The sequence below is a fragment of the Melopsittacus undulatus genome, chromosome 1 (assembly GCF_012275295.1).
Source record: "Melopsittacus undulatus isolate bMelUnd1 chromosome 1, bMelUnd1.mat.Z, whole genome shotgun sequence".
In the NCBI taxonomy this organism is placed as follows: Eukaryota; Metazoa; Chordata; class Aves; order Psittaciformes; family Psittaculidae; genus Melopsittacus; species Melopsittacus undulatus.
The window spans coordinates 105,730,266-105,874,444 of NC_047527.1; the positions used below are offsets into that span (position 1 = coordinate 105,730,266).

The 144,179-nt window shown below is 39.7% G+C and overlaps 2 protein-coding genes across 5 annotated transcripts in view; one reads left to right on the plus strand and one right to left on the minus strand.

The window, feature by feature from the left end:
- The first annotated feature begins 14,776 nt into the window (after positions 1 to 14,776).
- RBM33 (RNA binding motif protein 33) lies at positions 14,777 to 117,666 on the plus strand. Of its 4 annotated transcripts, none has more exons than XM_034067776.1 (19): positions 14,777 to 14,972; positions 24,569 to 24,647; positions 29,788 to 29,836; positions 31,780 to 31,856; positions 33,803 to 34,103; positions 35,147 to 35,251; positions 41,666 to 41,837; positions 47,771 to 47,973; positions 49,728 to 50,046; positions 55,126 to 55,184; positions 72,410 to 72,569; positions 73,289 to 73,620; positions 74,447 to 74,695; positions 75,489 to 75,776; positions 83,273 to 83,908; positions 97,689 to 97,901; positions 99,328 to 99,516; positions 110,638 to 110,726; positions 110,923 to 117,666. In XM_034067776.1, the coding sequence occupies exons 1-19, from the start codon at positions 14,945 to 14,947 to the stop codon at positions 110,969 to 110,971; spliced, it is 3,597 nt and encodes a 1,198-aa protein (XP_033923667.1). In that variant the 5' UTR covers positions 14,777 to 14,944; the 3' UTR covers positions 110,972 to 117,666. The 4 variants fall into 4 exon arrangements, with proteins under 4 accessions (XP_033923667.1, XP_033923717.1, XP_033923772.1 ...); XM_034067826.1 differs by having other exon boundaries at positions 49,890 to 50,046; XM_034067881.1 differs by lacking the exon at positions 97,689 to 97,901.
- A 23,007-nt stretch (positions 117,667 to 140,673) lies between these two features.
- The window catches only part of SHH (sonic hedgehog signaling molecule), a 10,969-nt gene continuing 7,463 nt past the window's right edge, over positions 140,674 to 144,179 (minus strand). Inside the window, exon 3 of the mRNA XM_005142120.4 lies at positions 140,674 to 142,556. Within this exon, the coding sequence (XP_005142177.1) occupies positions 141,850 to 142,556 (707 nt within the window). The 3' untranslated portion in view covers positions 140,674 to 141,849. The remainder of the gene's footprint in view (positions 142,557 to 144,179) is intronic.

Consider the following 144,179-nt stretch of genomic DNA (forward strand, 5'->3'; position numbering starts at 1 on the left):
ACAGTCTCCATGCAACCTTCATATGGACATCTCTAGTCCTCTGGTGTCTCTCAACTCATTATTTTTTCTTGTTTAAGTGGATGAGAAAATGGTGGGGTTTGTTGTTTTTTCTAACAGGTAAAAATCAAGCTTGTTCTGTGTTGTTAAATGAATTTTTAATTGTCTTGCAGCTATTGAAAAGAATTTTCAAGGCATTTTGCTGTTTGAGGTTGAAAAGTGTTCTTGTCTTGAAATACTTTGTATACTTATTTTCACTGTCTAACTGAATCAGTAAACTGATGTGTGACCCAAACATAATGACTGCATTTTTAAACCAGTAAAAACTTCAAAGGAGCGTGTTCATTGCAGATTACAAAACTGTCCTAGAATATTCACTGAGATACTCTACATCAGGAAACACATACATATTCATTAGCAGTTTTTATTTATCTTCAAAACACTACTGTTCTGAAAGAGCAAATCAAACAGAAGTCTAAAAAGCCTTTGTATTCAGCCAAGATTCTTCGCAGAAAATGATTAGTATTACTGCAATTGTACTGAGTAGACAGGGTTATTAATTAAGACATATTGGTTTGCTCTGGTGCGCTCTATCCTCAACAGAAGATCTGTCACGTTGTTGTGGTTTGTACAAAAGTTTTCTCTGCATACCATTTCTCATGTTTTCTAAACTAAAAACTCACTCTAGGTCTTCAAGCTTTCAAATTTCTCAGGGCTGTATTCTCTGAAAACAATGGCAAAATTCCTACACACTATGATCTTAACAGACTTGATCTAGAAATGTATCTGTTACACATTTAAAAGTATCTTTCTGTCCTCCCAGTTGATAACCACACAGCTTGTTTTATAGGCCTTCAAGTCTGGGAACAACTGCCAGCAGCCTATTCTGTGAAACAACAGTCTTCTGGAGACCCGTGCTTGATTTGCCACAGAAATGAAATCTAATCTCCTAAAGAGATGAACAATAAGTCAACAGTCCCATAAAAGGCTGAGATTTAGGGGAGAGGAATTAAATTTTACCATAAGTTCAAACTTCTTATGTGATCTTGCACAAGACCCTTGTGAAGGTCTACGCTGCAGTGTCTGGGAAGCAATCTGACTGTGGAAAATTGGTGTATCTGAAGCCTTATGCTGTTGTGGATGGCCTATTTCTGGGTCCTGAGAGAGGTCCAAATGTGTTCATGCTCGTATCTTTATGCTGATCTCTGCATTGCAAGCCTGAGGGGATAGCTGTAGCCACAGACCTGAGAAGACTGGAAAATTAGCCTACATTGTGACACTAGACTTCTAGCAATAGCTGAGGTAGTTCAAATATCTCTACAGTCCACTAGTCCTCCTGTGTCAGTTTATTCTTCATTTTAAAATGGGGATCACAGTGCTGACTGGTGAGGTGACTCTGGCCACCCTGTTTTGGGGTAAAGGCGTTCATTGAGCTGGGCCATTCATCATCCCCAGAGCAGGAGATTAATATCTGGTGTCGCCTGTCATCTGATGTCTCAGTGCCATTTACACTGATGCGGGTGTAGCCACTCTCTTTATTTTAGGATTCCTTTGTTTTTTAAATAATGACCCTGTCATAAATGGTGTGAAGTGAGATTGCACTGACTGAATAAACAGCCTGTGAATGTAGCACAATCTCAACACTTCCCGGTAGTACTGATGTCTAGCAGAAGGAAATCTCTATTTTCCCTAAACCAAAACTGCGAAGAAGTATAAACGATTTGATTAATATGTCAATGAAAAGCAGTAAACAAGGTATTTCTGCTGTATCTTCAGCTACTTTTTCCAGTAGTTGCTCAAAGTGGAACTGCATAGTGATTCCTAATCTTCTTCCAACTTTGACGCAAGTAATGCCCTTATGAGATCTTTGTGTTTCATTACACCTGGAGACTCTTACTGAGGATGGAATCTGCCTTCTCCTAGCTTTTGTGACTGTCCCTACCTCAAAGACTTCACAAAGTAAACATACAAAGCAAGACCAATATATTTAAAAGACAGTCCTGAGGATCATAAAGGAACAGAGAGGCAATAATGAGAACTGAAACAGTCACAGCATGCCAACTCCACATAAAGCAAGTTGCACATTTTATGTCCTGAAGTAAGCACAGCCACTTCAACATCGTGTAAAATTGTTCTGGGATAAGGACAGGCTATAGCAACTCTTCTACCCATCACACACTCAACACACAGTCCTCTGCCTGTTCAAGGCTGCAGACTATATTAACACAAACTTCTTCCTGCAAATGCCTATTAAAATTTGTCTTTCAGAAAAAGTATTCCATCAGGAAATTTCACAGATAATACTTTGTCTGAAAAGTGAGCATCAAGTGCCTTTTGGAGAGTTTTTGGCTGTTTTTATTCTTCCCTCAAAGTGAAAAACATTTTGGTCTCAATGGAAAATATCAAAGCATTTAATTAATATTCTGATCTTTCCTCTGTCATGCAGACGGCACTGGATTCATCCCAAATCTGTGTGTCCAGCAAAGCCTGAATTATCATCAGTAACCTGACATGACTATCTATGGTTTGAGTTCAGTTGTGCTTATCTGGAGCTCTGCCTTCTTTTTACAGTACTTTAAAGTTCTGTACTTTTGTATTATTATTATTTTTCAACTTTTTTTACTGCACAAGTCTTGTAAGCATCTTTTCCCTTGTTTAGGTTCTCCATGAGACACTCCTTGTACCCAATAGTGGGAGGACACATGGGTTAAAATGGGAAGTTTGGATATAAAGAGGAAGTTCTTTACTGTAAGTGTGGTGAGGCACTGGAATGCTTTGCCCAAGGAAGTTGCAAATGCTCCATCCCTGGCGGTGTTCAAGTCCAGGCTGGACAGAGCCTTGGGTGATATGACTTAGTGTGAGGTGTGCTTGCACACGGCAGGGGGGTTGGAACTTGATGATCTTAAGGTCCTTTCCAACCCTAACTATTCTATGATTCTAAAACTGTCACACATTCAGCTCCTTTGAGCTTCTTGGACTGGAAGTTCCCTCTGCAGTACAGATCACCTCTGAAGAAGTGAAAGCTTAAGCCTAGATGGATGCTGTAAAATACTCCATGGAAAATCTTACACCTGCTCCAGTTAAAATGGATAGTCTTCATACACCATCTAGCATTTGGAGTAAGGCTTGATCTTTGGTTTAACTGAAAGGCTCTTTGCAAACATTAGAGGCTTGTCTGTGATGAGATAAAGTATAACTCTACTACTTCAGCGGATTTAGGATCAAGCTGTAAAAGCATAGGGATATCCACAGCAACATGGAGTCTTATACAGAGCATCCTACAGTGAACAACCTCTTGTTTTTTTCTGGGCTTCTCTGGGTGATATGTTGTATGGCTGGTGTTAAAGGTCTGCACACTAAAAAAATTATGCTGAAACAATGCAAGTTTTAAAAAATCCCTTGAATAACAACATCATCAAAGAGCTCACAACTTGCACATGGAAAAGTATGGGAAGGAAATGGAAGCAGAGAAAGGTGGTGTGCCTTGAGGAAGGTCGCAGAAAAGGTTGGTAGCAAGACCCAGAACAAAACCCAGGTGTTCTGGATGGAGCTTTTGTAACAGGAAAACACTGTCTCTCTTCTCATAGGGGTCCCTCACCTTAGCATAATGAAGTAACTGCTGAGGGGACCATGTAAACCCAAGTGTCAGCCAGCCACCTTTCCAGTAAGGAAACTGAGAAATTCTGGCAGGTGTCAAACTATTTCTTCTCCAGAATGCAGCACCAACATATGGTTGTGACATGTGCAACATGGCAGCATGGTACCAGCAATACCTGGCAACGTCCTTTGAAAATATCACTCACATTAGATGACATATTCAGAGGCACACAAGATCAAAAGCAATACTAACAAAAGTAACAGCTGTAAAGTCACCCCTTATGGACTGACCATTTCCTGCAGAACTGTTTACCTGCAGCCAGTGTTTTTTCTTCTTGTTTAAATCTAAAGAACTTTTCCTTCATTATTTTCTCATATTATACAAAGTATTCCAACAGCTGCTGGAAACTGAATACCATGTTAACAGTAAATAATTTAGTAAATATATGCCCACATTGACATCGAAAGAAAACCTGAGATTGCACCACTGTACTGTGTGTTTTTATTATACTGCAAGTACAGTTTCAAACATAATAGGATTTATTCATAGCATATTTACTCCGCTGAAGTGAGCATAAATATGTAAATGTCTAAGGCTTAGACTGGGAGTTGTCTATTGCTGCTTTCAAGTCATGCAGCACTGCTCGCGCTGTAAATGCAGGCTGACAGCAGAAATGGCAGAACTGTACTTCCAAGGAAAGTATTACAGAAGGATCAAGCTTGCATATCATTACCTTACCCCTGACTTCTAATATAGAATGACATTGGACACACAGCTGTAGCTTTCACACTACTTTAATGGAAAAACTACACAGAGAGACCAAGGGAGCACACATTGCTGATTGGGGCAGCTTGCACCAGAGTGTGATTAGAAGGAAATAAAAATCCCTTCTTATAAGATACCATTCAGATGTACAAAGCAAAATAATTTCATGTTGAAATACATGGAAGTGAAGGGGGTTGATTTTGTTCCCTAGTTGTCAAGGAAGGACAGCAGAGTGCCTGCTAGCAGCACTCAAGTAAGATCTTTTTCTGAGTGAAATAAACATGAAGTATGTGGTGGGAAAGTTATTTTACTGAAGCCAGCAGATGCAGCTCTTTTGGCTTCTCTGCAGTATGAGCCATCAGAGACCCGTTCCAAGGGCTTGCAGGCATGAGAAGCTACACCTAGGTGAGGGAACTCTATATGGGGTATATTAAGGTGAGGGACTGTGCCTATAGCTTTCTCTGAGGCAGAAAGGTCACTCAACTTTCAAAGTTGCAAATAAATAAATAAAAAGACACAGCAGAAAAACTGCTCACAAGGCAATTACCAAAGGGTAGTTGGAGCAAGAGAATAATCCCAGCTTTACAGCTGGGATTTGAGGTCTAAGCAAATATCTGAGTAATTGTCTTTAGCTGTGTACACATTTTAATTCACACCTTTCCACTCACTTATTGCCTCTGTGCCAGATACTTTTTAAAAAAGTGAATCAATTGCCTATAAAAGGTGTCAGATTGTCAACAATGGAAATGAAATCCCCTGGTTACTGAACAAACAGGCTTGGAACAGAACTACAAACTTCCGCTCACTGCAGAGGCAATTTGCCTCTTGTGTAACCTGGAGGGTATTCCTCATTATAATTGCTACTCAGTCCTGGCTTGAATTGCTCCAAGCACTTCTAATACAATCTGATCCCTTCAGACCCTGCTTTACTGCCCCTGTTCAAGCATGAAGAATTCAAGCTGAAACAGGTGCAGAGCAGGATGATTAATACAATCTGGGGAACAGGGAGTCTTTCACAAGCAGAGCTGCCAACACTATCAATTTATGTGGTAGACAACTGCTTTGGGCAGTAACCTACTGGATTTCCAGTATCTGGCAACTTAGGTTCTTGGATGCCTGGAAATTCAGGAGGATTTCCCAGAGCACACACAAAGCAATCTGAGGTGGAATGAACAGTGTGTGATACATCCCTGATAACCAAAGGGGTATGGAGTCAGTCTGTGATTGTCACTTCTGGGCCTGCAAGGGCAGAATGGTCCAAGGGGGTCTTGGCTTACATACTGCAGTAAAGGCTGACTGGTGTCAGGCCTTATATGGGGAATGAAAAACAGTGGGAGGAAAGAATATGTCACTTATACTAATAAGTGATAAGATCAGCACATAAAACCAAACAAGTATGGACTGGCCAGGGATACAGGTAGAGTCACACTGTAAACTGGAAGATCTCGGGTAATTACTAGCATAAGGATGTTGCACAACAGCCTTCCACTAAGTGAGGGAAGGCAACAGCCCAGCTACTTCTAAAAGAAGCTTGGACCTTTATGAAAGGATTCTATTAAAAATATTAAAATCCCATCACATGAGGGATTAAATCTGCTAAATCCAAAGATCCTGTCCTGATGTTGACCACACAGTAGCCCTTACATGCCTTTCTCATAAAAAAGCGTATGATCTCTCCTTTTTCTGTCATTTCCTCTGTGTTCTTCTCCTCTGGGCATTAGCAGTAGTATTGTGTTTTCCAGTGTGTTATCTTAAGTGCAAGTCTTTGCATTTGCTGTAATTTCTTTATGCTTTCTGTTCATATGTCTTTACATCACACAGGTAAAGGACCAGAGATTTTGGCATCATTAGCTTAGCTGACAACACAGTCCTGAAAAGAATTGTCCTGAAATTATGTGAATCTCTCATTTTCTTCTATTGTGTAATCCATTTTCTTTCCCTAAACTTTACAACATAATCACAATTGTAGCCCTCTGAAATCAGAAACAAACATATCTGTTCTATGGCCATTGCATCATGGAGTCAATCGAAAATCTCCTGCAGATCAGAAGCTAAATTTACATTTAAGCTGAAAGCTGGTATATTGTGGATAAAAATGATATAAATCCTATTAATTTCACCAGTGAAGGCCATGGGTGACATTCTTCCCTGTTACAACCTCCCTTACAAAAGTCCATATGAATCTTTAATACTAAGCCATGAAGAAAAGACAACAACCTAGAACTTAAAAAATAAAGTCTTTTTCAATTAACAATTTAAAAATAGTTGAAGGCACCTTATGTACCTTTTCCTTATCTTTCAGATAAAGACCTCTTGGATAAGCTTGGTAAATCCTTATCTGCTAGACAAAGGACCACTATGATGGGCCTTATCGCTTAATTAAATCCTAGTACTATGTACAATGAAGTCAATAATTTGTTATACAAGATAGCACTTCAAATCGTGGCTGCACTGGATAATGCATCTCTATTGGTTCCCTGTACCACAGCACGATGTAATGGCTCATGTTCCGTAACCTGCTCCTGGGCTGCAAGGAACTCATTACAGAAAAGGTGCTCAGCTTAGCAAGGACAGGCTGTGATAAATAAATCTGTTTAATTGACTAGATAAACTAAGGTTCCCAGATGAAACTGATTTGATATGTAGGGCCTAATTCCTTGTAAGGAACTCAGTTGAATGTGAAAGATTTGTGGATTTTGGCCCAAACAAAATACTGATGCTATGGATTACCGTAATGGGAAAATAGTATAACCAAAGTTAATGTTAGGTGGTGTTGTGAAACCTGTAGAACAAACACAGCTACTGAAAAAAACACACAATAAGGTGTAAATTCTGACCATCCTTTTACTCATTACAGCGTACTTATTTATACTGTATTTATACCCACACATATCTGGGAGAAAAAAGAAACTGATCAATAATAGCTATAGCAACTATCACCAGATATAATCCTGGCAAAGTCTTTCGGAATACTAAACCGAGTTCAAATGATTCTCTTTTCCACACAAACATATTTGCATAAAGAAGTCTAATAATGGCAATGCTTCATTTCACTAACTTATTGATAATGTACTCGAGTAATCTGTTCCTGAGTTTGGTGAGCGACAACATTTTTATGCATAATAATAATAATATGGATAATTCATAAAATTGAGTGCACTGTATCTCCAAGTCTCTGAAGGACTCCATTCCCATTATCCATTACTTGATATTGCCTAAACCCATTATCCATTACTTGATATTGCAATATGCACTGAACCTCTACAAGCCAGGATGCTTTTTCTGGCAAATGTGGAAAAGTTTAAACCTGAGATCTGGCACTGGCTGTAACTTTATCCAGCTCTATCAAAATAGAGACTCTATGGTTAGCATTTATCCCCCTTCACTTTTACCAAGACAGCTAAGATCTGCCATTCAGCCCATCCAGTGTACATAAACAGAGGAGGTTCACACAGTGAGCTCAGGTTAGGCATTTAACTTTTAGGCAACTAGAGCTAAGGCATATTTCTTTTTCGCTTAGAAAGAATCCCCGAGGAGTGTGAGCATGCTGTAGCAATATGAGTGTGAGCTGTAGCACCACTATGATGCAGATATCTGTCCACAAAAGACGGGACATCAAAATTCTTGGGTGTTCATTAGGACAAAAGGTCCGGATGCAGATCTTGTTCATACTGAAGATACCAATTGCTTTGAAGGGTGCTATTGAATGTCCATGCTTCGTATGGTATGTTGTGAAGAGGAAATAAATTTTGTCCCTGTGGCCACACAGTATTCTGCAAGACCTGTGCTGCCCAATTGCAGTCATGTCCTGTTTGCAGATCCCATGTAGAGCATGTCCAGCATGTATGATTGCCAATCCACACCAGCCTGCTCAATCTGTGGGGTTTTTTTTCTTTTTTTTTTAATAAAATAAAATAAAATAAAATTTGGTTTGCCGATGACACCAAACTGTGTGGTTCAGTTGATACGCTGGAGGGAAGGAATGCCATCCAGAGGGACCTTGACACGCTTGTGAGGTGGGTTGATGCCAACCTCATGAAGTTTAACCATGACAAGTGCAAGGTCCTACACCTGGGTAGGAGCAATCCCAGGCACAGCTACAGGTTGGGCAAAAAGTGAATTCATGGTAGTCCTGTGGAGAAGGACTTGGGAGTGTTGGTCAATGAGAAAATGAACACGAGCCAGCTTCAGTGTGCACTCACAGCCCAGAAAGCCAACTGTATCCTGGGCTGCATCAAAAGAAGAGTGACCAGCAGGTCAAAGGAAGTGATCCTGCCCCTCTATTCTGCTCTTGTGAGACCTCACTTGGAGTATTGTGTGAAGTTCTGGTGTCCTCAACATAAAAAGGACATGGAACTGTTGGAACAAGTCCAGAGGAGGGCCATGAGGATGATCAGGGGACTGGAGCACCTCCCATATGAAGACAGGCTGAGAAAGTTGGGGCTGTTCAGCCTGGAGAAGAGAAGGCTGCATGGAGACCTCATAGCAGCCTTCCAGTATCTGAAGGGGGCCTATAAGGATGCTGAGGAGGAACTCTTCATTAGGGATGGTAGTGATAAGACAAAACTTAAACAGGGGAAGTTTAGATTGGCCATAAGGAAGAAGTTCTTTACTGTAAGGGTCGTAAGGCACTGGAATGGGTTGCCCAAGGAAGCTGTGAATGCTCCATCCCTGGTGATGTTCAAGGCCAGGTTGGACAGAGCCTTGGATGATATGGTTTAGTGTGAGGTGTCCCTGCCCATGTCAGGGGGGTTGAAACTTGATGATCTTAAGGTCCTTTCCAACCCTGACTATTCTATGATTCTATGATCTTTACTTATTTATGCCAGTGATATGCTCAGAACTACACTGTCAATGTTAAGCAGAGACAACTCCTGGCAATGGGGATAAACAGGAGTAAGCATAAAATTAGCTAGATCATGCTAACCAAAATCCTCCCTGATAGGGCTATTCTGTAAATTTAGCATTTCCACACATTTAGAGGGTCTGTGACAATCACATTCATGTTTTCATAAAGCTGAGGGCATAAAAAACTGCTTCCAGAAACCACCAGTATTGAGGCCAGGCTAAATATGCTCTAAGTTGCTAGAGCTGTGTGCAGTTCTTGGATTTCACAGCTGGGTACTTCTAGCAAATTGTACTCCTTTCTGTGCATAGTCCCAAAGGATTTCCCCATAAATGCATAGACCTAGTTCTTGCATGTCTGGCAAACTCTTCCTGTATGCTTGCCAAGTTCTAAAGGGCAAGGAATCAACAGCTGATAATTTATGCCAGGAACCTACAATGATCCAAATTCACCCCTCATGTAATTCTGGTAAAGCCAGCAGAGTGCCAGGGGAGAAGTTGTTGGCTTAGCAAAGTAAATTTTCACTGACATTTGAGGAATACACAGTATCAATTAAAGCAGAGCTAATTATTGCTACTATTATTTGCATTTCAGTAGTTCCCAGAGGCTTTTAACAGGATTATAGCCTTCTGGTACAAGGAGTTCTTAGGAACATAAGCTCTGATCTGGAAGTTCATGTATGAAAGCTGACATTTAGAACCTGTGTACAATGTCTCTACATTCAGTGGGCTCCACAGAGAACTGGGCTTTGCTCACAGGTATGGGCCACAAGAATCTCTGCCACAGAAATTGCTTGTCATGCTCTGAGGTTTGCCTAGAGACATCAAATGTTCTGCTCTTTACAGAGTGGAAGGGGCCACCCTGGCCTGTGTTCAGAGAAAGCAAGCCCTTCCCAAAACCTGGCATTTGGGCAAGGTCAACAATGCTGCACATTGGCTCCTTGTTGGAAAACCTTGGGAAATGCTCCTAACTTTTACTTACTCTGATATATTTATTATGGGGTACCATTCCCTTTGCCTTTGAATGTGGCATCTTAGACATTTTCCACTACGTTCTGAGTCATTCTTGAAAGGAAGGACTGCCATACATTTGTCAGCTTTGCCTCAACATCCTTGCCATAACTGCCCCTGACACCAGATGGGTATCCTTATGAAACAAAGAAAAGCTTAGTCACCAAGACTTCCAGCTTTCATACTGAAAAAAAATTAAAATGCTGTAAATTTTTGGAATCTAATATTTTGTAATGTAATAAAATCCATGCTTATCACTTGGATTTTTCCAGTGTTTATTGATTTCTTTCCTCTAGAACCCTAAAATATATTGCAAACACTGGGGTCCAGGGCAAACACCCAGTCTTCTGCATCGTGCTCTCAGTTCAGAAGCCAAGCTACAGCCTCCCTGCAGCCACTTAGAGCTAGTAGTGATCTATATATTTCATACTATATTTCAACACTGTATGTGTTCTGTTGAGATTCTGAACTGTGATGGGTGACCAGCCTTCTAGGGACTCCACATGTGACACATTAATAATACACTTGACAGACACATTGCTTGTTGAGACCATTTAGCAGTACACAAGCTCTCCTCCACCCTAGCAGCTGTTTCAGGGGTCCTTAGGTCACCTTGCTTGGAAGGAATTATAGCTGAAATAAGATGCATCAAGTGCATTGCAGACAACAAGTTGGATAAACTGCAATAAGTGGATAAATAAGTAACAAGAAAGGGAGAAGAAAAAAGAATTACAGCAGTAACAAAATCTGATACATATAAACACTACCTGCAGCTCTGAAACTACAGTTAGTCCAGAGGCTGTAACACACTCAGAATGTTTTATGTTCAAAGTTTATAACAACAGCCTTTTTCATGTATTTTAGTTGTTTTAACCTCATACTGTTCCCTTTTCTTAAGTAAGATATTCAGTAGTTTTTAGAGTCTTTCCCATTTCCTACTCTGCCTTTGCCCTTCTGGCGAATATGCTCAAAGAAGAAGCCTATTTTTCCTGTGTATGCTTTTTAAGACGTATTGCTGCTGCTGCCAACAGGTCATAGATCAGGCCCAGTGGCACTTACAAGAGACCAAATTTGCTTTTTCACGCCTTGTGTGTACAATTTAAATCCAGAATTTCCTGTCAGGTGTGACAGAATATTTGCTGCATCACAAGATGTTGCTGAAATAACCCAAGACCTGTTTGGTGCCCAGTTTGGAGGAACTTGTCCAAAGACAGGCTTAACTTGGAATGGAAGGTGGTGCTTGGAGTTAGATGTCGCTTTCAGAGGTTCACCACAAAAAGGTTACGAGCCAAACCCACAACCTGAGCACCCATCTCAGCCAGCCTGCACTCTATGAAAACTCAGTCTGGCTTTGCCAAACCAGAGTGAAAGCTCACAAAGAGGTAACAGTGGTTAAAAAATAAACAAGAAGTATATTTTTTCTAGGGAATTAGAAGCCATTAGGTGTTGATAACACTGTTCTTAATAACTTCATATTAATTTTAGGGGTTTAATAAAATTGAACTTGGAAGTCTGCTTTACTGTGTTTCTGACTGGTGATTTCAAACCATTTCAGTGCGCACGCAAAAATAAATGATAGTTGAAATAATAAACAAAATAAACCCAAGCCAAAACAGATAAAAAAATTGAATATTCCTGTTCCAAAACTAAGCTACTAAGTATACTGGGGGAAAAAAATTAACATCCAAAACCAGTGTAAATAAAACTAATAATGACCATTGCCACGCAAACAGCGCAATGTGGAGGTCAGGACACAACAATTTTTACTGAAAGGTTTAAAATGATCAGAAAAAACAGTTGTTTAACATTATTCTCCCTAGTTTTGAGGGAAATCTGAAGCAGCAGATGCAAGGCAACCTGCCCTAGTAATGCAGCAAGTGAATGCAGAACCAGGATTAAAAGTTTCTTGAGGTCTGGCTCAGTTATTTACTTAATCTCCTTGCAAGGCAATCTGTTGCATTCCCAACTGCAACTGGATTTGCTTTAGAAGACATATGGCAAATAAATTATTTATGCAGAACTTCCAAAAGTATTTAACAAATTGATGATGACTAGTTCACATAAAGTCATATTAATTCATGGATTCCAGAGACAGTAAGGATGTTAGTGCCATGTACAGAAAAGACACAAGCACACATGAATTTTATAGCACAGTTTAGGTAGTATCAGAGATTTTCATACAGAATCCAGAGCAACTATAGTTCCCGGAATTTCCAAACTCAGTGAAAGTCCCGAGTGAAGGCAAATACAGCGACTATACCTGTCTGCCGCTGTAGTTTAAGTCCCTGTTCCACACCTGCTGAACTTCACACGTCTGGGAATGGTCACCTTTTTGTACTAGAACTGTGAAAAATGCTTAAAGAGTCTGTATATTGACAGAGTAACAGTGAACTATCAGTGAACTATCCTGCTATTCTTTTTTTATATTAGTGTGTTAAGCAAATGGTAACCTGATTTATGTTTGGACAGTCTGTCATGGAAATCAAATCAGCCATCAACATGAGCAAAAATATAGAGCATAAAATACACTCTTCTACATGTCCGCATGCTACAGAAACGCTCATTGTGAATAGTGCTTCTGTTTAACATGTAATTTCCCAGCCTCAAACAGAAGGGAGAAGGGATACAGAGAATTAGGACAAGAGAGCTATGAATTTTAAAAGGCCGCTGCTGAGAGTAACTGAACCTTGCCCCCCCACCCCGAGTTCTCTGTCCAGCCTTTAGAGGATTCAGAAAACTGCCTCCCTTACCAGGGAACGCTCTTGTGTTGCAAATCTGCTAACCAAAAGAAAGATCAACACCAAGGAGCAATGGCTGAAATCCTGGCCCCACTCAATCATCATGATTGATGATTGATAGCATTGATAGCAGTTGCATTCATCTCACTGCCTCCATGTTAGACAACCAGGGCTGGACTGGTAGACTATGTATTAAATTATCAGCAAGCATTGCCTACTGATGATCTGTTTCCTAAACTGAGTCAGAATTTGGCTGTGAATTTACAGGAATATGTAAAGAATAAATGTCTAGCTGTACAGATGTGAAGAAAACCTGAAAAATGAGACCAAATGAGGTAAGTCTGCAGAGAGCCCAGAACAAAGTGACATGAGAACTTCCCTATTCTCATAGCAAGGGTTTAATCAGGTAACACCGATAATTTAAATACTAACATTGTTAATTATTTCCATGAGGAGTTGTTCACCTGGGAAAGATCTGCCATTCCCTTCAACTAGTCTTGTTACAGGAAGCTCCACTAAACTGTTTCAGATCAGATTTGGCTTCTTTGCAAGTAGTGTAACCTAAAAGTTTGTTTTATGCAAAGGAACAATTTTATTTTGTGTTTTAACCTAGCATGTGCGGAATGCCAAAGTTCTGATTTCCCCATTAAAAGGTGGGAAGGAAACTCAAAATGAAAACTCTTTTTGGAGAATTACTTTTCTGTGGGATCAGTGATCCAAACTGAACTATACTACAGCCACACGATCACTGGGTCCTTTGAAAAAGGGCAACACATTGCCAGGCAGCCAGGAGGGATGTGCTCAGGGAGAGATAGCAGGAAAGGACTTTCAGCTTGCACTGGAATTTAGAACTGTAACAGTGTAAACACATTTAGGATGTTCTAACACCTTGGCTGTAAAGCACCCAGGTTCAGTGAAGCAAAAACTACATGGCTTGAACTCTTAGTTTATGCAAGCGCAAACCTCCCTGTATGCTCCAGCCTTAAAAGATGAAAGACCAAGTATGATCTTAACATAGTCCAAATTGTTCTTTTAATGGTGTATTTTAATCCCATTAACTCATGGGGTTTTTCTCCCGACACAAGAGTCAGCTCAACTTAGGAGCAGCAGCTGGCCCCATGACCTAGTCAAGCCTCAGTGGTGCCCAATGCACACCTGTCATTTTGAGGGTACTCGGGGCAGCCCACTTTGGCGAAAGACATCTACAGATCAGTGTCAGGGCGGTGTGCGAACGCTGACAAGCTGCCGCTTCCTCCCGTTCCCACTCCCTACTACTGGTCCCGGCTACGCAAATGCACGGCAACCAAGCAGCGGAAAGCGCCGGCGAGCCTACTCCACTGTGTCGGGAGAGGGGGGAGGAGCCTAGGCCCAGGTCACCAGGGCCTGTCCGCAAGAGCCCTGGGCACGATGCGGAAACCCCGAGGCACAGCTCCGCGGTCCCTCCCGAGAGCCTCTGCGCAACTCTCCAACCTAAGGCCCGAGGGGCTGGCAGCAGGTCCGGGACGTGACCGCCATTGCAATACACGTCACACCCCCTCCCCACCGCGCGCATGCGCGTTCCGGCCCCTCCACCGTGACACATGCGCGTTCTTGCTCAGCCAGGCCGGCAGGCGCAGCACGCAGGGGGTGGCTCGGCGCATGTGCAGAGGGCGCTGACGATGGCCGCGCACGGGGCGCCTGGGACCTGTCTAGCCAACCAGCGGAGCTAGCTGCCATCCCTCCCCGCGAGGGAGGGACCGGTCCGCCGCCATCCCATGATGCAGCGCGGGGGCGGTGGCGACAGCGACGGTGGTGGTGGCGGCCGCCGCCATGTTGTGGTAGTTTGTTGTTCTCCTGTGGTGGGTGCGTGTGGAGGGCCGGCGGGAGGGGGAACTGCCGGGTGCTGAATCCGAGCCTCTCCCTATTCCGCGTGCCCCCGCTTCCCACCGCTGCCGCGGGCGGCACGGGGTTGCCGCTGGGAGCCGCCGCCGCCTGGGCAAGACGAAGAGCCATGGCTGCCGCCCTGGGAGGAGGCGCAGGTGGGTGTCACGGCCTTGTAGGGCTACGCCGGGGGCTCGGAGCTCTGCGGCTTAGTCTGTGGGAGCGGGGCCGGCTAGAGCCGCGGCGCGAGGCCTGGCCGGGGCGGAGCGGCTGGTGGGGCTGAGGGAGCCGTGGGCTGCGGGGCCTTCCTGGGGCGGTGGCGCCCCTGCACCCCCCACCTCTCGGTCTTCTCTCTGGGCGGGCGCGGCCAGCTGCACCGGCGGGGCGCGGGTAAGGTGAGCCCCGTGCTGCCGCGGGGCAGCAGGAGCTTTACAGGCACCGCAAGGCCTCAGGGGCTCCTGTCTTGCTAATTGGAGTCGGCGTCGTGCGCTGGTGGGAGTTCTTGTGTTCCCTTGGCCGGGGCAGGGCCCCTGTTGCTGTTGGACTTGCTTTACCTAGGAATAACAGTTTTGATAAAGGCTGGTCAAAGTTGTCAGTCCATTTGCCCTTGTCTGTACAAGAGTGTGTCGATTTGAGTCTGTGTTTGTTTTCTATACGTAGGTGTAATGAAGAAGAGCATGGCTTAACCTTGTGATCACCGAAGTGGTCAGACTGTTTGCATTGTTAGCTTAATTGGCTACAGTGTGCATAAAATTAAACTTCGGATTAAAGCTATATATCACAAAGAAATTCTCAAGTTTAGGAGTTGTGTTTGGGAAGAAAGTTAGGAAGGACAGCACTGATGGGTAAAACAGTGAATATCTTAATATCTTGGGCATTGTTTTAATGTTGTTAAATATGTTACAATGTTAAAGTTGTTTTACAAAAAACCTGGGTGCTAGAGCCCGTGGTTCAGATCAGTTACATGTGATGTGTAAGCATAGTTTGTATGCATGTTCTGTCTCTGGGAGGTTTTGTACTATTATGAGGACAGTAATTTAAATGAAGTGTCACTTTTGAGTTCTTTTGATTCTTGTGTTTAAAACTTCTGTAAGGCGATTGAATGCGCCCTCATGTACAAAGGTATATGCAGCCAACAACCTTCAGTGAAGTGGTGGAACTGCAGTTTCAAGACTGTTTTTAGTTGTGGAGTACTGTTTGTGCTTAGCCATGAGTTAGAGTCCCTTTGTACTGAGTGGGCACAAGCGGTTGTTTGTTCAGCATGAACTCTGTGTATATCAATAAATGGTGCAAATTATAAATATAATCCTTGCCCCATATAAACAGTGTTTGTCTAGCCTAGATGGTCACTGTAGCGCTTGCCTGAATGAAGAAACTAAGAGGTGTCACACACTTACGGCCATATGACTAGTCAAGGAAAATTCCTGTTTGAAGTTGTTAGGTACATTTCTAAGACTCAGTAAAAAAGCATAGAGTTTACAGGAGTGGTGTATGCAACTCTTCTTGGAAAGGGACTACTATCCAAAGTCGATGGTACTAAGGAATGGGAAAGAAGCCCAGGAGTAAGTGGTTGTTTGTCTTTAATGTTTTTGATCAGTTAGAGTTTTAACTGTAGAATTTAGGGTTTTTTTTATGTTTTGGGGGAGACGAAAAGACTTTAAAATATGTCGATACCAGCACCTTATTTTCGTGTGGTGGTTTTTGTTTTGTTTTGTTTTTAAGTCTCTAATAATTCATGAAGTAGTACACAATAGGTCTTGAGAAGGTAAATAGAGTGTTAATTTGATTATATTGCAGGGTAACATGAGAAAGTTTTGGCTTTGACGATGTAGATTAAAGGTTAAATCTTCTGTAAGGGTATGTTGAAAAAGAAAGCATGAAAAGTATGAAAGTATGAAAAAGAAAAGGGTATGCTGAAAAAGAAAGTGAAATGGCTGTGTTGGCTGAACATTTAGATGTATTTGATGGAAGGAAAGTGATTTGTTGGACAACATGTCTGGACTCACTGGTTTTTAAAAAGTTTTTAGGTTTCTTGGGAATACAGGCTTGATTCATGAGAGTAGACTATTTGTATTTTTGTGATCACCTGTTGGTGAAGCTAAGTTTTCTAAGGCTGAAGGTAAAGGCTCTTTTGGGGATAGGTTTCACAAGCATAAACTGGAAAGTTTTCAGGTGGTGTTACCTGGGAGTGATTCACAGCTTCATGCTACTTCACAAATTCCTTTTCTGTGTATCCTGACTCAATTTACTTCTAATTCTAGGATGGCTGTATTGAAGTGTAGAAGTTCAAGGTGTGTGTGCTAGTAATGATGAGGGACTTTTAAGAGCTCCCTAGTCTACTGATATGGTTAAGACAGTGGTTCCCAAACTTGGATTCAAGCTGTCATATAAAAATAGAGTCAGAGCAAACATGTTGAATGTTGAGTAACATAATCTTACTCAGAGGGTGGCTGTAAAGAGTGGAAGCCCTCTATTCACAAGGAGCCACATGGAGAAGATGAGGGTCAATGTCTACAAGTTGCATCAGGAGAGGCTTCACCTGATAAAAGAAATACTTTTTAATTCTATATTTACACAGAGAACAATCAGTCACTGGAAAAACCTCCAGGGACATAATGACGTCTACGTCACTGGAGGTTTTCAAGATGTGATTGGACGGGGGTGCTAGATAAATTATTTCACCTAGGCTTCCTGTGCCACAAAGGTTGGACCAGATGCTCTTTCAGGGTCCCTTCCAACCTGGGCTGTTCTATAATTTAGTGATCATCTGCTTATAGTGTAATGTAATAACTGTGTTGTGTGGATGCTGACATTTTTTTTTCTTGGTGTTCACTGCAGTCAGCTTACAGCTAGATTTTAAGCTTATTAGGGAGATATAGTTGTGTGATAAACAACAAACCATTACTAAAACAAAGCAAGGAGCATGTATCTTGCTTGTCATGCTATTATACTGAGGGAAAACTATTAGTTTTATTCCTTTCAGATTAATTAATTGCTGATGAACTGCAGTAGTCTATGAGACTTTTAGTGTATTCTTGGGATATGAATCATGACGAGTGGAGGAGGAGCTGAAGAGGGCTCTGTCTGTACATGTCTACCTCATATTCCTGCTGGAGGTCCTGTACCAATAGTAGCTGAATGGATGTTTCTCTGCCTCTGAGCCTGTTATGTTATTCTTCCAGCTTGAATTTGTGCTATCATCAGTTTAAGTAATCTAAGGGCTGCTGTTGTGCTTTCAGCAGTGTAGTGGCTTTACAAACCTCTTGTGAAGCTGGTGATAAAAACTGGAAAAGCTTATACTGCTAGCACAGCAAGCACTTTTCTCTGTGTTGTGGGTCACTATCAAATTCAAAGACTTACTAAAAATTCTCTAGCGTGACAAATTCAGTTGAACTTGTGCTTTGGGCACAACAGTAGCATACACAGGCTGGAAACAGATTCTGCCTTTGTGCCTAAATGAATGTGTGTGGAGTGCTGGCTGTCTTTTAGTTTCTCTGGGTATTGCATGCTACTTTGTTAGGTGGACTGATACAGTTGGTCACCATAACTTGGTGTTTGCATATTACAGTAAAACTCCTTTAAGTGTCAAAGGCCTATAGCATTTGCAGTTTATGAAATAAAAATATATGGTCATAGGCTAGTCTGCCAGCTAAGGACTAGTGCCAAAACCCTTTACTGCTTGAATGAGCTTGTGGCAGGCAAATTTGCTTTAAAGTGTAGCAATTTTTAATCTTTGTGCTTTTTTGACAAGCTTTCACTGGAAGTCTCATTATTCCGAATGTTCTCAGGCCATCTACATTAAACATACTGTCACTTGTGTTCACAAAATCCAAACCATGCTTTATTGTATCAAATACTCAACCTCAGATTTTGGGTCACATAGAACTGTTCTCCAGGATAATTTAAGAAGATGGTTGTTAGTGACTTGGCAAAAAAACCTCCAAGTAATGTGTTTGCTCCTGTGTTATACTATGCTGTAAGGCAGACTCTGTTTTTTACTATAACTTTTGGTGACTATGAAAGAAGCTGGAGAGTTTCTGGAGAGTTGCAGTTTCTCATCAGTGTCTGAAGCCATTTGGGAGCCGAGTTCATGTGGATTTCATTTAAGCTCTTAGCCATCATTCACTGTTCCACATTTGTGAGGCAAGGGCTTTGACATTTTTAAGATGTTTTTCCAAAGCAAATATGTTTTCAAAGCCAGGCAGACTTTGGAGTTGGGTTTCTTTTTTAGTATTTTTTTGGGTGGCTTGATGCTTTCAGACAGCATATCATAATTAGTTCTCTTCTTGCTTATTGTTAGTGGTGTGCTTTGCATCACAACAAACTCTCTTAAAAAATTGGTTTTGAGAAGGTAAAACTAACTTCTGTGTAAATTATCTTTTCTACTTTGTCTCTTTGAGGAAGTTAAACTCTATAGAGTAATTTGGAAAGAAAGCATGAAATACGTTAGTTAGGGAACATGTAATGCAGTTGTTGCATTGTTATAAATACTTAAGGCTACTGTGAGTGTTTACTAGTATAAAGGCTTTATGATGTCTGTTCCTGAATAGATATACCACACTCAAACACAGTTTAATTTGTGTTCTTTTGCACGATGCAGTAATAGGAGTGAATGTGACTTTTTTTTTTCCCATTTTTTAAGAATGGGTAGAGAGCTTGAGTATCTATAATAAATGGGACTGCATTCATAGTGTGCTTCATAATGTCTTAGATTTACATCACAGGCATAGGAGTTCCTGTTGACCTTGTGTTTTTATTGTTTGATGCTGTCGCAATTTGTTACCCAAAGTTTCCATTCAATTGATGTTAATAGTACAGTTACATTGCCAGCTTATGTTTTACATGTGTCTGTTCCTTGTGAAACCTGTTACTTTTCTGTATTGCATAGCAAGAGATACTGAAATTCAGTTCACTACCAGGCAGAAAAATAGTATATAAATGTATATACTCAGTTCCAGAACACTGAGGCTTTACAATACCTGTAAGTTGTGTAACCTTTTACAACAAAATATAAAGAAAAATAAGGTGTAGAAATAAACTATTACATAATGATAAAATGGTAATCTGTTTTTAATCTGGAGACCTGTGCTTGAAATGCTGTCAAATTGTTGTGTTGTGTTTTAAATGTGATACCAGGGAATGGGATAGGTCAAGATGGACTTACATTCAGCATTAAATCTGAGCACAGAGAATTGTTATTTTTTCATGGGGTAAATAATTTTTTTCCTCTAGGTTTTTTTTTTTTTTCAATGCCTCCCTTCCTCTTACTTGTTCTGCCTCAAAGAGTGTAGCTGAGTTACTTATTGAAAGACCTGTTGGGTAAACAGTGCGTAATACATTTTATCCATTGAACTATTGGATCATTGTGGCATCTCCATCTTGTTCTGGATAAGGAGAAATCTTTGCTTTTTCGATGCCTGAAACTAACAGTATGTTTTATGTTCATGATAGTGTGATATTGAAACAAAATACAAAATTTTGAACTGTTAAGGTTTATGAGAGAACATGTGGTTAGTGTTCCAGAAAGTGTGCAGGTGTATTTATAGGAAGACTAATGATGCAGTCATCAAATATTTTTCCTAGTTGAGAAGTCCTGGCCATCTCACTGCAGTAAAATACTCGAGCTTAGCAACAGTTGCTATGTAGGACTACCTTTTTAGGCTATATTGGTACCATTTTAAGATGTTTAAAGCTCTGCAGTGTTCTTACTGATTCACTTCCTACGCTTGTGAGACTTGACTGTGTAGCTTAGGACTTCCATTTTACATAGAAAAATGATTAGTGAAGGTTTTATTGAAAGGGTATCTGCAGAGTTAAAAACTATTATTGGTATAGCCAAAGAGGAAATCAGGCTTATATTTTGTCAATTTCTAGTGTGGATGATTTGTTCTTATTAAGCAATTCTGGGTATAATAAAACAACTGAGAAAAAAAAATGCAGCTGTATAGAACAACTTTTAGAACTGCTGGTGCTACACCAGGGTAAGTATAAAGCAAATGGGAACATTTTAATGTGGAGAACCTAGTGTATTTGGCTGTCTTTCTGCTTCTTAAGTTCAAACTTTAAGCAGGGGAGATTTAGGTTAGAGATAAGGAAGGAATTATTTCCTGTGAGAGTGGTGAGGCATTGGAACAGGTGACCAAGGAAGTTGTGAATGCCCCATCCCTGGCAGTGTTCAAGGGCAGGTTGGACAGAGCCTTGAGCAATCTGGTCTAGTGGGAGGTGTCCTTGCCCATGACAGGTGGGTTGGAACTAGATGATTTTAAGGTCATTTCCAACCCAGATCATTCTGTGATTCTTCTGATTCGTAGCTGGCCAGAGCCTTGCAAGGCAGACTGGCCTTCCAAAGCAGCCATCGTTAGTCAGTCTCTGCAGCATCCTGCAGCTTCTTTGTCGCTTTGATAATGGTGATTTTCCTGCAGTAGGAAGAGCTATGTGATAGATTATTTCTTTTGTTTTCCTCTATAACTGCCCCGCCCTGCTTCCTTAGTCAGTTAGTGCTTTCTAGTATTTCATAGGGCTTAGTGTGGTTTGGTTGGGTTTTTTTTGTTTGTGTTTTTTTTTTTTCAGTTTTTTTTTTTCCAGTCCTTCTAGTGCTGCCTGGAAGTTAGAGAGGAGGCTTAGTGTACTTAGTGATCACTTGTTAGGATCTTACAGTTGATACCCAACTGATGTGCAAGCATCTTGGTGAGGTTTGCCAAGAAAGCCTTACATTGAAAGGAGGAACTGTACCATTGCGTTACATCTCTTGGCAACAGTCGCTGTGTACGACTGCCTTTCTAGGCTGCACTAATGCTGCTGGAAGAAACACGAAACCTCTTCCAGCTTCTACAGTGGACGTTTTCCTGCTTAAAAAGCTTAAGTTCGTGGATTCCTGCCTCCCTTTTTTCTTCTCTGTTCACCTCCTACACAGTACTGAGAATTATATAGAGATATATAAATAAGTCTTTGGCTGTTGCTGTTAGTGGTTTTGTGCTTTGCTGAAGCTGAGTGTTCCTCTTTCTATACAAGTTAATATTTTACAAGCAGTTAACAGTGCTTGACACAAATATTGATTTGAGTTTCTTAAGGAGAAACATCCATAAATGTTATGCTGATTGCTGTTTACTGCTCTTGTGTTTTACCTAGATAGGTAGAAGAAAAAGAAAATATGAGTAGTTTCAGAAACGTAAAAAGATGATGCCTCACTGAAGTTTGCTAGGTATCAGATCACATTGCTGGTGTAAAGCCTGTGTCTATTGCAATACTTGCTGCCTCACAGATGATGAAGGTGGCAATGAATGCTATTTGTAGATGCATGATTGTTGCAACCTTCTTTTCTAGAGGAGAGCTACAACCTGCTTGGGGCTCTGACAGTACTTAATGTCAAAATAGCATAATTTGTAATGCTCATTGTGACTGTCAGCAGTCATAGAACAAATAAGTATAAAAAAAGAAAAGCTGTCTTACTCTGTCCCAAAGATCTTTGTATCATAAGAGTGGTGAGACAAGGAGAGATGAGGACAGGGTGGTGGGGATGACCTATAAGCTGTGGTCACCACCCACAGGTTGACCAGTCATTTTTGAGGCTTTTGTATGCATCCTGCTGGACTTGTGAAAAGGGCTTTGCATGGATGTAACTCAGCTTTGGATTTTGATAGGAGTTGCTCAAAAACAAGGAATAGGTAGTGAGACATTTGGAGGGGTTGGAAGAGCTGGAGTTTCGTGATACTGGTATCACGATAGAGTGGAGGTCTGGCTCTACACTAGAAACTTGACAGGCATGTGGACTCTCTTTTGTATGGTTTTTTACTAGTAGTAATCCTTGGTTGTAGCACTTTTATCGCCATCAAACTTCAGTATCTGGCCTGGAAAAGTACCATGAATTGTACTGATGAATGATCATTTTTGCTGTAGAGAGATCTCAGCAGAGATAAAGGTTTGGCACATAACTTGTCTAGCATTAAACCTGTTTGAAACAAGGTCCACATGTGTAAGAATTGTGTGCTGAAGAGCTAAGATCTTCAAGTGGTGCTCGTTTATAATGCAGCTCTCTGGGTTTCTGCAAGTGGTGTGTGACATCAAAAAATATTGTATCTTGCAAGCAAGCAGTCATAGCTTAAAAAGAAGCTAGTTCTTCCTGATAGTGGTGTCTCAAGCTGTGTTAGTCAACATGTGGGCACTGTAATTTTGGGTTTCTGCAAAAGCAATCACCTCATTACCTTAAAAATAACCCACAAACCAAAACCAAACAAACCCACTTTGGAGGTGTTTACATCAAGCCAGTGGGTTACTACAATCCAGCTGTAAGAACAATGACAGTGCAGGATACTTGTGCCCTTAAAATGGTGATGCAGTAAGATGCAGTTGCCTAGAGAAGTTGTGGCAGTGCTCAAGGCCAGGCTGGATGGAGCTTTGAGCAACTTGGACTAGTGGAACGTGTCTCTGTATTTATGACTGAATTTTGTGGTTTGAAAGCTCTTAATTTAGTGACATTGCAAGAACTGAATTTTATATTTTTGATGTTTTTACATCTTCTTAAACTTAGTTGGTCACTATCACTTGTGTTTTGATAATATAAAGAAAGAAGTGAATAGGTTTGTCATTGCATGTGGGGAATATTCACTGAAGGATACTGGGTTGAGTTTAAAGAGCTGAAAACAGTTGGTTTTGAAGGTTCACTGAAAAAACAAACACACACACAGAAGACCAGTTTACCCTTGACATTGTACTTGTTCAAGGAGTCAAATCCAAATAGAGTTAGGAGACTGACCAGGTATATGGCATCTTAGTGATCATAATTTCTGACTGTCAGACTGCAAGGACTGGATTACTCAGCCTCCTGTATTTTTCAGACCATTAAACTGTAGTGTGTTTCTCATTTAAACATAACATTCATTTGTGCATTCATTTGACTGTTACAGAAGTAATTAGAAGGTGTGAAAAGACAATAAATCCAGGTGTGCCTTCTCTGTTGGGCTTTAGCCACAGGATGGGAGAGTGAGGGTTGAGTGTTTCTGAAAGTGTGTGCTTCCAGTTTGTAGATGATGGAGACATCTGGGTGTCTGAACAAAGCAGCTGAGCTTTGCATTTCTTTTGCAGATAAATGGAAGATTTAAGATTTTTAAGTAGCAAAATTTTAATTCGCAAACTAATCTATGCAAGAGTAATTTGTGATTTGATAGGCTGAAGTGAGGATACTTGTTGAGAGAAATATATGGAGCACCAGTTTTATCTTGAAAGGCATGTTTTATGCTTAGGTACCTGAAGTAACCTGCTTCAGTGACTTCTAATGGTTGTAATGCCCCAGTTGAGATAATTGATGGTTTATTAAACCTGACTTCCTTCCCTGATCCAGGTTGCCTTGTGCTGACCTGAAGTTTACTCCTATTTACAAAATGCCTTTGCAGGCTCAGTGTAGGTAGATAAGCTTGTGCCCCCCCAAGACAAGCAGGGGACTGGCAGATGTCATTTCCTTTGTCTCTGTTGCACCTCAGTTTTGTGCATTTCTGGGGAATCGCCTTTGTTGGCAGAATTTTCCAGTGATTTATCTCATGTTCTATCTGTTTTCCTTGGGTCATCCTCAACTCAATGGTGAAGAGGGAAAGCTATGTAGTATGGGTTTTTTTATTAGTGAGGCATGTTGGTATTTATCAGCTTTTCTCGTGTTGCATCTTCTGAAAAACAGCCCCCACCAAATAATCCTGATTATATTGTCGTTTCAGAAACCTTTCAGTTCATTGAGAATTATTTAACGTAGTCACCTTTTTTGCAGATGATGACTTTGATCAGTTTGATAAGCCTGGTGCAGAAAGGTCTTGGAGAAGAAGAGCTGGAGATGATGACTGGGACAGGTGGGTAGAATACTTTCACACTCAGTTTCTGTGTGATGAGTTGCACTGCTGTTTTCCCGTTCTGTCATTTTGTATTCTATCATTGAGAGCAGCACACATTTAGAAACCGATGAAGATGTTGGTGGTTATGCATGTCAGCTGATGCTAGATTGCGCCAAACATATACTTGCCTTGAGGAATATAAGAGCACTATGAAGAGATACCATTTAAAATCAGATAAATACAAAGTATTTGTGGTGTGTAATTAACTTTGCAGTTACTGTTTTGGTTTTCCTTTTAAATATTTAATATATCCCAGTGGTTTAAGTAGTTAGATTTTTTGCTAGTACTTGAATTTGTCCAATTTTTTAAATTTTTAATGAGATGTTTAAATTCTTATCCTCGAAGTCCTTCTTCAGTTTTATATTTGGGAAGAGTAATGGAACTTGGGTATGGGCTTCTATTGAAAAATATGACTGCTGTAAAGATTTAAAGTATGCATGAACTTAGTTATTTGGGGGAGAATAAGAACATGTTCTTTTATGTGAAGGCACTCTAACTGGGAGGACTTAAGTCAAGCTACTGAGCTGCTGGCTAGACTTAATTGTGGTGGAAAACATTTCACTTTTGTGGTTGGTTGGTATTTTGTTTTTTGGTTTTTGTTTTGTTTTTTTTTGTCCTTTTTTTTGTAATTAGCATTTCTTTTTAGTAAAAGAAACCTTGCCAGTGGTTTTCACTGTAAAAAGGAAAAAAATCCCAAACATTTAAATAGAGTTTTGTCTTTTCTAATAATAATTCATGTGGTTAGAGTAAAAAAAAAATACTGTAAGTAGTTTTCCACCGAGCTGAACCCTTGGATTGAATCAGGTGTTATTGTCATTCCAGAGGAATTAGTTTCCTCTTCTGTGCTTTTCTGCCAGGTTAAGTGGGTAGTTTTCATTGCTCTAGGAGATGAGTAAGAGGGAATAAGAGATTTGGACAATAGCTTCAGTGTGCAGGGTGTTCTGCTGTACACTGGTAAGGGGTGTCCTCTTTTAAGACAGCACAGCTGTTTGAGGGCTGGCTGCTTGTCGTGGGCTCAGCAGTAGCAGTCATTTTTTTTCTCCTTAGTAGCTGGTGCAGTGCTGTGTTTTTGACTTTTGGCCTGAGAACAGCGCTGATAGCACCTGTGTTTTTAGTTACTGCTCAAATGTTTAGACTGACCAAGGACTTTGTGAGCCTCGTGCTCTGGCAGGGAGGAGAGGAGGCTGGGAGGAAGCAGAGACAGGGCACCTGACCCAGACTAGCCAAAGAGGTATCCCATACCACAGCACGTCATGCCCGGGATGTAACTGAGAGTTACCCAGAAGGGCTAGTGCTCTGGGGGGGTTGGACTAGATATGGGTTGATGCTCAGTCAGGTGGGGTGGGACGAGTTTTTGGTCGGTGGGTGGTGAGGTGTTATATTCTCTTCTCTTGTTATTTCCTTTATCATTATTATTATTGGTGGTAGCAGTAGTGACTTGTGTTACACCTTAGTTACTGAACTGTTTTTATCTCAACCTGTGTGAGCTACATTCCTTTGATTCTCCTCCCCTGACTCTCTAGGAGTTGGGGGAGGAAGGGGGGGAGTGAGTGAACGAGCTGAGTGGCTGGGTTTAAACCATGACACTGCTGAAGTGCAAGGGACAGATCCAGTTTGAGAGTGTAATTAAAATAACTTTTTCAGGTTGAGTCATTGTACTGTGCTTCCTCCCAGCCCCAGCTCTGGGTATTCAGAACTCCTGTAGTCAGTATTACAAGCAAAATGTATCAGAATATTTTCTGAACTTTTTGCCTTCACTAACCTGATCGTATGAACAGATGGGATTTTAGATTCTGGCTGGCCACATCTGTGTTTAGCTGTCCTACTCTTACCACTTCAGAAAGTCTGGAGAGTCAAACAATTGCTGTATTGCAAGCTGTAATCTTATTGCCAGTGGTAAAAATTTTAAGGTGCAGTGCTGGAAATCCAGAAAGTCATCTTGCTGGTAATTTCAGAAAATGTTGTGGGGGTTTTTATGGGTTTTGTTTGTTTTTCCAGCTTTACCTAATAGAACATTATTTGCCTGTGCTCAATTTTTTAAATATATTAATTATTTTTAGATGGAGCTGTCTTTGGGAATGTTAAGTTATGTGGTTGTCTGGGCAGTTAGTAATGCTGTACATGGATATATTGTTGCCTACTGTAATTGCTTGAATTTTTTAACTACTGGCTTAATTCAGTATAGGACACAGTTTCTTGAAGATGGTAAAAAGCTGAATGAACACCCTTTTTTTTTTTTAAATCCCTCATGCTTTGTTTTGCATCCTAAATAATTTATTTTGTGCAGAATGGTGAAGGGGTTAATTCTGTTAGTCATATATCTTGATCAACCATCAACTCTTACAGTGCTGCTACTTAGCTGAGTCCTATCTTCAAGATGTGTAAATAATTTTGAATTTCCAAATCTCTTTCCTTTCCCAAACACATGCCCCTGTGATCTGGGAATACAAATGTGACATTGTTCTTGGAGAGTTTTTCCCATTACATTTTTTTTTTACGAGTTCTTTTCCTGAAACACTTGTGTTCTTGCTACTGCTCATGTTTAATGAGGCATGCTCATGAAATTGAAGGCCAAAAAGGGCCAGTCTGACGTCTTTATCACGGGCTGTTAATTTATATCTTTAGCTCTGTAAAGAGCCCAAAAATTTGGTTTGGGAAAAAGATGCAGTTCTGGTGTTATCCTGTGAGATGACAGGGCTGATTTAGTGGTTGATTTTTGCTGAAACTCGCTTGTTCTGACCCTTCTCTGAGTTTGTTAGTTTCTCTATACTGGCAGAAAACTTTCCACATTTGTTGTCTTTTTTTTCCTGTTACTTTCTCTTCCACATTTAGTAAGCTGAATTTATTCAGTGAGGGGAATGTTGAGTATTGAAGGTTCAGGAAGGGGAGGAAATAGATCAGTCTTCTGTGAGAGCGGTGAGAACTTTTAGATTATTTGAACACTGATTTCCTAGAATTGTGGTTTTTGGAAAGACCTTTGCGTCTTGGTGGTAGAGAGGGTAAGTTGCCTACTTTATGTGGCGTTGTGTGGTATCAGATTGCAACCATTCATGTCTGTTTTTCTCAGCTAGCCTAAGATATTTTAGTATCTTTATGAATCTTCTTTTCTTTTTTTGAAAATAGTCAGATGTGGTAACTCTGATCCTTCTTGTTTCTGATAGATAACTTGAGATTTGGATAGCTTAAAAGAAGCTTGAAATAGGTCTGCTTTACTGTGTAGGCTTTTCACTGTTAGTTTATTAAAAAAGTTACCATGGTGATTTTTCTTCTAATTTATCAATGAAAAAATTGAGTGACAGTGAATATTATAATAGGTTTTGAGGGGCATTCTGTGAAAGACTTTTTTTTTTTTCTGTCATGAGCTTTACTTTATGTGCTAATGCTTACATAATTTAATCTTTCCCTTTTCCATTAATTTTTTATTTGAATTCCTTACCACCTGAGCTTGGTTTTCATAATTGAATGCTATTATAACACATGGTTGGATGAAGCCTTGGGTGATATGGTTTAGTGTGAGGTGTCCCTGCCCATGGCAGGGGGGTTGGAACTAGATGATCTTAAGGTCCTTTCCATCCCTAACTATTCTATGATTCTATGGTTTTGCTGTCTTTTAGAATCTCTCTAGTGAAGTCTTGTTAGAAAACTGTCAGTGGTGGACCATAGTGCTGGGAAATATTTTGAAACCTTTTCGTGCATTCGTTAGATTACTGAAGAGATCAGTGACTTTTTTTGCAGCTTCAGTTTTGGTTCTAAAATTTTCAGCACCAATTTCTGTTATGTTTTCTGTCTGTGAAATAAAGACCTTAAATTCTGATGTTCTGGCTCTTTGGAATGTATGATATGTTTTATGTCTCAATTTTTGTTTAATATTGCAGTGAACGCAAAGCAACTGGTATTTGTTAATGTTGAGTCATTCCTGAAACTGTTTGAGGTCAACTATGGACAAATACTGTGAACTCATGATAACATCCTATTTAGAGCAGATTTCGAATATAATCTTCTCCTGCATTATCTACATAGGAATCAGCTCTGAACAAGGTTTATCCAACTGCAAAAATTACTCTTGGCACTGATTTACATTTTGGGATTACCTTTCCATTTTCAAGTATTTCTTTTGTCATCCTAAGGAACTCTTCTACATTTTCCTGTTCTGTTTGTATAGCCTATTCTCACTTTTGGGTATTTAATTTTGATGTAGTATCTAAGGCATAGGGGTGTTGTTTGTTTTTTGAGGTGCTGGTAGAGTCTCCTTCTTGTATTATAGCTCATGTCAAATCATTGACATTTTAGTATTAAGACATATATGCCCTAACACAGGCATTTGTGAGTAGTGTTTATTACAGAAGAGGGAATCTCTTTACTCCTGTCACTAGGTAATTCTTTCCCTGAAGAAAGAATGAGATTAAGCAGCTGTCCTAAAGTTTAATTAATCTGGACTGTAGTTCTTTGTGTTGCATCCTGTTTATGGGACAGGTGCTATGTCATGGCAGAAGTTTTGTAAGCCAGGTATTTCTTTACTTCCTGAATTCTTAGCCACACTTACAAAGACGGTGAAACATGCATTTGATTTTGTTATTCTACAAATGTCTGTTTGACCTCACTCTCATTGTGAGGTGGAGGGAGTATTTATGAAAGATCTAGGCCTAAATGGTCTTCTAGTGCTTCCTTGCTGAAGTGTAGTTGGGCACTGAGTCTTGCCCTCAGGACACTGCTGTCACTTATTTCCTGAGGAGGTGGGTAACAGCAATGTGTAGACTATGACCCCATGATCTTGAAGTGAAGGATCTAGAGTAGGGACCTCGCTAAATGTGCTTTAAATGCTTAACGCTTTCTCTAGGTTTGTGCTGTGTTATAGTTTGGGGGACATGGAAAGGAGAGCATATGAAAATAACTGCGCAACAATGGTTTTAAGATGTACGGTCTATTATTTAATTTAAAATATGCTTCTTTTTCTACTTCTTAAATGCTTTGGAAAAGGAAAGCTTTGTGCAGACTCAGCATCAATTTTTCTGAAGTTATTTTTTAAGTTGTATACCCTATATGGTGTTTGGCTCTGTTTTCTGAGGTTCAGCTTCTGAAATTTGTTAATGTTTTCCAGTGAACTTGATGATGACTTGCTTGGAGAGGATTTGCTAACTGGCAAAAAGGTAAGAAAGAGATGTGCATTGAAGTGAAGTGTTACAGATACTAAAATACTAATGTTACTCAATTTGACAACTTCAGTTGTTTGATATGGCCTCTTATGTGTCTTATGATCACCTCCCTCAAGCTTGACATCCACAGGTACCTGAGGTCTGCCCTGTAGTCAGATCTGCATCCAGAGCTCTGTTTGCTTTTGTGAAGTACCTCCAAGTGTGGCTTTTTAAAATACAGGTTTTAGAAAACCTTTTTTTCTGAGATAATATTTCTTCTTGTAACACACTTTAAAAAGGAGATGGTTTTCAAAATTGGTTCATACTGACTTAATTAAAAACACAAACCCCCAAAATTAAAGAAACGCCAAATGAATTAAAAACCCAAAACCCCAAACCCAACCAAACTCCCACCCCTCCAAAAACCACCAGAACAACCAAATCAAACCTCTCCTCCCTCCAGTTATGCCTCCTGAGTACAGATTAGCATTCTAGACAATTTGCTTCAACTGCCAGTTTCCTGACTATTAAAAGTTACTTATCGAAGTAGCAGTGGTATTTACCAGAGAGTAATAAAAAAGCAGTCATGTCTGTTAAAGATCCACTTAGTGTACGCAGTACACTACTACTTTGTCTGACAAGTAGGTAGAGATTTCCTCTTTTACAGTCAGGGAAGAATATGGAGCAGCTAGCACTGGAGAACATAAATGAACCTTTCATGTCTGCTACAGACTCCTCACTCAGGCACCTGTTTCCAAAATGGAACTCTCTGAAAGGACCTGCATGTTTGGATTTGCCAGATACTTGCAGAAGACACGACTTCTGTTTGGGAAATCAGAACTGGCTAGTCAGCTCTTTTTCCACTTTATTTGCTAAATAAATTAATCTAGAAAGTAATTTTCAGAGTTTTAGTTGGAGATGAATGGGTTTGTGAATAAACCCAGATCTAGTAAAAGTTGAGTTTTAATTGATGTTGTTTTTTACAATCACACTTTGAATGTTTCAAATTCAAAATAATTCAAATTATTTTGCAAGAAATCCCTATTAAAGATATGAATTTCCTTTGCCTCATGTACTGGTTTAAAAAATGAAAATTCCAGGAGGATTGGGGTTGCACGTGTGCATCACACAGTTATCAAAAACATAAGCAGTTAATATTGCATATGTGTTCGTAGTTGAAATGTGAATTGATAAAGCTACTTATTTCTGTTAAAATGGTGTAAATATTAATACTAGATTTCTCTCTTATTATCTGTTCTTGTGTTTTTTCTATACTTGGTTTCAGTTTGCCATGTTACAGGGCTCTAAGCAGTGACTCATATGATGGTGTAATAATAGATTTCTCAAGAAATTTTTCCTGAGCTATTTAGGCTAACCTTGCTTCTAAATTCCATTCCAGTACTTTTAGATAAATCTACTCTTATACAGCCTTTCCTCCCCTACTAATTTAGAGATGGAAATAATGTTGCTTAGCAAAGCTGCAGTTACTTTCTCCTAGTGGGTAATTACTAAAAAATAATAAAAAGTGAAACAACTGACAGTACAATAGACAAAAGTATTTCTGCTCTCTAGAAACTGCAGGAACATAGTAGATTTTCCTGTCTGATGCATCAAGGTCACAAGGCAGCATACTAAAGATAACCTTTCTTTCTTCCTGTCATTTCTTAAGTGATTTGTCATCTTTGGCTGTATTTCGGAATGCATCAATGATAAATGTTGATATCTAGGCAGATCTGAGTTTTGTAAATTCCCATAAGACTGCCAATATTTATTTTCATATTTGTTTTATGTTGTCATATTCTTATCATCAGATTAGGTAATTATGATATGGTTTTAGTCTGGTTTGTGTTCTTTACAAAAAAATACCTAAGTGTTCAGAAATGTCAATAATTTTGGTACCTAATTAGTTGAAAGTTTATATCCTTTGATGTTCATGATTGACTTTTTCTGAAACCTAGAATCAGTCAGACTTGTCAGATGAAGAGCTGAATGATGATCTTCTGCAAAGTGACAATGAAGAGGAACAAGAATTTCGGTATCTCTTTTCTAAATTTTGTATTTTGGATAACTCAGAGTTGTTAATGACCACTACTATTGACAGCTGGTAACTACTAAACTGAAGTTATTGGTATATAGTTAAAATAGCTTTTTTTTAGTGAGCTGCTTGATGATGTACATTTGTATGTCTTCAGTAGCATTGTTAACTTTTCAGTAAAATATTTTTATTTGAATCTATAAAACTTTATAAAAAATGCTTATAAAGAAGAAACTGTCATCTGTGCATTTAGAATTTATAACTACATACAGAGCTCTTGTTCTTATTGTTGTAAGCTTTTTCCTCCTGTAAAGTCCTTTTCTGCCATCTTAATATTAAAAATAGATCTTGCCTCCTAAGATCCTGAGGAGGGGAGCTTTATAGTTTGTAAGGCTTGATTTATAACTTAAATTTTATGTACAACTACACAGCAGAAGATTTTGTACAGTTTATAGGCTTAAGCAGGTACTTCCATGGGAGTTTTCTGAGGATCCTACCCTGTGAATAGTCTGTGATGATGCAGCTCCACAACTGAATTGTAGGCATTACAAGTCAAAATCAGTGTCTAGATGTTTTTACTTTCTGTGTTGGACTGAAGGGGAAGAAAGATGCTTGTGATGCAGAAGTAATGCAGCACTGCTTTTAATAACCTGTGTGTTCTGTTAGCTTTTTGTTTACTCGTTCTATGAATATATTTATATATTTCTGCGATCTTTCTGTACTTGGCTAGAATAGGATAAGGATATTCCTATCCCTGTGTTGGATTGATGAGGATATGTTGAAATACCTCAGATAATTTTCCATTACCTGTTTTCTTCTCTGCATGAGTGAGGGTTGGACAGTTCCCTTCAAAATTGAGATTCCCAGTTAAAATCCTTGCTGCTGCTTCTCTGGATTTCCTCCTTGTGAGCCTTGGGCAGCTGGGATGGCTATGTGACTGCATGAGTCAGTGAGAAAGTACCTGAAGTGTGATAATGTTTATCAGTGGAAGCATGTTCTTGTAGACAAGTCTTGCATTTTTAGCAGTTTTATTGCCAGAGAGTAAGCTTTGCTCCACTCCTTTCCCTTCTACCCTCTATTTGCATTGAAACTCATTTATGCCTCTATAGTTGGGAGGATAATGATAATCCTGGATAATGTCTTGATTTTGGCGTTACATTTTCTCCGTGTTATAGATGCATATAGTTCAAAGCTGCCTAGATCTTGCTCCCCTAAACACAGGAAAATAGTGAATAAGAACGTAATTTAAAAACAAAACCAGAAAACTGGGTTTCCTTGTATGCAGAGCTCTCAAATCAAGAAGAGCTTTTCCCCCTGCTTTTCTAGCTAATCTGCTATGTACTGATGGCACTAGTTACTGTGAATGGTAAATTCTGAGTTCTACTTTTTCTCCAGATGATAAACTTGCCACTGTTTGTATTGATTTTATTTTTTACATTACAAACTTAGGATAAGTCTTAGGCATTTAAATGGCAATTCTTGACTGTATGTATTTTACGTTATTTTTTGTAGAACACAAAATCTGTCATAAAAATGGGAGCTTGAATTCAAGAGAATCAACAAGGAACAATAATACATTTAATAAAAAAATCACTAGTGTGTTCTGAAAGACTGGGATAACAGATGCAGTTATAATAATTCTATGTATTTTTTGTTAGTCTTGGAGTTAAAATTGAATCCAGTTAGCTTTGGTTACCAAGCAGGACTTTTGCCAGTTTGACCTGCATCTGGTTGTTTTGATTCCTCTGGTCAAATAGCCTGCAGCTGGTGATAAGCTGCATACCGTATGCATTATAAGAATATGGCATGGAGTCAAATAGCATATGAGGTATAATTTTGCCCACCAACTTGGAGAATTTGTATTTGTTGGCTTTGTTTTGCTAAATCTGTGTGAGTAGTTGACTGTTACGCTTCAACCTCTGAATTTTTCCCCCCTTATACCATAGTTCTCAAAGTGTCACAGTTAGCCTCAATGCTACATCTGGCATACTTACATCATATGATCTCTCTGAGACCATCAACGATCCATCACTAGAACATGAATCCGAGTATGACCAAGGGGAAGATGAAATTGGTTATGACAAATCTGAAGCATCTGACGTATATGCTTCAGAGTATGCAGAGGAAGGACATTATGAAGGCAATGATCCTGAACTGACTGAAGACCAAATAGAATATGGGGAAGAGCCTGGAGAAGAAGATGAAGTGCTAGACCTTGAAATCAATGAACCCCTAGATGAATTTCCAGTGAGTTTTTCTATTGTATCTTCAAAGATAACATTGGTTCGTGTGCATAGGATTTTAGACTGATTTGAAATCTGTTTACCTCCCTAGGGAGGAGGGGGAAATTAGACCTATTATCACTGTCTGCCAGTTTCTTTATCTAGCCTGTGACAAAGTTTGTGTTGACAGCTTGTTTGGCAGTAGGTAATGCTCCTTTGTCATGCTGGAAGGCAGTTTCGAATCATGACCTTGAGGATTGTATCCTTAAGGAAGAAAACAGCTTTGTGTGGTGCAGATACACTGCCAATTGTTAGAAGTACTTAATGCAAAAGCTTTTATCCAGGCTTTAGACAAGATCTGATAAAGTCCTTCGAAGGTGAAAAGATTATTGACCTGTTAAAGACATCTTTAAGGTGCTAATATCCCAAAGTGATTGATGTCCTGCTGGGTTCATCCTTTTTGTAACTGAGAACTGTCTAAACCTGAATAAAGAGATTGGAGGTTAGTTCAGAAAATGTCACCTGCATAATTCAATATAATTTAAACAGTGTATTAGAGAACATGCACTGGCTTTAATTGCTAGTGAAATTATTTAATCTTAATTAAAACTGTACATGATCAGTGAGGTGTTTTCAGTTACAAGCAAACATAAAAGGTTTTGCTCTCATATGTAAGCATGTGTAGAATGTTTTAAAAGTGTTTATCTTTTTCATGGCATAACATCTGAGATTAATGTGTATGTGCTATTGATGCATGTTTCCTTTGGTAAGAAAGTATTGCAGTGCTGGCTTCACGATTTTATAAGAAACAGGAATAAAATACAGAAGTAGATGGGGCAAACAGTAGTAAATGGGATATTTGACACTGAAATCTGAATGAAAATTATTATAGTTACGTTTTTTGATAATTATACCTTATATGATATATCACTTATAATTGACAATTGTGATAGATACAATACTTCCAGTTCTGAAATCAGTAACAGTGCCTACAGATGCCATCTGTTAATGGGTTTATGATTCTGTAAAGTTGGTGTCTGTCTTTTCATTTGTGTGTTACTGCCTTAGGATGAAGATTACATGCAGTCATATAATGAGCAAGGAATGGAAGAACAAGAATATACAGCTGATGAGGAGCTGGAAGAATCCCATGCAATGGCAAATGAATCAGAAGTATGTTGTGTATTTAATGGATACTTAAAATAATAGTTGTTTCAGTTTTTGAATTGGTAGAATTGTCCATATTGCTGGGTAAGAACTGATGCAATGTTGCTGATGTTATTGGTGATATTACTCTTTATATAAGATGAATTGCAGTAGAATCTGTATTATCAGATACACCAGATCCCATCTCTCTTTTGGCATCAAATTCGTATGGGAGAGCTCAGAATGTCCATATCTAATTGTAGTTTCAACATCAGAAACTTCAGGGGCCCTTTTGCCAGGACAGTGATAGTAATACTGCATACAGTCTGTTAAACTGGTAATAGCTGTGGTGCCTTGCTTTCCAGGTGGTTAATTTGCTGTTCTTGGGAGTGTAGATACAGTTCTTGGGTATGCTGTTTTGAGGAGAGTGCAAGTGTGGAAGGTTCCATGTTACAAAGGCATAATTTGTTGTTTTGAAAGATGTGTTGGGATTGAAATTTCTGTGAAGTTTTATCTTTATTGTTTGATTAGGGAAAGGATGAGTTCCTTCATTTGTAAGAGCAAAGCTTATTCCAAAACCTACCAGCTATATGCTAACTAGTTATAGCCTGGGTGAGTAGTATACATGTTAGTAATTTGCCACGAGTGTTTGGTGTGGGATTTATTTCCTTTCCCCACCAGGAATCTGCTTTAATATTACTTTTTTTTTTTGCAGTTCTTAATTAAATAGGATTGAATGGATTACCTGCTGCGAAGTGTAGTCAGAGTGTGTTCCCTCTTTGGAGCTTTAACTCATCAGAAAATTAATTCCTCAAAGACACAGCAGTGTTTTATTCTATGAAAATGGGTGTGCTGTGATACTCTAGTTGTATCAAACTTGCTATAATAAAGTAACATTCTTTGGTAGGTAGAGAGATGCATTGAAAGGGGCTACCTGCATTTTTTAATCTTTGCTGTTTCAAGCATGACAACTTACATCAAGTATAACCTTAATGTAGTTAATTTCCTACTTTCTAAGTATTAAATCTACCCTTCCAAATAACTTTGAAGCACTTTTTATTCATTCACTGCACTACGTACACTTTCCTTCTGGTGTTTTAAAAGCAGACTGATGCATTTGTGCTAACTGCAGCCACAGTTTGTATGAGACAGTGAATGCACTGCACATTGTATAAAGTTTTTCTAAATACATCGTTGGGTTTCACTGCCAGACTTACTGCTTTAAAAAAGCACAGCTTTATGTTCAGAGTGTGAGCTAAAGAGAATTTGTAATGATCATGTCTTTGACCAATTCAGAATGAAATTCCTTTATTTCAAAAATTAATAGTAAAGCAAGTTTTTAATTGATTTTAACAGAGCTTCTAGAGAGTTTGTTAATCATATAACATGTACGTTTTGGCCACGTCCTTATTCAGTTATTCTACATTCTACCTTTATTCTGGTAGCTTGCAGATTGCCACAGGTTTCTTGTTTCCAAAATGCCATCTTTTTATTCTTTTATTATTTCCTATGTAGTTTACTTATATTTGGCAGGAAGCTCACAATTACACTTCAAATGAGAACACCACCAAGAGAAGAAAACCTTTGAGGAGCATGCACTTTTGTGTATTACATGGTTAGATGCATGCCTCCAGCTCTGAGGAGTTTTGTTCTTTATTCGAGTATTGTATAACAGCACTCCTCCTTAAATCTCGTAACATTTGCTGTTTGTAAATGAGGGCAATTGTTCACATTCTTCTGTAGAAAATGCAACACAAGAATTGGACCTGGAATAGATGTGGTACAAATAAATGGCATTATTATTTCTTGATCTAAATTTGACATCTGAATAACTGAGAGCAAGCTGGTAGAGTGTTTGGTAGTGTTGTATTTTAAGCATATTCCTCATTAAACCCAAATAAACTCTCTTACTATGTTGCATGAAGGAAATCTGTAAAACAAGAAAAGCTGGCTAGCTGGGGAATTGGAGCATGGCAGGGGCAACTGGTGAACAAGAAAGGTGAGACACCTGTTGAGTGACACTCAGGTGGGAGGAAGAGGGAGGAGAAGTTTGTGTCCTTCACCAGGTCAGGTTCAAGGCATGCTTTTTCACTTGATATTTGATTTGAAATAGTGCTTAGAACTTGGATTTTGAATAATAACACTCTTTGTGGAGCTTGAAAAATGTAGCAATGCTTCAGGAAACATTTTTTGCCTTCATAAGATACAAAAGAAAACCCAATACCCAGAAGTTTCAGCAGCAAAGAAGTGTGGTAAAACCATCAGTTATGTGAGTTACCATGTCCTAAATATTTTTTGAGGAATAGTGTCAGTAATTTTCTGCAAGACATTTATAAAAATATACATTATGAAACTAGAATTCATAATTTCTGTTTTATATTGGAACCAATCTCCTGTGAAGTCTGTGACAGCATGTTTTTCATTGCATAAATTTAAATCATGTCTTTGGTTATGGTGATAAGAAATAATGAGGACTTAAAGCAAGAAAACATTCCATAAAGAAATGCTTTGTACTGCTTTTCTTTTGCTAGAATACAGACTTGGGGGGGAAAGGGCTGATTTACCTGTCTGTTGAATTGTTCCATCTGTGTTAAGCCAAAACTTACGCATTTTAGTTCTTTTGCTCAAATTTGAAGACACTACCTATAAGCCTGGAAGAAAATGATGAAAAGAACGCAAGCAGAAACAACCAAGCTTTAAACATTTAGAAGATCTTAGGTTTGGTTTTTGATTCCTGTTTTTCATCTGTGAATGGAGGTGCGCTTGGAATAGGGCAACATCCTCCTATCTGCTTAATTCTTGATCCCTTAGGATTGAGTGGTTGCTACTGCTTCAGTGTTAGCCTCTGGTAGAAACCTCCACTGCTTATTCACTAGCTTGTTAATAAAAGTTCTTTGTTTCACCTTTGTAATGTTTCCTGTGGAAGGAATCTGGTTTAGCCTTTACAATACTTACCTGTTTTGTACATCTTGGCTATCTCTGACCCAGAGCTCTCCAGAACACTTTACAATCCCATGTTTAGGAGGATCGTGTGCCAAGATCAACTATTATAATGCAGACTAGTGTTTTCTCCTGCTTTTCTTGGGTTGTGTCTGTTATCAGTCCTGTAACTGCCTGGTAGGCTGTTTGGAGCAGGAATACTGACTGTCCATAGCAGATCGTAAACCAGTGTGGGGAGTTCTGGTCTGTGGCTGGAATTTATGCCATAATTATTTAATGAGGGTGGGAGAAAACTTGTGATTGAAGAAAGGTCCTTATTTTTCATTGTAAGGAAGAGTCAGCAAAGCTCTTTGATGGCTTTGTGCAAGGTGTCATAATGGGGAATGTTAAGCTCCCTTAGGGGAGAATTGCTAAGAAGCCTTGGCTGGCTAGTCCAGTCAAGTGACCTCAAGTGGCTCTTGAGGGACTGTTTATGTATATGAAGAGATATTCACGATTAGCAAGTATTAAATAGAATCCTGTAAGTACAAGTATGTATTAGTTCTGTGTCTGCACTTGTGTATTTTCCTATATAAATTTCTTCTGAAACACAGGATCCATTCATACAATGTAGTCTTGAAAAAAGATCCTGTTAGTCTGCAAGTTAGAAAAGATGATCTAAGTCTTGCATGCTACAACTATTGAACAAATTGCGGGGGAAGGGTGTATGCCCCTACACAGTTCAGATAACCTTTCCTGGAGCTTATATGTGGAGAACATATGGTTGGCTGTCAGACATACTTGTGTCTCCATCGCAACTAATATAAATCCCTCAATAATACGTGTAATCAGACTTGGACATGGGTCAGCTAGCATTCCCGAGCACTGCCTTTCCTTGGGTGCCTGCTTTTTCATTAGCTCCTTTGATTTTTTTGTCTTTGATATTTAACGCTTGTACAGCTGTTGTTTGTTAATAGGTGGCATGAACATTGTACTGATGAATAAAGTAAGTTAGACCCAGAAGAGTACAGAATTAGTAGAAATAGTGAAGAAGAGAATAATGCTGCTCTAGAAAAGTTTGACAAGTGTTTATTATTGTTGCATAGGAAAGTAGTTGTCTTGTAGTCTGTTACAACTTAGGTGAGTTTTTTTTAGAATGGATATATTATTTTTTTTTTCAGAATGAATAATTACCCAAAAGCAACATTTTCCACAGGTGTTTTCTTGTAGCATTTCATTACAGTGTTGTAAAATTTTTCAGGACAATGCAGAATGCATTAACCTTTCTAGTATTGATTCTGCAATCTGAACCACATACAGAGCTTTGCATGAGCCACTATAGAGTTTTACATAAGTAAGTTTAGCACTCACGGATGAGGTTACATGGTTGAGATCAGTCTTTGTATAAAAACTGAATTCCAGCGTAGCTTTTATGAGGCATGGCCATAGAGAGTGGATGTGTTTGGGGCTTATGCTCTAAAGTAAAGCAGGAGGCTCAGTGTAGTGAGAGAGCATATCTCACAAATCCTGCAAGTTTTTAAAGGCAAGCATTGAGACAGTAAAATTATGGGGTTTATGATAGCTGAAAACATAGATTTGATAGAGGTATTGCTGAACCTTTCTCTTTTGGGAGTCCCTCTTTTGAAAGTAAAATGATAACCCTGTCTTTTCCCTTTGCTTTTGTTTGTTTTTGTTAAAACCACCTTAGCATCTCTTTCCTTGCTAACATCCCTCCTGTGTTCCATGAGACACAACTGCCTGTTCTCAGAGGTGCTTTGATTATACATGGATATGTTAATCAGACCAGTTGTGCTCAATTTGGGTTTGCTTTTGAGGTTTGGATTTCTTTCAGTCTGGAAGGTTTGTTGTTTTGTTTTGTTTTTTTTTTTCTTTTTTTTTCTGCTATCCTGTCTGTTGTTTTTAGCTTCATTCTTTGATAAATTTATTATGTAAAAGTAAATATGTTTTAAAAATATAATCCTTAAAACTTTTTGTGTAAACTCTTAGGCTTATAAATTCTCTTAGGTACATCTTAAAGCAGTTTTGTGAGGTTAGTAGTAGTGTTTGCCTGGCATGGAGAAAACACATTTTGAGATATGGAGATGATAAAATGAGAATAACTTTGGCTCAGTAGCCCATTAAAGCCCAGCAACTAACATACACATATCATTTATTCAACAGACCAAAGTAAGAGTACCTTTGAGCTGGAGTTCATGTGGTGTGCTGTCTTTTAATGTAGAAGCTGTCTTGCAGATCCATCCTGTCTTGGATCTTGCTTCCTATGTTTCTTTCTGATTTTGGATGAAGTTGGGCTCCTGGATAGGAAATTTACGATCTCACCATTTTGCCATTAATTCTTTTTCTTGATTTTTGACAGTATCTGTCCACCTAACTGGCATACTTGCTGTGCCTTTTTATATGAATTACTGTACCAGTCTGATTTACTAAAAGATTAAACAATTTCCTGCATGTTATATTTCACCCAGGTTTTTTTTTAACTGTTCTCAAGCAACATGAAAGTTATGATGTATTTTTTAACTTTGCAAAGAATTAAAATGCATGTGCACGTTCTAAGAAATGAGCAAGTAGGCTTGTACAAGAAATGACTAAATACACAGTAACCAAATATTTTATGGAAAACTGTACTATATTAGAATGCTTCTAATTTTCAACTCTAGAAATCAAATATAACTTGTGTAACATCCTGAACATTAATTTTATCATGCCAGCACAGGAAAGTGAATTTGATTTTTTTTTTTTTAATTTATGTTAACTTGAAGGAAAGGGATCCATTTTCATGTGGTACATTGTTTCATCAAAATAATTGTTCTCTGTTAATAAAGTGAACTGGAAAGTAAATGAGGACAAGGGAGTAGCATTCCAATATACAAATATATTGTATTCATATTTTATCTAATGCTGTTCTCCATTCGCATCGTCAGTTGCTGAATTAAAACTGGGAATTTTTCAAGGAGTGTAAGAAGTAAAGACAAGTGCAGCTGTACCTACCTAGAGAAATAAAACTGAGATGTAAGGTTACCTGGAGTTTTTTATTGGTTGATTTTTTTTTTGTTTCCTAGGGTGTTTCTTTTGTTTGGTTGATTTTAACAACATGATACTGACAGTTGCTGACAAATGAAAAACAATGATTTAATGTTTGTATTACTTGAGTCTGGTAGTATCCCAGGTTTGTATCTTAGCCAATTCAGTGATAGTGTCTCTCTGTGCAAAAAGTAGATACTAATCAGTTAGTAGTCTAACTGGAGCTCCCATAGTCCCTTAAACATTGCAGAAAAATGTATTTTGTCAGTAGATTTTACTGTGTAATTTATTATACATTTTATATCTTTATAGAAAAAAAACCCAAAACAAACAAGCTCTTAAAGGTTAACTGAATATGAGAATAATGTACAATGCCAGCAAAATTTGTTCAAAAGGACCTTTAAAGAAGTCTTTGGGTTTTGACACTGATCACGACAAAGTGGATTTTTCAGGTTGCATATCATCTGTTTTGTGTTCCAGGCAGCTATTGCATCTCTGGAACTTCAAGAAGAAAGAAAAGAAGAATCTGATGAAGAGGAGGATGACGACGAAGAGTCTGGCCGACTACGTTTCAAAACTGAACGGAAAGAAGGAACGATAATTAGGCTCTCAGATGTGACAAGAGAAAGAAGAAACATTCCAGAAACTTTGGGTGAGATTTTGTGAAAATGGATTATTTTGAAGAGCTGTAATTAAAAGAAAGTAAAAGACATTTTTGCTAAAACTTTTGGGAAAAGATTAGAAGTATCTCCTTCTAACTTAGACTGGTGTATATCCAAGTTGTTGAAGTCATATAGTCTGTCATAGTGTATGTACTGTCTGTCTCCTTGGGAATGATATTTATGCATATCATGTTTTGAAAACCAGTGTGATACTTCATTGTGACTTTTGTGGTGTCTTTAAAAGCTTTTCTGTTTTCAAGCAGCAGCTATCTGATCTGCCTTTCACTATGCTTTGTGACAGAATACATTTTAAGGAATTCCTTTGGACTTATATCCATGGAAGTCTTTCAGTTGATAACACAAATCTTGTTACTTGTGTTCTGTGAAATACCTGCAGGTTTGCTGTTTTCCCCCAGGAATATCTGTGTGCTGTGAATCTCTCGTGTTCCTCCTTTTTTATTGGCCTAGAGGAATTGTAACATACTGGTGGGGAGTGTGTTATAAAAACTGCATAAACCCCTATTTTCTTAGTTCAGCTTTTCTGATATGGAACAATCAGTCTCTTACCACCTTGATTCTTAAGGTGGTGTCTAAAAGGATAGCTTTCCTTCGTGTTTGAATAGCGTAGCACAAGCGTATATGTGTGTTTCTAGGAACACTGCTCCATGTTGCTAATTAATTTGCCACTGCTAGTTCAAAAGAAACAATAGTTTTGGAACTTCCTTGCAGCTACTCTATTTTAGTTTATATATAAAATCACATTGGCTTATGGTTTAGAGAGTTAACTTCAAGACCCCTCGTGTGCCCTGGGTACTCGAGTATCTGATACTGGTGGTTTACCTACCTCAGTGGGGATAACTATGTTGCCTCTTTCTTTGTCTAACAGCTGTGGTAGTAATAACAAAAAGACAAAAGTGATATTAAGGAGGTAGGCAGAAATATAAGTTTTGCTTTCAGAAAGCTGTACAAATCTCATGGTTTTGCTATTGAACCAAAAGCTCAATTCAAACTGTGGAGAAAACGCCCTGATCTTTTGAAGTGAATCAAGGTATGCAAGAGAAGTGAACTGGTAATGAAGGTAAATTGTCAGATACTGTTGGCTAATTGTCAGATACAACTGGGAGAATATGTTTTGATGATACTTCAATGTCGTGGTTTAACCCCAGCTGGCAAGTAAGTACCACACAGCATAAACACGGTTTTGCCAGGCTGTAGGAATGAATTCTTCACACAGCATTGCTTTAAGTGGTGCCACACAGTGTGAGCTTGGAAGCTATGTGCTTCTGCTTTTGTTCCAGACAAATAAATGTTTTTGAGACAATAGGACATTTTGGAACTGCATTTACAGAACACCTAGGTTGCTGGAATTAATCCTTATGAAATTTTCCTCTTGCCTTTAAAGCCTTGCTTTGCAAAGGATGTTAGTTCGATGTTTTTTTGTTTTATTTTTTTTTCCCTTGCGTTGCATAACCTACTAATCCTTTGATTCAGTTACAATGAATTTGGGCTTTTACTGTGCCTGCAAAAATTGAGAAGCCTTAATTCTAACAAAGGTGTTGTGGCTAAGAGGACTTGTTCATGAACAGCAGGGAGTCAGCTGCAGAGGCTGAGCCAGGTTTTTGCAGTGGTGTTCATATAGGCCATGTCGTGCTGAGAGAGAGATGTCAGTGCGTGATTTTGAATCAGATCTTTCTCATCTGTTGTTTGTATTTAGCAAACAGCTTTTTGTACTTTAAATTTCAGGGGAAGTGTATTTAAGGTCCTTTATTCAGCACTGTTTTAATAAACAGGAATTGATCCTGATTAGAATAAGACTGAAGGGAATGCTCTAGAAGCACAGAGTAGTCTATATGGGGAAGGGATATTTTAGCTGAAGTGTATTCCAAATGTGTTTTCAGTCATAAGACCATAGTTCTACATGCCACATACAGACCATGTCATATTTATACAAAAGGTGCTAATGGCTTAACAAAACAGATTATTTTTAAAAACAAGAGTGCACTGGAATAGCTACATTTCTGCACATAATAGCGAAATAAATGGCAGTTACATATGTTTTCATGTATCTGCATTTACTTTATAGTTTAATGGAAGCACAAGACCAGCCAATGAGAAGAAAACCTGTAGTGGAGCTTGTCTGTTAAAGGGGCAATGATTTGAATTAGACTTATTTTTAAGTGTAATTTTAATTGATTTGGGATGTAGCTCTTGGATAATAAGGAAAAGATGATGCAGATGTGGCTGAATCTATAAACTAAAGAGCTCTTTTTGAAACTAATCTTTGGCAAAAAGGCAGTCTTGCTGTTGTGAAATGGTTTCTATTCATACTAGTGTTTCATGTTAATATTTTGATAGAGAGACCAGATAATTGACCATGTGGTGGAAAGTTAAACAGTGAAAAAAATACTTGTTTCCTTATAAATATCTGCTTGCTTTTGAGATTATAGATAAGTTTTACAAATGCTAGTGGTTGCAGAGCTGCATCTCCTTACTTTAAAATCTGAAGATAGTTGAGAAAACACTTAAAGAGGAATTAACATTTCAGTTGAAGTTACAAACGTAATTTCCATCCTGTCACATTTTGGTGACCTTTTGTGACAGCTTGTCTCTATTGGAGGAGTGCATTCTTACTTGCTGATTAAAGATGTCATTTGAAACCATTTTATTACCAGCGATAGTGAAATTAATCTTGACACTTAGAGACACTAGAAAAATAATTGCTGATTCACTGCATTAACTATGTGTATAAGAACCATACAGTCAAGATGAGGATAAATGTGTGGTGGTAAAAATATTTAAAAATAAGGAGTATTCTCTTTAATGTAGCTGAGTGCTTTCCTAAACCTTTATCCAAGATAATGTGTAAGCAGTAATTTGAAAAGTTTAAAGGAAAGGTACTGTAGGACAGCTGTGCAGTTGATTTCTAGGGATACTGAGTTTCTCATCTTTGAGAAATACGTAACTTCTTTCAGTGCATGTAGTTGAAGTCTTCCTGGAGTAGGAATTGTCATTTATGCTTCTGGATTAAATACCTGTTAAGGAGTGTGAAGAAAAATGGCTTTGTTTGGCATTACTAAACTAAAGTATTCACTCTGTGCTTAATTTAAAACAAAACAAACCCTTACACTTAATCTATTTGCAAAGTGATAACAAAGGTTATTGGACGTGATAGTTGTGTCCTGCTTAGTTGGCTTATGTTGACTCTGATAACTAGTGGCTGAGATTTTGGTCAAGACTAGGAAATAAAAATAGTGGTTTCACTGTTGTCCTGTAATCATGTTGCAAGTCTGGATAATGGAGAGAAGTTAATACAAAGGACAATATTTGCTCTCTCAATTTAGATTATGTATATATGTAAATACAGATGTATTTTTCTATTTTTTAATAGCTGTTCTGGAATGTGTTTTATGTTGTAAATCTCTGCATCATCCAGGATAATAGGGATTCTGGGATTCTCAAACCTGGGGATTTGAAATGCTGCTCCTTGCAGGGAGCAATCTAAGGCAAATGTAACTATGTAGACCTGTGCTCAGGATTGGTGTAGGCAGGAGCCAGTGGCAATGTCCTGTAGCCTGCATGCACTCTCTAGGGGACATGGCAGCATCTAGCCTGGCTCGGTCACAACACATGCAAGCTCTTGGCCAGGGAGAAGCAGTGAACTTTTTCATGTAGATTAACCTGGTTGTGCTTTGGAAGATTCTAGGGAGGGAAACAGGATCTCTTTCCAGCTAGCAGCATGCCCAGGGTGCCCTGCAGGATCTGAGTTCTCTGTTAAGAGGACTAGAGCTATCACTTTGCAATGCAATGGCACAATTTCTTCCCATAAGTATGTGAGACCTAGTGGTCTGTCTTTCCTGCAGACCAGCTAAAAGCCCATGTTAGCCAAGCCTGACAGGAGGGAGTCTTGAAAACAGAGGTCTGTTTTTTCCTGTTAAACCAGGTATGTTTTATCCCTTGACAACTGAGGTTGGGTAAGTTGCGTCTTTTTAGTTGCATCTAATGCTTTTGATTGCTTTGGACAGAGTATATTTGTCTTAATTTTCCTCAGAAATCCGTAGCGTGCACATTTAATACTATACTAAGACTTGAGGGAGTGTGATTCCTTACCCCTTAAAAAGCATGGTGTGGGATTTTCCTGATAAAGTGTGATTGTCTTGGATTCTGACAATGTCTTGAGGTAGGTGCTAGGGCAAAGGAACATTTCATGAGTATCTGGTGTGATTATAAATTAAGGCTTTATGCCACTTAATTTTAGTGTCAGGGGAGAGAAAAGGAGGTACACGTACTTGTCTCATCACCAACATGAAGAAATAGGAAACTATATGGCAGATCCTTCGCTTTTAGAAGTCTGTCATGTTTGCTGTGTTCTTAGACAGCAAGTTGTAAACTTTTCTTTCAAAAATCAAAAAAGCCCCTGCTTTCTGGAGGTGCTAAATAGCTCTGAAAACCAGGACATGCAAATTTAGTCTTTGGAGCTCACTCATGCAGGTAGGTTTTGTAGCCAAGTAGGAACAACTGCCGCAGTGGGAATGCATGGCACTCACCCTTTTCTGCCCTTCTGTCAGTCCTCAACTACAAAGACTAATTATTTATGAAGATGTTTAAAATGTTAGTTTAAGTAGCTTTGGCTGTTAGACTCACAAGAAATTTAAATAATTTCCAATTGCTTTATGATGTCGGATGTGTTGTGATATGTGAAGATATGGTAGTAATGTCTCATCTGCTGGATAGAAACTACTCATTCTGATGTTCAGATATGTGTTCAGATATGTTCAGCCACTGTGTGTAGTATTAATAAGCAAAACCACTTTATCCTGAAAATTGATCCCTGTGCTCAGTCTTCTTTAACATTAAGAGCAAATTTGTAAATGGAAAACTGGAATTTTTGCACTAATTGCCTCTTACATGAATTCAAAATATGTTTTTATATTTCAGGAATGTTTCTTGTAGAGTAGTTTAATTTTGCCGTGTTAGAGACAGAAGTTAATTTTAGAGGTAACAAGGAATCTGGCTGGCACATGGCAAAATCCTCAGTTCCATGGGTTCAAGTTTATCCCTTTTTGAGTAATTGAAACCTGGCAAATGGCACTGATTTTGCAGTCACAGTGTATTTTCTGAGTTTGTTGTAGATTTTCTCTGTCTTTCCAGTTAACTTGATTACCAGAGACTGTTACTATATGGTTTTCTTTCAGTATTGTAGCATACTCCCATGTTTCAAGCAAATTTGGCAATCTTAGTTGAATACCATCTGTTTTCTGGTGTTCGCCTGTGATGTGAGTTGAGTTGGTGTTAACAGTGGCAATGTATTTGGCTTGAGCTTAGCACCAGTCTTGATGTGTGCTCTCTTAAGTGGAATTATCCCTTGTTGGGTGCAGCTGGTTCTCAAACCACATGCAACAGAGTAGATATTAAGTAGTTACATACTGGGAAAACACTTAAGCGACCAGGAAGTCATTCTTTGAAACAGTCCAATGTGCAAAAGAATGTAGTGGATTAAGTCTGTTCATACAGAGGACTCAGCATATTCCTTATTGTAAAGTTTGCTGGGGGGTTCATTGTACTGCATGACATCTCTGCTGGTAAGTGGGATTTTTAAGATATTACAAATTTGAGAGGAGCCACAGCTGCCTCTTTCAGCATAAGGCAAATTTCAATAGCTTTAAAAAAAAAAAAACAAAACCAGCAGCCAAACTTTTTGTTTGTGTTTGTTTCGTTTACCTGCTGCTTTTTGCCTGTGCAGCAGACACAGGTATCAGTGCTTTTTCCTTTTAAAGATGTCTATAATGAAATGCTAACATGCCACCTAAAGGAGATCGAAGTGCTTGCAAATTTTGTTAGTTGCAGGGATGCTTCTGTTTATTGTATTTTCCAGCTTTTCAGCACAAAGCTAAAATATTTTTTCCTCGTCTCTCTCTTTCAACAGAACTTTCTGCAGAAGCCAAAGCAGCATTACTTGAATTTGAAGAGAGAGAAAGGCAGCTTAAACAGGGACGGTATGGCTCAAGGAGAGGAGGGCGAAGAGGAGGCTCAGTTATGTGCCATGGAATGGGAGAACAAAGGAGAGACAATGATAGGGGAAGAATGAAGGATCACAGGCCTGCACTGCTGCCAAACCAGCCAACAATGGTACCTTTAATCCTTAGTATTCTTTGAAAATACTTTCAGGAAATTAGAGAAATACATTCTAAATAGTGAATCTTTACAAAGGTGGAATGTATGTTTCCAGTGTATGGTGGGTTTTTTTTCTCTTTCACAGCAGTGTTAGGCAGGATGGGCTTTTGTAATGTGATTATAAAGTGTGTTTTTAGTCCTGCTTCAAGCCTCAACTTCAGGAACCTCAAAGCCTTCAAATAAAATGTGGATTTCAGCTCCTATAAAGCAATTAGTCTTACTTACTGGTTTGCACAAGGATGCAGGAGAAAGTTGATTACTCGGACAAGTCCTCTACATACAGCGTGAACACATGTTTAGTCCCACATTAAGAGTAGTTAAATTAAAAAATATAATTCTGTAAAATATTTCCTGGGTTTTGTCAAACATATTTTTGCTGATACTTCTAAAATAAAAAAAGCTATTTGTATACCTCCCATGATATCGCAGGGGCAGATAAAACCCTAGGAAGGTGATCACACTAGATAAATCAGTATCTTGGAATTTCAGATGAGGTGTAGCCTCTTTGCTCTTTTTCCACCCTGTGCTTTGAATCACAATCTAAATTATGCTACTTTTTCCATCCAAAAAACCTCAAACCAGCCACAAGTGTGTGATCAAGAGGTAGGCCACACTTAGTTTGTTAACTGGCATAAAACCTACTGGAAGTTGAGATTGTAGAACAAAGCCTGTATATGTCTTTGCAGGATAAGGTCATCTGTATTAAACAAAGGGGATTTTTTTCCAACAGCAGTAACTCTAGGTGCTGATCACTAGCAGGAGTCAGTGGATATTTCAGCGGTTGAGAGCCCTGCAGTAGACTGTGTCATGCTTTTAAACCAGTGGTGTCATACTTCTGTATTGCTACAGTCTTTGCTAGCTATTTTGATCATAAATGTAAACATTTTTGTGCTCACCACAGTGAGTGCCCATACTTTGTAGCTGCTTTGCTCTGTGTATATGGCTGTTGAAAAAAGTGTCACATATTTGTTACTAAAAGGCCTGTTTGTGACTCTTTTACTACTGTTGATAAGTTAACTGATCCTACTGATTAGGGCTGATATCTAGTATCAGTGAGTTTAGAGGCAAAGAATGTTTCTTAACATAATCACTTTCTTTAATTATAACTGATATTGTCAATTCTATTTGAGAGTGTTCAGTTGCAAGAGGCTTTCTGTTATGTTATGAAATGTACCTTGGAAGGTATCTGTGAAGTATTATTTTCTTCAAGTAGTATGGATAGATGGACTGCACTGATACCTTAAGAATCAAGTTAAATTTGTGTTTTGATTTTTGTTGCTACTGTTAGGCCTGTTTTCTTAGAGAGGCTCTTCTGCACATGAGATGGATGTTAGTGGACTTGCTTTGATACTAGGGTTCAGATTTCTAGTGATCATCACACATACCTTACTGCATTTGATGACAGTTCCCGGTAACACATGCAGAACACTAACATGTGAAACTAGACAGTTTCACTGTTAAATTAAGTGGATGATTGTCTTCATTCCCTGTGTGCTTCCTTACTCTTCGCCATCCTCTCCTTCACATGAATGTCTTCAGTTGTCCCTGTGCTGATGGTTCTTAATAGTTCCAGTTGATGATATGGGACAGAAGTTTTTGTTCATATTTGGCCTTAATTGTTCTCCAGTGGTGTCTTGGTTTTGTGCTGGTTTATGCTAGGATATTGTAACTTTAAAGCCTATTGACTTTATTCTTTTGTCTGACTTTAGACGCATTCACAGAGGTTAATTCCAACACACCAGCAACCTGTTAGGAGTCTGTTCCAGCAGCAGCAACAGCAGCACCACCACCAACAGCAACAGCAGCAGCAGCAGCAACAACAGCAGCAACAGCAGCAGCAGCAACAGTTACAATCTCTGCTTCCTTTACAGCATCAGCATCATTCTTCTCCTCCTCCAGGGCTACATATGCCCCCTCAGATAGAAACGCCTAGAATAATGATGACTCCACCTCCAGTGACACCTCAGCAACCGAAGAACATACACATAAATCCACATTTCAAGGGGACAGTAGTGACACCTGTACAAGGTGAGCTTTCTGAACACCTTCCCAGTCATGCAAGTGTGACTCATCATCTTCTATGCCAGAGATGCAGCAGTTTGTTTGTCACTTCATGGAAATGTGCTTCAGGCTGGTATTTTTTCCATAAGCTTGAAACAAACATTTTGCCTGAAATAAGACATAATGTTGTTGGACTGGGGACCAGCTGAAATAGTAAAGCCTTTTCACTTCTTTATCATCTTTGTTACTCTACTGTAAAGCTTGCAAAGAGCAGTAAAAATGGAAACTGAAAAGAGGATGTGCTTTTTAAAAGTAGTAAATGTCAGTTTTCAAACTGGGTAAGTACTGCATTCACAAAATGACCACCCACCTATTTCAGTGAGAATACACCAAAGCACTCCTTGCACTGTAAATGCTCTGTGAAAGGTACCAGCTGCTATCCTTGGTTAACAAAATGCATACCCTCACTTCTCCTTTCAGTGCCACATTTGTGATTGTTGGATTTTCAGCCTGCAAGTACATTTTTTCCATAACTTAACACAAGCAGTCTTTGGACTACGCTTTTTAGGGCATTTTTTAGCAGAGCTTTTAACATTACTTAGGAATTGTTTAATCCCTAAGAGGGAAAAATAGACACTGGCATAGCTCTAATTCTGTTGAGACTAGACAAAGTAAAGAAATACTTAGTATTTATATAGGTTCACCATTAGATTTTCTGTACTCTGCCCTTTTTGAATTAGCAGAACTCCAAGCCAGTACTATCTTTGCTTCATTTATTTAATCAGTGAAAAGTAGGAATTTGGAAGGATAGGATATCGATAGATAGAGATCTTTTGGGCTTATCACAGATGGCTTCATAGTAGCTGTATTGGAGAGATTATTTTGCTTTTCCTTGTCTAATAAAATCAGTGCTTTCCACTAAATTATGCATTGGGACAGATTATATGGAAGCAGTCCAAAAGGTCCTTTAGTCTTGGATTTATGCCTTCTGTGCATTTTCCTATCATTTCCAAAGTTACTATTTTGTGAAAAGCAAAAATTGGCTAGATGCCTGTCCTCTCTTCCTGTGGAACAGTCAACAAATCATCTGTAGGAGTGTCCTCCTAATGCCAGCAGTGGCTACTGAAGATTTGACTTTTGCCTAACATCAAAAGTATACCAGTGTATCATCTTTCTTTTGTCCGAGTTATTTTTCTTTTCACATTATCAGGTGGCTTCAAGCTTGTTTCAGCCTTACTACTGTATCTGTGGCGTTGTGGGTATTCCAAGGCACTTGTCTGATCTTGAATATAGTCTGTTCGTATGTCCTTTACTTGCAGATCCTGATTTTAATAAAGTTGTGTACCACCTGCATATTAGGAGATCTTCATTATTGGATGAATAATGCAGCCCTGGAGAATAAGTGATTGGTTTTTTGAATGGTGTAAGACCTGTATTTCAGTGAAGAAGGTCTTTGCTATGGGTATTGATGGCAGCTAGTACACACGAGATACCTTTATGCCGTACATTTTATAGAAAGGAATCCTCGGCAAGACTGTTGAATTTTTCTGCTAATAGGTGTGCAACATCCTATTAAATGCAATCTTTTAAATCACTGCAGAATTTTAATCTTCTTTATCAGAAAGCATATGTGGAAAGCTGAATTTTCTGCAGTGACTGACAGTAGCGGCCGTCTCAGTTTTTTAGTCTGCAGCAGGACAATTATATTACATGAAAATATACATTTGCACACCTTAAGAAAATGTGTAGGAAATCACTAGTCTTCTTCAGGGAAGATAAGCGTAATTCTAAAATCTTCAATGGCAGTTATCAGTGCAGGCAAATGGGAGACAAGAAATTTCAGTGTAGGAAGGGCTGTTATAAACTTCCTCTTAAAAAGTCATCCTCAGTTTAATCCTTCTGTATGCGGGCCCAGTTGGCAGAGACTGGTAGTGGACAACGTTAGGATGCATTTCACATGCAGCATCATTTATTTCAGGGTAATGCGAGGTATGAAAGATCAGATGAACTTCATGTTCTTGATGATATCTTGCCCCTTCTTGGCTGAATGTATTTCCAGATACATGAGGGGTTTTACCCATGGGAGAATACAGTTGGATAGGTGCAAAGTTTATTGGGATTCTGTTGCTGAAAATGTGATGTCTGGAAGCTAAAAATGCCATGTCTGGAAGTACCTGATATGCACACTTAGTTTCTGGTAATTTTAATGGTGTGCTGTCATGTTTTAGTGTAGACTGGCATTTTTTCCTCTCTAATTTTCTGGCATGATTAAGCTCAGATACTTCTAATTGTCAGCACCAGGATCACTTTTGCAAAATACAGAAATATACTCTCTCAACATCTTTTGTGTTTGAGTTAGTCTTGGAATCCATGGAGTGTATCCATGTTCTCTAAAATAGATTTAAACTTCTTGTAAATTATTACGAATTTTTCATGTGGGTAAAATAGCATGTGTAAAGGCTGTAGTACCAGCTACTGCCATCTGAATGGGAGTTAAAGCACTCTTGAGGAATCCTATCATTGCCTTACTCCTTTGTTTCCAAGGCAAATCTCTTGTAGTGGCCACCATCTCCCTGCCTGGCCTTTGTATCTTGGTTCAAAAAAAATAGTTACTTTCAGCTTTTTTCGAACAAATTTCTACTTTTAATCAAACTTTTCTACTTTTAGAACAAATTTCTATTTTCAGTTTTTGAGGCTTCATAAATGATTAAGAAGGAAGTCAGTCTATCAACACCCACCAGAACAGTTATGCGAGCCTTTGTGCATACCTGTTGCAGTTATTCAGTTGGCATTCAGTTGTCTTTTGTGACATTTGAATCCCATGTCCTTTAGTGGCTTGCTTGTCATATAGTTTTCTCTTTGTGTCCTATTCTCTAAATTAGTTTTGAGCTACAGTTAGTAATTTTTGGCTGAATGCATCTTCAGTGCTTTGAGTGTGATCAGTTTACAAATACTGGAGGACTGTATGTTGATACACTATGAAATACTAATTCAACCTGTGATAATAGGTATTGGTTTTTTTCCCCTTCATGTTTATACCACAAATAACTATTTCAAGGATAATGTAGTGCTGCCAAAATTGACATAAACTAATAAGCACTGTATGGCTCAGTAATCAGTATGCCATTTATGTTTTCAAAACTGTTTGGTATCTTGGGAAAAATTGCATTATATTTCCCCTAAATAATTAATATGGGAATTGCTTCTCCATCTTTTCAGGTACGGCATTGGAATTTAGAGCCAAAAGCAATTAAATCTTCTTAAAATAGTGTCTAACAAAATACTATGTATTATTCTTGAAACATACTTTTAAAACCTATGGAAGATTTGACATCAGGAAAATGAATACCTTATCTGATACTGCTGCTTCAGCAAGTGTCCAAGGATCCAAAGGGCACATTTGAACTACTATCTTTCATGAGTATTAAATTCATTTCCTTAAAAATATATAAATATATCTCTCTATGCTACTGCCAGAGGCAGGATACTGAAATAGTTGAAAGTACCCTGCTCAGTTGACATTTTTCTGTATTTCTGACCTCTAGCAATTTTTCTCAGTGCCTCTCTGACCTGTAATACCTGAGCTATTTTCATCCTAGGTCTGTCAAGAGCACCCTGTCAATTTTTTCCAGGTGGCTATGGCTGTTGGGTATGAACACATGTTCATTAGAAGCCAAGATGAGACTGTTTGACTAATTTTCTTACGTAACCTGATACAAAGTTTGCACGCAGTCCTTTGGTGCTGAAAGACTGGTGCAATTAGTTTATCCCATCAGTCCTTGAACTAGTAAACCACAAGTACTTAACAAAAGTGGGCAGAAGCCAGACAATGGGCATGGACTAAACATAGCCACTAATGCATTAGTTCTCGTGCCTCAGTTGCCAAGGAAAAGATTTTTGAGGCATCTTGGCAAACTCCTGTGTTGGGAAATGTACTGAACTTTCCCCTTAAACTAGCTACATTTCTTAACATCATTTCTGTTCTGGATGGGCATGCAGTAGTTGTCTACAAAGCTGATGTTTAACCCTGTGTGGGAAACATCTTCCTGTCACTGTCAGAAGTGCTAAAAACAAACTGAGGAAAAATAGCCGTAATAAAAGTATTTTAGTAAATGTGTAGACACATTTGGTGCTGTTTTGAAATGCTGTATTTAACTTCTCACTTCTCTAGACCTTTGGTGTAACATTGAAATGTGTATTTTTAACTACTTTGACAACTTGAAGAAATAAAAAGCACATTGGAAGATGGGAGATCTGTCACTACACTTTGTACTGGAGATTCAAATGTAGATTCTGTCCCCAGGGTGATCCAGCTGTAGGTGCTCCATGCATTATGTCATAACCTTAAGTGAATGTTTGGGAGATATTTTTTTTGTGACTAGTCTTCTGAAATGCAGTTGTATAGACAAGTCATCCATGTTAATCTCCCTGGAATACTAATTTTTGAGATTATTTTTCAGGAAGAGGGTCTCCGAATTCTTGGTGTTTCTGTATGAAATAGTCTTTAATCTGAGATAAGCAGTTCTATGGTTACATAAACTGTGATCCCAGTTGCATGTACCATTACAATGGCAGGGCCAGATGAAGTAGTTTTTTCTAGCTGTTAATTGCCACTGCCTCCCTCATTTTACCCTCCTATGAACAATGATTTATACTCGATAGTCTCTCATGCCTGTGCTTGCTGTGGGAGGTTGGTGGTGACACTGGGAGATACCTAGGAAATCTTGAGGGGCGTGAAGTTGAGAAGGCAAATTAATCATGTATCCTTCTGTCTGAAACATGAAATTATCGTTAGAGTCTCTGTCAGCTTTGTCTAAGAGATGTCTTTGGCTGAATAAGTATTCTAGTTTTCCTTCCTGCAACAAGGAGCAATTTAATTCTGGAAAATGCTGAATTAAATTATGCAAATTAACGAGAGAATCCTAATTGCCCTGTTGCATGTTGCAGGGGAGGGAATGGTTGCTTGAAGTTAATTGTAAGAACTGTGACATGTGAGGGTAAATGTAGCAGATTTTAATCATGGCTTGTTATTGCAACCGATTTTGGAAATAACAGCAACAACTGTTAGGTAAAACAAATGGTGTTAAAAGGTGCTTCTTGTTTCAGTGCCCTTGCTGCCAGTTCCAGCCCAGCCACGACCTGCTGTAGGACCCCAGAGATTTCCTGTGAGTAGCAGCTGTTTCTTCTTCTCTGATATGGATAAGCATACATTTGCAGGGAAATATTAATATAGCAAATAAAAGCTGTTCTAGTGAAATATAATTTTAAGGATTTGTAAATATTGACAATACACTCTGCAGTTGAAAATGTTTGTTAAAAGCTTAAGGTCAATGGATTTTTGAGAGTAGAATTAATTCTGTTTAACTGTAAAATTGTTGAACCACTCTCTCCAGTGGGAGAGGCATGAATGCATCTTGTCTTAAGGAATATTGGCTTCGTTTTATTACTTGACTCTTTATGTGAAAATGGAATCCTTATTTTATTTGATATAATAAAAGGCTATTTCAAATAATCCCTAAGCTTAAAAAGCAGTAATATACATTTATTGTAAAAATCAGCACTCATTTTTATCATCAGGCATTTTAATGCCCTCATGGTTTTTTCCATAAAAATGGGAATGGTGTTGCATGACCTTGCTTTCTCTTACCTTTCTAACTTCTAAAACAAACAAGGTACTAAGTTGCTTCAGTAGGCTGATTCACTTCGTAATTTTTTTAAGTCTGTGAAGGCAAAGAATGCATGCTGCTAGACCTTTTCTTACCATTTCATTTTAGCTTTTTTGACCTGAATTTTTAGGTCGTGGGGTTTGCAGAGTCTCAAAATAAGCAAAAGAAGAAAATAGTTTGTGCACTATCACCTTAAATATTTTAGATATTTAAAGACTCATATATTATGTTTCCTAACTATATAAAGCGTACAAAAATTACCCTCTGTTAATGTGTGCAGTGTTAAAGGCGGAAAGTAGATGTTTGTGAACATCTCTGTAGTATTACGTGGTAAATTACTTGGATAGAGGTCACATGTATTTGAAAGAAGCAGGTTTCAGAAACCTATGACTTTTGATTGCCATATTGCGTACCTGTTGTTTTTTTATGACACTATTTTTTGTACAGGACATCTAGGGAAAGAATTGTGATGTCTGTATTTTGTGTAGTAACTGAGTTTTTAAATGCCATGTTTCCTTTGTGGAGTGTAAAATGGTGAAGTCTTAAAACCACAGTTACATTGGGGAAATTCATGTTATATAATTTTATCATCAAAATTTAACCATAGATATTTTCCTGTTTAAAGATACTGTGGTTTTCAGAAGAAATTTTCTTCAGCAGCCTCTAGTATTATGTGGAGACCTTATTAGCATTTTGAAAGTAATTTTGATTGGTTTTTATGCAAACGAGTATCTTGCATTTGTTTTCCTTTGACACTAAGTTGCATTGCCAATAAACACAATTCGGGATAGAAAAGAAATTGGGACAAGGACTATCTGTAAAGGCATTGTAACTGACATCTTTGAAGTATGTTTACATCAATGTAGAAAAATTGGATATTTTTTTTTAAATTGACTGTGAAATGAGATTTTAATTATGTTCACTTTTGGGTTTGCAAGTTGAGAAGTACTGCAAACCTTGCTAATCTAGTGTGCAACAGTGTTAAAAAGGGAATCAAATAGACTGAATATTTTTGGTAGGACTCGCTCTTTTTGCCTGAAGGAAAATAGTTGACTGCTTGCTGCCTTTTCATGTAAGCAACACACTAGCAGAGAGTGAGTCAGTGTAATTCTTTTTCAATAAAGAGGACAAGGGCTATCTTAAGTAAGAGGATCCAGTATAGGGATTTGGTTAACCTGAGTTTGTTTTTTGGGGGGGTTTTTGGATGTGGGTTTTTTTGTTTGTTTTGTGGGTTTTTTGGTTTTTGTTTTGTTTTTTTATTATTTTCCCTACTTCAACTGGTAACCTGCTGTATGACCCTGAGAAAGTTACTTAATCTTCCCATGACTCACTGAGTTTTAAAATGGGTATAATATAGACTTCCCTTAGGAAGTACTTTATAAATTTTGCATAGGTTATCAGTCATATTAGGATTAGGAATTAAGTGTCACTGTGTACATATCTCATGTTTGTTTTATTAAATGTAGTATGTTAGCTCTTGAGCTGAAGACAAATTTGCTTTCTGACAAACGTTTTATCTTGCAGAACTACCTTTTTTGCTCTGTTACATGTCAGATGCCTTTGTGCCATTATAATGCACTTGTTTATGTATAAACGTTGACTCATAGCAATGCTTAAGACAACTTTGACAAGCCATTCAAAAAGATCAAAGAAGTATTCCAGACTGTAGCTCATTCATCCTGTTCCCCATTGTAGGAAGAATCTCTGGATATGTAATAACTTGAATTTGCTCTTGGTTTTAGGATTGTCTAATCACAGGATAATATTGAATTGCAATTTCTGATTGCTTAGTTTCCAAAAAAACCGTGGGGTTAGAATTAAAAGTTTGTAGCCTGCTTTCCCCTTTAACTTTGAACTGGATGGTTTATTTTGATTGAATGTGGCAGAGTTGGAAATACTAAAGGTAATAAAGAAAGAGAGAAAGGTCTCTCTCTCTTGCAGGGGAGAGACCTAAAACTGGCTAGTGCCGTAACTGAAGGAAGAAATGCCTCTGAAGTTCCTATCTTATCTAGGGGAGAAACTTCTCAACACAGAAAACCTATGTGTGCTCTGAACATGGAAAGAGCTTCTATCAGAGCTAATCAATTGCAGGTCATAAATCCATTGGAAACCAGGTATTATTAATTTTTGGCTAATGAAGTGACTTGTAACCATGTAATGGTTAATTCTTACAACCTTCTGCAGAAGGATGTAATTGAGGAGGCGGACAAAGTTGTAAAGAACATGTTAGCATATTGGTGTGAGTTCTAAATCATAGGAAATAATGTACTAAATCAGGGTAATGTTGATCAGGATTGAACCTCCTTTGAGATGGGACTGATTAAACTCTCTTCACCTTGAATCTATATTTTAATATTTCAGGGTAGGGCTCATTGTTGTTTCTTATTTTAGAACTTAACTCCTGAAATGTTTAGAGAGGAAGTCCTAGAAAGGACACAATGGGATAAATCTGTATTCCCTATTTAGAGTTGTTTTAACATTTACAGTAATCTTGAAACAAGCGAGGAAGTTTTCTCTGTTACTGCGTAAGCATTCAAAGGTGACTTATGTGAGTGATGTTTGAGAGGTATGTTCAGCTGATTAAAACTGAGTAAGTGGTGGATCTGAGCATGTTACAGCTGAGAAATGTGGTGAACCTGTGGTAACTCAGAATTAGATTAGAGTTCTGTGAAGACTTCTTTGCTTGTCTGAATTGCACAATTCTCTTTAGGTGGCTGTGGTTGATAGTAATCCAATCTTCAAGCATAATCAATGCTAATATTTTTTGAGGTATTTGAATTAATGTGGAACTGTGCAAGTGCCAAGCGTGTGTTTTCTTTAAACTGTTTAAAGAACAGATTAAGCCAACCTCTGTCAGAGTCCTTCTGAAGGACTTGCTTTATCATCTGCCTTTGCTTTAAAGTGGTTAAGATGTCTTTTTCCAAGTTCCTGTCTTAGTGTCACAGCTGGAATTTCACAAATAACAGTCTGCTATGGGGACTGATCCATTTAAAGGAAGGTGATGGAATACTTTATTAAAATGCTAGGTTTATGCGTCTCCTGAACTTTTCACATGTTTTCTGACCAAATTATTAATTCCTGCAGATGCCTCTGTGCAGGAGCCTGTGGTTTTTCTTGTTACACAAGAGGGACCATTGTGGTTCCTGTCCTCCAGTGTTTGTTATCTTAGCTAATTTTTCTTTTAACTCCTCTTAAGAGAGTAGTTTAAAAGTTCTGTAAAGAAAGGTGGGGTAAAACAAGGGAAGAAAAATATCAGTAGAAAATGGAAAAGGTGTTTCTAAATAATTACATGTAAGCTGCTGCTGACTGTTACAGAAGCCAGATCATTACTAAATACAAAACTAGGAGCTAAGTTGATGGTCCACATCTTTTCATCCCTTATGTTAGTCCACAGCACATTCTGTGTCTGACATATTTCAACATTTGCCTGAAGAAATACTTGTAAAGATCTTTTACTTCAGACATCATTAAATCAATGAACACTGAAGTAATAACCATGTGGCATGTGTGTACATTTTAGAGAGAGAGAGAGATAGATAGATAGATAGATAGATAAAAAGTGTACTGACTGTTGTCATGCCTGCCTTGGGATAAAGCGTGTCAAAAGAGGGAAGATGTTTTCATTGTTAACATTCTTCGGCCAGAAATTGTGGGACATCCCTAGCATCCACATTTGTGGTTGGAGTGGGACATTTAGAGTGAAGAGTAAATTGGGGAAAACCTGCCTTATGGCTCAAGGTAGAGGAATTCCTTGGATCTGAGGCCATTTTCCTGCTGTCTCTGTCCTGGATCCTCTGAAACCACTGCGTAGGGAGCAGAGTCTGTTAATGCAGCTGTATGCCTTTTGCCGGGAGAGTTCTCAGAGTTGGAGCAAGTCCGTAGAAGGCTGTGAAGATGCTCTTAAAGTTTGGAGCACCTCTCCTATGGAGACTGGATGAGAGAGCTGGAGTTGTTCAGACGGGAAGAGAAGGCTCTGGGGAGACCTTAGAGTAGCTTCTAATACTTAAAGGTGCTGACAGGACAAAGAGGGACTTTTTACAGGGGCTTGTAGTGACAGGACAAGGGGTAATGACTTTAAACTGGCAGGGAGGTGATTTAGATTAGACATTAGGAAAAAACTCTTGCTATGAAGGTGCTGAGAAACTTTGCACAAGTTACCCTGAGAAGCTGTGGCTGCCCTGTCCCTGGCAGTGTTCAAGGCCAGGTTGGATGGGGCTTGGAGCAACCTGGTCTGGTGGAAGGTGTCCCTGCCCATGGCAGGGGGATGTGACTAGGTGATCTTTAAGGTTACTTCCAACCTAACCTGTCCTGTGATTTTGTAATACCAATTCAGCCACTGTTCTTAATCTGACACCGTAGGTGTGGTGTGAGCTGGGCACATGTCCAACCCACAGACACATTTTATGAACTTAGTCAACTTGAGTTTCAGAACTGGAGTAAGAATAGTCTGAAGTGGTATGGAGCACAAGATGAAGTGGCACTAGTGTCTGCCTGACTGATTTATGCCAGGAAGGCTTTGATGTTTTTTAATGCACAAAGCTTTTATCTTTTGATAGGACACCTTAGTGCACTGGGTGCCTTTTAGGTAATCGTTGAATTTAAGTCTGAAAAAGTTGAATTGTATAACTTAAATTTATGTTCTATTCAGTATTGAAAAATAAAGACTTCAATAGAGTGACTTGTCCTCAGGCCCTTGTGAATATTCTCCACTGTATGCCTTTTCAGTTCCCAGGGGTTTCTGACATGATTTGGTTTTAGAATTTACCTTACAATTTCTTTTCAAATCCCAGAGAATACTTGATTTTTTTTCCCCTTTTAACTGTATAAATCTTATATAAACTTCCTATATGTTCTCATTCAACTTCTCCAGGACATGAGATGCTGTCTTAAATGGATGCTGTCAGAGGCAGTTGGCTAGTTTTGATTAATTTTTTCACCACCATTTCCGAGAACCATAGTTTGTCGAATTCTAAGCTTTCAAGTGTTTGTAATTCAGACACTGTTTTTAAATGCTTCTTTATGCTTTTAATCTTTGATAGGTTTTTAAGTATGTGCTCAAGTTGTTGCTCAAAAGAGATTGCCATTCTTCATTGCTGCTTGTTTGGAACCTTTCTTTTAGACAAGTGATACATTAGTGCTATACAAGTTAATTATAAAAGGTACTTCAGCACAGTTTACTTTTATTTCCCCAAAGTGGTCCTTTGACTGACTTGAATAAGCCTACAACACCATGGTAGCAAACTTGGGTTAGTTTAATGGATATTAGTGCTCCTGGGTGTGTGAGTATGCCTTTAAACACCTTTTGCAGTATGTAGCAGTGGTGCTTTCTAAAACAAACCACCTTGCAATAGTGCTTGCTGTTTGTTGTGGGAAGTGCAGATAGCCTTTCACTGCTGTTGTTTCAAATTTGGCCATGAGTTGCCACATACTAATAAAGGTTTTGCCAAATGCTACTAAGGTCATGGCTCATATTCTCCAGTACTTACAGTAAGGAAAACTTAAACAGTCCTGCATCTGAGTACAGTCAATAATTTAAAACTGGCATTCAGTAATTAATGGTATTTAGTAACTAGTACACATTTGTAATAGTATGTATGTAGGAGACAAACTGTTAATGGAAATAAAAAGCCACTTGTGAAAATTATTTTCCTACTTCCTCACAATTATTCTGCTTTAGTTATGGCTTTACTATAATGAGTAAGAATAAATGAAATTTTCACTCTATTACTGTGTAGCAGTGGCAGATCGCAGGTAGTGTAGAAAGCATTTTGTTTTCATTTAGCAGGATACATGGTATCAGGTGGTGTTGATTGACATTTCTTGGATGCTGCTTTACACAGCATTTCATGCAAATCATGTTTGAATGAGACTGCTGCATCAAATTACATTTCTTTCAGATTATAGCCCTTGCAGATGTGAGACTGAGCTTGCTGAGCAGCTAGCAAAAAGCTTTGTTTTTAACACTGTTTTCACAACTTGACTGCAAAGCTGTATAATTACAACACTTGAAATAGTGAAGGAATGATAGGCACTTTCTCTTATCAGATCTATAAGTAGTAGCAAACAGATGCAGCATGAGATCCCACCAGCTGTCAAGTATTGTCAGGCTGGCATAGAGGGAATGCAGTTTAAAATGCAGGTGACATAATACCCAACATCCTCCATTTGCTAGTGGGCTTCTGATTAATCACGATTACCATACATTATCATACCATCAAATTTAATCATATCAATGAATTCCCATCTGCAGGAGGAGCGGCAGCAGCAAAACATGATGGTAACAGCTATTAAATAAGAGAGAAATAGATGATTTCTAAATGCAGTAACCCTTTAACTAGCTCCTGTGTGCACATGCTCAATAGGTGTTAAAATCAATGGAAGACTTTTATAGTTATTGTAATTTACCTTTGTGTTAAGTGACTGCCATTTAGCACTGCCAAGAAAACGAGTGTTGTAGAATTATTTTTTTTCCTGTGTCAGTGGTGCTAGATTTTTTTAAATCTCAGCTTTAGTGCCTGCTAGATGCAGAATCACAGAATGGCTGAGGCTGGCAAGGACCTCTGGAGGTCATCTGGTCCAACCCCTGCTCTAACAGGGCCACCCAGGGCCAGCTGCCCAAGGCTCTGTCCAGATTGGTTTTGACTGTCTCAAGGATGGAGACTCTACAACCTGCCTGGGAGATTGTCCCAGTGCTCAGGCACCCTCACAGTAAAAAACTGGGATATCTTTTTACATATATGGGTATGTACATCAGTTTTGATATATTTGTATAAATGAAATGTGAAATTTTTTTAACCCTTGCAAGCAAAGCACAGATTTTTATTGAGGAAAAAATACTGTGCATATAGCTATGTAGCCATGAATTAGGCACTATTAGGGATGTTTCACAGAAGTCAGGATTCATAGAGAAATACAGTTAAAATATGCGGTTGACATCCTACTACAATGCAGTAAGAGTAATCTAGTGCTTAAACACTGAATGAAGAGCTAAAATATATTTATGATTAGAGTCCTGCAGTGTAGTTCTTCTAAGCTATTTTAACTGAATTGAGAAAAATGTCGTTTTAAAAGATAATTCTGTGCATTAGTATCAGCACAGTACAAAAATTATAAATCTATAAACTGGTATTTATTCAATCTGTACCTTCAGTTTTTGCTAATTGTTTAGAATGTGAAAAGAAAAAAGCTTAGTTCATTATAAACCAGTCATATACTACTGTTTACAGTAAAATATGGCAGTTTAGAGGGATTTTTGGGGTTGACTGTATGGGGTTTCCTTTCCAAAAGGGAAAAAACTGCATAGGCCTTCATGCACAACACATGTGTAGTACCTGCAGGCACAGTGGGAGCTCTGAGTCTGTAAAGTCCTCACAACAGTATGTTTGCAAATTCTAATATTTGCCTTCTTTAAAGCTAGCTGCTTCTTAATGTTCTTATAGCAATCTGAGCATTTTTTTGTTGAAGGGAGGAGCATCATCCCCAGGACCTCCAGTAATACTTCCATGGAGTAGTTTGGGGTAGGTCCAAGGAAAACATGTAAATCTTCTTAGTTATTTTATCTCAGTAGTTCTGAAGGCAGAGGAGGTCCAGAACTTTTGGGTCTCTAATTTTTCCCATGTTCCTGAAACTGTTAGCTTTCAGAACAAAAAATATGCAAAAGGATTTTGTCTATAGATAAAATGAATATGAATTTCTGTTATTTTGAGGGAAAGTTCATAATTCTAAATGGCAGTAATATCCCTTACGCTCTTTCTCCAAGTTCTCTTTGTGTTGTACTTAAAAAGTTAGAGGATGCCAAACAGAAATGATAACACCACACCCCTTAAGAGGATTATAAACTAAAGTGAAGCTGAATCTTCCAGATGAATTAGTTTAAAGCACCTGTTGAGGAAATTACTTAGGTTTATGCTCTAATCTGAGGGGTTTGGGTTTATTCTTCCTTTAGGCAGTGCAGTCTGCTACAACTTGTCTGTCACACAGTTTCTTACTATGGCTGGGGAGAGGCGGCTCTGCTGGCTAGAGACATCCTTTCTTCATCCACACAGAACAGATGGGTGAGAACATGTTTTTTCTGTGCATCAGCAGTGTTAGGAATTTAAAGCTAGAGTTGGGATACCTTTCCTATGCCTGTGTTTCATTTAGGAGTGTTTCTTGAGAATTATTCTTCAGTGGGATCACATGTCCTGCAGATTTGCCTCTTCCAACATACATACTTTGATAGCAAAACAAATGGAGGTTCAGAAAGTCCACCCATGAAGAGCTGGTTGCTTGTGGGCTGTTTTGCTTTATCGTGTCTTCTTACAGAAATGCACTGAGGTTGGGAGTGTTTATGACTCTGTTTGCAACATGAATATGTCCCTGCTTGATGTAGTAGGGGAGGATGCCCGGAAACTTGCTGGAAAGGGATACTTTTAATATACAATGAATCTGATTTTCAGCTTTAGTGTCTTGAACTGTTCGGGATTGTATTAGTATGGTTGGAGTATCTTTTTCTGTATTGCCTGTGTCCTTATTTTAGCTATTTGGTCATGACTTGGCTTAAATAATGAGGGATTCCATGCCTGTCTCTTTGCTTGTACTGGTTTTCGATGTTGACTGAATTCTATTTTGGGACCTTAAACAGTGAAATCAGGCACTGGTGACTTCTCTAACTGATGACTTGGACTTGTCAGGAGGCCTAAACCTCCTAACACACTTTATCTTGTGGAGTTGTGTAGTATCGAAGAGAAGCTTGTCCAGGTTATGTGGTACATTTTAATATAAAATAATCTTTCAGCTCAGTTGAGGAAAAGACCTGTTATTTCTCAGACTCAGCCTGCCTATAATACTAAGATCTGGGCAGTCCACATACTTGAACCAGCACTTAACTATCTCTTTATACTTTCCCCCTCAAAAGATATATTCCAGAACCTTTGAAAAGAATCATGTATGGGTAGTATACAGTTGCTGTCTTGAGCTTTATGATTACTTTGGACTTTAAATTTTGTCCTTGATTGAAGTGTATTTAAGGCATGAATTTTTATATAAGGTTTTCTTATAATGCTAAATACATTAGAAAAGTTATGGTGCTTGTGCACCTTGATGGAATTACCTGACTGTCGTAGGGCTCAGTGCGACACAGCCGAGTTATTTAAACTGCATTTAAGGAAATGTCAAATTAAGTTTTACTATAAAATTTCAGTGTATCATTTCATTTCTGTTGGTTGTACACAGTAAATGGGAATACTTTGAAGAGCCATGTTTGTAAGATACATACATTTCTACCTGAAAATTTTTTATATATCCATGATGTATGAAGCAGGGCTTACTACACAAGCAGATTGAAAGTCAGTTCCTTGCAGTAGAAGGTAGGCATTTTAGGAAAGCTTTTCATAAAGTCTAGTAGCTGCTGAAATAAGAGGATTAACATCTTGTGACAGATGGCTATAGTTTTAATTGTCATAGGTTATAGTGGTCATTATTCTTTGCATTTAAACCATATAAGAAGAATTAACTGAGTGCCCCTGCTCAACTGTCAATGGGGTTCTCCTAGCTCTTTGCATTTTAAGTGAGCTTAATAAATGAAAACATGTTGTAGAGGCAGGGTGTATTTTATTGAAAGATTCATGAAGTTTCAATGACATTGTTAAGGTATTTAATTAGTCTCATGAAAAAAAAGTAGAGTGACCCTTTTAGAGAAGCTGATAAGTCATATAATAGCTGTTAGATCCTCTTTATTCCTTGCTTTATAAGATTAACTTTGTGCTAAGCAATTTATGCTAAGTTTTCCCTTTTATTGGTAACCAAAGTTATCTGTGCTTCATGAATAGATTATTGGAGATAACATCATGTAATTAACAAGAGATGCAGAAAAGTAAAAGTACAATTTGTGTGAGAATTGTATGAGAGAGAATGTTAATTTCTTAACTAGGAAGGATATTTAACAGGATAAAAGGAAGGCAAAATTGTGCAGTTCTTTGAAAGGATTAAAGTAACCTTATCTCATGTTCTTTCAGAAGGTGGGATTGCCAGAGTGTGTGAAAGTCATGTTCAATGAGCTATTCACAACTCTAATGAATTGTAGACACACTATTGCATTGCTTTATTTTTCTTTTTTTCTAAAAGTGATTGATAAGGCATAAGTTATGCTTTAGCTATATTAAATAATGGAAGTTAGTAAAAGGGGAAATTGTACAACCTGCAGGCATGCAGAATTGACATTTTTATATAATCTGAGGAGCTATAAATTATACTCTGGGGGGGAGGAAGGGTGGGTAAATTTATTTTTCTTTGTCAGAGTAAACTTCAGAAAATTAAATATTTAAGACAATAAAATACCTGTCAGTAGCACTTCACTGTGCTGTTATCTTCTCCTTTAAAGTACTTCTAAAATGCCTGGGATTGTGGTCTCTTTGGAAATCTACACAGAACCCAGTTTCCAGTGTAATTTCTTTCTAGACCTTAGTTCTTGTATTTAAAGAAAGGTGGTACATAAGAATTTTCAAAGTAAAATTACATGAAGATAAATTGAATTACAGAGTTCAGCACACTCCTAAAAATCAGGAAAAAGTACAGACCAAAACTTGCTTTCTTTGGTAGCTTAAGAAATATCTTCAGTACCTTGCTTTCAGTGTTAAGGCATGGGCTTATATTGGTTTTCACAGAAGAGAAAAAATGGCCAGAGCTGGGTTCCCTCGCGGCCCACAAAGCCTTGACGAGAGGCTGTTCAGCAGCCCTCTGGCTTTCCAAAATGATGATTGGTCTCTCAGGTCCTCGGAATGGTTAACATCAGGGCTACAGGTAGTGGTTTAGAAGGAACTACAGTGCTGAAGTGGTTGCAGTTTTGTGAAGGGGAATTTGTTGATTGGTTAAGGACTTCAAGGCCAGACTGCGGCATGACTGGTACATCTGCTTCACATGTTCCTGTCTTTCCTTATTCTGTCCTCTTTGTGCAGCAAGCTTTAAATCTAGCTAAAAACTCCATTTTAGGAGTCTTGCAGTTTGGTGCACTTCCAGGTCATCAAATCTGGTAATCCATGTTAATGATTTTAAATAATAATGGTACTGTATGTTCCAATAATGACAAGAAGGGGAGAAGACTTCTCCAGGAAGTTACCGTATGTGCTCTGTTGGGTCATTCTTACATGGATATTTGTTAACACCATCTGTATAACCATTTCTGCCTGAACGTGAACTAGCATTGTGCAATCTTGCTGAAAAGGCACGTAAATATTTTGTCCTTTCCCCAAGTGTTGGACTGAAATGTAGAAACTGTCAGCCTCGGCTGATCATAGAATTTGCAATTCTCTGTTTTGTTATTTTCAAGACTGAAGTTTAGTAAGTAGAGAGGTTTCTTAAAAGGTTTAGTAACAGTAAAGTAATAGTTAAAATTATTTTTTGTAGGGAGTCTGCATTGATGTGTACTAAATAGTTGGTTGTAATTTGAAACTGTCCGGATAGCAAAAGCATGAAAAATGGGAGTAACTACTGTGCATATAGAGATTTATTATGCATCTATGTTACAGTATGCTTATTTTATCAAAAATAGACCATTATGAAAACTGTCTTTTGCACCTGCTCTTCATTAATTTTTAAAGTTAAATAGCTCTGAGTGGACTTTTCTACAAAATACCAGAGGGCACTTGGGGGTTATTAGCAGCAGATACTTGCTGAATGTAGAGTTTAACGCTAATGGGGAAATAATCCACTCCTAGAATTATAGTTTAAATACTGTTAAGGGAAAAAAAAAACCTGAACAAAATCACAACCAAAAAACCACAAACAAACTCACCCTCAAAAAGGGTAAGTAATGGAGTGCAGTGTTCCATTACTTTGTACTAACTTTAGGGAAGTTGGAATTCACCATTAGTAAAAGATGAAGTTGTAGAATTGTTCCTATTGAATTGGATAAAAAAAAAAGATGTAATGGTATTTCAGAATAATAGACAAGCACCTTATAACTTAGAAAAATATCCACTGTAGTTTACATATTTTCTTGCAAATTAGGAAAACATACAAAGTAATTTGTGTTTGGAAGTAGTAGCTCTAGTTGAACCTTGAAAGTTTCACATATAATGTGTGAAATTAATCCATCACACCATCAGCTTTTTGTTGGAATTGCCCTGAAAGCTTTTTTCCAGAAGAAAAATCTCAACATTGTAAAAATCTGAAAATACAAGATTCTCCCTACCCATATTACTGTAATTTAGGGCAGAATTTTATTTCACCCTTTAGGGATAGTAGAAGCTCAGTTGGTTTAGGGGAAAAAGTAGGGAGGTCAGTCTTTTTCACAGGTGTTAGAAGGAAGAGGATCAAACTAATTGAGGGAATCAAACTAGCAAATATTGGTAATTCGTTTTTCAGCAAATAACAGATGTCTTTGCAATTAATTTTGCATGATAGGCCTGTGGTTATCAGCCAAGAAATGTGATCAGTCATATATTAGTAATTCTTCAAAATGTCATACACATGAAGTTAAAATCTGTTCAGTGATCAAATAAGTAGGCATTTCTTGGCGATACTCAATTGCCTGTATAGCATGCATATACTGTGCACACACATACTGTGGTGTGACTAATGTTGGCCGTATTTTCATAGTTTTGCCATTTTTGAAACTTAGGTTTCAGTAAACCCAGCCCTGTGCAGGGGTAAGCTTTCTGGCACTAATGAATCCTGACAGAGGGGGACAACTTGAGTTTGTTGCAGGATATGAAAAGGATCTTCATGTTACTTTTAATGCAAAATGGAGAAGGAGGGGTTGGCTTTAGGATTGGAAAATATCTGCTATCTTTAAAAACTTCTGAGTCACAAAGTTTAACTGGAATCTCATTTAAAAGTGGAAAAAAAACCCACACCCCGACCAACCAACCAAACTCCCAAATTCTTAAGGATATTAAAAAGAGAGGGCAATAGGAGATATTCCAAATATCAAGTAATTCCTTCTCACTGTGATTTTGTTGGACTGGTTTCAATTATTTTGACACAAACTTGTGGGATAAAATTGTATGAAAGCACCACTAATAAAACTAGAGGAAAAAAGATGTTTTCTCAGTGTGTCTTGGTAGGCATTTGTTGGGATTTTTGGATAACAGTTGGAAAACTGTTAGCTTGTTTTCAAATTATTAAAAGGGTTTAGAGAACAGTAAATATTTGTTGCTTAAATTTAGCTGGGTGGACACCTTTGGTACTGAAAGGAGCTTGAAATCAGTATTGCATATATTTGTAACAGTAAAGTATCTTTCTGGTTATTGGCTTCTGGAATATTTTTGTAGAACAGCTATAGTATCACTTCTTTTGAAGTGTGACCTTTCTTATCTCTAAACGCCTCCCCGCCTTCCCCCCCGTATTATTCAGTTCTAAAATTTAAGCTTATTTCATAAGGGTTTAAAGTTTCCTTATGACGGGAAATACACAACTGCTCTCGGCATGTGTAGTACTACCAGGCTTCTGTGTCTTGAACCAAGATGATATGTTGGTTGCCTGCCTCAATTTGAATCGCTTCGGTTGAAATTTTCCAAATACTTTCATTCCAAGATTGAAATGATGGAAAAATATTTAGAAACATTTTATTATTGCCCAAGTTTTCAAGGAAGAAAATTGAGTTTGGCTGCACTGAGGATGTTTTGGTATGTAAGGCCTGTGTGAAATTAAACAGGACTTTCCACGCATTTACAACTCAGTGCTGCTTTGGGATGAGGTAGATCTGGGCATAATGATGAGGGTATGGGTTGGCAGGAGAGGGCAAGCTGGTACGAAGAAGTATGTATTTAAAACATAAGTAGAGGATCTTTTTTCAACTTGTGCTTTCATTTACTCCTTCCCTGACAGGCAAAGGAGTGGGAATTCCCTGGACTAAGTGTACAGGCAAGCATGGCAGGGTCTGCCTGGGCTAAATAAGAGCTTCTGACTGGCTGTATGCCACAGGACAGGACTGCCAGCATGGAGTCAGGGAGCTGGGAAGCTGGATCCATGCTAGGGTTAGGAACCAACAGCAGAGTAGAAGATGCAAGGGGAGGTGAGAGAATGTATCTGAAGAGCAAGCAGGACCAAAAGAACTGTAAGGCTCATTGGACACAGAATTACTATTGGGGAAGATGCTTGATACTGTGTTACAAATTTGGTCATAGAAGCAGAAATACCTGCTTATTTCATAGCTTCCGTCTGTTGTAACCTAGCACAAAAACTGACATTTGAGAGCAAGGGGAGAGACTGGTGTCTGGTACCTCAAACAGGGCAGAATACACTAAATTATTAGGAAGAAGCAGGCAGAGGAGACTATGGTTGCTGCAGTGCCATTTGGTGTTTGGAAGCAAGCCCAGCCACATCATTACTGCTGCCAGTTCTTCAGCTCACAAGGCAAATATGTGATAAGTATGCCTTATTAGTCTATGTTGCAGTAGGTTTCCACATAATTTGTTTTTTTGTTGGCTGTTTTAGAAATAACTAAGATACGTGTAGGTATATATTGTGTCTTGAGAAAAATACAGGGAGAACTGCAGAGCTTCCAAGCCAAGAGCTCCAAAAATAGGAAAAAGCAGGTTGTCTGTTCAGACCATTTTCTCTCCCCAGGTGTGACATGCTTGTGTGACTGTGTGCTGTAAATAAGATGCAAGATAAAAACCATCTTGTGTGAAACTGTCCTGATGAACTGGTGTTTTACCTTGCCTGTGTTGCAATGACCTCATGCATTGATAAATAACTAAATAGCTGAATACCAGTTGGTTTGCGGGATGCCTCCCTTGAGGCTGTGCAGCTTGCAGAAGTGCTGTGTATTCCCTAGCATGTCTGTAAGAGCAGTGCATTGAGAAATAGTCTTTTATCACTACGGCTTCCAAGATGAGGGAATTCATTTAACCTTAGTTTGAAAGTACCTCTGGCAGCTCCTCCATGCAGTCATGTTAGGAGTTGTATTTTATGAGCAAAGGGTCAGGATCCTGAAGGTTTGTGTTCAGTTGCTCTTTTGGCAGGCAGCCAGTGCTGTCCAGCTCAACACACGGAAGGGCAATGCGGCTGAACAGCCTTGTTCAGCTAACCCTGAATGGATTTTGATGGGACAAATAAATGTCACTTTTCCCATCCCAAATAGCTTGCTCTTCCTCCAGCTGCTGCTGTTTGCAGATACCCTGTGAAAATACAAAGGCATTCGTCTCTTCCAAGGTAGCAAGAATATTTTGTGTTGGTAACTGTTCACTTGTAGAAGTGTAGCAGCTCCTCTTACAAACTACGTGTATGTTATAAGAACTGTCATGCTTGAGTGTAATATAATGTCTTTCCACTAAATGAAAACCCAGAGGAGACTGGCTGACTAGGAGCACTGGCGACGGGATATAGACCCTTTAATCTCTAGGAATGATAAAGTATTTACAAGTGATGGCTGTATAATGACATAAAATAAGTAGTCAAAGTCTTGCTTCCGAGTAAAAGGTCTTAGTATCTCACATATCCCTGTTTAGGTGTTTAAAGAGGGCCAGAGATTTAATAATCGCTGTGATCCCCAGTGCCTCTCAGCTACTGGCTTGGGCCTTGTGAATCCCACTTCTGTTGTGTTGGTAGGAGGATGTGAAGCAGCTCTGTCTTGTGCTACTTCAGTAGTGAGTAGACTTCATTTTCCAGGGCAAATACCTATTTTTGCTATGTGAAAACTTGCTTTTGCTTATATTTTTTTTTGCAGTACAAATAGGATAGTGTGAGACTGCACCTACTGTTGGTATAGCAAATTATAAGCCACTGCAATGTAGTTGTATGGTCCTTTGCTGATGACTGTGTTTCAGTCTAGCAGGGAGTGTTTGACCTGAATTCTGATTTGAAAAGCTTTAAGGTGAGCATGTAAGCAGAACAGATGCCACCACTGATTTCAGAATCTGTAAAAAGAGAAAAGCAAAGATGTTCATAGATGACTTTTGTTATTTGTTTTACTCATAATGAGGAAATACTTCTGCATATTATAATTTCTATGAAGCAAAGCTTCTTCCATTTATCAGACATTGCTAACGTGTTTTATCAACTTTAGATATAAAAGAAAAAATGATAGTGTGACTTACTCAAGTGTGCCTTCTACAAAATCCTGCTTTTGGATTAATGTTATTCTTTGGATTGCCATCCTGATTTCTGCAATATGTAAAGCCTCATTTCACATTTGAATGAAAAATAACCAAACAAACCCACCTTACTGGAGTAAAGATAATTTTGTACTTTTTCTTATAATGCCCTAGATGGGACATTGTGAATAGATGGAAGTGTGACTCTACTGTCATTTATTTTTATAAGATGTTTTCTTTAGTTTTCTGGATGCCATAAATTGTCCTTCCCCACCCCCTTTTTTTTCTTTTCTCTTTTTTTTAGTAAAGCTGCTTCATTTATGTAGCTTACATTGTACTAAATTGATGGTAAAGAATAGCACAGTTTAAGAAGATAAATATCACGAATGTCTTCTAAAGTAGACACTCAGATTTTTTTTTTATTAATGGGAAAGAAGGTAAATAAATGCATGGATTGCAATAAGCTTGGGAAGAAATGGCATTCCTGTGGTGCTAGTGATTATCAAAACATTGCAAATTCATTTCAAGATAGTGTACTCAAGTTTAGTAGATCTTCTGTTGTGAAAGAATGACTCACTAAGGGCTGCCAGTTTGGGCAGATGATAGGTGATAATTCATAAAACAACTGGACTTTTAGAGGAAATTATAGCAGGCAGTAGATAAATACCTGGATGTTAGCCTTAATCTTAGTTCTGCCTTATAAAATAGGGCCCTCCAGACTTCCAGCAGCATACACCTGGACCAGTTCCCACCAACTTCTCCCAAGCCCCGAGGCTGCCAATCCAGGACCAGTGGAGAGGGCCACCACCACCTCCACCACCACTCCCTCCTCCACCTCCTCAGGAAAGAGATCCTTTCTTCATAGCAGGTAAGCCTTTACATTAACAAACACCATCCACTTTTTGTAAAGTGTCTATTCACTGTAAGTTGTATCATACAATGTGAAGTGTTTGGAAGAACCTGAAGGCTGGAAGATCCTGTTTGATGTAGCCAGACTAGTACATAAAAAAATTCCAGTAGTCTGTTACAGTTTTACTACTTTGATGTAATGTCTCCTATCTGTAACAACCGTCAACCTGGATATTTTTATACAAAGTAAAGTTAGTGTGTAAGTGGTGGTTGCAATACAGTTGTACTTTGTTACATTACTAGTACTCTCCATAAGCTTTAGTTTCCTCCAGTAAGTTTTGAACCACCTGGAAAATGTGTTTTGTAAGAAATCTGTTAAGGTTAGCTAAAATGATACAGAGTAGCAAGCAAAATAACTACAAAGTGCATGTATATGTATACTCTAATTCCTGGAATCCTCCTTTGATTTCATTAAAGTAGAATTTCTAGAAGATATTGCTAATTCCAGCAAAGTACCAGTTGTGCTGGTCTTTTGAAGCATCAATTCTGTTTAAACACAAGTGGCAGAAGCAAGAGAAACAGCCTTGAAGGTAGCTTTTAAAATTTAAAACATCCCATACAGTTTTGCTTTCTACAAATTTCAGGTAACTCTTCCAGATCAATATGAAGCATTACATTTCAAAAGCATGTTTATGTCCCAAGGGGGTTGTCATTTAATTGCTTACCTGATTTCCACAGATCCAAGGTTTCCAAGTCATCCCTTATTTGAGCAACGAAGCCCCCCACCACCGCCACCTCCTCCACTTCTTAATAGTGCACATCCTGTCCCTACCCAAAGTCCAATGCCATTCAACCAGCCCGGACCAGCGTTCGGTCAGCAGGGCCAGCAACCGGTGTTCCCCAGGGAGCGGCCGGTTCGTCCGAACTTGCAGCCTCAAGGTCCTGTGGGGATTCTCCACTTCAACCAGCCAGGTTCAGCAAATCCACGGCCGTTTATCCCTCCAAGACAGCAGTTCCTGCAGGCTCCAGGACAGCCCTTCCTTGCTGCACACACACAGCCCACCATGCAGGTATGGGTCCACAGTGGGAAGGGGCCTGTGAGGAGCATGTGAAGTGGCCCAGTGATGTCATGTAGGGAGTAATGTAGCTCAGGAGTTATTTGAGATTACAGATATGAGGCAGATGGACCTGCAGTACTTTTTATTGCTGTACCTGAAAAAGTGATTAATCTTCTACCTCGTTGACAGCACTAATGCATTTCAGATAGTGAGCCTTCAGCGTGGACCTGGCTTCTGAAGTTGTGTTAGCTCTGCAGAGGTAGGGAGAGTGGTCCCGGTCTGGCCCCGGGTCCTGGTTAGCAGCAGGGCGGGAGCGCCCTCTGCCGCTCACCTTCGGAGCCCGGCATGGAGCCGGGGGCCTCCTGTAAACTGGGAGGAAGCTGAAGTGATGCTTGAAGTGGATAAATGATTTTGGGGATGTGCAGCGTGATGTATAGGGCCCTGTATGTTCTGTGGGATTTATGCGAGGTTTTCTCATAGTGTCTGCACTTCGAACATGGGGGAATCCTGAATGATGCTGGAGAAGCATCCTAATGATGCTGGAGAAGGGGAAAATCATAAGAAACCCCAAATAAACAAATTTTAAAGTAATTTAAAAAGCAGAGGGCAGAAACCTTTGCAGGTGTCTTTTTGCATTTCAGCTGTTGACTTACACAGGTTTAAGTGCAGAATGACCCTGTGCGGCATCTGTTAGTCTGGTTTCTACTCAGTATACTTTTTGTTTACCTTAGTCCATAGCTGCTTACAGGTGTATTTGAGGACTTGGAAGGCTGGAGCTATTTTTCAGGAGTTTATTACCTTGAAACTAAAACCAAATAATCTTTTTGTTCATGTGAAGGGTCCCTTGCATCCTCCATTACAGCCTCAGCCGCAACCTCAACCTCAGCAGCACCATCACCAGCAGCAGCAACACCATCACCAGCAGCAGCAACAGCAACACCATCATCATCTTCAAGGGCCACCACAGCCCTTGATGCCCATGAACCAGCCACAGTTCAGGCCTCACATGCCGGCCACACAGCAGCAGCCACCAAATAACAACAGGATGCAGTGTCAGCCACGACAGGGTCCAATGAAGCCAAGGCATGTAAGTACCACATATGCCAATGTTGTTGGCTTGTGTAGTTCTGATGAGTAGCAGACATGTAAGCATGGACTTCAAATCTCACCAGCATGGTTTTCCACTCCCATTTATTTCTTTACTACTCTGTTCCTTTTTTTCACCATTTATTGTTCCTTTTCTGCTTTGATGATTTTATAACATCCAAATGATAGCACTTGGATGATAGCACTACATCCAAAAAATAACACTTGTATTTTTCCCTTCTAATTTTCTTCTTCAGTCTTTGGTGTTTTTCTTGATCTGGGTCCAGTAAGAGATGGTTCAGTTACCCAAAAACTGGCAGTAAAGGGCTTTTGAAGGATAGATTTGCTTAATAAGACTTCAGAACTGCTGGTAGCCTGTGGTTGTGTGGGAGTGCAGTTCTCTGGCATTTTTAATTTGAAGGCCTATCTGTATCATTACAAATATGCTTTCTGGTTCAGATAGTGCCACTCATGTCTTGTGACTTCGCCTTTGTGCAACATGTTCTGTTGGTTGGGTAGCACAACAGTCTGTAGCAGTGCTTGAGATAATGAGACTCTAGTTCAAACTAATTGCTTTGTTTAGGAAATGAAATCACACAGTGAAGCTATTTCCGAGAATAAAGTTAAACAAGATTCAGTTTTGCTTTTAGTTAAAAAAAAGGCAAGCCCTAAAACTATTGTTAAAACAGACTCATTTCTATTGTGCCTCTTCAACACCATGAAAATGTGAAACACAAAGCACTTCAGTCTGATTTGTAGTAGAAGTCTGCAGGTTTTTCCTTTCTGCTTTTCAGAGTACACCATCACAAAATATTGTCAAGCGTCCAAATCAGCAGCTACAGTCAACTGCTCCAAGAAATAGTAACTTGCGTGAGTTGCCGATAGCACCATCACATGCTATGGAAATGAACAACAACAGACGAACCTCCACTCCAGCTGCTCAGGTCAAACCCATTACCAGCACGATGTCTGCCACCAAGTCTGTAGCTGGTGTTGGAAACTCACAGGGAAGGCCTGAGATGAAAGCCAAAGCAATCACACCAGTGGGCCAAGCAAAATCAGAAGTAAAATCTGAACCAGAGGTAAGGCTTTGTAAAACAAAATCTTCCATTTAAGAACAAAAAAAACAAACCAACCCACCAAGAAACAAAAAACTCCGACCTTTCTAAAACTCTTCTAGTTTGACTTGCGACCTGTAAGCACATTTAATGTGTTATTCACACAATAAATTTCGGTACCGCTAGAGGCCTCCCTTCTGAGTTGTACTTTAATGTGATAGCAAAATCAGTCTCCATTGACAAAATACAAAAAAGACATCTGGAAGGTTGGCAGGGCTGTGGTGAATCTGGTTTGCTGGATGAGGAGTCATTTGTACTATGAAAGACAGAGGATGAGTAAGGGTCATCAATGATGCAAGCCTCTGAAATACCCATTGTGCCTATTCTTGTCTTCCAGGATTATGATCCCTTATTTTTTTTTCCTCCCAGTAATCACATTCTCTTCCATTTCCTATAATGCTGTATGGCTATAAAAAAAAGAGGCTATTTGGAAACCTGTGAGCTGATTTTCTCATACTCTTGTCCTTTAGGCTGTTAAATCTCCTTCAGGATCTTGAGCAGTCATGCAGGGGGTTGCAGCTGCATTGTCCATGGAGCTTCTTGCTCTTGAAGAAGAAAATCTGTGTTTTATGAAAACTTCTGGCGTGAAGGAAAATAGGAGATGCTCTTAAATTTTCCATTTTGGAGGATTTTTTACTGTTAGCTCTGCTAGTACTTCTTCACAATCAAAAGAATGAGATGCCAGTGTTTTGGGCCTCAGCTACATCATGCAGTGTGAACAGATGACCATTTCCTTGCACAGATTCTCCCAGAACCTAGAGAAGACTCTCTATTACCACTGTTAGTTGAGAGTGCACTGATGGTACTGTTAATCCTGAATGTCAGGAGATACAAGAGGAACGTGATGGCTAAATGCACCCTGTGTAATTTTGGCGTGTCAGTTTGTTCTGAGCAGAACTGTAAATTTTATAGTTTAGATAACCATGAATCTTGTCTCAAGGACCAGATTTTCTTCACCAACTGTTGAAAGCTTTGTGTTAATGCTGTATTCCCTTTAAGTGGCTTGCTTACGTTTTTCATCTTGTTCTTGAATTAAGGATGGTCATAACTCATAAATGAGGCACAAAAGAAACCCATAGCTAGCAGTGTTTGACCTCTTGTGCACTTGCTTCTCAATGGAAATATATAAAAAAAAAATCCTTTTTCCAGCTTTTCATCACAATGCAAATTTCAGTCATTGAAAAAATGACAGAAGTAATCCCCTTTCTCTCAAGTCTGTCTCTTGGAATAACCTAAGTCACAGAAATGCAATGCCTCTTAGAGAACCCTCTGTCAGGGCATTAGTCAGGTAAATTTTGAAGCAAATCAGCTATGGGCTGCTCCATCTAAGACATCTTAAAGTTTTTCCAGAGTGTAGTCATATAAAAATTAAGGTGTTAATTCCAAAGTATCTCTGGCAGTGTTTAGACAAATTAGTATTTTTTCACCCCTCTTAATCAAAAACCCCTAACCAAACATAAAACCCCACAAACAAAAAAACAAAGCAGAAACCCCCAAAGCAGTCATCTTGTTCTCTCCAGTTTAAATTTTAAACATATCTTTACAAATTTAGAATGACAAGACAAACTAATCTTGCGTGAATTCTTAGTGTTTTAAAATAAAGTCTTATTGCTATGTCAAAATTATCTTTTAAAACAGTTTTTTTATGTCAGTTTTTGCAAAACAGTGTTAAAAAAAGGCTGTCTTGGAAAAAAATTGTGTCTCCTGGAGTTTCCAGTTATTAACCGTAGAAGTAAAGCCTTTACAAATACACTTGGCAAGGGCTAGAAAAGTGTGTGAATGTGTGCCCACACAGAACCATTCTTCTCCCAAAGGGAATGTGAAAGAGAGCCTTGTGCTGCAAGCAGCATAGTAGCAGTAGTACCTCTTCAGCTACGCCACTGTGGTAGTCTTGTTCAGTGATGCTGCTTATTGTCACTTCTACAAACAAGATTGCTGCACTAGTAATGTTCATTCCCAAGCATTTAATCATATTCTTTGCTGTTACCATGTATGTTGCTACATTTCCCTCCTTAGATTGTAATGTTTTCCAGTCTCTTTTTCATGTGTTTTTCTTCTAATTAGCTAACTTCATCCTATTCTTCAGCTCTCTATGAAGATGAGAAAGAGTTAAGTTCTGTCATCTTTTCAAGCTGCACTGCTCATAAGTGAACTGGGCAGGTTATTTTGCAAGTGTTTTCAACTGGAAAATTATTAAGACTTCTCTTTGTAACCTTCTTCCTGAAGAGTCAGTGGCCGTATTTATGAATGCCCTATCAATTCAGGAAGTACCAAAAAAATAGCAGTGTTGGTTATTAAAGATTTTGCTCACCTTCAGAATAGGTATTTGAAAGGTTTGTAACCTGACTGACTAGAAGATTTAAAGCTCTATTTCTACTTTACTAATGGTATACATTCCTGTGGTATATATTCCTGTGAGGCTACAAAATACTGGTTTTTTCAGTGCCTTTGTTCAGAATATCTGTAACTCTTCAAGATTTAAACTCGCATACCGTCAGTCTGAAAAATCATTCTGTCAGTGAAACTGGAAATCATGGGTGATGACTGTGGGCTTAATTCTGCTCATGTTGAGGTCAGTTTAGCATAAGAGGAATTGAGACAATATTGTAAGAATAATATTAAGAATATTAAGAATTTTGGGGTTTAAAGAAGGGGGAGAATGTGGAAAGGTGGTGCAAAACTATTCAGATGAAATGGGTATTGGAGCTCAAACCAGAAGAGAAATTAATGCTGCATAATCATAACTGTACTGATATTAACTACTTATTTTGTAGTAAATAGCCCTCTTATACTGAAACCTTCACATGTCATTCTCCCAAATCCAGTGAATTTTGTAGTTGGATTGTTGGATTTTATGTTGCTGGCTTGCTTGTTTTAACAAGGCTTACAGTATGAAAAATTGTAGCTATAAGAAAAATAGTAGTTATAAGACCAAATGTAACTACATCTTTTCATCTTTTTGGAAATTAACTACCTGAGAAATTATATGTCTTAAATTTCAGTTTTGTCCAATTTAAATAGGCTTGATTTCTAAATTTTTGCAATGGTGCCTTCTGTATTGTGCTTAGAAGGTTCTTTCTTTATCATGATGGTTTTTTCCAGTTGGAAGATCGCAAGAGGGCAGTGTGCTTCTCAGAGAAACTTCTTAATTCTCTTCTTGCTTGTCCAAGATGCGCAGCTCCTGTGTTTGGTAGGGTGACTCATACCTTCTGAGGGTTTGAGAGCTGATACCAGCAACATGAAATATGTGATGTATATGTAGGTACCTTTATTTAAGATACTTTGTGGTTTTGAACGCAAGCAGATAAATGATGCGACTTGGATCTGGCCTTATCTTTTCTGAAGACTTGTCATGATTTTTTTTTTTTTACAAATTACTCTAGCCTCTTTTTGTTTCTAATGTTACAACTGAAAAAAATAACTGAGCCTGCTGAATAGATTGTGTTTATGTCACAGATCAAACCATTTGATTACTCTGTCCTTGCACTCATTCTGCTGAGGGACACAAGTGAGCCTGGTTGCATGATTCTGTTTTTTGTTCTCTGATAACAAACCAGAACACTTGCAGACTGTATGACTCAATGGTTCTATTAACTAGTAATAAAGCCTGCAGAGCTCGGAAAAGCTCTGGGTTGTTTAATTTGCTATACGAAGAGCAAGCTAGTAATACTCAGACTTAAATTTCACCAGAAATTTTATTCCCTTGGTTTAGCGCATGTCTTTGCTGACTTTTCCTCAGTTAACAGTGCCATTCTGAGTTCTCTTGGAGAATGATGGAGGACAGCTGCTTGTCTTACTACTGCTCCTCAGCTAAACTCAGAAAAGCTGCCTGTAACATTTTCTTTTGGCGCTTGCCATCAAAGCTGCTTGGGATCTTGAGGCAGAAGAAAAGCCTATAGCTAAGGCTCAGTCTTCCCTTCAAACCAGAATGAAATAGATTGTGTTCATGAACTGTTCAAAAATGGATGAGACTGTCCCCTAAAGAAAAAAACAACAAAACTCCCCAAACCCAACAACAACAACAAAAAAAGACTTTCACAAAGCCAAGGGAACTGATTTGCATCTCTGGCCTTTTATGCTCTGTAGCCTTCTGTAAAAGGAAGAGCTGTATCCAATATACCTTTTTTTTCATGTTGTGGAATTTTCTACAAAGTGTGATGCATCAGTAGCTTATCCAAGAAAAAGGCTGCTCTAAGTTTCTTTTCTCCTTCTTCATCTACAGATGATATTGGTTTTGGCAGCAAACTTCCAAACCCAAGCTCTGAAATTTATGACAACTTTGAAGGATATCTACTCTTTCCCAGTTTTTTTTTTTGAGGGGGGGGGGGGCAACATGCTTTTTTTGTTTACTGCTTGTTGGAAAAATTTGCATTGGGTTTATTAAACTAATAGGATGAAAATCATTATCAGTCAGTATCATGTACTGTTTCCATTTTGACCCAAAGTACTGTCTTGCCTGTTATGTATGATTGAAGGTCCTTATTACATACCATAGGTCATATATATATGCACACCCACACTCTGTAATACAGTATACATAAGGTGCTTTTAAAGCTGATCAGCAGAGGATTTAATTGCCCCTGTTTTCATCCTAGTAAAGAACTTGCTGCCATTCTGAATCTGTTCTGTTGGGTTGTTGTACAACTAGTTTCAATTAAACCTGACTCCTAATGCAGATACTCTGTTAATCATCAAGTCGTTAAATTATTTGGTCTTCCTCTAGCTACAAGGATATTTTACTGAGAGCAGTAGTAGCAACTTGCTTATGATGGTGAAAGGATGTAGGTCTACCTATAGTCCATTAACAGGCTGATCTGCAGTTGTGATACAACCTCAGAGCTCTTGGCCCTTGATGTTTAAGATTATTCTTTAAGAAGGGATTGACTTCTTAGGGATATTACTGTTTTCCCAAGTATTGAGTTGAGTTCCTGAAAGGAAAATTTCAGATTGTATTTGAGCTCAAGTTACCTGAATATTCTTTTAAACATTAATCTAATTTTGTATGTGTTATTGCTATAGTTTGTCAGTTGTCTTCTATGGTTAATGCTAGTGTAGTTCAAATCAGCGTTACCTGTTCAAGGGGTGTTGCATGGATGTATTGGTAGGAGTCCTTCAGGGTGCCCATTTACTGTCTGCTAGCAAGAGTCATTTAAGTGTGCTGCAAAGTTCACATATCTGTGCTGCTATATTTAACTTTGAGGTAGTGTTTGGAAGTTACACATTGTGATCTACCTCTCCAAGGCCTTCAGAGCTTTTTAGGTGATAAAATGAGTGGACAGTCCTAATAATAAAGGACTGCTCATAGAAGAGCTGGTCTTATGCAGACTTGTGCTGGTATTGACATCCCAAGTTGAATATAAGGAAAAAGTACACTGCTACCTCCGAAGGTAAATTTGGTACTGGCTTGCTGGAATCCATCAAACTTATTTAGGTAAAATGTTGAATATTATGATTTGAAGGAAAGCAAATGGATAAACTAATTCATTAAGTTAAACATGATTTTTCTTTGGGCAGTTTCAGTAACTGAGATATTTACTGTCTCTGAAAATGACTGAAAATTTTCTTCACTGCATCAGGATCGGCATAACAGCATATCCTCCTCCTGTCTCTATCTTATCTGTATTTTCTCATCATATGAAAACTTAAGAGCCTTACCCTTTGACTGTATTTTGTAAGGATAGCAGTATTTTTGGGTTTTTTTACTATAATACAGCCTCTCCAGTTTTCAGTATAAGATGAAATATTTGAGTTTCCTTCTGTAGGAGCACGCTTCTGGTACTGTCTATCAACAGTGACCTGTAATCTGGTTCTTACAGCGATTAATCATTAATTACCACCACCATCGTCTGAAAAGTATAGAGGAAAATCAGAACTTTTTAGTATGTGAAGTAGTCTCATAAAAAGGAAAGTGTTAGGCCTCATCCCTGAATTAAGAAAAAATATATGTATATAAAAATACGAATTTTGAAAATCCAGTTCTAGAGGAGTCTTAGCCATTGTTTAGGCTAGTTGTCTAGTGTGAGACAGGCAGCTGTTTTTTAGTAATTGTGGGAATAATCCCTATCAATACATGCTCAGGAAAGAAGCAGTTACTACTGCAGAAAACAGCCATTCAGGATTTGTGCATCTGGATTCTGTGAGTACAAATATGACAACTGGACTTTTATATCTGTGAACCAACTTTATGGTTGCATCTCTTCTGTTCTGTGGTTTCTTTGGTTTGTTTTTCCCCTTGAGTTGCTGAGGATTCTGGGGCATGTGGGGAATGAAAGCCCTTAAACTAAGATGGGAGGAAAAACAGTTACACATTTGGCTTGTATGTGTACAAAAAATAGCATTTACGTTGTGAGGAGTTTGCACTTGTTTGCTGCAGGGTAAATAACTTCATAGTGGATTCCCAGTTTTCCAGAAATATTTTAGTATTTATGCTGAAATTTACTGACATGCAAAGTATTGTTAATTTGAGAGCCTGTTTTTGTTAGGGGTGATTAATATATACCTAGTAGAATGTTGTGCTTATTTGTAAGTGGACTCTATATGTCAAATGTTTTAACTTAATCTTCCAAATGGTTGAAAAGAAAAAGGTATAATAAAAAAGTATGCTTTGTAATTTTGAAAAATTCACGTGATTATATCACAAGAGCAGTTTATTTTCTGGGATGATGAGCATCTGTATTCCTTGACTGTTGCCCATATTTATACAGCTTTTTGTAAGAGCCTGTTCTGCCAAAGCTGAACCTAGAGAAAGGTTATTTGTTAGTGTGTAATACTTTCAGAAGAGCCCAGGGCTGGAATATTAAAGGCATTCTCTATATACTATTAATATTCCAACACTGCATTTAGCAACATTTTGATTCTGAAGAGAGTGCATGAGTTCAAGGTCAGAGAGATTGACTTGTGCTGTTCATTATAACCAATTACTGTGTGACAAATGAGTTTGAGATCAGGCTGAAAATTCTGTGAGAAAAATCAATAGTTCTAATCAGGGCCTTTCAGGTCATTTACCACCCTACCTTTTGTTACTTTGTCAGAAAAGAGCAAGATAAAACCTGTGTGACAGTGGGTTGCCTCTGTATTGTTACCTTCCATTTGAAACATATTTTGATATCTTGAATTACAGTGATAGTTTAATTGGTTTTAGAAACTTCTAAATGAGTTCAAATTTGTAAAACTTCATTAGACTTTAATATTTTTCTTTCCATATTCTATATATACTATACCATAAGTAGTATATCTTAAGTCCTAAACCAGATTTGAGCTATTTGTCTATAATGAATAGCAGCTAAAACTTTCCAGCAGATACACTCCACTAGTAGCCTTAATTTGGTATAAGGGATAATTTCAAAAGCTCTTCAGAGACTTATAGCTTTAGAACATCTGAATCAACAATTTGGTGTGGTTTTGACCAAGCTGGGCATTAGTTAAGAATTTCATAAATTAATTTGTATTTTCCTTTATAGTATCCAGATGAAGATGAAGAAACTAGATTGTATCGCTTGAAGATAGAAGAGCAGAAGCGTCTAAGAGAAGAAATCCTGAAACAAAAGGAGCTGAGACGGCAGCAGCAGGCTGGTGCTAGAAAGAGAGAATTGCTTGAAAGACTTGCGCAGCAGCAGCAGCAACCTTCTACGCAACAGTCCTACATGCAGCAGGAGGACGACTCATCCGAGTACCCCACCAATGGCAGCCCTTACGTATCCCACTCTGGCTTACAGACCAGGCAAAATGTGAAAAACAGACTCCTTGTTAGAAAGCAAGATACAGTAGTACCAAATATCCAACCCAAACCCACAGATTTCCCACAGGTTGGGGCAAATATGCAGTATCAAGGACAGCAGATGAAGCCAGTGAAGCAGCTGAGGCAGACTAGAACAATACCTTTGAGTTCACCTCAGGCGCCACAGAAAGTATTGCAGACAAAGCCTGCTGCAGCATCACTACCCACAACACAGACTGCTCGAGTGGCTTCGGTACAAGCAAGGCCACAGGAACTGAAATCTGGCGTGAAAAGGACTGTCATGCACCGGACAAACTGTGGTAGTGGAGATGAGCCCCATGTCGGCAGCAAAGTCAGGGTGATTAAGTTGTCAGGAGGGGTAAGTTTCCAAGGCTCATATTGTGTGTGTGTGTTGTCGTGGTTTGTTTTTGTGTGTTTCATTTTGTGCTATTCCCAAATAAAATATGGGCCTAAGCTGATAAGGGAAGTAGCAGGTTTAGCAGATGTAATAGTCCATATTTTATGTTTTCAGAACTGTAAGTTATTAGCAGTTACTCAGAAATTGTTTCCTGTGATACTTTACTGCCAAGCAGTTATCACTGAAACATCATTGAAATAATACTCTTATAAGTTGTAACTTGAGTCTGAAAGACTCCTCCACAGAGCTCCTTTTGCTTAAAGTTAATAGGTCTGATATTTTGTCAGAGAAAAGGGTTGGGATGGCTCTTTTTGAGGTATGGTTAAAAGCCAGCTCTGCTTACTTGGCAGTTGAAGCCACCTGATTTGATTGTGTGCTAGTGTTGGTGTGCTTTCTGTACACAAGGGAAGATTGTTTCATTTTCTTGGGAAGTGTGTTTTGAAACTAAGCAATGTATCGGAGGGGATGTTTTCTGACACAGGCTGGGTTTGAAATGTTACCATTTCACTTCTGCATCTAAATGAGATTTCCTTATCTTTTGATGAGGGATCTATTATCTTGCAGAGTGTCCCTTGAGCACTGGTGTTGTGGAAGAGTCACAATGCTGATCTTGATGGCAGTGTGCCTATTTAAGATTTGGGGCTTTGGTTAGAAGGTATCTCTACCAAATTTCTTCTGTCTTAATGAAAAGACAAGTTAATTTGTTAGAGCTCTAAAGCAAGTGAGAGGAGGGGACATTAGTGAGATGGCATTATCAGTTCGAAGACTGTCCTCGGTTTAATGCTGAGGAAGAAGGGAGGATGTGGTGTGGGCTTAATGCTGTGGTGCATTGGAGGTGGCTTGTTCGTTTTGTTTTGGAAGAATGCTACTTAAACTATTTGGAGCATTCACTGGGGAAACTTGCAGAACTGCTGTAATCTGTAACAAAGCGAACAGTGTGTTTACAGGGACTGAACAAGGCTTTGGAGGCTAGGCGTTCCTCTGTAAAATGGGGAGAAAGTCAAAATGCCAGAGGCTTAACTGCTTTTTAGAAATGTTTTTCTACAGCTCATAAAACTTAACTGCATTTAAAATTGTGAACTGCGTAATGACCATGTGATTTTTCAAAATATTAACATAAAGGGCCTTGCTGACCACATAGAGCTGACAGCAGCTTACCTTGGAGTGTGTCTAATTCCTCCTCAGACATGGTAACTTAAGTACAGAAGAATAAACTGCAAGAAGCTGAAAGAAATTGATTCTGTTGGGCTAAAAATACTTATATATAAAGTATGTCTGAAGGAATCCCAGTGGCCTGCAAGAGGTGTGACAGGTTTGTTGTTCGTGAATAATTGAATAAAGCAATCATGCGCAACTTCTTTTATTATGTGGTGAAACAAAACAATGCCAGTTACCACTGTATACAGCTCTTCTTAACAAATGGTTATCAGTGCCCACAGTAGCATTCTCAATGAAATATTTTTTATCATAATGCTCTTTCATAAAACCGTGTTTTGCTTCAGATAAGTCTCATGGTAAGCAAGACCAATTAGCTTTGTTAAATACATTGCAACCCCTCTTTCATTGCATACAGAAATGGATTTGCTGTGTCCATCTTAACTTTCAGAAATGGAGGATTTAGCAAGATAAAGCGGGTTCTTCACGTGTAGCCTTTGTTATTTCTTTTTGTGTTGCCGTGGCCATTTTAAGTTTTCCTTCCAGCTGTGGAAGAATAAAAGCAGGCATTACAATTAGCTATTCAACATTGATCAAGGTAGTTGATTAATTTTTAATTAGTGACAAGCTGAATCTATGACTTTGTTTCTTTGACCACACAAGGCAAAAGAAAAAATTGAGCAGCAGGGGGGCCAATCTTGTCCATTTTGACAGGATTTTGAAGAAGAATTAATTAAAAGCTGCTTGGACTCTGAATACTGTAAAGATCACAGATCGCATTTAGTTTCTGTTTCTAGTGTTTAGTCCTGCCACATGCTTTATTTATTTTTCACAACTTTTGTATCAGTTTTTAAATATAAGGCAAAAACCATATCTCATTTTTTCTGCCCATTCCCCTTAGCATGTAATAGTGCTTCCTCTAATTCCCTGCCTTTGGCCAAAAGGGTGGCTAGTATCCCTTACCTATATGCACTGACTCAATCCTGCAGTTAAGCAGTCCTGCTGTTGCTCTCAGTCCAAATGCTAGTACCCTTTTTCCTTTCTTGAGCTCTGTGCAGAAATGTTCTGAACACCTGTGTAGAGTGAGATGGCTTTTGATTCAATGCAATGTAGGTTAGACACAATGCAGGTTCCTTTTCGGAGTTCTCCTGATTCATGTTGGTAAAGACTTGGAAAGCCCCTTCTCTTACAGCCTGCCAGCATGATAGCAGAGTTGCCAGCAGAAGAAGCTGTTTGAGGCCAGACTCATACTAACCATCTAGACCAAACTGACCTGAAACAGGAGCTGGTAGCAAGGACTGTGTAAATTTGTATAAGACAGCCTCATCCCTGTCAGTGTTCAAGGCCAGGTTGGATGGGGCTTTGAGCAACCTGGTCTAGTGTAAGGTGTCCCTGCCCATGGCAGGGGCTTGGAACTGGATGAATTTTTAAGGTCCTTTCTAAGCCAAAACATTCTGTGATTCTGTGAAATTTAGTAGGACCATCTGTAGAACCAGGATTAAATGATGCTGTGCTGTTGATAATGTTTTTTAACAGATCTGAGAAGTATTGTTAATATTTGTGGTATACAAGTATTGCTGGAAGTATCTTTCCCAGTTTAAGCATCTATATTAATTTGTGTTGCTGGGCACTGCAGTACTACAGAGGATCTGTGACCTCCAAGTAGAAGTATCCCTTGTTACTTAAGAAGTCAAAATGTCCTTTCATCTGTTTCCATAATATTCTCTCTTGAGGGGATTTTGTTTTGTAAGTATTTTTATGGAATTGTAAGAATTACTAATTATATTCCAGTAAGTATTATAATTTATCTAGTTTACATGTTATATAAGATGCCTTAATTTATGGTTTCTTATACTTTAAAGAGAAGGGAATTAGAAAATGATTCAGCATTTCTTGTATGTCAGACTAAGTCTGCACATCTAGGTGACACATGTTGGGTGCTGTCAGTGATTTTTGTCTGGGTTTTTTTGGTGTTTTAGTTTTGTTGGTTTTTTGCTATATTTTTGCCTTTTTAAACCCCTCTCCTTGTTTCCCCCATACTAGCACTCCTTTAAATGTTACGTTCTTGAAAAGTAAGGCAGTGGTTAGCAGATGAACTCTGATTTCATTCATTTATTATGGACACCCAAAGAACTTTTAGTGGATCCAGTGTTCTTTATGGTTTGCATGACAAGGCTTCAGAGCCATCCTTTCCAGGTATAAGAGTTCAGTGTGTTTGCTGACTATATTTTACTAAGACCATCTGAGATTTACCTGGATTGATGAGGAGCCTGAAGTCAGTCTTGGAGATACTCTTAAGAATGAACTCTGAGACTGTAGAGTGTAGGAAAAAGCCCCACTTTAATAGATCACTTAAAAAATGATTGTAAGATCATAGAAAATAGGGGTGAAAGGACCACAGACATAATATGTCTTGAAGGTGGAGATGAACTCTGTAGCATTATTGACTGATTTTTCCAGTTCTTTTCTGAGATCTCATTATTGGAGATTTCTTTGGCCATCTATTCCAATGTCCAGTGTGCACATTTAGGAGAATTCTTCCACTGACAAAACCACATTTTCTTGCTGCAATATTCAGTCTATGACTATTTGTATTAAACTTCAGTCTTTCCAAACCTTCATGATTCCATGATTCTGTTCTATGATTGAGATGGGAAAGAATATATATCCCTTTGTGGCACTTTCTCTTTTAAAAAGATCTCTTAACTGTTTCTGAGCACTAATACCCTTCAATCCCTCTTAATGGGGCATGTTCTCTCACAGTTTGGCTGTTTGTGGTGGTGGTCTTTGGGCTCTCTGTGATCAGTCTGTTGGTGAATAGTTTTGGGACCAAGTACAACTGAATTTCTTAAGCTGATATATTAGAAGTGCTTTTAGTCATGGAAGAACTGGTTTGTACTAGCTACAACCTTAGATATCTTAAGATTATATGAAATGTGTGCTGAACATGTTTTTTTCATTTAGTTTGGAGGTTCTGTTGGAAATAGCATCTTAAACTCACTGTATCATTCAGCCATCTTAATATTGTTATTGGGTGATTTCTCTTTAGCCAGAAAATAGCCTGCCATGTTCAAAGAGATGTGTGTCTGTCCCAGAGGCCTGCGAATGTTGATTCTTATGCTGCACCAAGAACACACCAGTCTTTGTCACTGTGGAAAGCTGCACAATGAGCTTTTTTCATGGATGTATAAAAATACATAAAAACACATAATGGATAAAAATACATAAAAATCTCTTTGTTCTCTCTTGCATTGGAAGTAATATCTTATTAGTGATCATAATTCCTGAAAACCTGGAATGTCTCATCTGAAAAGCTTGAAGAAGAGCTGAGAAGTTCTTTTTTTTTTTTTTTTAAAGCTTGTCACAAAAAATGTGATTGGGTTATAAAAAGGAAAAGGGAATTGGAATGGAAGCTAGTAAGCTTGATTCATATTTAGAATTATTGAAAAGCGTTAAGAAATATGGAATTCTAAGTATGGAAAAAGACTGAAATGATTCTTGTTCAATAATGTAACCTTGTCATACACCCTCACTTAATGTTTGTACTTGTTTCTACTTGCATGTTTATGTTCAAGTGTAATTAAAAATATTTGAATTGAAAGCTCTATAGCGCCTTTCATCTAAATATGTCAGGAATTACAAACACTAAGATTTTTGTCATTTCTTTGACAAGTTCTTGAGGAAACCCCTTATCCACCTCTGCAGTGCTACCAGCTGCGAGAAACAACACAGGAACTCTTGCTGTATATGGTCCTGTTATTTTTTTATGAAGCAGGAGAATGACATTGTGTTTTGTTCATATATCACTACTTGAAGGAGGCATGGATGATGACCATATTCTGTGGACTGAAGGAGCTGCAGAAATCATGATATTTGAGTGCCCGGGGATCATGTTTGTAACTTAGTGTTGAAATGGGCAAAACCCTTGAAGCAGTACTAATACAAATGCTGCTGGAAAACGACTGCCTGCCACAACCTGCAAGATTTCAGTCTGGAAATATTTCACAAATGGGCATTAATTCATTAATTCAATCTCAGAATAAAAAAAAAGGAATCCCTGTGGTATTCCAGTTATGAAGAAGGCATGGTATTTTCATGAAACATTTGGAAATGAGCAGTACCCTGTCCTCCCAGTCCTCTCATGAAGAGGGTCCCTATAGAGACACTATTTTATGGCTCGGGGTAGTGAGACAGACTATGTTCTACTGCTTGGGGCATATTTGGGTACTGAGAAGATGAAATACAGGGGCATGTGTGGATGCACTTAGCAACTAGAGGGATTTAAACTGACAACACCACCAGATGCAGACAGTACTTTTTATGGGTTTGTAATAAAATCTTTGAAAGTGGGAAGAAAGATTTCCCTAAATTGAATTTAAGTTTGCTGTGGAGAACTTGGAACTAAAGTGCAATAAAGTGTTTCTGTTGTAGGCTTCAGAACAGGTTTCAGCTTTTCCTCAGGAGACTTTTAAATTGTATGTTGAAGAAGAGTGCTGCTTTCTCCTGAACACCCCGAAAGCAAGGCATTTGATATTGCTTGTCGCTCTTGTTAAGTCTCAAAGGAGAGTTTTTCTACCATCATGTTATAGTGCAGAATTCATATTGATAGGATGTTGGTGTTAGATTATCTAGTAGCCCAGTTTCCTGCTAGAAATGACTAAAGGCAACGTTGGCACTTCTAAAGTGCATTACTGTCCTGGGTTCAGCAGTCATTTTTCTCCTTCTTCGTAGCTGGTGCAGTGCTGTGGTTTTGACTTTCAGCCTGGGAACAGCACTGATAACACCAATGTTTTTAGTTGCTGCTCAGTCATGTTTACTCTGACCAGGGACTTTCTGAGTCTCATGCTCAGTCAGGGAGGACGGGAAGCTGGGAGGAAGCAAAGACAGGGCACCTGACCCAAACTGACCAAAGAGGTATTCCATACCACAGCACGTCATGTCCAGTATATAAACTGGGGGCAGTTACCCGGAAGGGCTAGATCACTGCTCGGGTTGAGCTGGGTATCGGTGGGTGGTAAGAGGTTGTATTTTCTTCCCTTGTTGTTTCTCTTATTAGTATTACTATGGGTGGTAGCAGCAGTGATTTGTGTTATACCTTAGTTACTGGACTGTTCTGATCTCAACCTGTGCGAGTTACATTCTTTCGATTCTCCTCCCCATCCCTCTGGGAGTGGAGGGGAGTGAGCGAGCGAATGGCTGTGTGGTTTCTGTTGCCAGCTGGGCTTAAAAACCACAATAATTACAAAGAGCTAGTTTTGAAATGAAAACTAATTGAATGCGGCCTCTTAACTGGGGGAAACATGTGGATTAGTCCAATTCAAATTTACTGTTTCCAGTCACAAATGCCTTTGTTAAACAGTATTTCAGGTTTGACCAGTTGGAATAGACCAGAATACAGAGGTGTGGGAGAATCCGAACACTGTAAGTGGCTGGGAAGGGAAGTGATACAGGTTATCTGTCAAGACTGTACAAGGAGCTTAGGGGAGCACACCAGAAGGATTTGATGCCATTAGTTTTAAGCTTCAAGGAACGTAAACTAGAAAAAATAGACATGACAGAAGGCAAACTCTTTATTGTGCTGGTTTCTGATATCCAGTACCAGCTTTCTGTGCTGGTATCTAGCTGGGAAGTACTCCTTCAGGATCTTTATGCTGTCAGGAGTTTTGAATCGCTGATATTTTCCAGCAGAAGTCTTTTCTCCTGGTGATTCCTCTGTGTGCTACTCAAATTGTCTGGAGAAGGATCCAGGAAACTTGTTCAAAACCATGTTTATTGACATCACATAGTATTACATACTTTGCAGACAGCAACATAAAAATGAAGCTACTTTTCAGAGTATTATACATATCCAGTACTGAACTTTTGATTTTCCTGTAGCTTTGACATAGAATTCATATTTTTTTGCATAATGAACTGGTGGGTGGTTTTGCTAGAAAAAAGTGTAGTCAAGATTCAGCATCTGATCAGTTGTATTTCTGGCACTCCTGGTGAAATTTCAGTGTAGCATGGCTACAACTTGGATTCTCTAGCATCGTTTTGACCAGTCCTTCTCCATGCCTTAATTTTCCTCTCTGGCAGTTGAGGAGATACTTACGGTAAGAATTCTATTAGTACATGAGATTAAATGGAATTGGCTGTTTTTCTCTGCAAGATGTTTTCTTCTTGCTGTTCTGACTTTTCATACACCATTAGGTGCAGAAGATAGTCTTCACATTGTGGCTCACTGAAGTGTAGCACTGTCTTTTTGTCACAGGAAGGGAACTGTCTTGGCACTTTATTTATTTACTGCATAATCTGGGTGCTCTTGTTTGAGGTAAGTTAGTTCCATGGAAAAGTTCTAGGCTGGGAATATAACCTGTAATTCACTGGCTAGCACCAGAAATATCTGTTTTTTATTTCTTCTGGTGTGGATGGGGAATGCTTTGTTTCTACTGCTTTCTGTAGTCTGATGTAGCTTATTTCTGTGTGTACTCTGAGCCAAAACTAGACCATTAGTATGTCTTAAACTGGTTGTTAATGATGAGTTGTCTATTGACAGTGTGTTCTAACCTGGCTGGAGAGCAGGAGTTTTCTTAAGTACTGTTATTCTTGAACTTAAAAAGATATTTTTAAATGTCTTAGATGGCCTTTAAAAAAAAAGTCTCCAGGTGCTTCTCAGTGTCATTTGACAGATTGAAAACAGATTTTCAGCTGTTCAGAAACAGTGCTTGGTCACATCACTTGGTTGTGGGGTATTTGGCAGGTGATTAGACTTCGTATTCCCACTTCCCCCCATCTATCAGCTAGCCATATCAAAGTGCTAGAGCATTTGGAGCACCAAAGAGAAATAGCATATTATTAGGGGTTTGCCTTTAATACTTTTTCCTAATAATTGTAATGAGAAAAATATTCATATATATTAAATTATAATAGTCCTTCTTGCTTTAAGTGTTGGGGTTTTCTTTTCCATCTCTTTGTTACATGACGAACACAGTTGTCTGTGTAGACATCTGTCCTTTTTACTTTAGTCAGTCTCAGTAAAATAACAGGTTTATGTATGACAACCTGTATAGCTGATGAATGGTAGTTTCTCTTGTCCTTGAAGTGAAGATGAATTTAATAAGCTACAGGATGTTTTTTGTTTGCTTCTTCACTACTGTAATACTGTAGAGGTACTAATTTCTGGAAATATCAGCTTAAACTGGTAACAGATGAGGGGTTTCTCCTTTCTTAAAGGAAATCAATTACAAGACATTTTTGGATTGAGATTTTCCTGCAAGATTTAAGCCTTCATCATGCTACAGAGAATTTGAGTTATAGTGCATCGAAGAAAAGATGAAAACATTTTGCTTCTCTGTTATTTTTACACAAATCAACCAGAGTTTATTTCCTTTAAGTGCTTTATCCAGTATGCACATCCCTTTACTATTGGGTGATTTTGAATTAGCTTTATAAAGATTACATGGATAGACACAGCATTGTCGTAGTTAATAGAAACCTGTGCAGTGAGGTCTATGGGCTGCAAGATCACTAACAGTGCCAATGACAGTGAAGTATGGCCTTATCGAAAGGAGAATTCATAAGAGGCTGCCCTGGGACACTGCACCACTGTCCTTCTGTGTATCCTGACAATGTTATCTGTCCTCTCAGTACGGAGTATCAAATGTCTGTCATGAGTACAGAAATTAATTTAATGTCACCTGAAGACATGCAATTAATCTTTTAGAGGTTTTCATAATACCTTTACAGAAAGAGTTGCCAGTTTGGCGGATTTGGATTTTGGGGTTTAGCAGAAGATAAGGAAAATTAATTTTTCATCAGGGTTAATACAAGCTAGCAGGGCCACAAAGGCTGAGAGAAATGGTTTGGGAATTTGTCAAGTGTTGTCACTCTAGAATAATGCTGCTTAACGTCTGATAGGTGTAATCAAGAGTTGAGATTTCTATAGAGGAGGATTAATCAATTTGCTCACTACAGAATGCAAGTTGGTGATACCATTTCTTCATGGGGTTTAAGAATGAAAATAAGATTTGATCTGTCAAATTGCAAGTGACTCTGACAGTATCAATAGGCATTTTTATCAGGACATTTTAAAGCATTTGTTATAAATAAATTTGTCCTGCTAATGTTGGTGGCAAATAAACTTCATCTTCATTGTAAAACTGTCATAATGATTATGATAGAGTAGAGAGCTTCAGCGTGGTAAATTCAAACACTCCCTCATAAAATTCTGCTTTTAGAATTTGTGATCTCATATTTGACAGAATGGTCTATGCTTCTCAAAACACAACACTGAGTATGTGTATAGTGAGAGTCTCACTAATGAAAAGCAGCCTTGATAAGTATGAGGGAATTGGTTCTAAAATACATGACTATTTTGTTGATCCATTTTTGGATCAAACTGCACAGACCATTCCACAGTAGAGCTTTTGAAAACCATTCACCATGTAGATAAACCCTTTTGCCGTGATCCTTTTTGTTTAGTTACGCACAGTATTTGAAAATAACTTGGTTTTTTTTGGCACTGCAAATAATCTTGCAGTGCTTGAAATTTGAAAGATAGTTTTTATACTTTCCCCTGAACAGAACTCGTGCAACTTTGAAGAAGTCATTTTCATTATATCAGAGTTAACTGAATAATGGTAAAGTTTCATTCAAGAGAGCGTTTTCCTGGCTGTATGTTGGGAAAGCAGAGCTTTTAAAAAACTTGGAAATTCAGAACTTTGAAGGTCAGAATGATATGTAATATAGAAACTAAGCAGTAGACAATAACAGAAGAATATTCTTTCTTTATTGGTTTGCAGACAAAGAATGGAAATTTGCTTTTCTGCAGAGGACTTTAGAGGAAATTTGCAGTATAAAAGCAGAGCTTGTTTCAATCAATCGCAGGTCTCTGTGGTGGACTGAGAAGCATTCTACCTGGTTTTAGCACTTTGTGCATCAAATTGTATGAGGCAGGCCATGATAATGAATAGAGGCATTTCTGAAAAATTTAGTGTTGTCCTGTACGTGTCAGAATGCTATAGAAAAAATTGAGCTACGATATTTTTTGGCAAGAGAAGACTCAAAATCTTAATACCTTCTTCTGTTGCCACATGTTTACATTTGGGGAGGGCAGTGACGTAAGCTAAGGAAAAATGAGCAATATTGAAATTGCCTTTAGGAAAAGCAAAATGTGATTTCAGATGGTCTAGAGCTGAGACATTTTAAGTAGAAGAGGTGTTAGCAATTTAGCTTCTATGATTTAGTCATCATTTTGGGTAGCTTCTGTGGTTCAACTTCAGTTTACTTACTCGCCTGTAGCTTTGCTGTGGGTTTTGATTTACTTTATGGATGCCAGCTTATTATATACCTCATGAGTGAAAATCAGGAGTCAGTGTTACATGTGGTCATCTTTATGGTCATCCTTACAATCATCTTTAGTCATACGTCTTTTCTCCAAAATGTTAATGATCTTGTGTGAATGTATAACCTGTATGTAATGTTCTGAGGTTTTGTATCTTTGAAGTCCACACATTGAAAGCTCTGTGGGTGTTGACTTAGTTCTTCTCCATTTATGTGCCTCAAGAAGCCACTAACTGTCTTGCCTAGAAATTTAAAGGATGACTGTGGTGGTGAGTCTAATTTGCCAGTAAATACTACTAAAGTTCACTGTGGCTCAGTCAGTGCTTGCACTGTCATATCTTTAGCCAGTGAAAAAGGAATCGGTTCTAAAATTCATAATTTGAGGCCGTGGTGTTCTGCTTTTTAGGCACATAGTGACCTAGGAGTCACATTTGGTTTTCATTTTTGTAAGAAAACCACCAAAACTTGTCTTCAGCTGAAGCCAGGGCTGTCTGTAGCAGGAAGCAATGTGCTGCTGACTTGTAGGCAGCACTGTTAGTCCTTGAGCACCAAGCTGCTCACTCATTGACCTCTCCTGGGAGGTGGTGTTTGCAGGTTCATCTCTGCTTCCCCTCTTCAAGTAACCCCAAAAAGCAGTGGATGTTCAGAGCAGTAGTATAAAGAAAGGGTTTAATCCCATTGCCCTTTATTCCCTCTTGTTGCAGGAAGAAGCAGACCTTGCTCAATGCCCTTTTCTTAGCCAATTGACTTTATTTATTGTTTTGCATAGGTTTTCTTATTTCTGAGATGTGATAATTCATCAAAAAGTGTGGAGATTTTTCTACCTTTCGACTTTTGCCCAAAGGTGGCATTTGAGACCCCAGCAGGGAGCAAACCCTGTCAAATTTTTCATCAGTGTGACCTAACATTGTGTGTTATGTCTTCAAATCTGTGTTTAGCCTATGCAGTTTTATTTGGTGCTAATTGGGCTGGGTAGTTAAATACTGGGTGGTTGTTGGCTATCCTAGCCTTTTATGGGAAATGATTGTTTGCTTTTGAAGTTTCTGTAATGAGCATGTTGGATGTGTTTTGTACCTGAGGGCTTCACTTTCACATGCTCTTCCTATGTACTGGCATTGCTTTTTGCCTTGGAAAGAGACGCTTGCGAGTATTTATGGTTGTTTTTCACAGCAGGCAGTTAGCAGAGATTAGATACTTAGCTCCCAATTATTGCATTTAAATTCCTCCTAGAATTTTTGTTGTTCCTGTTAGTTTTATCATCTTCCAGCTGCTGTAGGGTTGAATAAAAGAAATTGTTTCATCAGGGCATAGGGCTTATGGTGATACTGATATTGGAACTAATACTAAACTAAGGAGGATATAATGCTGGTTTCCTGGTAAGGTTTTGTTTGCATGTGTACATTTGGGTTTTGCAGGAGAGGAGGAGAGCTATTGCTCTTACATTCTTGAGCAGTAATTGAAGTGAGAGACTCTGAAGGGAAAGCTTTATCATTTCTCACTAGTTCCTTCTCTTAAAGGTTTATATACCATATATTCTGGAAAGCCATGGAGCCATTCAGTTTAGTAGAGAAAAAAAACTATGTTATTAGAAGTGGAAAAACTGGATGCCCTCTCACTTTGGACACTGTGATTGAAAGCCCTTACATGGGAAGACCTTCAAGATTTTTCCTGTGACAGGTTGTACTTTTGTAGTGTAGACAGTGCAAGGGGACAGTGAAGCTAATTTTTCTGGGATTTAACTAGTTGAGTTCTTGAGAAATTGTTACCTGTATATACTTGGTAATACCGAGGACTTGATTTAAGGGTGTGAGTTGTGAACTAGTGAAGTTGCAAACGTACATATCACCTATACTGGACTATTTCTCTTCAAATGATAGTGAAGAGACTTAGTAACCAGTCCTCAGTAAGTGTTTCTTTTGCTTTTGTTTAATCCCAGTAGAAATGTAGTGATTTTTATTCCCAATCAATGTAACCTTGTTCTTAGACCATAAATCTATTTCTTCTGCAGCCTTGAATTTTGTCTCCTTATCCACAAGAAACATGCCAGTTAGCATGAAACCCTCTGGTTTGTGAGATATGTTACAGAGGCAAAAGGAATTTTGAGTTGTGAATATTTAAGGAAATGGGGAAAATAACCCTGTGTAAAGAAAGATGCTTTCATAATTCCTCATTCCTCCCTCCACCTCTGTTTAGACATGTCTTCTCTTTGAGAGCTTTTGCAGGGTTTCTTGAGGTTGATTAGGGACTTAAATGAAGCCTTCCCCTGGCAAATACGAGCGTTGCTAGTATTTGAGTTCTAAAGTTGGAGTCCAGTCAAGGCATAGATACTGCTCTTAAAACTATGTAATAATGTGATGTGCTTTATAGATGCAAAAATACCTATGTTTTGTCAGGCTCTGCTGTTTCTTTCTCCATGTGATATTTTTCAGGGATTGATGTGATCTGGACAGCAGGATACAGATTCAAGAATCATCAGTCTGTGATAAAAACTGAACTTTCTGGGTAGAGGCAATGGAAGGGAATCTTTTCTCTCCTAGTGCTTTCAGCTTATGCTTTTACTCTGCTTGATTGCAGAGGGTGTTGTGGAAAGAGCTACATTGGACGAGAGAGGCACCGAGGTGGTGTTTTGTTGTGTTTGTGAGTATAAATAGCTATAAGAGCTTTAGAAAACAAGGAAAAACAAAACAACCTTAGGGAAGAACTGTTCCAAGAAGAGACAGTGTTTGAGGAAGGAGGCTGCTTAAAAGGCTGTTGGTGTAGAAGCTGGCAGAAAAAAATATGTGCTTCAAAGTAGATATCACTACTAAAGAGAGGTTGAAGTTTTAAAGATGAACAGGGTATTCACCTGGTTCTTCCAGCCTTCACAGTTCTTTGCTCCTTCTGCAATGTGTATGGCTCTAAAAAAGAATAGTAATAAGTAATAGTAATGACAAAATAAACTCATAGTTTACATGTACCCCTGGAAGGAAAAATTATTTGGAAGGAGAAGTGAAAACACCTTGCTACTTGGTGTATGAAAAGACATTATTTACCATTGTAATTATAATAAAGCCTGAACAAAGTAAACTGTTCTCCAGGTACCCTGGGTTTATTTTAGGCTGGAACACACTTCCCATGCCTGCCATGGCCACTGGTTCACTTTAGCAGGCAAACCGCTAGGTGTTCTCTGTGCACTGAGCAAGCTGGATGGGGCAGTACGCTGCTCAGGGCTAGGGTTTGCAGTGCCTGGACATTGAGCCGCCTGTTGTTGTGTTGATTTCAGCAGGGGGGAGATGATGCTGGCTTTTTTCACCCAGAGGGCCAGCCCCAGCGGCCTCAACAACCCCCGGAGCCGAAACAGCAGCCAGTGCGGAAGGTCACATTGACAAAAGGAATGCAACAGCAGCAGCACCACCAAGAGCAGCAGCAGGCACAGATCCATTCACCAGCTCCTCAAGGGGTCAAAAACATCCAGGGAATCCATCAGCCTAAAAAGGTGATTTTTAGATACATGTCGCTGCTAGAAATCTTACTGTCTAGCTGTGTTGCTCTATTAATAACTAGCATCCTGTTTGTCAATTGCTAGCACAGGGCTGCATGACCCAGGAGAAGCGTAATTGCACATCAAGCTTTTAATTTAGAGAGACCTGTTTGTACCCAGTGCAGATTGGTGATGCCTGCAGGTTGTTTCATCTGCTGACTTCCTGGCCAGCACAGTAGTCCCTGGGGAAAATGTGTGCATCCCAAGATAGCTGCTGTAGGAGGTGGTATCCAATGTGTTTTCTGTCTTTAAAACCAAGAGTTTTTCTGAAGTTGTGCTTAAGGTTTTATTCCGGCGGTTTCTGTCATACATAGGAGTGCACAGCAACTGTTTCAGGATGCTTTTTGGTTGATCCTCAAAGTTTATATTGCTCAAAACAGTTGGTAATGTTGTAACTTGATTTTTGCACTGGTCATGCACTGGGAGGAGGCAGGGCAAGGATTGGGGTGGCAGTGGCCTGTGCCGCCTTTGCATTTGCAAACTGGCATGCTCCTTGAAGATAGCTGGTATTTTGACTTCAAAGCTAATTTCTTGGTTTTGAGCTGTTGGCCATAATCTTCCACTTCTTGTAAGGATTAAGTTTCCTTGCTGATGTGGAGGGGTGTGGAAGGTTGTTAGCCTTCATGGGCTTTCCAAGTAGGAATGGAGAAACCATGTTGGGTGTTAACTCAATGTTAAGTGTTAACTCTGTTTAATGTTTGTTATTCTGTTTCATTGTTATTTAACCTCTATCCAACTGTTCAGTCTTTCGTTTACAAGAGTTAAATCCACACATTTACAGCTCCAGAGCATATGGTGGTGCCAGGTTCTGTAGGATTTGGGGGAAAGGAACTTTGAAAAATTGTTTTTAAATTATTTAGCATATGCAAGTAGTCCATCCTGATAACAGACCAAGAGGTGGTAGCAGTAGAGACTGGAGGCATTTGAAGCAGTTTGCTGCTCTTGTGGATACATTAGATTTACCTGTAGGTTGAGAAGAGAAAAAGGAGAGGGGTGATTTGTGGGGGTTTTGTCCAGACTTAAAAATGGGAGCTGAACACATCCTGCTAGTGTGATCAGTGGAAATCAAGTTATGTATTTTGGTCTGAGAAACTTCACTGCTTTGTTGGTCTGTGGTAAAGCTAAGGCTTTGAGCCTCAATACAATAGATATAACTCAATGTACAACTTGCTGTCCTTCTAAAAAAGGTTTGTATAAGCAGTGGGTGAATATTTTAATAAGTGGCCTTTCAAATCAGCAAACAGCAACAAGCTGTTTTACATCACCCTGTTCATTAATCAAGTCTTTAAGTAAATAGCCAACTTCTGTATCACCTGTCAAATGCTGTGAGCAGAAGCTCTAGGTAAGTAAATCAAAATACTGTTACTTTTGTTGTTGGCAGGTCATTATGCATGGCAGAGGCAGAGGAGTAGCAGGCCAGATGGGCCGAGGACGCTTGATGCCAAATAAACAGAACCTGCGAGTTGTGGAGTGCAAACCTCAGCCCTGTATTGTGTCAGTTGAAGGGCTTTCTTCATCAACTACTGATGTCCAACTGAAAAACCTGCTGATGTCAGTGGGACCCATTCAGGTAGGTCATCCTCGGTTTATCATTTTTGTGCCAAAAGGCTTTCATTCCAGAAAGCTCAATTAATTCCCTGACACTAAATACAATGTGTGTTTATTGGTAATTTATGTTTGAAGGCACCCCCATCCACACATGCTGCACCTGGTAGGAAAGACAAGCACATGATGATACTGCAGCACAGGAGGTACAGTAGGATTTTGCTAACCATCACATTCCTGCTGCAAAAGTCTCCTTCATTTTGGAGTTCCTGTGCTATCTCCCTTATTTTCTTACACAGTACAAGCCTGTCTATTCTGTGAGGCTGTTAAAGACAGTCATATAAAAGCAAATGTATTTTTGCTTGCTGTCCTTGTTTTTATCGTTGACTTACACCTACCATCTTTTTCTGACATTCACCTTTTTCTGTCATTGCAGTCCTGGGGTAAGAGCACTTAATGACCACTACCAGGTGGAGGTTTTTTATCATGTAGCACCATTGAATTTTTCAGATGAAAACACAGTCTCCTTTGAAGGATTTTATTTATCCTTCATTTTTATAGAGGATTCTTTTTAGGAGGGGCCTGTGAGCAAGGCAGTGACACAAACACACACATTGATATATCTCCTGTGAAGCTTCTGTTTGTAAACTGGCTCCTCGAAATGATGTATCAGTTAAACTGACTTTAGGAATACAGAAGGTTTTCAAAGCGCTGTAGGGCTTAGGAGGCCCTGACTTACTGTTAAGTGCATTTGAAAATGCCAGTCAATAAATAATGAAACATACAGATGAAGAGAATTTTTTCCTTGATTTTTTTCAGTTTGGAGTGCTCCTTTTGACAGGATCAACGATTTCAGACAAATGCAATGCATGAATTGGTGGTATTCTGGGAGACTTCTCTGTTAGTGGGATCATCTCTCTGTTGCAAAACACACTACTCTCTTAAAGTTGTACACTCTGCCTCACTTCTTCCCAATTTAGTAAATGGAATAATGCTGAATTATTTATGTCGTCAATTCAGAGAGGTTTAATTTGTTTGTGAAGGCAAAAACACTCTCACAACATACTTTGTGCCTTCATGTTCTGTAGTACTCTAGGAAATTATTCATACAGTTCCAAAGCACATTTATTCAGTGTTTACTTGCTAAATCTTGCATGAGAATTTTAGGAGGAGATTAATAGAAACCCTGCTAGGAGATACTCACAGTTGTGATAAGTTACTGAGAATGTGCTAAAAAATTTATTCAGTACTTGCTGTTTCCTAGCAGAATCTAAACTCCGGTCTTGCAATTCAATGTCACAGATCAATTTAGAAGGATGTACTTAGAACGAAAAAAAGGTAACTTATTTTGTAGTGGGATTAGATACATCCATGTGCCCTACAGAACTTGTATTCATGCAGCAGCATCAGCTGTACCTTAGGAAGTGAGGGTTTCTAAATTATCATTTTCACCTTATCAGAGATCTTGAAGTAGTACTTTAAAAGATGTCTGAACTTACTTAACAGTGCAGAAGGCCTTTTTACTGATTCTGCACTTGAATTTCAAGTCTGACTTGTAGAAGGCTAGGAAGTTCTTGGCTGGTTTGAGATTGAATGATGTTTCACAAATGTGGATAATGAGATAGATATACAGGAGAGAAGTGATCCTTTTGTAGGAAGAGTCTAAGACTGGTATTACTATGCGCAATATTTAGCTTTTTGGTTGGTTGTGGGGTTTTCTTTTTGTTTTGTTTTTGGTTTTTCTTTATGGTACTCTGAGAAGTGGTACCACAGAAATGTTAACAAACTAAATGAGGAAGAGGCAGCAGCAGTTTTAGGTGCCTTGTAAGACAAGAACTGAAAATGAAATAATCGAAAATCTGTCTTGTCCCTGCTCACAGCCATCACTTTCATACAGATGGTGCTAGATTTTGCAAAGAGGTCAATATTCTGAAGTGCATGAGTGGATTCTTTTGTGGCTGTTAATTAGTGGTTTTACTGGTGTTTGTGCTCAGTGCTGCACTAAATCCCCTGCAACTAGAAATGGCCAACAGGCTCTGGCAGTGAAGAGATACTCTCTACTTGGTTATTTCCTCATTCTTTCTTTAAAATGGGTTTCATGTAGGTGACTTGCAATGAGGAGTGCAGGTGTGAGTGCCTAAAGAGAGCAGAGTAGTGAATGGAAGGGCTTCCTGCTGTGTGGGCTTTAAGGGATTTCATATAGGAGGCAAGTACAGGTTCATGGCCATGACCAGAGCAAAGAGATCTCAGTGCAGAGGTCTGGTCTTCTAAAATGGAAAGCTTGCTGAACTCAAAATAGAGTTTGGGAAGATAGCTATTGTGGGAGAAATGGCAGGGTGAGAAATTCTAGCTGCTCTTTTGGAAACGAAGCAAAGTGCTCGGGTTTTTAGCTCGTTCAGATGGAGTTCAAGAGATAGTAAGAGGAGAGAAAGGTGAATCAGTTGTGGCTGACTCCATCTTTAAGATGTAGAGTATCCTGTCTTTAGCTCTTGACTGTATTCAGCGAATTTTTCCTTAATGAACACTGAGATAGCAGTTTCTTGAATTTTATTTATCTTTGGGTGGGGGACAAATGTGTGTGTCAAACTCATGCTTATTTTGCAATTCTAAAAGAAACTTCAAATCTGAATCAAAATTTAAGGAGTTATCTTCCTGCCTGGATATTGTTTTGAAATGACACATGCTTATTATCCAGCACTCAAATTCCTGGTTAAAGATAAAGGTTCCCAAACTGTAGGAATCACAGAATACCAAGTTGGAAGGTACCTGAAGGATATGCATCTGTAATGGTAAGCAAGTGTCTTGCTTCAAAGTGACATGCAAATGCAGCTCAAAAATCTGAGTATTGCCTCGTGTATCAATTTCTGCTGCAGAGCCGTTGATTCCACACCAGCTCCTATTTTCAAATACAGTTTGACTCCTGATTTTGTTGCAGTGTGCTTAATCCTGCATGTGTTTTCTCAGGAAGAGGACTTTTTACAAGGGCATGTAGTGACAGGATAAGGGGAAATTACTATAAACTGAAAGGCAGTAGATTTAGATTAGATACTAGGAAAAAATTCTTCACTATGAGGGTGGTGAGGCGCTGGCACAGGTTGCCCAGAGAAGCTGTGGCTGCCCCATCCCTGGGCAATGTTCAAGGCCAGGTTGGATGGGGCTTTGTGCAACCTGGCCTAGTGGAAGGTGTCCCTGCCCATGACAGGGGGGTTGGAACTCCCGATGGTCTTTAATGTCCATTCCAAACCAGTCTATGATGCTATAACAGAAAGTTTTAACATATTTATGGGAAAAGTCACTCCATTATCAGTGGAGTGAATAGGGGAGGATGTGATTACTTTATTTTTCTGGGTACAAAAAGGTTGGGTTTTTATTTTAGCTTTTTCATATCAGTATCATTGAAGTGCAAGCACCTTGCTCAAACCTTGAGATGGGAAGTTAAAAACTTTTCTCAGTTCATAATGTTCAACAGTCCTAGCTTTGCTGTCTTTGAGGTAGGGGTTCTGGGAGCCAGAGTTTGGGAATAGCTGGGTGCGCAAAGAGACAAAGTATACTTTTACAGTTGTAGTTGGCAGTTCAGCATTTTTTCTCCTCCATACCCTAGAAATCAAGAAAATTATACTTTCCAGTGTATGAGCTTTGAAACACCCTCTGTTGCCTAATCACTGAAGACTCTTTAGTTCTCATCCTTGCTTCATTAGAGCTGCTCTGTTATTAACAGTTGAATAAAATACCATGAAGATTCTTGAGCTACTGAATAGAAAAAAAAATCTTTGGGTCTCCAAGAACAGCCCCTTAGTCATAGCTGCATTTTACAACTCAAACATTATGAAATTAGCAGGAAAAGTGCTTCCTTTCAACATAACAGTTTGCTGTCAGACTCTTTTCTAGAGTGCATAAGCTTTCAGGTACAGATAATGTACCTTCAGTGAAATCAGAGTGCTCAATCTAAAATAATTACATGCTATAAATGAAATTATGTATTCTAAAGTGCTGGAAAGTACAGATTTCTGAGCACATCACCAGAATGGAGCCTCCTGGGGTTGTGCTAAAGCAGCAACATTCAGTACACACCCATTCAGAAACACTTGCTGAACTAGATTACTAATAAGCTGCAAAGGTCAGGAAAAACATGGTGCATTCTTCTGGAGCTCTTGAATCTGGGTTTAATGTTTATACTGTCTCTGGAGGCTTGTGTTCAGCTGCCTATTGCCACCCTCACATCTTTTTTAGGCAGGTGACAGAGGGGATCACTGACTAGACCTCCAGATAATGTGAGTACTGATTGATCATTCTGTGGATGGCTTCCATCATCATAATCTTTAATTATATATTCTTACATGAAATGGTTGCAGGCGTACAACATCAACACAAAAATGTCAGCATTGCTTTGTCCAGATTCAAGATTACAAATTCTGATGCTAAAAAAAAGGGGGGGGGGGAGAAATACTAAAAAAAAAAACAAACCAAACCAACCCGCTGCTATGTAGGTGACGAGAATGTTGAGACTGTAGGTGCATTTTGAGTGGTTTTACGAATACGAGTTTGATAGCGTCGTCATTTATCTTTTGGGCTTTGGAGGGAAAAACAATTCCCATGTCGGTGCGTTTCTCTTTGCTTTCTTAGGGAGTCAGCGCTACCTAGTGCTCATTCAGGGTAAAGGCAGCTATCTGCATTAACGCTGTATTCAGAATTGCTGTATTTAGTTCCAGATTTAGCAGTGGAAATGACAAGCATACGTAGATGAGTATGCCCAGGACATGAGTGCTGTTGCGGATCAGTGGGGTGGTTCTCTGTGTGATGCAGCACACAAGGTTCACAGATCTGGCTGGTGAGCTGTGTGGTCTTCCCAAAAATATGTGTAGTCTTATGTAAAAATATTTTCAGCAGATGTTGATAGTTCTGCTTCATCTTTGGGGCTGTAGGAAGAGAAGAGCAGCTCCATCCTGAGCCTGTCTAGCTAAGCCCTGCTCTGGAGGGCTCAACTTTTCAACCTACTGATACCCATCTCAATGAGAGAAGATTCTTTCTTCTCACCTCATCTTGCATATGGAGATGGAAAGCTGAGCACTTTTTGAAGTATAAAGTCAAAGGTGGCAGCAAATCAGGAAGGAGTTAAAAAAGGTGGAAGGGATCAGTTGCAATAACTGAGCATAAAGTAAATACATTCTGTCCCAGCCTCTATGCTTCTTGGAAATGCCTTGGAAATGTCACTCCCAGGAAGGATGATTCAGGTGTCAGGACACTGCAAGGATAATAAAAATGTGTCAGCATTTATTGATGGGAAGGAAGAATTAAATAGAATCTGATCTTTCCTCTTAGAAAATGCCTGCCATTCTGCTATTTGGCTTGTTGCACAGTGTGTTGGATCACACGCCGAACATGATATTGGTTAGGAAAGTTTACGCTTTCCGCGTGGACCCTTTTTAGCAGCTTCTTATGGACTGCCACTGCTAGTCCCAAACTCACTGGTGGGCTGAATTTGCAGACTATTAGGTAGTCCATTTACTTCAGTGAAAGAAATTGAGTAAATGAGGAAACTTTTATTTCTCATTTGTCTCCTGTAATTGAAATGAGTGCTTGCTCCACCCTCACTCGTGCCTGCTTGGTTTCCATCTCCCAGTGCTCTGTTATCTCTTTTAACTTCTCTGTGTAACCTTTGAGAGTATTGGTGTCAAAGATGTTTATTCTCTGCAAGTGATCTCTTGCTTTCTACTCATGGATGTCCTGCTGCTTGTCTCAAGGCTCTTTGTTTTGCAGTGAAGCTTAACTAGAGATTATTGTGCTGCAGCTATCATACAGGCTTTTCAGTATTATTTTCACTGATATCATAGAATCACATAATATTGTAAATGTGTAGATTTAATTACAGAGCTTATGTAAAGGAAAAATTTAAGGGCAGTGTAGGTCTGCAGACTCTGAAGAAATGTTTGCAGAAGGAATAGTCCTTTTATGATATTCATGCTTTAGTCACTGGTAATAGTTCAGTTGCAGAAAAAGCCAGAGCCCCTGTTTAATTTTTTTAAGTTGTTGATTTAAATAGCATGTTTTAAAAGAGTTTATAAGCAAACTCTCAATCAAAAAACATGAGTGATCATGAAATACTGGTTTTGTCCCAGTATCTGCTTTATATAAGGTATACATCTTCCCATGACAGTGCCTAAGGAAGCAGAAAAGGGAGATAGTCAAATAAGCATGAGCTCTATGCTGCCTAAATCCTTTCCATATAAAATACTCCTTCTTAGCCTAAACCAGCTTTTTATTTTTGATGCTGGGAATATGTCAGAATGTAATTTCTAGAAAACAGGGTCAAATGAGAATATGCCAAGAATACCTCTGATCTCCGGTTGGTCCCATGAAATGCTGTATGGTAGATCTCTACATCCAAATCTATAAAGTAACCAGTTGTTTGAAATCCCTTGGAAGTTATTGCATATATTGTCAATCCTTTACACCTGAGTGGATCTAGGAAGGGGTTTTCATCCTCTGGTGAGCATCTTACTAGGTCAGCTTAAAGAGAAATGTGAATGAAGTTGTTTTCTCAGAGCAGTGATGTTTGGGAGGATTGTGATATTTCAGCTTAGGAATTCATGATAGAAGGTGATTCTAGTGCAGTGCAGTGTGGCAACAGGGAAAGCTCCTGTGAATGAAACACAAGTGTCTTCCCATTAAATGGGAGGTCAGGTATTGCTCAGTAAAACCAGCCTGTCTCCATAAGCAGTGCTGCGTGGCTGGTTGTTTCCTGCCTCCTCTGACTGGCTTTTCAAAATCAGTATGTTACAGAATAATACTAAATTCAGATCAAATTCCTAATGAGCCATGATACTTTGGGGAAGATCATGTTTTTATGATGGAGATCATAAGACTAAGGATTACTTTAGTATTACATGTTCTTTGAAAATGAGAGAGCAGCTGTCATTAGTACTATATGAAAACCAGTCTGATGCTCTTAGCTTCTCTGTGGTATTGTGTCAGGTCTAAAACCAACATACTAAAGTGCTTTTTCAGAATGTGTATGGAGTTTGCATGGCAAGGTTTTGGCAGTGGGAGCATTTCTGAGAAGCTGCCAGAAGCTTCCCCCGTGTCTGATGGAGCCAATGCCAGACAGCTCCATGACAGACCTGCTGCTGACCAAGGCTGAGAGCATCAGTGACAGTGGTAGCACCTTTGGGATAACATAGTTAAGAAGGGGAAAAAGTTAGTGTGCAGGAACAATTGCAGCCAGAGAGAAGAGTGAGAAAATGTGAGAGGAACATCTCTGCAGACACCCAGGTCAGTGCAGAAGGAGGGGAGGAGATGCTCCGGGCAAGAAGAGCTTTTATTCAGTAAAACATTGTTTAACTTGTTCTAACATAACCTTCAGAAGTAGTTAGGCAGGATGAAAAGAGATGACAAAAGTGTCAATCTATCCTGCTGTACAGTATTGTTGAAAATAGAAGTTAAGGTACATTGTGGGGAAACAAAAATAATAAAAACAGTATAGGTGAGCATCTATTTTTGTACAAGCTCTACAATAACTAATGGAGTACATCAGGTTTTACTTTGAAAATGAAAGATTAATGCTTTCACATGTATGGGGTTTGACATTAATTAAACACATTAAATAGTGGTACCAATAATTTTGGAAACTTATTAGGGCATTCTTTACAAGTAAGCTGGCTAATACGGTGATAGTCTGATGAAAGAGCGTGATTAAAAATAACAGCTTTCTAGGAGGTTGTTTCAAGATCCTTGCAGTTAATGTGTGAGTCCTCAAACTATAAGAGAATGTTATGGATACTAGAAATACTGCATGTTATCATTGAAAAAAATAGGCTGACGGATTATTAAACAAAGGTGGAGAACTTTGTTAAACAAAGCAAGGTAGCATGATTAAAATACAAAATTAATTTTGCATATGTACTTTCCCAACATGTATTTGGTATCAACAAAAGCAGAAGGTGGTGAAGTCTTTAAGGTAATGCCTTGAACAACATTTTGAGCTAATAAAAATCCACAGGTTACACAGAAAAAAGTTTTCTTCATACTGTTATCATCATCTAACTACATGTCATCCTGAATTCAAGGGGATGGAAATAATCCAGTAGGATGACTACGCAGTTACTTTATGTCAGGTTTCCACTGAAGTGGAACACTAGTTTGTATGCCTAGCTGATAACCCATCCGCTGTGGGTGGCAGAGCTCAGGACTACAGTAGCTCAGGACCTACACACTTGACAAAATCTTACCTGCTTCTTCTGTATTTGATAGTCAGCGTTGCTAAGTACAAAACTTGGACTTAAATAGTAATGCAAGTAAGTAAATATTACCCTAAAATCAGAACATACATTTTCAAGAGGTCTTTGTTAGCTTGGATAAATAATGTTTATACTTGCAGGTTGTGATAGATGTGGATTTGTTTGAAAACATGATGTAGATCACAGTTTATGTTGTGATATTAAAAATCTTTGTCAGCAAAGATATTTATGTTGGTATTTCAGGTATTTCGAATTAACTTAGCTTAGTAATTGTCTAAAACCCGTTTTTTTTTCTACCTAAATAACTTGTATATAGCTAATATACCTAAACAAACATGAAGTGATTATGTGCCACTTTCATTACCATAATTTAAATGCAGTAGAGGCTGAGAATTTGGTTTTAAACCATTTGAATTAACATGTTTCAGGCAGTTTCCAACTAAAGAAGTGTTGTTTGTGTAGCATTAGTTTATCCTTTCTTTTTGCAGTCCTTAATTCTCTTTCTGGTTAAAGCATAGGCATGTGTAATTGAAGTAGTTGAGAAGACCCTGATGCTAGAAGTTATTACGTTACTTCAGGGTTGTCTAAACATGTTTGGGCAAAGGATGGGATGGGTTGGCTTTTTATTTCCACAGCTGTCTGTATTGACAAGTGAAATTAAATCTGATAAAGATGCTTTTCAATGGACTTATCAAAGAATTGATATCTTGTTGCCAAAGCAGCTGAGCATTAAAATTATAATGTGTTTAGTGTTTTAATTGTTTGATTTTTTTCTTTGAGAAATAAGGCAATAAAACAATGTAAGAACAGGCTGTGACATAATATCCAAGCTAGTCAGTCAATAAACCTTATTAATTTGTATGCAAGTGTGAGTTGTCTATAGTAATATTTAGATAATTTGCCTAATTTCATTAGTAGGTCTGTACGTAGGTCTGTCAGAACGTAGTAGGTCTGTCAGAACGTCTTCCTTTAGTCAACTTTATGTGCTAATTACTTTTATTGATTTTTTCATTATGGATTTATAAACTGCAAAATGAAATTTTCCTTTATACATCTCAAGAACATTAATGCAATAATAACTCAGTTTTTTGTGGAAGAAGTCACTAAATGTAGCTTCTCTTCTTCACTTGATCACAACACTGGCCTAGATCATAAAGAAATGGGAGAATCTCTTGTGGTTGAGTGAGACCTGTCATTGTGAGGATTGATTGTCAGCAAGAGAGCTGGAGATGGTTCAGGAATGGGGGGAGAAGCAGGTGACTGCAGGACATTCAGGGTACAGCTGAAAGGATATGTGCCTGGGTTCTTCTCCAGCTCCTCTGTTCTGTGAAATATTCATCCTTTCAGTGATTCAAACAAGTTTTCTCATATTTAAAGTGTCAAGTTCTTTGAAAGGAACAGATTTACTTCTCTCTTTTTTTTTTAATTTTTAATTGCAATTTGGAGATATTCCCCAACTATTCCAAGTTTCTTGTTTCTAAATCTTATTTAATGCCTTTGAGTAAGTCTTCAAAACTTAGTGATAGGACTTACTTAATCCTTAGTGTTTTCTATCCAGAAAAGCAGTGTCAAGGGAATGTGCATTAGATACAATTCTGTAAACCATGATAAAGTGACATCGGTGAAGGAGGAGAACACAGACTTCAGCACCTTCTTCACCTACTCCAGCAGATAACCTCCAGGAGAACTGAACTTTGTCCAAGGATTTTCACTGGCATTTTCTGCAGCCTGACTGTATTCTTGCTGGTAAAATGTGCTTAACCTTGTAAAGGGCTTTCAGATTGAAAACAGACAAAAATCATCTACCAAATGTTTTCTCTTTTTAAAGCTAAATGCCATTCCTACAAGCCCAGAAACTAAAAAGTTGCAGTGACTTAACTAAATCTTTTCATCATAGAAAAATCTGTTTCCAAAAACCATACAGTGCAGATTAACCTGAGTATTCTGCGATGCTGAATACTTGTTGCATGTTCTCATTGGTTGCTGAGTGTGTACCTACTTGATGTGTAAACTTCATTGTCTCAAATTTGTGAGTTGTCTTTTTGAAAAATACGCTGTTATACCTAAAATGCTAACTCAAAGCATCAATTTTAATCTTAGTAAGTCTGAAAAGTTTTCATTACAAAGGCCACAGAGCTGCTCAGGGAGATCATGTTGGCACCCACCACCTGGACTTCTTGATGCAGCAGGGAGCAAGGACACAAGTTCTCCAAAGCCCTGGCTGAGGGGAGTGGTCAATACTATACAGGGTTTTTCTGATAGTTGTAGCATTGTGAAACACTGCTCTCATGGTATGAGAAGTGCGTATCAGATGGACTTACCTGGGTAGGTGTGTGGCATGGTTTCTCATTACTAGGAGAGTTTGGAAGTGGTGACCTAAGCCATTTCATCAGGGTTTCACGGTGGTTAGCATCTGTCAAAAGCTAGCCACTTGTTTTTGGTAAAGCAGTGTGAGGATATGCAGTCTAGAGGTCAAAACCTACCACTTCTTTTTGCTGATTCTGCCCTGTCTGACCTGTGGAAAGCCCTGATCCTTCAATGTACATCAAGTGGATGACTCCAGGCACTTGTGTGTGAATTTGCTCTGCCCAGTGGAATGTTTCATATTCAGTTGGTGTGAATTTGGCTGCAGGGTTTGGGTCATCTGTATGGGTAGAATCGAGGAGCTGTTGCCTTTGCTTAACGTGTGATGGTCTGGGGTCTCCAGTCAGTACAGTTGCTTAACACAGCAGCTGGAACACCTTCAGCTGTGTCCCTGACTGCACTCTCAGAAGTCTCTTTCCATTTTCTGGATACCAATAAGAAGAAAAAATATGGCAGAATTTCCATCAGTGTGGTGCAAAATGAGTGGGTTTTTTAAGTGTAACTTTAATAGAATATTAAAAATGTATTTTGGCTTTTTGTCTCCACAGAGTTTACAGATGCTTCCTCAACAACGGAAGGCCATAGCAAAATTTAAGGAGCCAGCGCATGCTTTAGCATTTCAACAGAAATTCCACAGGTAAATAATTAAATGCTGCTGCTGCTTCAGTTCCTTCCCTCCCTTCAAAAGATTAAATCAGTCTCCTCTGCTCAATGTTTCTCTTTATCCAGCCAAGCATCTGTTTATTAGTGACCTTCATAGAACCTCCTTGTTTGTTCTCCACCCCTAGATTTGGTTTGAGTACCAGGTTTAAATTTCTTTTAACTTTTAACAGGCACATGATAGATCTGTCCCACATAAATGTGGCACTGATAGTTGAGTGATGACTGCTGAGAGAAACCCTGACACTAACAGAAGCATACTGTGGAGCTACATGAGGCACAGTGGCAAAACCATCGGGTTGTGAAACCTTTCAGCGTAGTCTTTAGTTGCTAACTACAGAAAGCAGCAAGATGTTCTTCAGAAGAGCAGAACTTGAGAGGATCTGCAAAGGTGGAATTTCTGTTAGGTTTGTTCACGTTCTGTTGTAACCACATGGAACTACAGAGTCTTTTTCAAAACACTTTCAATGCACGTAGACACTGTTCTTCAAGATCCTACTGTGTGACCACAGTGACTTGAGAGAGAACGTTTACATCGAAAGATTTAAAAACTTTCTCCATAGCAAAGAATATTTGATAATGGTTGCTCTTATCTTCAGTTTTGAATGAAAACTCACTTTTCTAAACAAAACACATTAGCTACATTGTATATCTGGGAGCATAGAAGGTATTCTTGCATAGATTTAAACGTGGTCTACTTCGCTGAACAGCAGTATGCTGAGAAGCTATGGAGGTGACACTGGAAAATTGTAGTTCTGATCTTTGTAAATAAGTTAAATCCGTCTTTGCATTTTTCTATTTCAACACAGACTTCCATCTTCTCCTTCCAACTCCACTTACTCCGTAAAACCCTGCGTAGGAATAACATTGCTGTATTTTCCCTTGGGTTTTAAAAACAAGGATCTTTGCCCTTCGGTAGCATTGTGGGGTGGTGAACTCCAAGTTGTAATTAGGTTGTTTTAGATGATGCTGCCAGATACAAGGAAAAATAAATATTTGGTGGCTCACTTCAAAAATGTTACATAGGAAGAGTGGTGCATTCCTAATAGTTCTCTTGGGTTAGTGTTTAATGATTGCCTTATGCTTTATTTTGATTTGAGTTTTTTTTCTTTGGGATTTATTTTGTGACTAATGTTGAACCATAAGAAACCCATAACTGAAAGGACTTGGTTTGATGTGGTGTTCCCAATAAAATACAGGGCTATAAGGACATTGCGAGTCTGCCGGTGGACATGGCAGTTCCCAAAATTATGTGCAAACATTAAGGAGCTTATATTTTATTCAAAGTAAAATCCATATTATTTCCTTTTGGATAAGAACCATCTAGATGGTGTTGCCAAAGGAACGATTTTTTCAATTACTTCTGAATAAACTTATTGCAATGTCATCTTTATATTGGATTCCAGTTTTTATGAACACTTCCTTAGTTTTAGACCATGAGCTTTTGGTTCATCCTTTATTTTAGAAATACTCTTAAGTACCCCACTTACTGCTTGAAGGTGGGGATTTACAGAAACCTTACAGGTTTGTTACCTGAGTGACCGCAGGAGAACACTATTGGTATGTAATGAAACAGCTGCAAATGGGGTCCACAATAGGCATGTGAAATGTAGAAGGTGAACTAAGCAAGCTTATAGCACCATAAAGTACCATATAGTACCATTTTTTAAAATTCTTTTAATTTTTTATAAAGATTTAATGGTAACTAAGTCACAAAGACCTAATTGGCTTTCTTACAGTTTTGATCCAGATTTTCAGTAAAGTAGAAGTTACTAAAAATGATTGAATAATAAAATACGTCAAAAATCTAGGTAAAACTGCTTTTTTTCATTGAAATAATAATGTAGTGCATTGGAAACACTGTACTGGGAAAGAAAGCCCATTTACAGCTTAGTAATGTGACACTTTTGTACAGAAGTGAGTTTTGAGTTTTGCATCTGTCTCTGTAGTTCCCCATTTGTGCTTAATAGTTAATAACATCCAGCACAATTACTACATATAAAGTTCTATTAATGCTTCAGGTAGATCCAGACCCAGGACAGAGAACAAGCTGCAGGTAGGAGGTGCCCAGTGGCAGCTGACCCTGAAGACTCACACGAGGTGATCTGCCCCATGCTGCTGAACATCTCACACTGTGAGCACTAGGATCCTTACGCTGCCTCCTTAGGTTATCTAGTTTTTATTTTTTAAGAATTAAATGCTTATCTTTAAAACAAGTCATGAAACAGTTGTTCATCTCACTGTTGGGGAGCAGCTTCTTGCAATGGGAAGGATGGCAAGATGTCTTGGAGTGGAGTGATAATAGTGCATGTCTGGAAATCTGGGTTAGATGCAAATGCCAGACAGGCCAGCAACTGAGTTCAGCAGTAGGAACATCTGCAGCTGATCAGCTGTCCTGTCAGAACCAATTGTTATTGGCGTTAGAGTTTCTTGGAGCCTAAGAATATGGGTTTGATTCAAAAGTCAAAGAAGTTTGTAGAACTGCTCCTGCTTTGGGTTTTGAATCTATCCCAAAGAGGCTGAGGTCCAGCCAGCTTCAGTTGGAAGAATTTTTATTCAGTTGGGGTTAAAAAAAAAAGATTTTTGAGATGAATGTTTGGTTTTGGATTAAAGACCTGAGATCACCTCACGTCTATTTAGATGCTGGAGGCAACATAAGCAGTGCCTGCTTAGTGACTATATGCACCCTCTTTAAAGGCAGTTGCAGTAGTATTACTTGTTCATAGGCAGGGTACAGGTGGGTCGGTGGTGATCATTTTAGCTGCTTATTGCAGTACCTGAGTATCTTACTATATGTAAACATACTACATGTATGTGTGTCTATACGTATTTTTTTATAAGCATACATACATACACCCTGTGTTGTCACCATCTCTCTCTAATATCTTAAAAAACTCAGTAGCAAAAGTAGCAGTTAGGTGAGTCATTTGTTAAAATGTGTTTTGTTAGTTCTCAAATCCTAACTTAAAAATGGATCTCTTGGCAAAGATCACCTTGGGTGATACAGCTCTTTTAGATCCCGTTGTTGTCTCCTCCCAAAAAAAACCCAAAGGAAGTAGAGGTAAAGCTAGAAGGATGTGTTCTTGCCATGTTCTCTTTCAGCACATAGTTAAATCTGAGCATCTCAAGTTAACTTTCTTGGAAGATCTGTTGCAACCATTATCTTGTTCTTTCTTTATCATGTGTTCAAAATACAATGCAAAATGCTGGGGGGCTGGGGAGGGGGGGAAGGCATTTAATGTAGTATGTAAATATTGACCTTTTAAAATTAAAATGTTACTCAAAGTGCTTACAGTCAACCACATCTTAGCTCTTTGTTAGGTTTTTTTTGTGTTGTCTCATCAAAGTTTAATGGATACAGTTCCATAAATGTTGATGTGTTTTTGTGTATATCTCCAAATTTTTATAAAGATGCTAGTAAGTCAATACATATATCCTCATCTGTGTATTATTTGTTCACAGTTTTTATTAGCATAACTTTATAAAGATTTTAATAGGCACCTCCAGGAGGTGATTATATGAAACCAACTTTTTTTTTCCCCAAATTCTTTTGTTTTCTTCTTGTAGCACTGGAGAGTTTATTTTATAACTAAACATATTTTGCCTTGCCTAAGAGATTGGATTGGCCGTATGAGCTGTGGTGTTTTAGTAGAATGTTCTACCTTCTTTTTATTATTAAAAAAATAAAAAACTTGTCCTTTAACTTTTGAGGGGAAATACAGTGCACTGTCAGACCAAGGCATGGGGTTTCTAGGTTTGTTCCATTGTGCTGTGCAAGTGCAAATGAGGTCTGTCATGTAATATTGTTCTCCAAAGTTTGGGGTATTTTGGTTTTACACATATTTCAAGTCGGTCATGTAACACATTGGCTCATCAGAATGCTGGTAACTAGTGTGGCACATGCTGTATGATGAAACAGTGTGCAGTGCTCGGAAAGCTCGGTGTAGTTGATGCCAAGCAGGAGGAGAACAGGTCCATAGCATCTCATAGCTGGAGGAGCAAATGTTCATCTCGGAGAAGGGTAAAGAATAAATTTAGACAGGGATATTGTTCATGGCCCACATGCATTTCCAATGCAACTTATGGGAAGAAGAGTGTATACTGGCACCCCTCTGTAATGTATCGTCAGATACCCAATTTATTCCCCCATTTAAATCTTGAAGATTCACTTCAGATTTCCAAATTTCTGTTTAAAAAAGAAGTCTTTCCAGCCATTTAAATGCCAGGCAGAGCGAGTATTTAATGTTAGGTTTCCACTGCAAGGATATAGGTAATTTTTTCATAAAGCTGTGGGTTATTTCAGAAGTATCTTGGGGGTCTTCGTTGTTTTTTCTTAACTTTATCTGGCTGCTTGGAATAAGAAAAAAAAAACATTCACTTCATGCTGAATGTTCAATACATATTTTTAAACATAGTATCTTTTATCTGTTTAACTTGAAATTGTGCCCTTTTCCCAGAAGCTGCTGTAGGCGCTTCCTCTGGGTACACACAGTAACTGCGTGTCTGTATGTGTGTGTGGGTGCTGTGCCTTACAGCTGGGGTGAGAGGGGTGGTGGGAGGTGGGCATGGGCATTTCTTGTGGGGTTTTTTGCCTGTTTTTTGTCTAACTTGGGAGATATCCTGGATCTGTTCTCTGGTGTAGCATTGTGTTGTTCTTGTCCTTCGCGTAGTGCTGTGTTTGTTACGTGAGTCGTAGTTGAAGGTTGAAATCTGCCTTTGCCTCTTTGCTGTCAAAAAGGCATTTTTTGTTCAGAGAGACACGAACCCTTTTTTCTTTTTTAATTTTTTTTGTTTTCATTTTTTTTTAGCAGCATGTTGGATGAGGAATTAAATGTGAAGGAAACAAATCCTGAACAGATTGCAGAAGGTCAGCTGTGTTATAAAGGTCATTTAGGGTAACATAGGGCTTTTGTTTCAATGTTACCTTAAATCATGCCTTAACCTCTAAGTAATTCATAAACATAATACTTGAAAGTATTTTATCTTTAATTAATACCAAATCCTAAGGATTTTATGTAAGGTTTTTTTGTAACCTGTTTTTTAATCGTGGAGATTACTTATCCACATGAGCACAGGGTCTTGTGTACGAAAACACTGATTCATATTGGATCCTTACGTATACCAACTTCTGGTATAATATGGTTGGGAAGGATCATTTTGTTCTTCATAACACTGCTTTTTGCAGGGTTGGGGTTTTTTTTTATAGACAAAACCAAAACACTTCCATTTGCTACTTCTGTGCTTATTTTGGTGGGAAGTATGGTCCTTATTGCACTAAAGAAAACCTAAAGGGGAAAGTTAATGTCACTGGGTCTTCTAGGTGCCTGTGTTGCTTTCTCTTTTCTTGGTTGGATGCACTGATTTTTCTAACTAACTGGAAGTGGGCTTTATATACACGCTGTATTTCAACAGGTTACACTGCTTTTATTTGCTGTAACAGCACTTGGGTTAAGTGATTCTTGCCATACAGTTTAAAACAGTATTACAGATTAAGAATATTTTTATAAAAGAACCTGTGTACAGTTAAGTGTAGCCGTATTGCATTGTTGTGTGTAGTCACTTGGAAGATCACCATTTAAGGCACTGCTGTGTTTAAGTTTATGTTTGCTTAGTGGTTCAGGATTTTCATTGTGCGCATCAAATAGTTTTTAATACACATTGTATTTTTTCGTAGTGTCTGTCATGCTGACTTTGGAACCTTACAGTTTTATTTCTGTTTATATATTAACAAAACCATTTTTTGCAGGATTTCTTTTTTAGATGGTGAAACTTCTTTTGACGCTTTAACTTGTAATTAATACACATTTCCACTTACAGCAGAGACAAGATGCTAACACTCATTTATTCACAGCTGGTCTTCTGTTGCATTGCATACAGCTTTTATTGATGCGATGCCTTTAGAATACATCAGCTTTCTTTTTTTTTCCTGGGGTATCCTTTGCCTCTGCCCTGTGCTTTACCTCATTTCCATCTCATTTGCCCCTGTTTTTTCATTCCCACAAGGATATTTGTATCCTTGTTACATTCCTGCCCTTTTCACTCTCTGCTCATCTCTCTGCACTTTTTACTATTGGAGTGCACTGCATTCAATCTTAAGCTCTATTTTCTGGTCTTACAGTTCTTGTGAGGATACCTGAAGCCTGGAAGCACATCCTGCTGTACTTTCATTTGCAGGCTTTGGTCCATAAAGTTGAGGTTGCTTTTACAGGTATTGCGCCTTAGGAGATGCTGCCCATCCCGAAGCACTGGAGAAGCATCACTTAACAGTTTTGCTTTGCAGTTTTACCCGTGCTGGAGAATTAAAACATTTTGTTTACATGCTCTAGCATTTGCAGCAAGCCAGGCGAAACAGGATTAACAACTCTTTTATCTTTTTCACTTTTTCAGGAGTTCTGTTCTTGAATTCAGTGATAGTAATAGCACTGTTTTTTTTCTATTGCCACGTACAAATATGAACACTGTCGACATGATTTTACCTCCTATTACTATTACTGAATGTGATCCTTCCTAACCTGTAAAGTCTTAAGTGCTGTATATATGTGGGGATTTTGAGAACCACTTCAAATGTATTGCTCTAATATGGATTACAGAGTTTGTTCAGTAGCAGTTCAGGATATAAATTCAACAGCCGACTCTATCATACTGACTCCACTGGGAGTTCGTCTGCCTCATGTTCCCTACGGCATCATCTGCACACAGTGTTTACTACTGATTTCTTGAATGTAATACTGAAGTATATCAAATCCTGCACTTCCATAAGAGACCTTTGTTGTACCTATTTAAGTGAATGTAAAAATGGAAACACAAGATGATCTCATGTACAAGTTTTTTTACATGTAATTTTATGTTTGAAATGTCAACATGTGAATCTATTTATTGTACCTAAAATATGTCAATAAAATTTGATCGTTATCGTATTTCCTCTGTTGGTGCTTGATCTACAACTTGAGCTTGTCAGAATAAGCTTCACATATCATATTATTTTATGATTTTATTATGGTAGTATCTCTGGGCTCCTGCTTTTACATCAGCATCTCAACACGAAGTTCTCTTAGAGCTGTGTGAAGGTACCCCAGATGGAAAAACAAGTGACTGAGGATAGGTGATGGTGAAAAGGGGCTTGGGCATGTGTGGCCAGTTCCAAAGGTCTGGAGGTTAACAAGGATCTTGCAGGTAGAGGAGTGTAAAAGCTTTTCCACATTTTTTCATCCATGCTGACATGCCTACTAAAAGATTTCTACTTTCAAATATTGCCTATCTTATGATGTAAAGAGGAGCTCTTAGCATGGTCATCATCAATTGTAACCTGAACACAATTACATCAGCAGAAATGGAAGCTAATGTGTATCATGAAAAGAGATTGGGTTCGGCTGCCTTGCACTTTATAGAGTTTCTTTATAGTTTGTTAAAATTACTTACAAAGTTAAATGTACACCATCCCACTGTTGCCCTGCTGTCACTGGAGGTGGCCACCTGTGATCCCACACATACATTTTCAGTGATGCATTACTAGCAAGTCACATCATCGTTATTGAGGGCAGATCTCCAGAGAACATTGTTACCTGGGGCAGACTAATGTTACTCCGAGGTGGTTGTCCCTGCTTGTACCTCAGTAGAGGACATGTTAGTGACAAGCAACACAGTGACCTTAGAAAGCTCAATCTAAAAATGCCTCTGATGCTGTGTTTTTTATAGTGAGTAATGTATAAATAACCACCTTTACTTACAAAGATCCAGCTTAGTTTTCAACTTTTAATTTTGGTTTGAATTAATAATAGGAACACACTGTAAATATCCATCTGATGCTGCAGCATCACTTCTGTATCTCGTCTACAGAAAGCTCAAAGCAAAAGTAAACCTCTCCAAAAACCTTCAAACTCCAGACCTGATGAATTATATCTCCTTGTTTCTTTCTACCTTCTTACCCTGCCTCTGTCAGTTTGCAGTGTTGGGACTTGGATTTGTGTTTTAGTGAAGTTAATGCACCACTGAGTGTCAACTCATCAGCCCACTCTTGCAATAAACTGGACAGGTTAACCATTACACAGCACAGGGGAACAAGCTTTCTCTTTGAGAGCACTGGTAAGGATTAGGCATATGAGTCCATATGGTCTTTAGAAGTTAAAATGTCCTGCTGATGAACTTGTAATTTCAGATTACCAGTTTTGCAATAAGATGTCAGGATTCATGCAGGGATGTGCTTTGAGAACTAGACGGCTGACAACTGCAGTGATGGAGGAAATCCATGGGTTCAAAAACTAGATGAAAGGATGGGAAGGGGGTGATGAAGGGAGGTACAAATAAAACTTTGAAATCAAATTCTGAGGGGCCTGCTGGAGTGCTTCAAAAATTGGTCTTGATTGACCTTAATTAATTTGTAACAATCTGGGCAGGAGGAGTTGCAGTGTGCTCACTGAGCGTGTTGGGAGGCTCACGAGGGAGGGCTCAGATGAGGAGGAGGACCAGAGCATCTCAGAGGAATTGGCTGAGCTGGAGAATTAGAGTAATAGAGGTGAGATTAAATTTAATCTTGCAAAGTGCAAGACCGTGCACTCTGTTGTTAATAAATAAGGGGTTTTGCTGTAAGAGTCACTGGGAAAAGAGAAGGAGCCGTGAATTAATTGCGGATAGCTGATGTGGTGAACTATGAAAACAGACAACTGCCTGCCTTTTTAGGATGGATGGGTCAGGCACTTCCAGAAATGAACGTTAGCATGTATAGTATGAAGATTTAGTGCTGGATTTCAAAGCAGCAACCAAACACCTCCCTCCCTACAGCCCTCCCATTGTGAATATTTATTTTGGGAGCTTTTGAATGGTTCAGCTACCAAAGATTTTCTCTGGTTTTGCTGTACACATTCAGCCTTTCAAAGACCAGGGCTGAAGCTACGGAAAACGTCCTTGGTTGGGTTCGATGAGAATTGGTGCATCTCACGGTGCCACTGCTCCTTGGTTTCAAATGTCAATTCTGGTAACTGCTGACAATACATTAAACATTTTCACCCATCCATGTTGTTTTGAAAGGATCCCAGGGGAAAGTACATCTTGTGAAAAATTTAAGATGCTGACTGGGAAAATTGTTCTGTGGAGATGTGGTCAGCATTAGGGATGTGTTGGATAGGGCTTGGGAGCATTTTCATTTCTTCTGATTCTTGTCCTATATTCCACTGGTTCTTAACTAATTACCTGCTTTTCATTACTGATGAGAGGGTTCTACTTCCGTAATGGATTTTAAGACAACAGAGAGAGGATGGACTCAATAGCCCAGCAGCCTTTTCCAGTCCTGTTTTCTTGGGGTCACAAACAAATTGGGCTGTGTCTTCCAAAGCTTAGGTATCCCAGTACAGCATTACAGCAGCCCTAGTATGAACAGAAGGAAGGGGGGTTTGGAGGCTTCTTCATATAGCCATGCTGTGAGTCAGGTACACAACACTGCTGCATGATTTACATGGCCTCAGTTAACATGGATCCCACCCTGCAGAGCATGTGGATTGGGGAAATAGCTAGCAGCTTCAAAGGGAAAGGTAAAAGGTCCCTGTGGCACTTGTTTTGGTAGGGGTCAGAAGATACTCAGTGGTTGGGATACCTGTCTGCTCTTACAGCTTGGGGTCTTCAAGCTGTTTGTCTAAGACACACCACAGGCGGTTTGGGCACTTTCTCAAGTATGAGGTATCTATTTAGCAAAATGGTCTTGGGGCAGGTACTCGTGAGCATGGGATGTTAATGTTTAAGCAACATAGGATAATATTTAAGTTGGTGGCTGGAATCAAGTCTTTTGCATGTAAGCAAAATCCTCTTCACTGGCATGGTCTGATTGTTAAAAAACTATCATATCTTTCTGAAATCTAACATTTTAAGACAAGCTGACAGCAAGTCAAATTACAAACACTGAACACTCATCATCCAAATCCTTACTGCTTTGTGCTTAGGCAGGGCTTTAATAAATCAGAAGGGCTTCTGTGCATTTGCTGCTGGATGAATTTAAGCTTTCTGTGCAGATATTCAGTGGCTCTGATATCTGTCTGTTCTTTGTCACTTCCTATCAATTGCTTTTTACGTTGTTATTAACCTTATTATCGAACCTGGGGCTTTGCAAACAGTAGCTGGATGCAAAATCTGTGTCCCAGGGAGCACAGATTTTGGAGCAGGTGGAGCCCAGGGTACTGTTTGAGAACCTCTGCATTGTAACTATGTCCTTCTCTGTTTCCAGCCTAAGTTCTATGTGACAAAACCGGTCCTGAAAGGCAAACCCCATTTAACGGAATGAGGAGATTACTTCTGTGTATATTCTCCATCTTAAAGACTGTCACAAACTGGCCTTTCTGCAAAGTGTTACCTGCAGTTCCTACTGCTATAAACCTTTCAGACTGTTTAAAGGTGCTAGCTTCTTGAAAGGGGCTTGTTTTCATTCAATAAGATCAGGAAAATTCACAGATCATATTGAAACAGGGAAGATGCGGCTGTTCCCAGGTCTTCCTTGTGTTACTGCTAATCAACCATATCCAGAGGGAGGATGCACGTTGCCTTTAACGGGGGTGAGGAGCAGGAGGAATGTAATCATCCCTCATCAGTGAGACCCTCAATCACTGCACTTCAAACAGCTGGGGGTATGTAACCTCATCTTCATTAGAAAATTTCAGTACCTTTTCTCTTGGCCGCCTCCATTTTCTGCCCTTTTTTGTCCCCCTCATAAATTTTTATGATTTTTTTTTTTTTTTAAGGAGGATTTATGGGCAAAATGGCAGAGACCGTGCGAAATGTGGAAGAGCTAAAAGGCTATCACGGTGCTAAATGAGGCTAAATGGTTCTCTACCACCAGCTGTTTGGAGTTCTGTGATTGAGTCTAACTGACAAGAAATAATTACCCCCTCTCAGAGAGGTGAAATGGGTCCTTACACTGTGAATGCTGCTGATGAAGGGGCTGTCCCAGGAGAAGGCAGGATCCTTTCTGACAGTTTCTATGCCTACACAGGCTGCTTAAAACCCTCCCGAGCATCTTGTGCTAAGGTTTTTCCTGCACAGGGTGATGTCCTTTGGTGACTCAGCACATCTCTCCTCTGTGGTCCCAGGGAGGTTCAAAACCTTGACACAACATCTTTTTGCAGAGATGAGCCCAGAGCCTAAGTATTCCCTGCATTATTGATTAAAACTGGCCTGTGTCTCTCAGCCCTTTCTATTTCAGAGCAAGAGTCCTTGTGTTTCTTATTGCAAAGATGTGCATTAGGATCTTAAAAGCACCTTTTTTTCCTCCTCTTTTCTACTTACAGAGAACAAATATGATGAGTGCATTTGTTTGCAGGCTGGAAAGGGTGATACCTTGACTTAGATCAGGGAAGGAAAGGACTTAGAGTGCTCCAGTGTGAAACCTGCAGACTCACACATCACACTGAATCCAAATCCTGAGGTTTTTTAAACACGTACCAAACCCTAAACATTTTGAGCATCCAAGAAACATGAAACGAGACACAAAAGTAAGCATAACGGTTGTGGCTTGAATGCCACGACGTTCCTCTGGCTTTATTAGCTATGTTACTGCATTGATGAGGATGCAGACAGTTTGGATACATCAAAAGAGATTACTAACTTAATTATTATTGCGTAAGAGCCTGTCTGGGTTTGTGCTGCATACTGCCCGGGCAAAACCAGGTACCAAGTCAGGTCAGCTCAGGAGGGTGGGAGGATACTGTGACCACAGCCTGACAGTGCTCTGTCACCATCACTTACCTAGTTTCTTCAGAGGATGATGGTGTAGTCACCAGATGGCTGCCATGAGCCATCATGGTGCAAACAGGGCTTGGGGGAATCTCAGCAGTGAAGGAAGAGACAGAGTGAACAACAGCTGCCAGCTCTCTAGAAGGTATTGGAAAGGTGATTTCTTGCCCAGGATGCAAGGACTTACACTGGGCATGATGGTACAAAGGCTTTCCTTCTTCCTCAGCCTCATAAAGTTGAATGATTAAGTCTGGTATATGTCCTTCAACCACACCTTTGCCCATCTCCAGGCCAGCAATCCATGATGCAGTTACCACAGGCATGGGGAGGAATTCTTCCCCCATGACAGCACCCCCAGTCCCCTCCCAAGTCCTCTGTCCTGTTCATGCTGTCCACATGCGATGGGTTGGGGAGAGTCCTGGCCCACCTGGGAAGGGGTCCTTCTACTCTAAGAAGATCCTGAGCCCATCTTTAATCCATTTTATTGGTTACAGATACATTTTATGTGCATATCTTCCCCTTCCTCCTCCTGTCTCTACAATAAGATTCCATGATGGAGGGATCCACATGAAGCAATGGGACGGGCAGAAGCGATGCCGTGCCAGTGGGGATGAGTGATGTTGAACATGGTGTTGGTCATGACAGAGTTTTTCCTGCTTATGCCAAGCCCAGAGGAGCCAGGATAGAGATCTGGGCAAACACTGGTGTGCAGAGAGGTGTGCAATAGGTGGACGGGCTGCCCAGCCAGGAACTGCTGAGCTACCCAGGGACTAGAGCTGGCAGTGGACAGGGAGAGCAAGTCCTCATTTCCCACAGGGTCCTTGTGCCATTACTAGAACAGTCCTGAGGAAACACAAAGAAACCCAAAGAACTCCTTGTTGCCATTTTAGACCAGCACTGTTTATGCCAAATGCCCCAGAATATTCTCAGAGAACAAGTTTTAGCATGTGATTTTGGAAAGGGCATGAAAAACCTTAGGTCAGACTGAGCCAGAGATGTAACCAGGCTCAAAACCCATTTACAGGAACTAATTACAAGGAGATTGGGTGGTTTGTTTGGTTTTCATTTTCTTTTTTCCCTGGCATCCCCAGCAAAGACTTTAGACAGGAACGTAATGAACAGGCAAGGAAGCAACCAGCTCTGGCAACACAGCCTGCACTGTGGGGTGGCATGGAGGATGCTCCTTGCAGGACACACCTCCATAACATGGGTTGCCCATGAGCCAGGCACGCTCATACTCCATGTCAGGAGCCGGGCAGCTGCAACCTGTGATCAAACAGAACACACAGGGAAGATGGACACTCAGCTCCTGGCACAGGGGGTGCAGTGGGCTGGTGCTTGGTGACCTGTCATGAGGGGTGGTCAGATGGAGGTGCCCATCCAAAGTAACCCTGGAAGAAAACATTCCACTTGCCAAAAACATGAGTAAAAAGCTGAGTATTGCACCAGGGTTTGTGAGTCCAGGTACCCTATACATGACATCTCACGGTGGCAAAGGAGTTCAAATCCCCCAGCACAGAGGCATCCAGACTTAGTCTCAGCCCCTGTCCTCACTGCCTACCACTGTGGGCCTACAGCCCATTGCAGGTGTTTGGCCCTCTCAGTCACCATCATTGCTCCAGCTGAAGGAGGCTGTGGCAAGGTTTGTATGTCCTCAGTCCTTTGACTGGGTTTTAGCATCAGGGGAGAAGGTTCCCCAAGCTGTAATCCCATCCTTGCTGATGGAAGCAGGAAGTTTGCTGGAGGACTCAGTAGAAACGCTGTACAGTTCACAGCCCTCCTCCAGGTAGGAAACCAAAGTATCACAGAATAGTTCAGTTTGGAAAAGACTTTTATGATCATCAAGCCCAACCACTAAACTAGCACTGCCAAGTCCACCACTAAACCATGTCCCTGGGTGCCACATACACACATCTTGTAAATACTTTCCCCCACTTCCCTGGACAGCCTGTTCCAATGCTTGACAACCCTTCAGTTGCCACTTTTTTTAATGTCCAATCTAAAGCTCCCCTGGTGCAGCTTGGGGCCATTTGGAGAACAGACTGAGCCCCACCTTGCTCCATCCTCCTTTCAGGCAGCTATAGAGAGAGATAAGGTCTCCCGTGAGCCTCCTTTTCTGTAGACTTACAGAAGAGGTCGGGTAGAAAACAATAGTTTAACTCAGTTTTGTTGCTCAGGTACAGCATTTGAGGGCTGTGGGAGCCTGGCTGATGTGCAGCAGAGGGGGAGGTTAATGCAGGGAGAGGTGGGAGGAATGAGAAGCTATTGCTGCCAGTGAAACCCCTTTACCTGCTGGGAATGGCAGGGAAAGCCATGACCTGCCACAAACTGAACCCACCAAGGCTATTTCTAGTCTGTGTTTGGCAGGGCTCAAAATCTCCAGGTGCTGCTGTTGTGGGATGCTCTTTTTCAGGACCTGAGCCAGCGGGTGGTGCTGGGAGGCTGGCCACGGTGACAGAGCATCCCTCGGCTGCCGCATCCAGGGCAGGGGACTGAAGTCCTGAGTGTCAGCCTAACCTGGAAAAAGTTATTTGGATGGTGGTGGCAAAGAGTAAAGCCTGCAGTGTGGTCTCCATCCTGCTAGCTGCCTTCTAAATGAGCTTCATTACACACATAATTAAAGGAAGAGATTTGAATGCTATCTAGCAGTGTTTTAAGGGCATTAATTTCAAGACTAAGGGCACCTGGAGATTAAATGAATTAACTCACAACCAAATCAGGTTAATTGTAATTTTCTTAACCTGGAGTTGAAAAGCGGAACATTTTGATTCAATAATAACTGTGGATATATTACAGGAAATCAGGTTCTTGAACAGAAGGAAACTCACCGTGAGAAATAGTGAATTGGGAACCAGGGTGGACATGAACAGTGCTGAGCAGCAGCACGGGCTTCAGGCTTGGGGGGATGGACCTGGCATCCCAGGGAGGCAATGAGGCTGTGCTCAGACGCTCACATTCCTGATGAAGGAAGGGCCCCAGCCACAGCTTTGCCTTCCCCATTTCCTCTTGGCTGCCTTTAAATGGACATCTGCTGTGTAATTGAATGGGAAGCTCCCAGTTCCTCTCAGGCAGGGTTTGGAGCACCCATTAACACAGGGCTCAGACTCACTGCTAGTCCTTGAAAGGGTGCAGAATGGGGCAAAAGCTATCAGGGGGCCTGGCTCTGTGTGCTCAGATACAGAGCTTGTGCTCGCCCTGGAAGCACCCTGCCCTCTGATCAAAGCACTCATCCAGCAAATATAACAAAGAATGATGTGCCAGCATGACATGCAAATTCATCTTCTATAATTATGGGTTTGCAGTCTCAGCTCTCCCCATCAGCTGTTCAGAGCATTGCCTGGGCTCAGCAGGTCCTGCAACAGGCTGCGGCATGGGCAAGCAAGGTTGCTGCTGAGAGCTTGGGGCTGGGGGAATATATTTGTGCTTGAATTTGTCCAGGCAAAGATCCCTTTGTCACACTGGGAAGAAACTGGGCTCTGTTCTGACCAGGACACTCCCTTTCTCTATGCAGAAACAGCCTGAAATTGGACCCTCCATCGGGTACTGCCCTGTGCACCCTTCTGTGGTGAGGTGATGCTCCTGGACAGAAGCACAGCTGGCCTGTGCTCACACCATCCACACCACACAGGTCATCACTTCCCAACCATGTCACGCTAGCCCTTTCATTGCACCCACCAAGAATAACCGCAGCCATAGGCAAACCTTTCTGGGCATCCAGGTCTGTGGCTCTGCATAACTATCCCGTGGCTGTCTGGAGCTTTCTCCTGCCAAACACCTAACCTCTGGGCTTGATATGCCTGTTCTACTGGTGCTTGAATCTGAACGGGTATCTTCAGTGTGACCTGTGCATCTATCCATCTCTTAACTGTTGCTCCTACACCTACAAGTTAGGCTTGTCAGCCCTGAAAATCTGTTCTGACATGTAAATGCAAGCTAAACGCTGCTTTAAATAACAAATAATTAGCTACAGAGATATCTGTGAAACCTGATGAAATTCCTGGAGAGATGTGAGGTATTGCTGAGTGCCTATTTTTCCATGACTGGTGTGGCTGTCCAGCATTAATGTGCATGAAGAATGGGAAACCTTTCAGCAGAGGACCCATCTCTAAGCTTTTATCTTTCAAAGTTCATAACCCCCCAGTTTCTTCCTACATCTCTGTCATCATCAGACTCATTTCAACCCTAAGCAAAAACTTCATCTTCAAACCCATATGTGCTGCTTCCCAAAGCTTTTTCCCCTAACTCTGGTGGAAATACCTCTCCTGATACCTCTTAGCATCATATTAGCTTTTTGCGTGGGCATGCTACATTCATTAAGATTACGTGGAGGTGGCTAATGCCTGTAGGACTCATTTCTCTTACCACCGGTTTTTAATAGGAATCACTGGTTTTACTCCTTATGTACACAAGGAGTTTTGATTACTTTTGATTACTCATTTTCACATAATTTCTCTTAATGAAGTCAAGGTCATCTCATGCTTCCTGCCCAGCATTTTGGTCACCTTTATTGACCATGGTAGCTCTTGTCCTGTGACCTGTCACAGCATACTCCTAAATTTCTGCCAGGGGTATTAGAATAGAGGAGGGAAATGATCCACGCTTGAAGAAATCCATTTGTGTCCTCCTTCCATTTTAACAGTGAGCCTTCCTCAGCCTCTCGTTGCTAAGCCTTCAGCTCGTACACTTATTTCTATCTTCTCAGGCTTAGTTAGCATGTACTAATGTAGCATCATTGCAAATTCTTCTTAGATCAATTGTTCTGTCTAAAAATAAGATTGCTGACTTTATCAAAGCATCATTCTGCATTAACTGATCCAATCAATCCAGTACTATATATCCCATTTTCTGTTTGGCTTTCTATCTTTGATCCTTCTTTCATCTAAAACCTTTTCTGTTTCTTGCACAATGCTGGGAACAAGATGTTTGCTCTGTGATTGTTTAGACCTCTTGCTCTGTACCACAAATTGGAATTTCTACCTCTGCAGTTGTCCGCTCACCTGCCACCACAGCCAATTTGATGATGTGTTTAACATCATCCTTCCTGGATGTGTCATCTCACATATTGGTTCCCTCCTGTTCTTGGATGGAGAGTAGCAAGGCTTGTTTTAAGGACATAAAAGAGCAAGTTTAATTTCCATGATAGTTCCAGTCATTTTTCTATACATACCCTTGTTAGCATGAGCCATTTTTCTGTCCCTTCCATGCTCAAGATCAGCATCCTCCTGCAAAGCATGGTGCGGTACTTTTTAAGCCAGATATCTTTGACTTCCTCCTTCTCTGCAGGGTGAACAATCCTTGCTCAGCTTCATCTTGATCCAGATGTTTCAGAAACTTTAACCTTTTCCTAAGCAAAGCTAAGCTACAAACCCTGCATTTTGGCAATTTTCCTTGTCAACCTTCAAAAAGACTGGCTCCTCTGATGCTCAGTGGCTTGCCAGCTTGTGTCCAGGAGTGTGATCTTCCTGCAGTTGTGTTAGTGCCTGATTCTACCTTGTGCAATAGTGCCAAAAGAGGACTAGAAATACATTTTCAACTTTACTGGTATGACAAAATTGGATAAAGCACAGACACAGCCCAGGAAGATGCAGGCAGAATAGGCATTAGTTTCAGTACTTCCAGAGGGCTTCACACTGCATTCGGGCAGTCAGTGAGGACATTGTCATTTCAATTAACACAAGGTTTTATTGCCAAACTCTTTATGGTTGCTTTGTTAATATTTGGCCCTAAATTGTGTTTGGCAGCTCCCCCCAGAGCCAGGGAGCCTTGTGCTGTGCTGTTACCATTCTGTGACTCCCTCCCCTCCGGTACAAGGGAAATCAGGGAGGTTGGCTCCATTTGGAAACCCATGCCAGGAGATGTTGGGGAGATGAGAGCAGAAGGGACCTCCCCAGCCCTAGTGTTAACCCTTCCATGCCCTCTCCCCCTCCTCCAGCATTCTTGGGTGCCAAGGCAGGAAAACCAGAACTCCACAGACATACAGTTGTGAAGGGTCTGCAGGAGTCTATTAAGCACCCTTTATTTCTCCAGGCTATTTAAGTAGTCTCTGTTTCTGCACCCCACCATTGCTTTCACTCCCAGTAAATCCAATGAGTCATTTCCTAAGGAGCAGGCTGTCAAAGCCACTTTCCTTAGGGAAATTTTCCTTTGGACAGCAGTGGACCTTTTATAAAATATGCAACACCACCACATTTCACCTCCTTCAGCCCACCCATGACCAGGGTGACCTGCTCTTTCGAAGACAGTTGAGCTGGGTGGGCTGGCTGGTTTATACTTCTCTGTAGCTTCTAGCATCGAGTTGTTTAGATGTCCCACTGTGCTACTTTTGACTCGTCTCCTGGTGCCAATTTAACCTGTGCAAATGTTGCCATGACATAAATACAAATACTTAAACTCCAAGTTTTATTTTAATTTCCCTTTTTTATTATCATTTTTATTTTGGCCTCCAGGTCTCCACGACTGCAGGTTCAGCTTTGTAACATCTCTGCTGCAAATGATGACAGCTGGAAGCTAACTTGAAAAAAACCCAACATAACCTGAAATTTGCATGCAATCACATGGCTCACAGAGTCAGATACTTAAAAATGCCTCTAAGTATTAAGATATTCAAAACAAACAAAAAAGAGGTTTAGTAAAATTACTGTAAAAAGTCCAACTATTATACACTGCTGTTGTCTGAGAACTTCTGTCATCAAGCTGAGAGTTCAGCAGCTTTACGCAGATGAGCTTTCTAAAGGGGATTTCTAATTTGTATTTGGTTTTAATTTGGGGTTTGGATCACAGCAGTAGCAACAATTTGTTTTGTTGTGTATTTATGGCTGCACGTGTTTAAAATAGTAAATCTGCACTGACCTATTAGACCACAAAAGTGAAACCAGCTTCTGTATTCCCTTTCCTTAGCTGGAAAAATAAACCCGCAGCATGCATGTATAAAATAAATTATGGTTTTACAGCTTTCAGGTTTGGGACTGAAAGGCTGTGCAAGTATTTCAGATTATTGCAGCCCTGGCTTTAAAAATAAGGAAATGGTCTTTACGAGAAAGTGACTATTTCAAGACAAAATGCATTTTTGTGGCTGCTGCCTTTCATTAAAATTATATCAATTTATCCAAAATGAAAATAAAATTTATAAGGCACTTAATAAAATGTGCAAGGTTTTTTTTTGTGAAAAAGGTGAAAGAAATTAGAGAAAGAAGCTGGTTTGGTTTAATACCAGCAAAGAGATCCAGGTCTAGAAGATAATTCAGTTAGCCCCAGATCATCCTGCAGTGAGCACCCTGCTTTTTTTTTTTGCCTACCTATTTTTATTGGCTTTGCTTCTCACAACATATAAACACGTTTTCCTTCAGTCTCTAAGCTTCAAAAGCACACACAGGTCGAGTCATATTTGATTTAACACAGAAACATGGACAGGAACTCTCACTTGGCTGGTCTAGTCATGGCTCTGAACAAGGCTTATCCGGGCAGGACAGAGAGACTGGGCTGGGTTTTTCTGGTAGCTGCATTCATTATTTGGTGACAAATCCATCTTCTCTGGCTAATTTCTAAGCCCTGGACAAGCACGTGCTTAATTTTATTCATTCAAGTTTCTTCATGCACCAGGGTGGAGGAGGCTGAATTCAGGAGATGCTCCTGAGCAATGGCAAGTGGAACTATAGATTAACAATAACAGCCCAGCGTCCAGATCTGATCTGGGCATTTTGGGTGTAGAGAGCAGCAGTTATGAGGAATACAGCCCGGTTTTACCCATTAATCCCTCAGAGAGGTAGGATGGTCCTGCAAAATCCCTTCACAGGGCTGGTGAGGCAGGCAGAGGGTCAGGGCAAGCCCGCAAGTCAGATGGCACCCATTGCAAAACTTCTCATTTCCATGAGAAATCATTCTGAAACGTATCTTAGGAATGTCCCAAATAATACTCACTGGTGGGAGTGGAAGGTGCTGACAAATCCAGGCAAAAAAAAGGAGCTTTATTGCAAGTGGGTGATGAAAGTAGAACTGACCACAACAAGGGAGCACGTTTCATTACAGCAACTGAGGCAGAGCCTCCGTGAAAATTACAGGGAATGCTAAAGCAGCCCTGGAAAGGAATCAAACAGCAATTTGCTCCCAGCATGACCATTGTGGAAAGCTGGCAAAGGGAAAGAGAGCAAGAGGGAAGCAATGTTCTCGTACTTCTTCCCACAGATGCCAAATCTCATGGTCCTTTATGGACATGGAAAGAATGGAGCTTTTATTGAGCTGGAAAGAATCAGAGGTCAGATATGAACTTCCCCAAAACACATAGAAACTCAAGCAGTTGGGTGGTATTCTCTTGGCAGGAACAGTGTCTTGGTTTTCACCCAGTTCTGGTTCAGAGATTGACACGTTTAATCTATGGAAGGTATTAAAAATAAAGAATTAATATCTGCACTGGAAACCTCAGCAGAGCTCAGCATCTCCTTCGTGCCCATCCCTGTCTCCTATACCAAAGAAATCAATGAATTTTGCTGCCTTCCCCAACCCTGAAATATCCCTGGGGTATATTAGACCAGAGCACACAACTGTCTCACTGCTGACTGAGCTTCCCCTGTATTGCCTTTGAATGATTACATCCCATTTCTAACCCCCTTTTCTATTGATTTTCATGGTAAACCAATATAATTTGGCTGATTCATATATTTAGTTTCCCCCACCGCTGATGAATCCTCTTTCTATGCTCTTTTTTTTTTAAATACTTGATATTTTGGGAGGGGAAAAATGACCTTGTAGAGGTGAAACTCTCTTTCCTGATGCCCAGTCTGGTTGAACCTGGAGATGGATATGGCTTAGCCCTGCAGGAACACTCCACGCTCAATACACAACTGGTAATAATTTTGTGATCAGCCTGTGTCTGTTCCAAAAAGTAGGAACAAACGAGTTATATCACAAATCTAGCTCACTTCCTATCCTGCCTATTCCCAAAGAACAGCACGTCAGCAGTGCCAGAAGACACATGGATGATAAGTTACTAATAAATTCATTGTGTTGCTCATTTTTAATGGGCTTAATAAAAACAATCTTCTTTTAACAGTGTGCAACTTGCATGAAAAGAGACGGTAGAGCTGGGGAAAATATTTCATACTTGGATTGTAGGAATGGTCACTGTAACAGTCATTAATTGCTATAATTTAGCTTTAATCAGGTATCGATTGCATTTATACCAGCTGAGAGAGCAGCGTTACCAAGGCACCACTCACGCTCTGCGCTGGCGGCTGCCGAGCTGCACGATTAACGGGGAATCACTAGAGGTCACTTTGATTCCACCTAAAGAAACGAGTCCTGAAAGATCTGGCTGTTTCTGCTTCTGTCAGTGACACATCTTGTAAGGAGCAGCTCTCTTTGCACATGTGTATAAATAATGCTTGTTTGTAGAAGCTCCTTGTGCTGAATTTCATTCTGGTCTAGAGAGTGAAACTTTAAAGAAGTTTAAAGCTGTGCCTATGCTCATGAAGAGGAAACTTGGCCCTGAGATTCATTTTTAATATGTAACAGCTTCCACTGGGTTCAATAGTCATGATAACATATGTAATTATTTAACTCTCAGTAAATAGTTCTAGCTCTGATGTATAAATCTGCAAGAAGATATTTAAATTTTGCTGCTTATTCTGTTATACCCAAAGGTGAAATAGTATTTAGACATATTTCACTCTCAGCTTCAGTTGTTTATCAAAATGCAGACATTTCCTTGATTAGAGAAAAAACACCCTAAACCTGAGCACCTTGTGATCAGGCAAAATGTTTTCTTGCTGCAAAGAACATCTCCATGGGAAGCCCAAACTTTACTTCTTTTATATTTGTAGAAGACAATTTGCCTCTTTGGGAGCCTATAGCATTAAATTCAACTTTTTTTTTTTCATTTTGGACATCTGGGCTCACTTGGGCCCTGTCCTGATGGCTCCTGTTGTGGGGTAGAAGCTACAGAGCCCCAGATGAGGGTGCCACAGCTCCCTACAAAATAGCACTGCTGCCACCCAGCCACCAACCACTCAGTCCTTGATTAGACATGGGCTACACAGAGACAATCCCCCTACCCTAATCACCAGCAACAGCCTGCCCATCACAAAGTGCAGTAGGTTTATTCCTGTTTGGGGATGGAAATCCCATGGAGGTACTTAGGTCCTTCTTGCTACGTGTACATCAGTTTTTGCTGCAGACTGCTACAGCATCTGTCAGGGACCACTGGTGAAGTCCCACAAAGCTCCACCTTTCCTTCTGTACACATTATTGTTCAACACGTTCTGGAAGGCACCAGTGTACCTGGTGGAGGAGCATGAAGCCATGCACTGGTGGGTACCAGCTGCATCCCTCCCACAGTGGCATCATCAGCACAGTGCCAAGCTGCTCAACACTGACAAAAGCAAGAAACCTGAGCTGATTTAAAATTAAAATGCTTTAGAAGGGCTTGTCCCATGTCCTGTGTTTAACACAGAGGACATCTTCCCTTGTGCTTGGGAGCCAAGTCTTTCCTAGAGGTGGAAAACAGCCCTGCATATCACAGTGTTGGCTGCACGGATAAGGGCATTCACTGTCTGTGAACGAGCCCTTTCACATCCACACACCACAAAATAAACACCCGAATTACTCCTTGGTGTCTCTATGAGTAACTCAGGAGCAGCAGGTGGGAGAGCTGGAGGCTGTTCTGTGTCTGACGCCAAGGACAGCTCCTGGCATCAGGGCTGAGTCACCGGCTCTGAGTGCCAGTGCACAGACCCAGCTGCATCATGCCCACACCCAGCCACTTGTGACTTCTCCTGTCCTTTCCACGAGCTGCACAGAAAATGGGCTTTAAGACACAGGAGATTCCCAAGATTCTAAAAGGTCCCAAGCAAGAAGTCTGCACTGAGTAGGTGTCAGCACAAGCCTCCATCCACACCTCTTTGCCTTGGAGAGGGATGGTCTTGGTCTCTTGCTTTCTCTCCTGCAAACACAGCTCACAGATTAAGGGAAATCTGTCCCCAGGGACAGCTCTCCATGAGCTCCATGATGTTCCCTCGGCCTTTGCAGCTTTTATCCCCAGAGCACTGTGTGTCTCCCTCCAGATCACATTAAGCAATGCGATGAGCACCTCTCCCATGAGCATCTATCTCTTCTCCCTTCCTTCCCCAAGGGGAAAATTGAGTGGGAATAGTTTTAATTAACTACACCGTACGTGCACAGTGTTTATACCAATGCAGACAAGGCTGAACAAGTGTGCCTTACACTTGGAAAGAGAGGTGCTGAGGTTTGTGGCTGCTCTGAAGTTTTGAGCTCGTCCCACAGCAGAGAACCAGCTCCAGAGAAAGCTCTGGCTTTGGACAACACTGGGCTTACCCCAGTGCAGACACAGAGAGGGGGTGAATATGTCAATACCAGAGCATCGTCACTCTGCAGAGCTAAGGCAATTCTATATGTAGCCCACACCAGGACCACTGTGTGAGTTCAGGAAAACCCAAATGTAACCTAGCATTCCACGGGGACCCTCCACAGAAATCGGAAGTTGAAGTGGCATTTTGGGCAGGATTCAGCTCTAAGTTAGGACACCTACATTCAGAGACATAATTGCAGATGTCTATGTGAGCTCTTGGTGTCTCAGCTCCCTCATTAGTCCACAGAGATTTTGTTCACTAAGACCCCTCCATCCTGACAGCGGGTGCCTACTTCAGGGGGAAGCAAACTGCCTTCGAGGCCCCACAGGCTGGACTAGGAGACACACGAAGGCACAATCAGAAGCCAAAAATCATGTCTTAGCCTTGAGCTGGCTGTTGCTTTACATGTCCTCCTTGTGTCTTATGTGTGTGGTGCAAAGTTTAATATTGTGTAAAAAGCCAAATATTTTCTTTTCCAAAGGTATTTAGAATGGCCTTAAAAAATGTGTAGGAAACATGCTTATTTTATATATAAAGATGCCTAATGCTGGCAGTTGTGAGATTTTAAAATTAAAAATTTGTTAACCAAAATATATATAAGGAGGAGGGCTTTCAAATAGGCTGTTGTGAAAAGGTTCTGGAGAGTCCTTGGGTTTTACCATGTATGCAGAGAGGAGATTCCCCAGACTGACACTGAGGCAGTAGATGATATCTGAATCACTGCGTTTCTCATCATGTAGACCACATAGACCAGAGAAAAATACCCTTAGAGATGTTTTTCTGCATATCTCTGATGAAGGCAGAGAGACAACAAGCTACATGCTCAAAATCAGAAGAAACCCCATCAAAGGGGCAAGAACCAAACCCAGTTCACTCAAAGCACAGCATCATTCTAGCAACTTGTTTCTCTGTAACGAGGGATTTCTTTTGCTGCTTTCTCCTTCAGTTGGCATTCCTACAACTATTTATAGTTTCACTTCATAACCAGTGGTTAATACTTTCAAGGTAGTGTAGCGTGTGGTCACCCACACCGAAGATGTGGCTGTTTCTCCTGCACTGCCTAAAATCTGTTGCCATAATATTTAGGGTCTCTCTGCAAGGGACTCTGGGAGCTGTTGGCAGAGGGTAGGGAAGATGTCCTGCTGTCTTGGGAAGAAGGCTTTGCTCAGACCACCATGCCCTGCTGTTACCTTCTCCTGAAGATGTCCCACATTGGGATTTCATGGATATTTTTATTTTTCCTGCTGATTTTAACCCCTGCTTTTCAAAGAGCAGCTGCATGCTCCTAAATATGTGAGTTAAACATTATTGCGCTCTAGATCAAAGACGAGTATTTCATGCCTTCTCCTGCACTATTGTGTAGTGACAAAGTTCCTGGTGACTTAAGTGGGAGGGAGGCTGCGTCCTGGGAGACAAAACTTAATTGAGTGTAATACCACAGGGCACATAAAGTAGGACAACACAGCCTGACCTGATTTTGCCCATACATAACCCTACTGACATCAGTGGGAGCTGCACATATGCAGTCAGGAGATGACATTTGCCCACTCTTGGCTGCTCTAGGAAATTCCTGCTTGCCTGATAAATTCTATTATTTGATCATGCCATATGCAGGTGAGGGACACAGCAAGTAAAGCTGAGCAAACACAGCTCAGCTCCCCGCCTGTTTGAAGTTGTGGAAAGACTCTTTTTGACGCTGGTGGTTGTTGGATTGAGCCCACAGTACACAGTGATTCACAATCATTTTCCTCAATGAAAGCAACCAGGTTGGTTTGTTATTATTTGTGGGATCACATGACTCATGGTTTGCGAATATTTGAATGGCAACTGGACATTCTGATGCCTGTGAACACCAGAATGTAGTTCCACTGTGTTAGCACAGAATGGTTATTCATACAAAATACTGTGCCAGAACAGACTTGTTTGATACTGTATGCTTATTACGCTCCTGTTTCTAGAAAAACTCTGCAAGTAGAAAGAGCACCATTTGGCAAAGCCAACAAAGCTTACACCAAAACAGTGACTATTCCAAAGGAATTGTTCATGAGCAATCCTTAGACTAATACTTATTTGCATTCATCACAGTCCAATAATTAAAACCAGTGCTTACTGCTGTGGAAAACAGGATGGGGATGACTTACAGAGAAAAGGCTAGATGGGCAAGTAATGTTTCAGCTGTCTGTGCTTGGCGCAGGCTGCAGGAGCAGAAGCAGAGTTCGGCAGAACTCTGAATGTCCCAGATTTTGAACCTGGGATTTCTTAAGGCTAATCTTGCTTTAACTCTTGGGTCCGTTTTCCCTCCAGAAAAGAATATGGTAGATGGAACATGATTCTGCAATATTTAGGCATGATGTTAGTGTGTTTAACAACACCAGTTACCCGGAGGAAGGATGGCTTTTCATCCTTGGAGACATGTAGGACCTGACAGAAGGTGGCTTCCAGCAGCCTGTTCTCAACTGGCCCTGTATGGGCTAGGGCTGGATCTGGGACCACCAAAGGCCCCTTCTGTTTGAGAAACACAATGAAATATTTTAGTGCCTCAAACTAACCAAACCAAAACTGTACCCTTCTTGTAAAATAAGCTTCCTGCATCCAGCAAAACCCTGTGACGGGTCTGTGACATAGCGCCTGTGTGTCGTATCAAAAGGATGTTGCTGTAATTGCATACAGATTTATAATCCATTCCTTTGCAGCGAATGTCATCAAAAGACTAAAGACTTGGAATGATACAGAGTTCCCAAGTATATTTTTCCTGTGAGCACATCCCCTTTTCAAGGGAGACATCATGGTGTCCCAGAGAGCTGGTCCAGATAAGCATGGGGTGATTAAGGGGTCCCCATCTGTCCCTAGAGCTGAGTGAGCTGGGCAGAGCTGCACAAAGCACATGGTGCTCCCACCACATCCCATGTCCGAGTCCTCTTGCCCTTGGGCAGCAGCCAGATGCGAGTTTGGTGGCCAAGAGACCCTCTGCAGTCATGTCACACACATCATCCCTTGTCACCTCTCCTCCTCGATAATACAAACGGACATTTGTTCACACCAAACTGAGCAAATCTAATATTTATTTCACATTTAGGTCACAGGACAACAAAACAAATATTTTTACCCCAAACACATTTCCTGACCTTGTGGTTTCACTCCTGATGTGCAGCAATATTTGCTTTCACTTAAACTGGAATTAAAATAAGCTACATAGGATTCTGCACTAGGCTTTAAGGCAACAGCTCAACTCCCTGTGCACCCAGATATGCTCTGGATGCTGCTCCTAATTTTACTGGAACCAGGACAGGATTATTAAATTCATATTTCCCGGATTTGCTCACTTCTTTTCAGGCTTGAAAACCAAAAATTATTTAAACACTCCAAATTAACAATTACATTTAACAATCTCAGCATAAACAGTGCCTGCAGGCCTCATGAAAATCTGAACCAATCCCATTGTTTGTAAAGATGCACCTTTCAAAGATTATTTTTTCCCTTTCATCCTGTGTAGGCCAAGGATCGCATTAGCACTGCTTCATTGAAAGCTCTGAATGCTCTGTACATGGAAAATTGACCTTTTCTGGGGTAAAGTTTGCACTACTTTCAAGGAAGAAACTGCCTGAGAGAGAATTTAAAAAGCTTAGGAAATCTAGTGGTCCCTTCAGGTTTGGAGTAATGAGTAAAATAAAATGCTCTTTCTGATTTCCTTCCCCTTGTAATTGAAATAGATGTCGTACTGGAGCTGCAAAACTGCTGCCAAGTTATCACCCAACTGAGCTGATTTACATTGCCTGCTCAACCTCGGCGTGATGTAAAATGCCCAGGATGGCCAACGTAAACTTATTTATAGCCTGGGAGGATATGCTGAGGATACAGAGATGATATTATATATGTATGCATATATATGCCTGTATACATATAAAGGGGTATAGCTAAGCAAACTTTCGTATCTGAGGCTGTGGCATGGTATGGCTACCTGACTGTGAAAGACCTGGGTTTTAACTGCACTGTGGATGTGATCCTCTTTTACCGGCTCACCCAAGCTTCCCTTCAGTTGGTTTACTTGGCATCTGAGCACTAAGCCATTTTGTGAAAGACCAGTCAGATAAACACAAATGAGCCCCAGTCTCATTAGGGTCACTTCTCACGTTGGTTTGGATGGAGGAGGCTGGGGAGGACAGGCATCTGCTGATGGGCTGACCTTCACGGCAGCTCTGTCTCCCCACAAAACCCTTTCAAATGAGTTGGCTTTGCAGAGCTACCCAATATTTCACAGGTAAATGATAGACTGTCTACATGGCTCTAGGTGGGAGAAAAGGGAGGTTGTCACCATCATGTGAAGTAACATAGGCACAATTCCTGACATACCTGAAGGGTCCCATGCCAAATCCCACAGGACCACACCCCATTTCAGTGTCACCAGGGGAAAAAATGCAAATGTGATAGGAATGCTGCCACATAACAGACATTTCAGGAAGTCTCTGTAATTTCTTTAATTATTCAGACAACAGAGCACAAGATAATAGCTTCAAGTACATTCTTATACATTATTTTAACAGTAATAGATATGTATTTAGTCATAAACTATTCCGTAGCCACCACTATGTGTACATTTTATACAAACTATTGCCATACTTGGACCCTGAAAATGGACAGTGACATCTCCTAGACGTTTTGCACAATGTCATGACAGTACATCCTTCATATGAGAGCTGTAGCTATAAGCTGGATTGGTCCATCTAACGAAGCACTTCTAATGCGTATCACGGAGGGGTGATTCAGATGTGAGGCACTGAGGGAAGAGATGTAATAAATATATGGTGAGAGGGAGACATACAGTCACTTGAAATATGTGTGATGGAGAACACGGCACAGCATTTCTTTGCTTGGTAAAACAGATCGATCCTAGTATTAAACAGTATCATAGCTTCTCTCACACCAGAAAGCTCTGAGCTCATCTTGGCCATTCAGTGAAGATTAAATACAGCAATGTCTGACACAGTTGCCTACAAAGGCATGTACTCTACCGTGATGCAAGTGTGGTCTCTGGTCTAGTGGTCTTTTTCATCTCGGTTATTATTCAGACAAAAGACCCCAAGCCAAGGACTTGCAGTTTGATCAGTGTTATCCCTGAACACCTCCAACACCTGACCTCTGGAGAAAGTAGGCTCCAGCACACTCGCTTTTGAGTGTAAAGGCTTTACAAAATGCCTGCCACCATTCAGAGATAGGGCTAAAAGAGCTCAGATGCTCAGACACTGCCATATGAAGACCGTACTCTTACAGCAGAGACTCATTTGTTCCACAATCACAATTTTACATGCCCCAAACCAGCCATGTTTGCAGCCCCCGTTACACAGGCAGACCCCAAAGACACAGAGGTGTCAGAGTCCAAGCCGAGGTGGGCAGCAGGTCCCCAGCACCCACCGGGCAGTACACAGTCCCCCATGATGCCCTACACCATGCAGGCATTAGGGTGCCTTGGTTCCTATCCTGGCTGCATGATGGTGGGGTTGCATCGAAGTCTCACCACCGCAGCCATGTCCGAGCTTCAGAGGATGGAAGTGGCTCTGGACTAGAAGCTGTTGGGAAGAAGAGACCACATCCATCTGTTAGGGCTTGACACGGGGGATGCTCATGCCTGGGGCTCTGCCACCAGCTCCAAGGCACTGCTCCAGAAGCTCCCCGGATTTCAGCATGGAAGAGCATGCTCTACGCTCTCTGGAGGAGGCCCCAGGCAGGGACATCCCAGGAGGTCAACGGAGCTGCCGTCCATCCTGGCGGAGGACACGGCTGCATCTCTGGAGTAAAATGCTGCCCGATGGATGAACGTCCTACACCAGCAAGTAATGGAAACTGAAGAAAAGGTGAGAAGACATTCAAGGAAAGCTCCCTTCCGGCACGGTCCTGTCGCAGACGCGCACACACACGCACACACAATGTTTTGCAAAATTGTTAAGGGGATCCTGGAAACCCTCCGGGGAGGAGCACACGGTGCAGCAGAACCTCACTCATTGACACCCATTGAGAACAAGACCCTTGGTGGGGCTTGGGGCTGGGACCAGCCAGGGGATGTATCATTGGCCCCACCACTCAGATCCTAGAACACATCTCCAGTACTTCACCCATCGATGGCTTGGGATGGACTCTGATGTGTCACAGCTAAGGAACATCTCTCATGAGAAATGAACCAATTTTTATCCCTTTTTTCCTTGTTTAGCAAAAGGTGTTTGTTCTTTTCTTGGTAGCCCCAAGCCTGGTGATGTTACTCAGGCAATATGGCCAGTAAAATCAAGTGACTATCTCCTTCTTCCAGCATCAGCCACACGAATCCTTGTTAATTCATCAAAGGCAGTGTCTCTCCCCCAGATTTCCATCTTCTGGGCACCTGAATTAAAGCTGATTAAAATCCTGGTGCTGCCTTAAGTTGAAGACAGCAGCCTGCCTTCAGATTAACGTGTTTCAAAGGGCAAACATGATAGAACACCTTCATAAATCACTTCTCAGAGCCATCTGTGGTCTCCGGACCAGATCAGGAGGTGGACACGGAACTGGGACTGGAGCTGGAAGAGGGAAACATTGCCTAAGCATGGATGGGGAGCCAAGACTCCAGTGAAGGGAAACCGCGTGTCCCAGTCACTCGTGCAAATGAGTGAGGTTCTACTGTTAGTACAAGAGATTCCAGGTTATGTGCAGATGTGATGGATTCGTTTCCTTAATTAAAGTACCAAAATTAAAAGTTATAAGAAACACATCTAAATAAAACAATGGGCACTCCTTTAGGCAACGTTTCCTAAACCAATAAGCAAAAAAGGGGGAAAAAAATGGGATGCACCAGGAACTCTTAGTTATTATATACTAACCAGACTGTGCATGGCACATTTTATTTCTATAAAACTATTAAAACTATTACAAAATATTCAAAAAATACATTTTAGTAAATTTACAGCAGTTATTTCTCAATTTATTAATGCAAAACATCCTTTTCTCCCCTCTGTACAAACTATCGTCTCCATCGTCACAGAATTGCCGCCATGTGCGCTTTTTAAAAAATATTATTTTCTAATAAACTTTTTTTTTTGTTTTGAAGTTAAAAATAACAAAGTTTCTTATGGTTTTTGCAAATAAACCATTGGTGTAACAGTCTTGACTTCCATGAACATGGCCAAATGGTGTTTTTTTTACAAAGCAAAACATGGAAAACAATACAGGAAATGACGTTACATTTGAAACTATTTAAATTAAAATAATATATTCTCAATATTTTACACTATTTCAAAAAATGAAATGTGATTCAGTTAAGTATTGATCTCTCAAAAAAATCTAATTTACAATTCTGTGTATAAAAATATAATTTACGGACCCCCATGAAGTTTGTCTTTTTCTGTGTGTTTGTTTCTTTGCTTGCTTGCTTTTTAGGCTTGCTGAAATGAAGGAGCAATGGAATGGAGAGATGGGAACGTACAGAACTTTGCTTTCTGAAAGTCAGGACACACATGACATGTAGAAAAATAGACTCTGCGCAGTTTTGCTTGGCCTCACAAAATAATTTTTTCCCCTATGAGTACAGTTCACATGATAATAAATTATCAAAGAAACTATTTAAGGCTCTTGAAGGTCCGGTTCATATCATTTAAAACATCTATTCAAAATACCAAAGAAATAAATATCCAGGAGAGGAGGAAAAAAAATAAACAAAACCAACAACAAAAAAACAAACAAAACAACAAAACAAAAGAACAAATAAAAATATATATATATTTATAAACTAAACAGAACAGAACTTCCTGGGGTCTTTGTTTCCCTTAAAGTCTACTTTGGACTGTCCTACTTAATTATTATTATTTTATTATTATTATTTTTAAGTCTTAATCCGTGCTCTTTTAAAAATATGTAATTTTTTTTCCTTTTTCTTTTTTTTAGGTTTTTCTTTTCTTTTTTCCTTTTTTTTTTCCTTTTTTCCTCCTTTTTCTTTCTCTCTCTCTCCCTGTGTGTCTCTGTCTCTCCCTCGGAGGCCGGCTGGCGGCCAGGCAGCAAAGGATGCTCTCAGCTGGATGGCACCACCATGCCCAGCGGGTGCAGAGAGTCACTATCCAGCACCCAGCTGCCGATGCGGTAGAGGAGGCGAGAGTACCAGTGGATGCCAGGGGAGGTGTGGGCATCCATGGGGGTCCCCCAGCTGGAAGGGCAGAGGGTGGCCAGCATCCCCTGGAGCAGGCGGAAGGGAGCAAAGGCCCAGTGTGCCCAGCTGTGCTCCTCGATGACGGCGTAGCAGGAGGCCAGCACCCGGTTGATGAGGATAGTGCCCTGGGCAGTGAGCGGAGCGTATGCCCCTGAAGCTTCCTCCCGCAGTGAGACGCTGTGCACGGCTGCTGGCAGGAGGCGCTGCCCGCCCTCTCCCAGCACATAGACCCGTTGGCCTGGCCGTACACGGCTGGCGAAGAGTGCCTGGCTGCTGAGGGTTCCTGCCTGCGACTGGTTGTGTTGGGGGGCCACAAAGAGGAGGTGAGCAGCCGTCAGCAGCAGCCGGGCCCGGGGCTGCCGAGTCTCAATGACATAGAAGAGCTTGTGAGAGCCGTCCTCCCGGTCGAGGAAGGCGAGGAAGTCACTGTAGAGCAGCCGTCCCTCTGCATCGGCAACCAGCACGCGGTCCCCAGGGCTCAGGTCCTTCACCAGCTTGGTGCCGCCTTGCTCCAGGTGCACCGTGGCCGAGCCAGGGAAGCAGCCCCCAGATTTGGCTGCCACCGAGTTTTCTGTGCAAGGAAAGAGGCACAGCAGGGTTAGAGGGGGCGCCCACCAGGTCAGGGCTTGGGGCATGAGGGAACACCCCACTTCCCCGGACACCCCATTCTGCCTGAGAGGGACAGCTGCAGGATGCAGCCTTGCTCCTCTCCAAAATTCCTCCATCCTCATCTACAAACATGCCCCATTTGCACCCAGCAGGTCAAGTGAGTGTTCCTTTTCTGCCAGATTTGAGCCAATGCATCTCCCTCTGGGTTAGGATTTACAAGGGTGGCTTGTCTCATTAAGGAAATATTCCTGCTGAGAAAGCTGTTCCAGAACAAATCTCTTCTGGAAGAGCTTCCCACTTGGCTACTGTTTGCCCTGCACCAACACTTGATGACAGATAACTCACAGGCTTTTAAAGCAGGGTGGCTTTCCTGGCAGAAGTTTTCTCCTCTAGGTGACTGTCCATGCTCACAATGCTTGGGGTCCCCACTCAGCTCTTAATGAAGGACCCCATCTTGGGCAGCAAACAGCAGAGAGGAGGAGAAGGCTTTGCCACAAGGAGCGCATGAATTTGCCCATTGCCTTAGTGGAAATCATCGCCCTAGATAGCATCTTCCTTGTCTTTCCCACCCAACTGGAAGAAGGATGCTGTTCCCTGCCCCAAGTTGTCCCAAGCAGCCCCATGCCTGTTCCAGATCCAAGAACAGCCCTCTTTCACCTTCTCCAGCGCTTGAAGCTACTCAGTTTAGATACGAAATGCTGTCACCAGCTACTGTGGCTTTCCAGTGGTATGGAGATGAACAATCACAATAACAGAAAACAGAAATAGCAATGAGACTTTAAGTCTCTCTTGCAAATCCCTTTCTGGAAGCTGAGCCACATGAGGGATGGTGGGAGACAACCTCTGCCCTGTTCCAGGCTGATCTCTGATTTTGCTGAGGAGCTCTGCAGTGCTCCTAAAAGCTCTGATTTTCTGTATATTGGGTAGTATCACACAGTATGTCACAGTAGGAAGCATCTTTGCTACAGCTGTTGACATTCCTTACCCCTCCCTTGCTTTCTGCTGGTTTCTCCCAGCTACTTGCTAAGCCAGTTTAGAGTCCTGGTGATTTATCTCCTAAAGGTGGTTAGATTTTATATTTCGCCTCTGTGGTTGGTACTAAAGCTCTTATGATTTAAATAAATCCTTGGAAGTTCTCCTAATGACTTTCTCAGGAAGGACAGGAAGGGTGAAAATTAGACCGTTATTGATTTGCTAACGACTTTATCACTTCTCCTTCAGAAATAAAGCAGCGAGATCTCTAAGGCCTCTTCAGGGAGGACATGGCAACAAACAAGCTATGTGCTTTATGTGGAGCCCTCTGCCAGCAAACTACACCTTCCTACAAGCCGGCGGTAAAGGTCTGGCTAGAGCTTTGTTTGCATATTCAGGGACTTGATGAATAGATCTAGTAGTGTAGCAGCTCTACAAACATGCCAGTGAACTGGCAGAGGTGTGAAAATCTGCTTCTTTGAGCAGCGCTTGTTTGGGTTCTCTAATTAAAATCCAATAAAGGATCAGCATTGTCATTCTGATTCATGTAATAAATGCAGACACTCTTGGAAGAGAGGACACTTCCATTTTTTTCCCAGCTTCTTCCCCCCTT

Bases quoted from the DNA above. Each gene is read 5' to 3' on its own strand.
- RBM33 (XM_034067776.1), top strand. From the start codon at position 14,945: ATGGCTGCCGCCCTGGGAGGAGGCGCAG. The intron at 72,570-73,288 runs GTAAGCCTTTAC...TGATTTCCACAG, and splicing joins AGATCCTTTCTTCATAGCAG to ATCCAAGGTTTCCAAGTCAT. The intron at 73,621-74,446 runs GTATGGGTCCAC...GTTCATGTGAAG, and splicing joins ACACACAGCCCACCATGCAG to GGTCCCTTGCATCCTCCATT.